The sequence below is a fragment of the Prunus dulcis genome, chromosome 4 (assembly GCF_902201215.1).
Source record: "Prunus dulcis chromosome 4, ALMONDv2, whole genome shotgun sequence".
In the NCBI taxonomy this organism is placed as follows: Eukaryota; Viridiplantae; Streptophyta; class Magnoliopsida; order Rosales; family Rosaceae; genus Prunus; species Prunus dulcis.
Window position 1 is genome coordinate 22,066,583 of NC_047653.1, and position 144,179 is coordinate 22,210,761.

Here is a 144,179-nt window from a genome sequence, read left to right on the forward strand (position 1 = left end):
CCCATAATTCTTGGTTTCTCTCTCCTGGTTGATCCCATCCCCAGGTGTCATGTGCTTTAGTTTCTCTCTCCTGGCCAATCTCATCCCCTTGGCTTTGAGTTTTTGCCAATTCGGTGGGTCCCATAATTCTTGGTTTCTCTCTCCTTGCTGATCCCATCCTCAGGTGTTATGTCCCTTAGTTTCTCTCTCCTGGCCGATCTCATCCCTTTGACTTTGAGTTTTTGGCAATCCGGTGGGCCCCGTGCTCTTTACTTTCTCTTTGCTAGCCGATCTCAAATGGATTCCAATATTCATGATCTCCCCTTCCGAACCCATGCCCCTTTGGTTCTTCAATTGATCCAAGGTGTCCCCGCCCTTTTTTTTTTTTTTTTTTTGGTTTTCTTCTTCTCTTTTTCTCTTGCGTTTGAGTCGTTCGCGCGAGCCCAAAATCCCTTAGCTGTCCTTCCGGAACCGTGCACCTTCGGTTTCTCGACCGACCGAAGGTGTTCACACAATTTTTTTTTTGGGTGTTTTAGCCGTCCCTACGGGCTCCAAAAACCCCTTAGCTATCCTTCTGGACCAGTGCACCTCCGGTTTCTCAATCGACCTGAGGTGTTCACAGACTTTTTTTTTTTTTTTTTTCTTTACCAACTTCCAAGCGGTCCACGATCTGGTTTTTGCGTGAGGGGGGTGAACAAACCTAGCTCCGTAGGTGTACGTACTACTTTGCATCACTTATTACTCACATCTGTTGCTCTCACTTGTCTTTTGTCGAAGCGCATGCAGCCTTATGTCAGGAAGCGCATGTGTTGGGTAAAAATAATTCTGATTGGTCATGTCAAGCCAGGCTTTGTTGCCAGTGCCTAAGGCAAATATCCGAGCTGTCCGTGCGAACCTTATCTTTGCTTTTGAAAAACCTCTTCCCGTGACTTCTGTGAATTATTTTCCCAATTTTTCCCTTGTTATAAAAAGGTTGATCGATAGAGATGCACTCACCTGTAAAACCGTCAACACTTTGCTTTTGTTCTTCACATATAAGCTCTAGGCGCGAAGGGAGAGGAAAGTGTTCTGTGCGTTTGAGAACTCCGCCGAAGTGTTCTTGTTCTTGCCACTACCTAGTAAGTAATATTTTCATCTTTGCTATTTTCATGTCAAACCACGAGATTTGGCCCAAGTCCAGTGGTATCCCACCGAACTACGAGATACTTAAGGCTCGCACTAGAGGATGTGTTCCCGATAACGTGGGGATCGATCCTCTGCCTTTGGGATCAGATATGTACACCAGTGCCGGTATCCCTCGGGGTTCCTTAATTCTCTCGCCGGCCCATTTATAGCATGTTAGGTTTCCATTCCACCCCCTTTTTCATATGTTTATGTTCTTCACCCCATGCAGCTAAACCCAAATTCTTACCTTCTCATATCTGGGTTTCTAGCCATCAGTTTGAAATGGGGTGTGTCCCTTAGCTTTAAGGATTTCATTTACCTTTACAACTTGGCTTGTGTTATGGGGGAAAGTCACTACTTCTTTTTTACGTCTGGTTCTGGTAAAAAAGTATTTACTTGTAAGCCCATTTCCACCAAGTACTGGAAAAACCAACCTCTCTTAATCACTGGGGAGTGGGCGGCGCCTGAGATGTCTAACATGCCTATTCCTTTGGAGTCTGGCAGAAAACCTGGTATACATATTTATGTCTTTGAAATACAGCTTATTATGTTTTTACAGGTCTAACTAACCTCTTTTCTGCAGTACTTCCTTCAGACAAAAGGTGTCTCCTTTCTGAGGATCGGATCGCTTTGTTGGAGGAGAACTTAGCTGGTCGAGGGTGGGATATCACACACTTTCTCAACCCTGCTACTCTCATCCATCTCTCTACTACTCGTTATTTGGCGACTTACCTCCCATTCAGTTTAGCTGATCCAAGCCTGCATGGAATAAACTTGTTCAAAGACATTTGCTCCGTCGACGTTGACCTTTGTCGCATTGAGGATTCAGCGTCTCGTATCCGGGCCAGCTTTCAAGAAAGGGAGGTTGAGTTAGCTTAACATAGCAGCTCCGAGGACTGCGTATCACGGTCTGAGTCTGATCAGTCAGATATGTCAGCACCAGGCTCATTGTCAGTCCCGGGCTGTAGGGAACAGGAAAAGAGCCCGAGCTTTTCGGGTCAGCGAAGAAATCTCGCCATGCTTGACAGGTCATCTTGGGTTTGGGCTCACCCAATGTATTTGCTTCGAGTACTCCGTATCGGCCTCAGCAAGTCCCTCATGCCCCTACTCCCGCTAGCTCACTAGGCGAGAACGACTTCACGACCATAACTAATGAACAAATGTGGGGGCTACCAATCACAGTGCTTGAACGCGGTCACTTTTTACTTCTCGCAGATGGTTGGTCTTCGCAACGCGCAGATGGCGAGGTTTTAGGCGTGAAACAGTGAGATATGCAAAAAAAGGGCAACCCTCGAACTTAGCGGGAATCGCATCAAGGAATGTGAGACTGAGCTTGGACAGAAACAGGACGAACTACGAAACCTGAGAAGTGGCCAAAGCACTATACGGATGGAGGTTGACCGCCTTAAGCAAGAACTGGTGGATGCCGCACGTAATAGGGACGAGAAGTATCAGGCCAACACCAAGCAGATCAGGGTCGAGATGGCTAGGCAATTCCGATAAAGTTGGGTTCAAGGTCAACAACCCTCTGAGCACAGGTTTGTGGCGGGCCCAGATGACTATGATGATGAGTTGGAATTTGACCCTGCTGGCTACGAACTTTTTCAGGGTATGCAGCCTGATGATCGTCCTCCGACGGGTTACATCCCTCATCGCAGGATCCCACCGGCAGCCCTTCATGGGCCAACCCATTCTGGGTCAATACAGGGCCCGTCCTTGGATTTTCGGGCTTCACTTCACCTGCTGGATTTTCCACCTGTGCTGGGCCTACCTCGGAGGCCACTCCTGACCCATTTGACGATGCGCCCTAGGTTGCTTTTGCTTCGTTCATTACTTATTGTATTTTCCTTTCGGCTTTGTCTTCGTTTTGATGTACTTGGTTATCTTGGGTTCATTCCCAGACTTCATGGCTCACTTTATCAGACTTTATAAGTTATCCACTTAATTTTAATTTTAACTCCGACGTAAGTACTTGAGGCTTAATTGTTTGTTTTTTTTTTTTTTTTTTTAAAAAACTTGGCCAAGATCCTCTCAGGATGAATCGCCATTTTCAAATTCAAAAAGCAAGGATTGGATATCCTATCGCCTCCGCATTACGCCCTTACCAGGCGTTCCTTCGTGAGCTACGTCTCTAAGTGAACTTCTATATAAAGGGTAATTCGATTTTTAGATGAACATACCTATCCCACTCATGGCTCATAGACGCAAGCTAAAACTCCACTTCCGCCTTTGCGCAGATATTCCAAAGAAAGGAGATTCTCCGAGGAGGAGGGCTTCACCTCTGTCAAGGAGGGAGTCCTCGCAGCGAGATTCCAAGAGCCCTAACGAAATCATTGAGATATGTTCTCAAGATTCTTCTGCCGACTCTCCGGCGAATGCTTCAGATTACTTAGCGGTCGCCGATTCACTTCATGGGTCTAGGTCTTGGTCTGGTGATGCCAGAGGTGGAGGGAAGGCTATGATGAGAATGAGTACCTCAAGGGCGCAAGATGAAGCCGGTCCATCTCGTGTTCCTCGCTGCTCCTGCCACTTCGACCATAACATGCTGCTGATGGAACATGACCTACTCAAGGAGGATCTGGCATGTGTTGGTGCCCAAGTGACTCACCTCCGGAATGTTCTTGCTAATGCAAATCGCGCCGTGTCCACCGCCCATTCTGATGGCATACGAGACAGATTTAGACAGGGTATCCACCACTTCCGTACCAAGGCCAAAATGATTTATTCCTACGTGGATTGGGATAGTCTCCCCTTGCCGTCAGACTAGCTCGTGCTACTTATGGGTCGTACCTGTAGAATCAGTAGTTTTATGTATTCTCCAGCTTTAAATAATTCGGAGGCCTTCCTCCAAAAAACATTTCATGTTTTTTCCTTTTATGGCTATAATGGCCTAATGCTAGTGTTATGTTTAATCTTGAGGTCTTCGACCTTGTCATATCTGCATTTTATTCATGTTGCTTGATCTCTAACCATGTCATGGTCCCCGATCATGTCGTAATCTCCGATCACTTCTTTATACGCAATTTCCAATCGCGTCCTTGTGCGCAATCTTCAACCGCTTCTTCATGCGTGATCTTCGGCCACGTCTTAACTGCGATCTTCAATCGTACTTTTTGCTTTTTGGCCATGCACCTTATATGCCCATGGAGTAGTATATTCATTTTCTTATTCCCAAGGTCTTCGACCACGTGAGTTCGAGTAATGCTAATTTAAACAGACATGGCCTTCTACCAAACAGTTCGAATGTAAAGAAAATACGTGTTCCATTAAGCGTTCATCGAACGATGGACAATTTAGGGAAAAATCGCAAATGACAGAAAGATGAAAGCGACAAAGAAATGAAAAAACTCAAATGAAATACTTCCTCAGATGAATTGCGTTCCAAGGGCCCGGTACATATTGACCGCTCTCTATATGCCTTAGCATATAGGCCCATTTTCCATAAACCTCTGTTACCTCGTATGGTTCTTCCCATGTCCGTTCGAATTTTCCTGCGTTTAGGTCCTTAGTATTCTCCATGACCTTTCTGAGTACCCACTCGCCTATTTTGAATTTCCTATGTCGTACTCGTTTCTTGAAGTAATTGGTTGTTGCCTAATTCTGGTAGATGGCAAGTCGTAACGCTGCAGCTTCTCGCTGTTCTTCAAGCATGTCAAGGTTGTGAGCTAGTTGTTGTTCATTATCATTACTCTCTATCACAACGTCCTGACTATGGGTAATCCAATTTCTGTGGGGATGATGGCTTCAGTTCTATATGCCAAGGAAAAAAGGCTTTCGCGGGTTGGTTTCCGTTTGGTAGTGTAGTATGCCCATAATACATTTGGCAATTCCTCCGACCATTTGCCTTTGCGCTGTTCAAGCCTTCTCTTCAAGCAATCGAAGATCGTACGATTAGTTTTCTCGGCTTGTCCGTTTCCTTGAGGATAACTCCGGGACGAGAACTGTTGAATGATCCCTTTTTCCTCACAGTAACTTATGAATTTACAGTTATCTAACTGAGTTCCGTTGTCTGTCACGATGGCCCTTGGTATCCCAAAACGACAAATTATATTATGCCATACGAATCTTACCACATCTGTTTGGATCACTATCTTGTAAGCCTCGGCCTCCACTCATTTGGTGAAGTAGTTAGCGGCCAAAATGACGAAACTTCTTGCCCCCCACTGCGGCGGGAAGCGGTCCCATGATGTCCATCCCCCAGCGGGCAAATGGCCAATGCCCTATAACAGGGTTAAGTTCCTCGGCTGGTTGTCTGATAAGGGGTGCATGCCTTTGACATTTGTCGCATTTTCGTGAAAATTGTTCTGCATCGAGGGCTACGTCAGGCCAAAAATATCCATGGGCCAGCGCTTTGTGGGTTAAGCTCCTCCCACCCGTGTGGTTCCCACATGTCCCTTGGTGTATTTCTTTTAGCGCCCATTCGGCTTCAGTGGATCGAGGCATCTGAGATATGGCCCTGAAAAAGACTTACGAAAAAGTGTGTCATCTCTAATGGCATACCTTGCAGCCTTTATTCGTAATTTCCTTGCCTCGATCGGGTCACTGGGTTGGGTTTCCTTTGTGAGATAGTTCATGATTGGAGTCATCTACGTTTCTTCTTCAGCATCAATCTGCATAATTCCAGGACCAGTTGGTATACTGGGGCTCGATAGGAGTTTCACCGGGGCAATCCTCATGTTTTCCACTGATGTTGATGCGGCGTGGGCCAAGCGATCTGCCTGAACGTTCATTTCTCTTAGTATCCATTTGAACTTTATTTTTTCGAACTTGCTGGCTAAATCCTTTACTAACTGTTGATATACCCATATTCGTTCATCCTTAGTCGCGTTTTCATCAGTTATCTGGCTGCCTATGAGGCCAGAGTCGCTATGGACAACTAAGCGTCCCACCTTCAGTGTCCTTGCTAGTTGGAGTCCCAACACTAGGGCTTCGTATTCCGCCACGTTGTTTAAAGCGAGGAAGTTTAATCGGACGGAGTACTCCAAGTCTACTCCTTTAGGCGAGGAGAGGACAATTCCTACTCCGGCTCCTGCCTGATTAGATGATCCGTCTACATACAATTCCCATTGGGCCTTCTCCAAGTTTGTTGCTTTCTTGACTTCATCGTGATTTTCCTGTTGTTTGTCAGGTGGATAGCATTCTACTAAGAAATCGGCAATTACCTGACCCTTCTGGGCTATCCGAGGTTGATATCTAATGTCGAATGCTCCGAGCTCAATGGCCCACTTTGTAACTCTTCCTGAGAGGTCAGGCTTTGACATGACTACTCTGATTAGTTGGATCATCAATACTATGATCGTGTGTGCCTCGAAGTATTGGCGAAGTTTCCGCTTGGCCGTTACTAAAGCTAAAATGAGTTTCTCAACCAGTGTATATCTTTTCTCGGCCTCAATTAAGCTCTTGCTCACATAAAATATGGGCTGCTGGATTGAATTTTCCTCCCTTAGCAGTACAGCACTTACAACACTTTCAGTGACAGCCATGTATAGGTACAAAGGTTCACCTTGCTTTGGAATAGTTAGGGTCAGGGGACTGGCGAGGTACTTCTTCAGCTACTTAAAGGCTTCTCTTTGTTTCGGCCCCCATATGCTTCTGTCTTTATTTCGAATTGCCTGGAAGAATGGCTTACAACGATCCGACGATCTTGAAATGAATCGGCTGAGAACCGCTATTCGCCCAGTCAGAACTTGCACATCTCTAGGCGTTCTTGGATCTGGCATATCCCGCAGCGCCTCCACCTTCAATGGATTGGGCTCGATGCCTCGCTTGTTCACTATTTGCCCCAAGAATTGCCCCGATGAAACACCGAATGCGCACTTCTTTGGGTTAAGCCACATGCGATACCTCCTCTGTATGTTAAAGACTTCTTCCAGATGCTTGATATGTTGGGATTTTTCCTGGCTCTTGACGACCATGTCGTCGATGTAAACCTCCATTGTTTTGCTGATCTGGCTTTTGAACATCTTGTTCACTAATCTTTGATATGTCGACCCTGCTTTCTTCAGCCCGAATGGCATAACTATGTAACAATACAAGCCTCGCTCGGTGACGAATGCCGTCTTTTCCTGGTCCTCAATTGCCATTGGGATTTGATTATACCCCGAATAGGCATCCAGGAATGTGAGAAGTTCATACCCAGCGATGGCATCTACCATTTGATATAGTCTACACACACACGTCATCTCCCATCCTTATTCAGGTTAATGTTAATGTAGTCTACACACACACGTCTTCTGGGCACACCTTATTCAGGTTAATGTAGTCTACACACATATGTCATCTCCCATCCTTTTTACTAACTACCACGACATTCGAGACCCAGGTCAGACACCATACTTCTCGAATGAATCCTGCCTCGAGTGTCCACTTCATCGCTAATAATTTGGTTTTGCTGAGGTACGAATCTCCTCTGCTTCTGTTGATACCGGGGGTGTTTTGGATCAGCGTTCAGCCGATGACACGCGATCTCTGGGTTGATCCCCGACATGTCTTTATGTGACCACGCGAACACGTCCTTATTCTCTCTTAATAACTCCATTAGTTGGTCTACCTCATCTTTAGATAGGAGGGAGCCCACCAACACTTTTCTATCAGGGTAAGAGGGATCTAGAACTTCTTCCTTGAGTGGTTCGATCGTCGGAAGCTCTGAGTTATCCTCCTCCTTTTGTTCTGGTAGGTCCTCCATTAATTACTATAAATCTTCGCCCTGCTGCTGAGTTGCAGCCTTAAGGTTAGTTGCTATGTTGTAGCATTATCTGGCCTCCACTTGATCCCCCTTGATATTAACTGTGGTTCTCCCATCTTCGGACATGCACCTCATCACCTGGCAACATGTCGATGCTTCTTCATCGATTCAATGAATCTAGTTTCTTCCCATTATAGAGTTATACGCGCTGGCGCGTCTACAACTACGAAAGTAACGAATAGGGTCTTACCTGCGGCAATAACTAGCAGAGTCACGTCTCCAATCGGTTGAGCTTTTGTCCATTCAAACGCGTAGATTGGTGTTGGGTTTGGCTGAATCTCCTTTTCATCCAGCTTCATTATTTTGAAGGTGCTCCAGAATAACACGTCTGCGCTACTTCCCCCATCAATCATCACTCTTTTTACCATCGAATTGGCAACACGGAGGGTCACCACTAACGCGTCATTGTGAAGGAACTCAATTTCCTCCATATCTTTCTGCGTGAATAAGATGACTCAAATCTTCTCCAAGGCTTTGGCAGATTCAGAGGCAGATGCGATCCCGTTTATGCGTCTCACCTTTTCGACTCGTCTTTTTTCTAACTGGGATTGAGCCTCTTTTCCTTCCACGGGTTTCGGTCGACCGTGGATGGTGTTGATCTCCAGCAGTTCTTCATTTGCGATATTGCCGGTCATTGTTTTTGACCCACCCTCTTCATTTGCTCTATTCTCAGCGCGGTACTGGGATAACATTCCCTTTCTCAGCATTGCCTCCATCTGGTACCTGAGACTTCGGCACTCATCAGTAGTATGTCCAAAGTCGTTATGATGGGCGCACATCTTGTTCCTGTCTCGCTTTTCTAGGGATTCGCGGATCGCAGGCGGCGTTCTAAATATACCTTTACCCTTGTTCTGGTGAAAAAGTTTGGCTAAACTCACCGTGAGACTGGTAAAGGGTCGGTTTTGCCTAGGTCAGTTGCTAGGCTCTTGTCTCAAGAAATATCACTTTGTCTCCACCTTTTGCTCCGATGGAGGCTTTGGGATCGCAATGGTGGAAGTGGCTAGTTTTGACTGGGTGAGCTCTTCTTCTTCTAGTCTGATGATTCCATCCGCTCGGGCCATTACTTCCCTCATATCCACTGGTGGGGTCTTCACTAGAGACCTGTGCATCTTTGTTCCAGGTGTAACCCCCTCACGAAATGCCAATGAAGCAGTATGAGAATCGCACTCCTCAAGAGTGGACATTTCCTCCGTAAAATGCCTCAAGTAGTCTTTAAGGCTTTCTTCAGTACTTTGCTTTGTGCTAAATAGGATCGTGACATCTTTTCTCCTCTTTTGATTGCAAATGTACTGAGATATGAACATTTCACAGAGTTGGGTGAAACTGCCAATAGACCTTGGTTTCAGCTGTCTAACCCAGATCAGGGCCGATGCTAACAAGCTTGAGGGGAACAACTTACATAACAGGGCCTTGTCATCCCCTTCGAGCACCATTTGTTGTTGGAAATGGTAGATATGCTCAATGGGATCGGTAGTGCCCTCGAACAGCTTAAACTTAGGTTGGGTGAACTTAACTGGCTTCTTGGCTTTCAAGATGTCTTCCGTGAATGGTGACTTGCAAATTCCTTTCGCCGCCTCTAAAGCTGGTTCCGCCGGTATTTGTGGCTTGTACCCTCTGACAATCTTCTCGATCTGATTGCACAAATCAGTGTTCTTCGCCCTCTTCGCCATTTCATGTAGGTTGCGATCTTTGTCTTGATCTTCTGATGTGGCCTTGTCCCAGACGCTCGAGTGTGTGCTGCTGGAGGAGTCTCTCTCAGAGATCTCACGTCTCTGCTTCCTCTTACCCTCTTTTGGGCCCTCATGGCGAGCAGTGTTCTGCGCCTTCTCTAGAGCTTTCTCTGCTACCTTTCTCGTTTTAAGCAGCTCTTTCATGATTTCCCACAATTGGATAACAGCAAGGCTTGGTTCCCTATCCTCGGAGTTGGACCTTACGCTTCCGAGTCGAGGAGTGGACGTTGCATTCCCCAGGATGGAAGTGTTTGGAGTTCCCTGTGCAGGTTCAGTCATATTTATGATCAACTTTGGGAGATTCCCATAGACGGGGCCAACTGTTGGAGCATCATTTCTTTCAAGAAAAAATAGCTCCACAGGTTCTTGACTGAAGTCCGCACGCTTCCTTGGTCGAAAGAGAACTCCGGACTTTGTTCCCGAGGTCGAACGATGGAAAAGGGGATGGTGATAAGCCAATAGGAATCATGTTTTTGGGCTTTTCCAGCAAGCCCAAGGGAAAAGGTATGGCTTATTTAGGCTCAACCATGAGCCCATCTGGATAACATGTGCTCAACCATAAGAAACCCTGTTCCAAAATCCCACTTAGATCATTTTTCCCTCTCCACCCGCGAAGCGTGTAGAGAGGAAAAAATGGGGGCACTGTGGGGACCAAATCTCATTTGTCATGGCTTAACTCATATGCCACAACCAAAAAACGTGGGATGATCGAGCTTCCCTCCCACTAGAGAAGTGCGTAGCGAGGGAGACGCAAATCACTCATCTGATCCCACTACAACTTATCTGATCCCACTACTATGAAGTGGGGGATGGGATCCGCAAGGCTAGGAAAGCATGGCCAAACCCAAGAACTCAAAACGGTATAAAAACCCGGCTAGACCTCCAGCCAGGGGAGACAAAAATGGAATTAAACATTGAGAGTACTCTGCGCAAATATTGACTTGAGCGTCGGAGTGACTTTTGCAGGTATTTACCCCTCTTTCATCGTTCGACCTCGAGAACAAAGTCCGGAGTTCTCTTTCGATCAAGGAAGTGTGAGGACTTCAGTCAAGAACCTGTGCAGGTATTTCTTCTTGAAAGAAATCCTGCTCCAACACTTTCCATGCAAACTTTTTTTCCTCGTTTGCTTCTTAGAAGATCACCTTTGGCGCTGCGTATCAAAATGGAACAAAAAACACAGATGGAGGCAAGGAAACCACATATTACTATTCATATATACCAAACAACAATATCTCATGCATTTATATTATATGAACATATGACATTGCATATGTCTACACATAAATATCAGTCTTAGGGCTAGTTTGGCGTTGCTGTGCTTTTAAAAAAAAAACTGCTTCTGCTGTGCTACGAGAATAATCAGCTATAACAAAAATCAGTTAGGCGTTTGGTAAACTATATTTGAAAAAGTGTTGTGAGTAATCAAAGTGTTTGGTAAAATTTTATCAAAATTGCTTTTAGTGTGTATAATGACAAAAAAGGACATGAATCATGATGAAATTATTTGTTGTTTTCTTATTTCTTTTTCTACTTAATTTAAAATATAAAATAAAAAAAACCTTTACGCTACATTTTTTTTTTTTTTTAATTTACAATTTTTTTGAGTCAGAACATTTTCGTCTCTTTGAATCTTTTTTTTTTTTCTCTAGATCTCTGCATCCCTTTCTGCTGCTCCTTTTTCATCTTCTTCTTCTCCTTCCTCATGTCACCTGCTTCTTCTCCTTTCTCTTTGCAAATTTTTTTTCTTTTCAAAAATGTTGTCTTCTACTCCTTCTCATTGTTCTATTTTTCTCCCTCTGCCCAGAGAAGATGTCCTCCTTGCACAGTCATCATCGTCGTCTACAGTCCAAGCAGTGGAGTCTTCGTCGTCTGTCATCGCTGTCATCGTCGCCGTCTACAGCCCATGGTCGGAGGTTGTGGTTGTGGTTGGAGCTTGGGTTTGTTGCAAACGACGAATAGACAAAGGGATGTGAGGTAGAACGAATAGGAAGAGGGATGGTTGTGAATCAATAGAATGAAGAAGAAAATGGGAGTTTGCATAATGGAGCGGAAGAGGAGTTTGCGTCGCTCGATTTGTATTAGAGGGACAAGGACTGTCTATTTGAAAAATAAGTGAGGGCATTATGGGAAAGTAAAATATTATTCAAACCGCCGGTTAAATTTTTTTTAAAGCAGCTTTTAGAGCTGGGTTTTGCCTGCTTTGAAAAAACAGCGGTGATTGACCGCAATTTTTTTTAAAAGCTGATTTCTGATGTTTGCCAAACATTTGGTTTGGCAAAATTTTTATTAAAGCAGTTTTTTTTAAAATTTAAGCACTACCAAATGCTATCTTAGTCCCCTTCTATAGGCACAACCTTTGAAGTATTCTTCATTCATAGATTATCCTTGTAAAAGCTGGACAAATTGAAAATTTTAAGGCATTAGTTGCAGATGAATACGGTGCTTCAAGAAAAAGACTAAAATAACAACCATTTAATTGAGTGATCAAATAGTTTTGCATTTAAGTGATTTTTTGTTTTGTATAGATGATGTTTGCAAGAATATCTAAAAACTAACAGTTCAAATCATTGAAATATATTGCGTAGTGGTCAAGATCCATCTATTAAAGCTCACTATATATATATATATATATATATGTATAAATCATCATGGACAGTTTGGAAAGAGAAAAAGAAAACCCAACAACAATAAATCAACAGCTTCCAAACTCTATGTTTTGACACACAAAAAATAAAAAATAAAAAGAAGAAGCAAGAGATGGATGAAATATACTAACACCAGAGAATTAGTTGAACAAAAGTGGAGTCACCGGAACGACATAGAGCAAATTTTGTGCTTATTTCGAAGGAAAACATTGTATATATATGATAGAGGCGTCAAACGGGACGGGCCGGCCCAACACGGTACGAGCCCAGCCCGTTTAAATGAGGCACGGCACGGCATGAGCACGAATATTAATGGGCCGTGCTCGGCACGGCATGAAAACTTGGGTCAGGCCGGGATCAAAAAATGAGGTCCAATGGACCAGGTCGGCCCATGGCCCGACATGGGCCGGGCTTGGCTCAAGCACGCTTCAAGCACGGCCCACTTAACATTTTTTTTCTTTCTCAAAAGTCAAAATGCAATAATTTGACATCTAATGTCATTGTTTATATGTTTTTTTTTATAATCATAAATGTATATTTGATGTCTTTCATTTTAGGGAAATTACTTGGGTCCTTAATTAATTAAACATATCAACTACAAATTAATTAAACAACACTGGACTTGATATCTAATCAGTACATATGACATATACGTTTCTCTTATAATCAAAGTACGACATTTTTTTCACATATAAAATAATAAGTAGTTTAAAGATGAAAAGTTGAAGTAGACTTCGTAGAGTTGGACACTTTTTGCCCTCCGCCATTTCATATTGTTTGGATGTTTGATTGATTAATGTTTTCAAATAGTTCATCATTTCTTGCCTCTAATTATATTTTTAATATTTATAATTTGAATTATCTAGTGGGAAAAAAAATCAAGTGAAAAAAATTCAAATTATTGGGCCCAAGTATGGCACGAGCACTAGCACGGGCACGGCACGAGCCCGGCCCGGCCCGTTTCAGTATGGACATGGGCTTTGGGTCGGGCTGAGGCCGAGATTAATGATTTTACTAAATGGGAGGGCACGACAAGGCCCGATAAATTAAATGGCCGGCATGGCCCGACACGAAAACGTTAAAAGCACAAGTTTAAATGGGATGGGCCGGCCTGGCATGGCCCGTTTGACACCTCTAAGTGTTTACGGTTTAACATGAAATATTCTAATAGAACTGGGTGTTCTAATTTCAGTAAATCATAATAGCCGACCCAAAATATAAATAAGGATTAACCATATTTTACTCCAATATGAAATCCTAAATTTCATCAAATTACTCACTCCGTCAATTACATCGTTTGATTTTCTATTAAATTGATAACTTTAATTTTATTGCCTGCGTAATTTGACAACAATTCCCTAACCTGCAACTTCATCGTTTGATTTTTCTATTAAATTGATTACCTCACTTTTAATACTATAAATAAATAGATTTTTTCTATTTAAACCCCACACTTGTTCACCCCAATACTTAAATTATTAAGCTCTTAAGTTTTATTATTGTGTAAAAAAATAAAAAAGTCATCCAACTTAATACTTAACCCTAGCACATCTATACACATACCTCACACACCCCACCACTCTTCATAGTTTTAGAGAAAAGGAAAATGTTAGGGAGACCAACTTTAGATACCAACTCGTGTATCATCTCTCTAATAGAGTGTGGGACCCATTTTATTGGTGGACTCTACTTTTATTAGAGAGATGGTATACAAGTTGGTATCTAAAGTTGGTCTCCCTAGCATGACTCGAAAAGGAAACACAAACTCATCTACACCATATTGCCAGATTACTCTTCTCTTTTAAATAGGTAGAACGTTGAGGAGCCTACCTATTTAAAAGCTGCATGGTGAAAACATTAAAGAGAATGAGAAGAATCTGAGAGAATTGAAGAAAAAGATTTTGTTTTCTATTTCTGTTTCTTGCTAAATCAATCAATTACCAGCCTGCACGATTCTTATGTATTGTTACATTGTAATCTTCTTGACTAAGCAATCTAACTAACTCAACAAATCATGACATGACACTTGTCATCTTATAATAGGTACAAGTGCCTTTATATCCTATCACGTGGGAGCTGGATGGAGTAAGAAGAAAATTATGACTTGTAATGATTTTTTATTTGTTTGTAAATGAATAACATGAAATGGTTGCCGCTATGGATCCAGTTAAAGGATTGAAACTGGTTAGGAGGATTGTGGATGACTGCATTGTTCATAATATGCCTCCGGAACCTGCTTGCAAATTATGTTAAAACGATTAAGGAAAGCGTTGAGATTATGATGGATGGATTATTGTCTTAATTTTTCGTAATATATTATCTACTTTTTGAGATGCTTAACTTGTTGTGTTTCAATGTAATAAAAGTGTTTAATTCCTTCACTACTCAATATCATCTACCTATAGTAGAGTATTATTTTTTAAGAAAAATTAGGTTTTAGACATAATTAACTTTATTAATTAGTTTGTAAGATATTGGATATTTTGGTTTTAGTTTTAATACCTAGGAAAAAACTACTATTTTGGATTAGCCCAAAGAGAGGTCCAGATTCGTTGGGCCAGGTAAAAAATAACAACTGATAAGACAATTCTACCCTTCTGATAAGACAATTCTACCCTTCTGGTACAATTCTACAATGGCACATGTAGTAATTTTAGGGTTGTTGGATGTCCTTTTGGTAAAATTAGGTGGCTTTGATTTTATATTAATTAAGCAAAATTAATTATCTTTTCTTCCAAATTAGTTAAGTTTTTTATAGTTTAAAACTAAAGAGCCCTTATTTTTAAGGGATCCGTTCCTCCATCTAGCCTGAAGAAGAATAAAATAAATATCCAAAGCTAAAAAATTGTCTTTTTACACAATAATAAATATAAATATGATCCACTGGTAGAAGCCTTGGGAGTATTTGTATTTGTGTCCTTTTTAAAGTTTTTATTCCCAAGTCAACATAGTAGTCGCATCCCTCACCCATTAACAACAGAATTACAAGTTAGAACGAAGCAGAACAGAATTACAAGTTCCATCTAATTTAATTAAACTTGGTTCACTGCGCAATTCTCAAAAGAAAGAAAAACATGTTGCTGGCATTGGCAATGGCATCATCAGCTTCCACAATCAGACTCAGTAGTAGGAGCTTAATATTCTCACTCTTCTTCCTCCTCCCACTGTTGATTTCAAATGCAAATGCAAATGGCGACGCAGGCTCTGCTGTTTCTATTTGCATCGTCGGCAGCGGCATCGGTGGGTCCTCTGTGGCCCACTTCCTCCGCCGCTACTCTCCCCCTAATCTCAACTTCACCATTCGGATCTTCGAGCGAAACGGCGTCGTTGGTGGTCGCATGGCCACCGTCAACGTCTCCGGCCACACCTTCGAGGCCGGCGCCTCCATTCTCCACCCGAGGAACTTGCACGCCTTGAACTACACGAAGCTCCTCAACCTCACCATCAACACCCCTTCCGATTCCGAGTCCTCTTCTGGTTTTGCAATTTGGGATGGCCATAAGTTTGTATTCAAGACTCTCAGCTTCAAATCCAAGCTTCCCTTTGCTCAGAAGATTGTTTCTCTTGCTAATTCACTCATCATGCTCCTCAGATATGGCTTCTCCCTTGTCAGGATGGAGAGATTTGTTGAGGTTATCTCCCTTTCTTTTCTTTTCTTTTTTCCTTTTTATTATTCTATTTTATGTGGGCTTTAGCTTTTGGTTGTGATTTTTCTGGTGCAGAGTGCTGTGAATAACTTCTGCAAGTATTATGAAGGCTTTGAGACAAGACCTGTTTTTGAGACAGTGGATGAGATGCTTCAATGGGCTGGTTTGTATAATCTCACCACAAGGACTTTGGCTATGGAATTGGCTGATGCTGGCTTGTCTCCCTTATTGATACAAGAGCTTGTCACTGTAAGAACCTTCCCGCTACAACAATTTTCGAGGGTGTTTGCTATTCCTTAGTTTTCTGTTTCTTTTTTCGTTATATGTGAAAAATATGGTATATTTCTTTGTGCATAACAATTCTCACTAGTTTCACTTCAGTTAGATTGTTAAGAAGAATGCAGTTTGGATTATGTTGTGAAGTGAATCTAACCTGACAAAAAATTATATTTGAATACACATGTTGTGTTTCTCTATAAAGCATAGAGTATTTTGAAGTTTCAACTCATTGTTTCAGTGTTTTATAAACTGTATCATCATGCATGGGATTGCTAAATTTGCAGCACGTGCGTATTAGAATTGTGAAACTCGGTTTGATGATTTAAGATGATATCCTTTTGGATTTCGGTTCTTACTAGGAAAGGATATAATTTTGCAAGACAGGGGATTCAGTACAATGAGTGGATGTATAACCTCAAACAAAAACACGAACATATGGGACCCATCTTACCGTCTTTTTTAGGCCTAGCTTCACGTTTGAAAAGTACTTTATTTGATTTTGATTTTGCTTTTCTCGTTTGTGTATTACATATTTTCTCCTCAACAAGGATTAGATACAACCTCATTTACATATTATTGGACGTAGGCCGTGTCATTCATTTCCCTTATGTAAAAGTGCTATTTCAGTTCTTGTATGTTTAGGTTTTCTTAGCATACAGGGCTTCTATTTTTTCTGGTTTCCTTTCAGTCAGTGTAAATGGAAACAAAAGCGTGTTTCATAGGTCTGGGGAGAGGTTCCACTTCATTTCAACTTAAGGAAAACTCTTGGTTTGTTGAAATGTTGATACTTTGAACTATGAAATTGGCTTACAAGTGCAGTGGTGTTTAAGGTTTTCGAGATTTCATTAGAAGTTAGTTCTCTGCTGAATTCTGCAGGTCATCACAAGAATCAATTATGGCCAAAGTGTCAATATGAGTGGACTTGCTGGTGCAGTTTCATTGGCAGGATCTGGCGGAGGATTGTGGTCTATTAAAGGAGGGAACTGGCAGATGGCTGCCGGATTGATTGATCATTCAGAGGTTGACTTGCACCTTCATGAAGAGATAGAATCTATCTCTTCAAAGGGAGAATATTATGAACTTAATTCCACCCAGAGAAACAGTTATACATGTGATGTTGCAGTGGTTGCTACACCTTTAGATGAGTTGAGTGTTCAGTTTACTCCTCCAATCTCAATCCCTAAGAGAGAGTTGCAACACACACATGCAACTTTTGTTAGGGGCCTCTTAAATCCTGTAAGTAACCCAGCAATGCTAAATATCATGTGTGACTTCTTTTCTTTTTTATTCAATTAGGTTTTGGGGTTTAATTTGTATGTTTTTTGGGCAAGGTATATTTTGGCCTGAATTCTGTGGCAGAAATCCCAGAACTGGTTGGCACAATTGAGGATCCTGATCTTCCATTCTCAAGTATCTCAGTTCTGAAGCAACATAATGAGAATGATTTCACTTACAAGATATTCTCTCGTAAATCAATGGCGGATGCAACTCTTGATAGTATCTTCAGGTAACAATCTAAGTTATAGTCATCACTCATTTGCATTATACAGGAAAAGAGAATAGGACAACCCTCAGAGTGTGATCAGTTTTTTTCTCTTGTCCCCAATTGTCAAATGTCAATAATGTTAACCTTGAATGCTTAACATTGTTTCACTGTAAATCTTCCATCTGACATCATTATATATAGTGGACTTGAAAAAATCTTGAAATTTTGAACCCAGGTTCAACCATTGAAGGAATTAAAACTGAATAACCTTAGACATGCCTTGTTTGTGCTAAAAAGTTCTGGAAACTGACCAAAAAATTCTTGTTAAAGAATACATTTTTTGTATGTATTTCACAGGGTTCGTAGTTTTTAAATCCACCCATTGACTGCAATCATCATGATCCTATCAAATTGTACAAAACTCATTAAAACCATCCATCATCACGGTAGTCCATTGATCTGTCCAATTAGGCATGGCCTGACCAATTGATAGATAGGCCTCTTTGACAGTTGACGTAGATGCACGTCAACAATGTTGATTCCAGCGATGTATTAACTCAAATTTCTATCTTAATCTTTCCTTCATAGCAGTTCTCTCTCTCTCTCTCTCTCTCTCTCTCTAAATGTTGATTCCAGGGATGTGTTAACTCACACTTTGTTATGATTTCCTGTAATGTCTGTAATCATGGCTTGTTGACCTACTAAAATCTTAGTTGAAAATATCTCCAAATGCATATCCTGGTTGATCTCACGAATTTGGTCGTAGAATATTGTTTTAGTTTCTGTATGTCATTGTAAATGGAAAAATAACATTTAAGTAATTTGTCTGCACTCTGCATGGAAGTCACATGACTGTCACATGCTACACTTGTGTTCAGCTAACAATTTCAAAAATTCAGGGTCGCCATTGTTGAAAGTGAGCCTAGGTTTAAAAAAACTCAGGATGCCTGTTGAACAAAAATATTTATGGTCGTCTAGAGCACTAAGTAGTTTCAAAAGTCGGTTTATGCAAATCTTACCCAGACAACAACTTTGAAACTTTTGGTGTAAATGCGGGTCCACAGATATAGTAGGTAACTTATGTAGTTTTCAACAGAGACATTTTGGTAATTTAATATTTATTTTTGGGTTTGCTTGGATGAGTAGACTGACTGCCTGACTGTTCCCTAATAACAAAATCCAATAGGTGGAAGTGCTACCCATTTATTTGCCAATCTTTCCATGAACTGGTGGGATCTTTATCTGGTTTATTAGACCCCATTGGCAGGTTTAATTTTAATCATTTGAATACTGATTATCGTTTGCTTTTGCAACTACTAGCGTGCGGACGGAGACAATTCGAATAAATTGGGGTGCATACCCCCATTACACTGCTCCTGAAGTGTTTGCACCATTTATTTTGGATGGTCAGCATTTGTACTATGTAAATGCTTTTGAGAATGCAGCAAGTACAATGGAGACGAGCGCTACCGCAGCTGAGAATGTTGCAAGGCTCATCCTGTCAAGATTTTTCACCAGTGGACCTATAAATTTGGCAAACTTGAGCTCCAGCACCGATGGAGGGGTTCGCCATGTAGATCTGTGAATTGTGTTTGTGGTCTCTAATCATTAGTTACAATTGTAATTAAGATTAGGTAACACATGTAAAATGTTGTAATTCCTTGCAAAAAGCGAACCAACTCAAAGAATGAACGGTTATGGATTGATTAATTTGTAAGCTTCCATTATAGAATGTGACTTGAAATGCCTCTAGAAATGGCATTACATTCACACGTAACAATTTGTTGAACAGATTCAGCATAAGTTAGGCCAAAATAATAAGTTTGAACAATTTGTTGATACTATTTTGATTTTTGATGAGGAAAATAAGATTTGTTCAGATTTACAATAACAATTCACTTAGATTTCTCAGAGAGTCCAGGAAGATATAAGGTTTATATAGAATTATTTGTGCCTTTTTTTCTTTTGAATTACAACCACTACAAATTGGCCACTAATTGCAGGTCGTATAGATAAGAAATAGGGCAGCCAACGTGAGGGAGGGGCTGATCCAGTGTTCAACGCCAATGAAAAATCCAGCGGTACTGGAAGAACTTATGTGTTCGAATCCTCCATCCCTCAATGCGTAGCATATGAATTGCCATTTATTCCAAGTCGTCCTGGTGAATCAAAAACTCTTTCTTCTTTTTTTTTCTTTTTTTCCTATTAAATTTATCTATAACATTAGCAACAATAACATAATTAACCTCAAGTCTTGTTTTTCCATAGGTCAAAATGTGTCAAAAAATAAACTGCTCAACTTTAAACTGTTCTGTTCTTCAATGTGAACATTATATTTTTCAGCAATTAGTTCTTTTTGTTTTTCTTTTCTTTTTCGCCATTTCAGCAATTAGTTCTCAGGTGTGTGGGCTGTAAACACACGCGTTTAAAAGGGACTCCGCCAAACTTTTTTTTGTATTTTTTTAAATTTCGATGCCGTTTAATCTAAATTAAAAGGACAAATAAATATAAATATTCCTAGGCTTCTACCAGTGGATATGTTTTAATATTTATTTATATTTATTTATATTTTGGGTGGGCTATTGTGATTTACTGAAGTTAGAACACCTAGTTTTGTTTGAATATTTTTTGAAGGGTGGCTTCAGTTCGGCAACCGAATCTAGCTGGGGAAGCCCATTACCGAACCCTAAATAGAGATTGGTGTCAAGACCGCAATTCTCAGTTTGCCAAAATTCACTTTGACAGAGACTTTCGATTGAATCCGTTCGGCCCTAATATGTAACGACCCTTTGCAAACATGGTTATTGGCCTAATTTTGAGTACTTTTTAAGTGGGCCTAGTTTTTCTAAATCCAGTTGGGCTTGTTCTCGACAGTTCCATTGAATTTAAATATGAGATGGATATTTAAACAACTAAGTAATCCTAAATAACTTACGTCATCTCCAGCCACATGGCTAAATGTAGTCCAAGGCTATAAATTTAGCCTTCTATAATATTAATTTTTTAAAGAATCGTGTAGGATTAAATTTTTCCATCTCCAGTCATGTAGAACTATATTTAAGGGCCCTTTATATTTTATTATTTTGAAAAAAAACTATGGTACAACACTTATGCATTCCACAACTATGTATTGCTTAATTTAATTAGGGCTCGTTTGGGAGTGCTTCTTCCCGAAGCACTTATGCCAATAGCGCTTATGTCAGTAGCGCTTATGACATAAGCGCTTCTACAAAGAAGCAGTTTGTCGTTTGGATGTCACATTTAAAAGTACTTTTACACTACATAAAAGTGTTTTTGATATTTTGTTGAGTGTTTGGCTGACACAGGTTACCTTGAGGCTTCTTTTCTTTTCTCATCTTTTTCTCTTGAGTCTTTTAGGTCGACATCTGGTTCAATGTATTTATGTTTCAATTGTTCTTAATAAAGTTCTGTTTCCTATGAACGAAGGATAAAATATAAAATATTGAGGAACAGAATACGTTTCCCACAAGCTGGTAGTCGGCTTCAGGCATAATATGCTACTGCTATCTTCCTTTGTTGGTTCACTGTGTAGCGTGAATTTTTATACTTTCATTTGTCTTTTCCTGTTGAATATATATACTATTCTTCTAGTGTTCGAGAAATTTTTTCAAATTTAAATTGGAAAGGGCATTCAATTTTATTGAAATTTAAAATTCTGTATACAAAATTCAAAATTTTACAACTGATTAAATCCATGTCTTCCATTTCAAAGTGGCTCTCCATAGCTTATGTGAATGCACCGGATTTAAGTAAATTAGGAAGTGGGAAAGTTTGTAGATATGGATATTGGAGATGATAGCTCCAGGTTATGTTCCTTACAACTTCTAGGAATATGTCAACATCATCTTCAACATTCTTTTCAGCAAATCAGTCGCCCTTCTAGACAAAGAGAAGGAAGCCTTACCTTTGGAGAAACGAGTTCACAACTATAGCTTTGAACCACACTAGTCTTTTTCACAAATAAAGTCAGAAAATAAAGAGCAAATCTCTTCAATATTGAGAGAAGCCATGAGAGAGATGAAATAGAAGCTTAAGGGTTTCCATGGGTGTTTTGGTTATAGGAGAGAAAAAGAGAGGAAAAAAAAAAAGAAAAAGGGTATTTTGGCATTAAAAAGAAATTAAATATGGGTATTTTCGGCATTTTAAAAGTTTCATTAAAGGGAGCCAAGTGCTTCCCGTGTTTTTGTCCTATAGCGCTTTTTAGAATAAGCATCTCTCAAGTGCTTCTTCCAAAACCACTCCAAGTGCTTTTAGATCTCACCCAAAGTGCTTTTGCAATTTTTGCCAAACACCATTTTTAAAAGACAGAAGCGCTTTCACCCATTTAGAAGCGCTTTTCGTTGCTCCAAAAGCACTCCCAAACGAGCCCTAAACTACTATTTAGATACAATATTCCTTATATGAGACGTGTACGTTGATAAACATTTAACAAGATTTCTAATAAGATTTTGTGTCCATGTGGCACGTCTTATCCTAAAGGAATCTTAATAATTTTTTGAATATGATTTTGGAGTGACACATGTTGGTCCGGGAGCAACTGTCTAGATTTCCGATTAGATTTTTGTTGACGTGGCACCTCTTATCTTCATCTTCAAATGTCAATAGATGGAGTGTTTTCGATTTAATATCTCACAACTTCTTCTCCTTCCTTTGTAAATTGAAGGATTGATGATGCCTTTGTGTATTTTTGAGAGATGCGTTCCCAAAACCCAATGCTTTTTTGGTTAGTACCCACAACGCTATCTTCGGAGACTTATGAAAGCCTTGCAAAGATGTTCATCTTCCACTCGTGACCAATTTCGTCCCTTCAAAGTCTGGGATATTTTTCAAACAATATGAATAACAAAATAAGTAAAGAAAATAAATTTGGAAGAAATGTGGAATGAAATGAGTGGAAATTTGTTGAAGACATTTTGAGGAATTTATAGACATATTTTAGTTTTAAAATTTTTAAAATAATAATAATAAAGCCAACAAAGGCAATTTTTAAAAAAAATAAAAAATAGGCTGCGTTTCAATGGTTCAATGATTCAGACCTCCAAAGGTCATCATCAATTTATATATATTTTAAACAAAATGTTATAAAACTAGGGGGAATTGTCGAGAGCAATAAGAGGAAGAGAAAGACAAAGAATGTTCTATGAACTTGTTGTCTTCATCTTTGATAAGTACCTATTTATAGGCTTACAACCATAGGAAATTAACCCACTAAATATAAATTAAAGGCTACTAATTACTATACTAATAACATATGTTACAAAACAACAAAAGGTGGAGAGAATGGATATAATGGTAGTCATCCACATGCCATGGATTTATAACACAAAACGAATTTAAAACATTTAAAAAGGATTTATTTTTTTTTTAAAGTAACTTTAATATTGGCGGTTGGATCTACAGTTGTACGAGATGTTTCATGTTCTTGCCCTCGCGTGATACTTTTCTTCTTGGAATGCACATGTGATGGGCTCACAAAAAATTTGGCCTAGGCCAAAGCTGGTTGGAGGGCTAAAGGGCCAAATTTGGCCCTCCAAATTTTGCCAAAATTATTTCCTCACATCTTACAAATATTTCTTCAACTGGGCAGTTCCTAAATAAGCAAATAACCAAAGTTCAAAATTACAAATGAAAGTTGAAACTTTAACAATCCAAAGTTCAAAATTACAACACAAACAAATAATAAAAAAAACATGGGTAGTCAAGATTAAATACAAACTTAACCTAAACTAAGAAATGAAAGTAAAACAACCCAAACTGCCAAAAGTCTAATTAAATACAACCCAATAGTAAAAGAAATTGTATCAAATTAGAAATTCAAATTAAACAATTGAAGAAGCATAACAGTACATGCAAAAAACAATTGAAGAAGCTCTTGCATGTCACATGAGTAGGCATATTCTTCAAAAAGGAGGTGGTAGATGACTTGTAGTTGTTGTAAAAGCTTGTGCATTAGAGGATACTACAAAATAAAAAAGAATAATCAATTAAATTAATGACAACAGAAGCTAAAATCCAAAAAAACATAAGCTGAAATTCAAAAAACAGAAGCTTAAATGTCTTACTTATTTCAATTTCTTCACATTCGTTGTAGAGTTCAATCTCATCTTCCGTTGGTTCCTTGTAGAAGTTAAATCCTTCGGTCCTAAGCCAATCACTAGAACACACTAATGCCTCTACCATTTTAGGTGTCAAGCAACTTCTAAAAGGATCAACAACCCTCTTACCTAGGCTAAATGTATTCTCACTAGCCATGGTAGAACTTGGGATTGAAAAAAAATTATTGGCAACTTTTTGAAAGGAAGGTATATCTTAATTGAATCCCTTTCCATCAATCCAAGAGGTACTATTCTAGGGTCTTCAAAGGGATCCACAAAATATTTATCTACATCATTAGAAATTACCACAAGTGGTTGTTCTTTCCTTTTTTGCAACATGTAGCCATTTGAGATTGAACATCATCACCATAAATGTCATCATTAGTTGTATCATCAACTACCTCATTTGATGTTCAATCTCAAGGGTACCATCAACCCATTTATATTCATTATACAAAATGAGCAAGCACTTTTTAACCTCACTAACAACTCCTTCAACCCTGTCTCATATGCTCTAAAGATTATGGAAACTAATTTTGAGGACTTCTAGTTTCCACCTAGGGTCTAGAACATGGCCTAAAAACACAAGCTTGTTCACACCCTTAAAACTGCCCCAATATTTATCAAATTTCAGCTTCATTGACCAATCCACTCTTTGCATTATATGATTAGCATCCTTCATTTTCTTCTCAATTTCAACTTGTAACCCAATCAACTCGGTAAAAATTAGATTGGATGTTACCGTTTTGGTTGCACTAAGCTTGAGGGTTGTCTCATAAAATGGACAAACTACATAAAAAACCCCAACCTATGGGGTCATTTTCAAGTTCATACCCAATTTTAGGGACATTTATGAGTACATACTCAACGTCACGGAAACCCTACAATTTGCCCCCTTCGTTAGCTAAACTGTTAGTAAGTCTGTTAAGTGCTTACATGGAAACTATGGGTCCCACTTTTATGCTTATGTACAGTCATAGTCTAAAATATCGATAATATCAACGAAATATCGAGGATATTATCGTTTTTTCGAGTCACGAATATTTTGGAACGTATCCATACACGTATCGTATAAATATCGATAATATCGGAAAATATAGATGTCCATAATTTCGCTCACACTTCAATAATATTTTATCAAAATATAGCTATAATATCCAAAATATTAAAAATATCGATGTAATGAAAAAAGAAAGGAAAAATAAAAACACAAAGCACACATGCAAAGGGGATTCAAACCCCTAGCATTTCACTCCTCCAACACATTAACCACCATGTTACTTATGTTTTTGTGATAATATGCTAAAATATGTACATTTATATTGTTTTGCTTCCCTGCAAGAATTAGATTTTCACATGAGAATGTGAGTCTTTGACCTTTCCTTTTGAAATAGAATCGAGCGGCTCATGGAAAGAATCCTACCCAATCTTCAAATGATTATGGACAACATCAACCAATCTCAGATCCATATGGGTGGCATGTTAACAATTACATGCAAAACTATTTTGGGGATTTATCATTTGATGACTGCTCTTCATAATACACTTACTCTACACATAAAGATGATGAAGATAGTGAAAAATTTGAATCGCATAAGAACTCTATGTGGTACTAAGTCACTCATGTATCTTACCATGCAATGTATAAAGTGTAAAATATTGTGGTAAATCATTATATATAAATGATTATAATGTGTTTAATCTTCTTTCCTTAATTACTACATATTTTCTACACTCACAGTGTTTGTTGGCTCTCTATATAATCAACTTAAATAAGTTAAATCCATCATGCAATGCATTTCCTTCCAATTTTTTGTGATAAACTAATAGATAATTGACTAAATAAACACCATCCAAAGTTTCAACAAAAATTTCCAAGTTTTTCTTACAATTACCATGGGTTTTATTCAATTTTTATCGATATCGATAATATCCCGATATTTCCATCGAAATTTCCATGTTTTTGAACTATCGATATTTCCGATACCATCGATATTTTAGACTTTGTGTACAGTCCATGTAGACAAAATAATATTTAAAGATTCATGTAAAAGATTAGAATAATAATAAACCTAAAAATCTATAGAAGGAAAAAAAAAAAAAAAAAAAAAAAAGCAGCAACCCCTAACGCTACCCCTTTCTCTCTCTCCCACCCCACAACTACTGTCTTCCCCAATCAACCTGAACCAACCTGTCCCACCCTGCGTCAATATTCAAAGCTCCCTCATTTACCCATTTTTTAATTCATAACCTTCAAATTTTGGTAAATATCCAAAGGTTCAAGGGTTGAAATTTTGAAGAATTGAAAGAGACCTTTCACTCTGGAAAAAAAAAACAAAACCAAAAACAAAAACAAAAACAAAATGACCATTCAAGTTTTTGGAGTTGTTAAGGCGGACATGTCTCCGGTGAACCTAGTCGTCGCCACCTCGATCCTGATCTATCTATCTATCTATCTATCTATCTATCTATTTATCTATCTATCTCTCTCTCTCTCTCTCTCTCTCTCTCTCTCTCTCTCTCACACACACACACACATCCGGTGAACCTAGTCGTCGCCACCTCGATCCTGATCTATCTATCTATCTATCTATCTATTTATCTATCTCTCTCTCTCTCTCTCTCTCTCTCTCTCTCTCTCTCTCTCTCTCTCACACATCTAGACTTGGTGGGATTCGGTGTCGTCGTTGCCCTTTGGCTTCGGTGTCGTCGTTGCCCTTTGGCTTAGGGCTGGGTCTTCGACGGATCTAGAGTTTTGGACTCGCTGGATCTGTATCGGATCTATGTGGTACAGGGGTTGGTTTGGACTGGAGGAGTGGGGTGGGGGAGGGAGATTTGGGGTAACGATGGGGTGGGGCTTCGATGGTGGTTGGAAGGATGTTACAATCATCGCTGGATGGAGGTGGCAGCTGTAACTGGGTAGCTGGGGTGTCCAAAAAAACAAAGTTCTTGCATTCTTTCACAGAGAGAGAGAGAGAGAGAGAGAGAGAGAGAGAGACGACTGGCTGAGCGGTTGGGAGGAGGAGAGGGATAATGATTTTTCTTTTTCTTTTGATTTGACTGAAAATTAATCATTTAATATAATTTTACTTGTTTTGTATAATAGTTTATTAGTATCCCATGTTAATTAAAAATAGTTCCCACAAATGCCACATCGGCATTTAACAGATTTACTAACAGTTTAGCTAAAGGAGGAGGCAAATTGTAGAGTTTCCATGACGTTAAGTATGTACTCGTAAATGTCCCTAAAATTGGGTATGAACTTGAAAATGACCCTATTTGTTGGGGGGTTTTATGTAGTTTGTCCTAAAAAAGGAAATGCATAAACAATTGTGCATTCTCCAGATCCTCTTTTATTGGAGGCCCCACTCTGTTCACAAGGTTTTTCCGTGAATCCTCAAGGGGAGTATTATCTTCCGCTATCCTCCTAAAAACAATCTTATATTTAAATGCACCATCAAGCAACTTGTACGTGGCAGTCCACCTTGTGGAAACATCTATGGGGATATTTGCCGTCTTATCTTCTTTTTTTGTATAAGATGACATAATCCCTAAACTTGTCCAACCTTAATGGTGAGGAATGAATGTACTTCACACAATTCCTTATTGACTCAATTGAGCTATAAAGCTCCTATAAACCATCTTGAACAATTAAATTAAGGATCCGACAAGCACACCTCATATGCAAGTACTTCCCTTCAAGCATAAGAGTGTTCACCTTCTTGAACCTCTTTGCCATGTACTCAACAACCCTGTCATTTGTAGAAGCATTATCCATAGTAATGCTAAACACTTTATCAATCCCCAATCATTCAAACACACATCCAAGCACTTCACTATGTCCTCACCCTTGTGACTTGTGATCTTAGTTAAGTTAATGATTCATTTGTGCAACTTCCAATCACCATCCATGAAATGGGCAGTGACTACCATGTAGTTAATTTCCTAAATGGATGTCCACGTATCGGTGGTCACACTTACCCTTTGATCACTTATCACACTCATGATCTTAGCCTTTTCAACGAAGAACATATCCCACACACCAGCAACTATCTTCTTTCTATCCCACACCCTCAATTGCCTTAAAATGTACCTCTTCCATAATGACATACTTCACACAATTCAGTTCACTCCTTTTTTGATTAAATTTGTTAGGGACCAATCTCCCACCCATTGTTTCCGTTCTTAAGGCAGTTTGGCTGCCACCATCTTCTGTAAAAAGTGGAGAACCCTTTCATCTCAACTTTAAGTGGTTTTTAAAACCAGATGTCTCATTTTTCTTAGAATAGGTCGGCAACTCCACTTTACAATAATTGCAAACCCTAATGACCCTCTCTACCACATTAGCATCTTTTTTTCCTTTTTTGTTTTGTAAAGCGATCCTACACTATAGATTTAGAGGATTTCCTCTTATCTCCCATAGCAGAAGGTGTAGAATCTACTTGTTGGTCTTGTGTTTGGTTTGGGGTTTTTGTTTGGGTTGAATAGAAGGTGGTGGACACATTCATGTAGGGGCATTTAGGGCATGTTTGGTAGGCCTCATTAGCTTGGACTATGCTAAATAAGATTTGAAGCCCATGTTTGGTAAGATGAAGGACTAAGTTAAATGGGATTGTAGAGTCCAATTGTATAAAAAAAACCTGCTCACTCGCTCTCCTTATATAGAGAGCTTGAAACTGCCTTTGCAAAATAAGCCTTTCGCTAAATTGAAATAGCGAATCTGGATATCTCTTGTTCGCGACTTTGGCTCTCTCTCCTTCACTACTCCGCATCTCCTTCACACAAAGCCAAGATTCTGATTCATGAGCTCTATGCTTTGTTCTTCGTCTCAGAGCTTCGATTTTCAAGATTTCTAGTTCTATTTCTTGTTTCTTACTCTTCCAATCGTTCGAATCGAAGTAGTGATATATATTTATTTTTCATTTTTTTGCAGTTGAATCAGACCTAGTTTTTATTCTTTGTTTGAGATACACAAAATAATTTGTTTGTGATTTGTGCAAGTTTAGAGTTTCTATTTGCTTTCAATATAGGATTCTGATTTTGAATTGCCATTAGTTAATTTTTATCTTTATGGATTTGAAATTTATATTTATTTTGGATGGCTTTTTTTCTTCTTTATTTTTTTCCGAATTAATCTAGATATGATTTCAAGATGTAAATAACGTTCTAATTAGGTTTTGGTTTTGATTTGTGCAGGTTGAAGTTTCGTTCTCTGTCCCATATTTGCAATTGTGTGATTGGTGAGATTTTTGCTTGAGGACGTTTATTCTTATTGGATTTTCAGTTGAGCTGAGGTATACACGTTAAGCTTCAATAATCAATTTATCTTTTGTTTCTATTTAATGTTATTAATCTCGTATTTTATATCCGAATTTGGTTCTGTGATGTGTACTGCTTGTTGCCTCAGAAAAAAGTTTGCTAGTATCTTATATGAGAATGATTGAGGAGAAAAGTGTCCTAGTATCTTTTTGATGATTTTGGGTCAAGTTGGGACCTTTGGGGATTTGATCGAGGAGAAGGGTTGTTCTTCATTCATTGATTGTTTTGTTTAGTAGTGCAATTCTTCCACTACCCATGTCATTATTATAGGCTTTGTTTGTAATTGTTTTTCATTTCTTTCTTCTGTTTCTTTTTAATTTCTAGGGTTTAATTTATTTTTAATTTTTGTTAAGTTCAATCTTCACACACATTGAAGAAACTTGTCTTCAATCTCTAGTTTCTAGTTTATTTTCCTATTATTGGGAGTTTGATGGGTATCTGCAGTGCTTGGTTTATATGCTTTTGCTATTATTATTGTTTTTCGTTAGATCAAAGCTCTGGTTATTGTTAATTTGTATGCTTTTGCTTTGGTTTGTTGTCTTGTGCATGGAGTTTTGTTTTCTATTTCTTTGGTTGATTTTGTCTTGGTGACTTGTGCTGTCATCCAAAGTTGGAAGTCCTATTTTTGCTAGCAGTTTTAGAGGATAGAGATTGACAGTTTTTTAGGTGACCCCTTTCTCAATAGTTTAGGACTGAGATTGGCCAACACATTGACTACATATCTTGCATGTGTTTATGTTTTAAATGGTTTTCTATAGTAAAATTAGCTTAGTTTATGATTGATTGGCAGCCTTTCGTCTCTCTCATTCAATTGGGTCAGCCATTTGGCACCTGATGTGATAGTGGGAAGGATTGGCTTTGTGTGGTTAAATGCAATAATTCTTTTCTTTTCTTTGTTTGGCTAATGTGAACTGTGTTCTCACATCTTCTTACTTTTTTTTCTTTTGCAGGCCCCTTCTTCTGTCCTTTCGTGGCCATAGGCCGTGCGTAGGCAAAACTAGCAGGCGCTATGGACGTCCTACAAGAAGCATTGCTTTATGTGTTTAGTTCAATCCAATAGGATTTTTTATGTAACTAGTTAAGCTGTAGTATGGTCATTGACTTGAGGACCTGGCCTAGCTAAATTTGATGCATCTATCTTTCACAAATGATGGATTGATGAGATTGACTTCATTTTGGAAACACCACAAAATGGTATAACATATTGCGAGCATTAAAGCCAGATCGTTCATGGTTGTGGGCTTCTTAGTTTCATTTTGAAATTGTGGATGTTTATTTGTATGTATTAATGGTAGAATTGTGTGCAGTGAACTGAACAACTTTGGCATAGAGGAAGAATTTCTAACTTCTTGCATATATGAAGAAATTCTGACATTGACATCTACATATAAATTATAAGTTTTGCATATATGCATCTCTTGAAATTCTTGAAGCATGAGTTGAGGTAGGTGGTTGTTATATACATTAATCAAATTCTTTGTGTTTGCATACAGATAAAGACTTAATTATATATAAACTCAGTGGAATTTGTAACTTTAACAACAACAAAAAAGCCTTTGGTTTTGAGGAAAATAAATGTCAATGTCAATTTGGTACTTATAATAACAAAAAATATATATATTTAATTATTTAAAAATTATTATTTTTTAATATTAAAATAATTATTTTTTAATACAACATAGCACCAAACATAGGTCTTCACTATTTTTGCAATCCAGCTTCTTAGTCCGACACAGCACCAAACGTAGGTCAATACTTAATTCAGCTTAGGCCAATCCGAGCTAATCCAAGATAGTCCCAGAATTTAGTCTAATCCATGACAGTCTGCCGTACCAAACAACCCCTTAGTGTACTATCACATTGGCTAGACTCCATATCCATCCTATGCTAAACACCAAACAAAACAAAAAAAAACAGGAAAAAAAAAAAACAGACAAATATCAATATCATCAAACATCCTAACCAACCATTCAGCTATAAACATGCATTCATGCTAAGCTAACATAGAAATAGAACAAGAAACACAAAAAGCGAAAAGACCCCTGGACTGTAATACCCCGAAAAATTCAAGGTGGATTTTCATATTTTAGTGAAAAATAATATTATGGTGGAGAATGATTATGGGTATTTTATCAAGTGATTTTGGATGGAGATTATTAAATTAAGTGTGTTTAATTTCAAGTTGGACAAAAATGACCAAAATACCCCTATGTGTGAAAGATTACCAAAATACCCTTGTAGGCAAAAATTAAAAAATGTTTAAAAAATTAAAAAAAATCTGAAACGTGGAGGGCATCAAACCACCCTCCTCCCATTCTTCCCCCCTTGCCTCAAGTTTTCAAATCCACCATTTATGAAAGAATGAGTCACCTATTCTAAATTGATGACTCACCTAGCCTAACATTCTTCAATCATGAATTTCTTCTCTTCCTCCCCATTCATTGTATCATTACTCTTTTCTAAATTGATAACTCACCTACCCAAGATTCTTCAATCATGAAATTATTCTTATCCTCATCATTCATTGTATTCATCCCTTTCTTCCTCATTCACCTTATTTTCATCCTCATTCTTCTTTTGTTCCTCTTCAAAATCTAAAATTTGTCACTTCCTTGGAGCAGCCGCGAACTCAAATTTTGGAAGCTCAAATGAGAAAACTTCCTTCATAAAAGTTGTTCATTATGTGATTCCTATAAAATTTTCCAATTTCAGCTCAATCTGACTAGCATAGGCTTCGAAAAGTTGGTATGATCACAATATGTTTACCATTTTCTGATTTCGCAATAGTATTCTCGGTTTTAATATGTTTCTATGATTTTCTGTACTCAAATGACTTTCGTTCCTTCATCAAAGTTGTTCAAAATTCTGTCTATTATAACATATCAAAAGTTTAGGTTGATTGGACTTCTATAGCCACCTTGGGAATATTTAGAGTGGAACTTGTTTATACTCTTCGACCCTAATTCCTTCCCTCAGTTTCAGTCCAGAACACTCATTTTGAAAACTCAAAACACTATGATTTCTTCATGATAGTTACTTCAAATTCTCCTCTTTATAACATATCCAAAGGTCAATAAAACGCAACCATTATAACTCTCTGAAAATTGGTATGAACAAAAATTGTTCATTGATTATATTGAATTTCTTGTTATAGATGTGTACTTTCTCTCAAATGGCTTGTTACTTGTTATTCAATTGATCAAATTAGCCACTATCAGGTCAAGTAAGTGATTCTTTGAAGCTATGAAGCTCATCTTCTTATTGTCTCTTTGAGTACTAGTTGTAAATCAAGTATTGGTTAGATTGCCTCTATGACATATATCTCTTTCGAAGTGTGTTTTTGGGAAGTTCTAAATTATTTCCATGAGATTTTGTTCCAATTTCATTATGGGATTTTGTTACATCAAAATGGATATCTCAAGGGTTATTTCAAAGTTGGTTTTGTGTCATTTGAATTTAAGTTGATTTTTTTGGTGAAATTTCAAATAGAGACTATGGTGCTGGAATTGTTCTGATTCTGCTGCATGCCCTGTTTTGAATACGTGTTTGAAAACTTCCTGAACTTGAATTTTCATGAAATTTTAGTATGTTTTACTTTCACGTATTTTCTTCAAATCTGGAAAGTTTTATCATGTTTGGTTATAAATTGAAATTTTGGTGAGTTTTCAAAATAAAGTGTACAAACTTGGAAAAAAAAGAAAAAAAGAAAAAAAAAAAGGACAAACTACATAAAACCCCCTAAACTATAGGGTCATTTACGAGTTCATACCCGTTTTTGGGGACATTTACTAGTACATACTCAACGTCACGGATAGGGCTCATCAATGGGCCGGGCCGAGTTAGCTCAGTCCAAATTTAATGGGCTTGGGCCGGGCCGGGCCTTAAAGAAGAGAGAGAAAAGAGGAGAGAGAAAATATCAGGCAGGTCTGGGCCAGGTTTTTTTAGAAAATTCAAAGTCCAAGCCCGACCCATGAGTCGGGCTTGAGAAAGCCCATCGGGCCGGGCCTAAACGGGCCCTACTTCATTAAAAAAAAATCGAACTTAATCATAAGGGCATTTTAGTCCAAATTTGAGATTAAACTCACTTAATTCCAATATTTTCACATCAAATCAAATTCATAAAACACCCAATAAGGTCACACAACTTATAAGATTTTCCACAAAAATAATAAAACCAAGTATTATTTTTGAGGTTATTACATAATTAGATCATACTACGTTTTAAGAAATAATTTTAAAAAATAATAAGTATCAAAAAAATATTTTTTTAAAGGATGGTATGAATAAATATGCAAATATTTTGTGATGTGTTCAAGAAAAGCATGATTATATTTGGTGGTACGATTATGTTTCGTGATATGATTATATTTGGTGATGTGATATGTTGTTCATCTTATTTATATATATAATTGTTGAATTAATAATTTACACAAATTAATGTGTTAATCATCCAATTATAAACTAGGAATGAGTAAAGAAAAATAAATGAAATGAAATAAATATTGAGGTGATGGGAGCAGGGCCTCTAATGAAAAGTGAAAGTTGATAAATTCGTGAACAAAAGAAAACTAGGTTAAGGGATAGATGGGCGCCAGTTCATATTTTAGGGTATTCGGAGCTGCAGTGGTAAAACACATAGTATGGGACATGCAGGCTTGTTGCCAAAATGTATGAATTAGTGGGATTAGAAAGGAGTGAGTTCATGGCATCACTACATATGCAAATTTATTTATTTGGTATGGTTGTATAATTTCTGTATCTTGTGTTGTTTGATGCATGATACTTTGATTAACTATGATAAGTTGACCTAGAGGGGTTTGCGGGTTTCAACTAAGTTGTTGGGCTTTTGTTGTTGATTTGTGTAATTAATAATTGTAAGTACTCAACCGTTTGATAAAAATCTTAGTGTGTATTTAACTACGAGCTATTATGACTCTGATTTTGTGTTGTTAATTAAATTTGTATTATTTGTGGCTCTATTTCTCATCGTATCATGGTTGTAGGATTTTATTCTTATGACTATGGTATGACTCATACCATGATTCATGAATATTCCTTATTTTCGAATCGGATCGTGACATAGGCATAGCTGCAAAAAAGAACAGCAATAACAAAAGTACCCCATGGACAGATTCAGTCACCTAATCATGGATCAAATATCATACATCAAAACACATAGACAATACAACTATTTCTAGCCTAGCAGCAAACCAATTCTCCCAAAGGATAAGAAAATATACCCAAGTAGCAGCTCCAAAGCCTTTCGATTCCAAGAAAACTCAGCAGATGCCAATCTTTGTCCAAGCCAAACCAAACAAAATCAATTTCAATTTTTCAAAACCCCTAATTTTACAGAAACCCTAATTTAGATTTGAAAATTGAAATCACAAACTAACCTAGAATGTGACATTGATTCGAGGAAGAGGTGGAGGGGCTCGTGACAGAGACGATGATGGAGAGAGAGGCGACGAACACAAATGAGAAGGGTCTGAGGAGGTGGAGTGGAGGAGATTGCTACAAAAGGAGGCGACGATGAAAAATGAGAAGAGACAACCAACTCCCAGCAACATCTTCCCCAACCCAAGAATTCCCTGGCCGTTTGCCCCATCCCCAACAGCTCCCCCAAGATCTTCCACTCGACTACCCTACCCCATGCCCTTTTTTTTAATCAACAAAGGTACTCCATTTGTTATCAATGTTGTAAATCAAGAACCACTCCAAAAAAAACTAAACGTGTTCGAATAAAAATAAAGGGATTGCAATCCAGAGTATAGTTTTGAAAATAATCCATAGCAAAATTGAAAATATCCGATATTGCTTAAGATGAGGTCTCCTTTCCCAATTAATTTCTAGTTTTTTCTTGATGCTGACTTCTTTAGCTTCATAGAGAACCAAATTCATGTACGCATCAAAACCAATGATTCGGCCTTCAATCAAGAGCTAAATCTAAATGCTAGCTTTACTTTGAAGGAATCAGAAAATCAAATTAATGAGTTGGGTCATAATCCTTTGAACTTTTGCTTGCCGTGGTTGCGAAATTCTATGGATTTTGCGTCACAGACAGGGGTTCTAGTTGATGAGACTTTGAAATCAAAGGAGCTCAGTTTTTTTTTAATTTTCTTGTTGGGTATAGCTTTGCCCTGCGTCACTCACCTACTTTTATCTAATAAGGTTTTCATTCTTAGGTTTATGTGGGTTTTAGTTTTGAGGTAGTTGAGTCTGTTTAATTGAGTTTTTGGCTATTTTTGAAAGATTTTATGAAAACTGATATTTAGGAAAATATGGGATAAATTTTGGTTATTTTTGATAAAAACTCTTGTTCGACAAAGAGAGGAGGCGGCCAACAACGTTTTGAATAAGAGAAGAAACGGCCACCAAGAAGAAGAAAGAAGAGAAGTCGAACTGACCCGCCGTCGCCTCCGCCTCCGCCTCGCTCCTCTCAGGTCAGCTTCTCTTCTCTCTCTGTCTTTCATCTCGTCACTCAATCTCTGGCTTTCATCTCATCTGCTAACTCTCTCTCTTTCTCTTCGCCGCCACAACAGAGAAAGTAAGCGATGAAGAAGTTGGGAAAAAGGTTAGACGGAGGAGGGAGGTCGCTCTCTGAACAAAAGCAGAGGGTTCTTCGTTGTCGTTTGGAGACCTTCAAGCACCTGCGCTCCTCCTCTCTGGACGAAATCGTCCACCAACTTCGCAATAATTACCGAGACTACCACCGCATCAAGCTCCAGTCTTTCACGAAGTTCGTCCAGCAAACCCTAGAGTCGCCTTCCTTCAAGCAATCCAAAACCCTAATCCATGTCAGTGACTTAGAAGAAGATGAAGATGAAGAAGAAGAAGAAGAAAACGGCCAAAGCAATTCCCAGAGAAGGCGGAAGCGTGCTGCCAGCAAGGGCGAGGATAAATTGCAGCGAATGGAGTCTGCTCACCTCAGAAGGGTTCGTCAAAGGAATGGTGACCGTCCATCTACATCTTCTTCTGATGATGATGCTGATGAAGATGGGTCTGTGTCGACGTCGGAGGACGCGATATACAGCGAGAAAGTGGACCCGGAGTTTGATGTGATGAAATCGAGTCTCCGAGCATCGTATATGGAATCGAACAGCGCCTTGAAGCCCAAGGCAGCCGAGGAGCAGAAGGAGAAGAATGTAGAAATGGAGCTTCCTGCTCGCGAGCAAGTTGAGTTAATGGGTGGAAATGGAGGGCCAAGGCGGCCAAAGACATTGCTAACACCTGAAGCCAAGGGCTCGGTTTCTACAGGGGTTGAGGTGAAGGGAAGCGAGGGTCCGAGGTTTAGTGACTTAGGTGGGATGGAGAAGGTGATAGAGGAGCTGAAGATGGAGGTGATTGTGCCGCTGCGCCATCCCGAGCTGCCTAGGTGGCTCGGAGTCAGGCCAATGTCTGGGATTCTGTTGTACGGCCCACCCGGGTGTGGCAAGACCAAATTGGCTCATGCCATTGCCAATGAAACCGGCATTCCGTTTTATAAAATTTCTGCTACAGAAGTCGTCTCTGGTGTCTCAGGTATTAACATTACTCACTACAAAAGTTTGAATGAGTTGAATTAAAAAGCTGCAAAACCCTGTTATTGTTAAGGTTTTAATCTTCCTTTAATTTATGTTGTTGTGAATTGTAATCTCTTGTCACGTCATAAATTTTAGGTGCATCTGAAGAAAATATAAGAGAGCTTTTTTCTAAAGCTTATAGAACTGCCCCTTCAATTGTATTTATTGATGAAATTGATGCAATTGCTTCGAAAAGAGAAAGTTTGCAACGAGAAATGGAGAGGCGGATCGTGACACAACTAATGACTTGCATGGATGAATCTCATAGGCTTGTACAACCGGCTGATGCAAATTCCAACTCCGAGAGTTTTGATAACAAGTCTGGCTATGTTCTTGTTATTGGAGCTACCAATAGGCCTGATGCTGTTGACCATGCTCTGAGGAGGCCTGGGAGATTTGACCGTGAGATTGTTTTAGGTGTTCCAGATGAAAATGCCAGGGTTCAGATTCTTTCTGTGCTTACACGCAATCTAAGACTTGAAGGTTCTTTTGATCTTCTTAAAATAGCCAGGTCTACACCAGGGTTTGTTGGGGCTGATTTGGCAGCCCTGGCCGACAGGGCTGGTAACATTGCCATGAAAAGGATTATACACAAGAGGAAGACTGATATGTCTATAGATTCTATGAATGAGGAGTGCAATGAAGAGTGGTGGAGACAACCATGGTCGCCTGAAGAAATGGGAAGGCTTACTATCAGTATGGCTGATTTTGAGGTGTTTTGCTACATATTCTCTTCTACATATTATTGCAATAAAAAAAAACACATTAGTATGCTTTCTTCATGAAATTTCTCGACTTGACAGCGTTATCATGTGAGTTCCTGCAGGAAGCAGTTCAAGTGGTTCAGCCTTCCTCAAAAAGAGAAGGATTCTCTGCAATTCCTAATGTAAAATGGGAAGATGTTGGTGGGTTAGATCTTTTAAGGCAGGAATTTGATCGTTATATAGTTAGGCGTGTTAAATATCCTGAGAACTATGAGGTATCTTGTTGTTCTTTCACTGCTTCATACTTTCTGCTGCCTGTACCTTATTCTATATATTTGTTTTATTTAAGTCTGCGATCAAGTGGCTAATTATGATTTTGAAATGGTTTGTGGTTTCAGGAATTTGGAGTAGATTTAGAGACAGGATTTTTGCTCTATGGGCCTCCAGGATGTGGTAAAACACTGATAGCGAAGGCTGTTGCTAATGAAGCAGGAGCCAATTTCATTCACATTAAGGTCAGTCATTGACTTTTCCTATAGGACACTTTTGATTTGTTAGGTTACTTTATTTTGGTCACTGTAACAATAGATGTTACAGTGCATGTTTTTGGATAAGTTGAGAGGATCCATTTGATTGACATGGCTTTTCTTAACTTGTTAGGGCCCTGAACTTCTGAATAAATATGTTGGAGAAAGTGAGTTGGCAGTTAGGACATTGTTTAGTCGCGCAAGGACGTGCTCACCATGCATACTTTTCTTTGATGAGGTTTGTGGTTCTCTCCTCCTGCCAATTGTTGTTGCTACCATCAGCTTCTTTAGAATTTTATCATTTGATTTGAACATTCAATTATATGAAGTAGCATAGATTACTGGCTTGTGGTGATCAAGTTTTTCCCCTTACTTACTGATAGGTGGATGCCTTAACAACAAAGCGGGGGAAAGAAGGAGGATGGGTAGTTGAACGGCTATTGAACCAGGTAAAATAATTTGTGAAGGCAATCTTTAACTGACTGCTTACAAACTCACTCGTTTTCATTCATTTATGGATACAAAGAACTGACTTCTTACAACTGCAGTTGCTTATAGAGTTAGATGGTGCAGAGCAGCGGCGGGGTGTATTTGTTATTGGTGCCACTAATAGGTAAGACTCATTGTTCATTCTTCAGTTTTGGTGGTGATGATTATCATTATGCTTTTCTTACATGCTGTTATACCTTTTGTCAGACCCGATGTCATGGACCGTGCTGTATTGCGGCCCGGTAGGTTTGGTAAACTTATTTATGTCTCCCCGCCCACAAAAGACGAGCGTGGTTTGATTTTAAAAGCTCTTGCGAGGAAGAAGCCTATAGATGCCAGCGTGGATCTCAGTGAGATTGGACAAAGGGAAACTTGTGAAAATTTTAGTGGAGCTGATCTTGCTGCACTGGTTTGTCTATATTCTTAATTATATAAGCTTTCTTTTGCTTTGTAATATTTAGTTTATTATTTGATTTTAGAGCTGATTTTTCCTCTCTCTCATTTGCCCTTACCTCTGTTTGAGTGTTGGGGAAGAAGAAAGGTGATTGGGATTCTCTCTAACGTATTGATCCATGCAGATGAATGAAGCGGCTATGGCTGCTCTTGAAGAAAAACTGACATCCACACCTGAGAGGAATTCAGGTGCATCTCCATGGACTATCAAAGACACTCACTTTGAGCAAGCACTGGCTAAAATTGCACCATCTGTAACAGACAAGGTATGGATTTGATTTTCAGATGCCTAATACTTTCAACAAACAATTCCTTCGCTCCTTTTTGTTTTTCATAACACTAAATTTAAAATTCCATTTCCCATTGTTTTGTCCATATGGTGGACCAGCAAATGCAATACTACCAGAAATTTGGAGAGAGCCTCAAAGCACCAAGAAACAAAGCCTAAGCCAGAATGTCCCATTGAAGAGTACGTTGTAAATGTCCCTAATACTTTCTATTCATGTTTGTTTTCCTTACTTCCTTTGTTGCTGACAGTGTTGTTGGGCCCAAGGTTCGCATAATAAACTTAACTGATTTTGGTTTTCTGCTTTTGTTATAATGTTTAAAGAACTTTGTCATCCAAGAAAAACTGTGGATTATATGATTTCTTTTGCCTAGAACGTTTTCTATAATGTCGTACAAATGAAAGAAAGTACAATGCTTTAGGCATTAGAACACACACTTCTATAATGTGTCATACAAATGATAGAAGGTACAATGATTTAGGTATCCGAATATGTTAAATTAAATGGTTTTTGAGAATAATACAACCAATCTGATGATGGATGAGTTATGCAAGGACCTCATAGTAATTGATGATGAGTTGTAGGAAGGAGGTTGTATCCTTCATTTGTCATGATTCATAGTGCATAGAGAATTTGAGATATGAAATTGTATAGGCGACTGATTCTCATTGACTTATTAACCATTACACACTACAAAATCTGAAAGAGCCTTGGCTAAACTAACTCTAGGCTGTTGTAACAGCTCACAATGGTTCTGCTAACCAAAACTGAACAAACTGACAATAACTTGGTTTGCTGAGATGATTCTGCAGCTAATACTCTTAACATTATTCAATGCTTGATAAAAAATTTCAGATCATGTAATGTTATGTTTTCAATAAATTTTTTTTTGTTTTCTGATATTATTTTCATTTGATTTCACTATTTGAGTAAGTCGATGCAATTTGATTTTAACTAGTTTAGAATCATATAGGGCTTGGTAGAAGAGGCTTTTACAATTGGAATTAAGAATTTTGCATCTAAGATAAAATGGTCTCACAACTGCATCAGACAAGAAATAAAATATTTTGAGAGGGCCCAAGACGAAATGAATAAGGGGATAAAAGCCTAATCTAAGTCACTGGAAATTTCCCAAATCAATCTTGATTTACTATATCTCTAATTTTGTGTTTCTTGACCACTTCAATGGATATGTTTTCCAATGCAATTTAACCCATAACTCTAAGCAGTTGCTTCAACAATGTGTATCATCTGACCCCTTAATGCAACTAGAAGAAACTTCCTAAGAAGTTGGCTTATTTTCTAGCTGTTCTAGATTTTCCTATAAATGGTTTTTACCTTTTCAAATTCTTCTCAAATATTACAGCTTATATATATTTCTCTAAATACATAGATCAGTGGTTCAGTTTTATGGAAACTCTGTTCCTCCTTCAAGTAATTTATTTGACATGATATCATTGCAGGCTATAAACAACCCTGTACTCAAAGAAATCCTGGTAAGCAGCAACATCTCCAAAGCTGCTTCTGTCCTTGTATATTGCATTGTCACTCCCGTGCTAGAAGAAACTGTTTACAGGTGATTTTTACTAGGGTCAATTTCGTCCACTATGAAATGGCAGTCAGCAGTTTTGATAAGCTCAGCTATTTTCAGTGCAGCTCCCCTGTCTGGTGAGAATTCTTTACAGTTGTTCATCATTGGATGTTTGCTTGGATGCTCTAATTGTTGGACTGGAAACTTGAGATCTCCCATTTTAATACATTCCCTGTACAATGCCATGACTCTAATGATAACATTCTTATCTTGAATTTCACATTTAAGCCTCCTCACAGTTCTATCCTGTTTCTCGAAAGTGGAACTTTTGTTTCTTAGGAGTCAGGTAATTGATACTATGGCTTTGAATTGACAGTGCTCACTTGATTTTCAGATCAATGTTATTAACTCACACGATGGCTTTGAGTCTCACAATATGCAATCACATAGTTGAACCTGTCAGTTTCATCACCAGAAACAGACAAAATACTCTTCCCCACAAGTGCATTTTCTGATAAATGAAAGAGTAGGGCGTACCTAAAAAATTAATAAACGTGATTTGCATATTTTCCTCCTATTTGATTCCTTTGGTTATCCTTGAAAGCCAAGTCTTGAAGTTGGTTTTGCCACCCAATTAGAGATTGAGGCCATAACATAGGATTGTCATGATTCTTCAGGTCAACTGAATATCATCTCGAGTGATTTCGTAGCGTCTAGGATTCAATTTGCCCAAGATTGTAGCTTCCCTTCTCTTTTTATTCTTCTCTTCCAAATTTCTATGGCATTTAGTATTCACCTCTCCAAATCTACTTCCACAGTTATGTTCACCATAGAATGTCATATATGTTAGAATTTCTAGCAGAGTGAAAATACTGTGTTTTCCTGTAGCTGTGCACTTGCAGGCCAGCTAAACTTGAATGTTAATAGATGACTAGAATTATACATGAAAATAGGAGTACCCATAATGTAGAACAGGCAGACGTTTAGCTTGGAATGTTTTTGTCTCTGGTCGAAAGCCGAGAAAGTTAGGATACGAAATGAGATTTGGGTGGGGGATTAAGGAAGCTTTAGTTTTATTCATAGGTCATCAAGTGTGAAGATAACTTACTCGCCACGTCACTTGCATTTGTGCCACTTTGCTAACCTCTCGTTGGCTTTATTCAGAAAAGTCTTCCATAGAGAGCATTCATCCTTGATGTTCTTGTATCGAGATTCAATGGCCTCACGTGATCGAGGCACCAAGATTTTCAAGCCGGAATTTTGCGTGATAATAAAGAGCAAAATGTAACAGATTGTCGTTGATTGATTTTGTTTTTATTTTTTGTTTTAACTGTTAAAACATTCAAAAATCAATTATGCCGTTGATTTAAAGCTGACTGGGATCTGAATGGCTAGCTTATCCCAACCGCATGCGGCTCAAGCACATGGTTGCTCAACAACCATGCACAGGAATTTGTCACTTAACTAGGATGCACGGGTCCCATCGTTCAAGGGGCGCACTGTGTGTAGAGTCCAACGACACTCCGAATGAACCCAAAGCAAGTCCAACCCTTGGGAATCCACTTTTATGGATATATCTTTGATTGTATCTATCATGGAAGAAACTAATAACATGTTGTTAGATATCATTGAGAAATGTTTTACTCGTATCCGTTGTACTGCTAAGAGAGCGGTGGGACATTCTTTTTCTTGATTTGAGGAGTGTCCTGATATTATTTGTGATATTCTTTTTGAAGGATTGTGATTTGTAGTGGCTTATGGGACTTTGGCATGTAGAGGAGGGGTTGATCTATTAGGGGTTTTGGTTCCTTCTAACCTCTTTTAGCTTAAAGAAAGTAGACTACTTTGTAAATCCAACGACCAAACCCTTATGTGTAGATTCACTCGCCTCATCCTTTTGAACAATGCCCGCTTTTTGCAAATTCTTCTGTACTTTTGCCTCGATAATATATTATCGCTCTGATTAAAAAAAATAGAAAATTCGGTATAAGTCAAATTCTTATGATAAAATTTGGGTGCAATCCACACATTTGTTTTTAGTAATTCAAGTCATCTGACTTTTGTGCCATGTAGGATTACTTACCTTCTTTTAATTTCTAAGGTTTATATTTTATTTTCTTAATTTTTTTAATTTATGTTGTGCTTCCAATTTTGCCCCCTAAGATAGAAATCGGATAACCTAAATGCCAGCAAAATATCAAAAATCGCGTTAAACAATCTTCAAACGCCAAGAATAGAAAGAATCGCAGAAATCGTATCTTCCACAATCAATTATGGCCCTGTCGTATAGGTAATCGCAGGTACCTATGTCACAGGTATATGCCAAACTTCAAAACTATCATATGGGTAAGCTCTTGTCGCAGGTATGTATGAGTAATCCCAGGTACCTGTGTCATAGGTACACTTTCAGAAGTTACCTGTAGGATATGTTCTTCGTGAAACGCCATATCAAGCCACTGCGTAAAGTACCTACGCCATAGGTACACTATTTATAGCATTAAAGAACAATTAACACAAAAAAAAAAAAAAAAAAAAAAAAAAAAAAAAAAGAGAGATTTAAAATGAAGAATGGAAAAGTCAATTAGGAGTGCTTGAATTGGGCGGGAGCTGGTTTTCCCATTTGTAAATACTTTGCTTTTGTTTAAGATCACATGAGTTGTCATCTACTATTGGAATTTACTCTATCATTAGTAGTAATTATGCGATTTGGATTTGGGGGGTCTGAGATATGCGATTTGGATTAACAGATTGGGAAGGACGTCCTTTACTTTCCATTTGTATACAATGGCAGGTGTTGTAAATAAATTAAATTTTGTGGCCCACACTATTTGCTTAGGTGGCTGCAGGACTGGGCTTTAGGACTGGAATTAATAGGTAACAATTATTGTCCTGCAATCAAACTGTATTCTTGAAATTGGACCCATATCTAAGAGCCCCTTTGCCTGTTGAGTTATAGCATATAGCTTTTTGAGCTATCAAACAACCTAATTTCACTCTATACAAAGCATGAATTCAAAGAAAACGCTTTTGCTTTTGCTAAAACATACCAAGGACCGTATGAATATGTTCCATGATAAGAAAATTTTGAGAAAAACGTTTGAGAAAGGTCAGAAAGTCCTTTATTTTGCGGAAAAAAAAAAAATGAAACTTTGGGGACAAACACATCTCATGTTATAACCTCCTTGTACCTCTATATTCTCGCTCTCTTTTTATTTTGTAAGAAACTCTAAACCTCTAATCTGAGCATGTAAAAAAAAAACAGCCATGGGTTTTATTTTGTTTTGGCTTCCTTTATTTCTCAATGATGATTAATAAATCATGATGAAATCAATACTGTTTTTTCAATGCCACAAAATAAAGTTAAAACAAGGAGATAATCATGCTGAAAACCTCAACACTCACCACAGCAAGCAAAATCCTATCATACAGAAGAAAAGAGAAGTTACAGAGCCACCACATCTTCTCTTTAATAATTCTTTCTATTCTTACTTTTTATTTGGCTTCATGTGTATCAAGATGGCCTCATCTATTGTGTTCACCTAGGGATCAGATTGCTCCTCCCTGTTTCAATAGAGTTTAGCAAACGACATAAGTAAGGTTAGGGGAGTGGGGAAGACCCAAATTAGTACAAGCATTTTCAATGGAGGCAAGGCATAAGGCATACCTTGATGACACCCAAGAAGTTGAGGTGTTTGGGAACTCAGCAAAGACATTTGAGTAAGACTTGGTCAAATATGAAAAATTAGCAATCGGAGGTAGCGCAGGCACCCTTTCACCTTTTTTTAAAAGCTCTTGCAAGTTAAGCCTCTGCAAAGTCAAGACAGCCCTAGACTCATTCCAAATGAAGGCAAGTTGACCATCTTGAAATACAAAGAGAGAACCCGGTTTCGAGCCTGGATACCTAAACCCATACCCATTTGCAATACCCTCCCCTTTAAAAACATGCTTCATATTCACAGCAAGGGAATCTGCATCTGCATCAGTATCCCAAGGGAATGGATCGAATGAAGGTTCATCAATATTAACTACAAACATGGCTGAGCCATTAGGATGCAGAACATAGTGGGTACCCTCTAATATTTTGGTTGCAATTAGAAGTTGTTGCCCCTGGCACTCCTCATAAGAAAGCAAAAGAAAGAAGAGAGCCTTCCCAGGCTTGTCTTTGGACGACTTCCCAGGAGGCCAACCAAAAGTCCCTCCCCATAAACCAGCATATTCTTGTTCTGCAGTTGGGATCCGCAAGGGCAATCTGTAAATGGCAAATCGACTGTCATGCATATTTGGCCATGCTCGATAAGAAGATAACTTCACATGCGAAGCATGTAAAGTCAATCCTATTGTATCACCTGAACTCAGAAAATCCTCAAGGGATGCGTGCTTATTCTCACTGCTTGAAGAACTATTCTTTGAGTTTGCAGTGGTTGCGATTGACTTCCCAAAGATCTGATTGAGGCTATCCCTAAAGTACTTGCTAAGAGTTTTCCTCCTGTTGCATTGTCTGTGACCGTCATCCTCATTAATAGAGTTTTGAGAACCACTTAACCGATCAAGACTCTTTCTGATCTCACTCAATTGCAGCTGAGTGGGATCAGATGGCAGCAGACTTGCCTTCAAGTCCATGTGACCTCCACCAAGCTTATGCATTTGAATAAGCATTGATCTTCGTTCCAATAAGAGCACCATATCCTTCTGAAAGTTCTCCTCATTATCCCTCAACCGAGGAAAGAGTGGCCCAACTGCTAGATCAGGAACCTTTAGACGAATTTGGCTCGTGACAACATCAAGTAATTTTCTTCTATCACTGAAAGCCAATCGACTGAAGGGCACCAATGTCTCACTCTGTCCAAACACCCTCTGCGACCTTGAAAGTCCACTATTTGACCTACAAATCTTCCTTGACAACTCCTTATCTGAGTTGTGAACAAAACTCTTGCTATGCAATGATTTACCCTGATTTTTATGTAGTCTAGGCTCGATCTCAAGCAAAAGCACATTGCATGACCTGCCGATAGGTTTCACAAAACCAGGATAAACATAATCATGTCCCTTCTCCCTTCCATGTAGAAAAAAGGATGTGGAGCCATCAAAATCACAAATAATTTCAAATACAGGGGCCCACAGAATAGGGCCGTCTTCAATGCCTAACGGCCCGAGTTCTTGAGGTATTATGCGGCACCCAACAACAGAAACAAAACCTGGCATGACATAGACTACATTGCCAAGCTCTGGATTCTGATGAACCCATATTCCCATTAGTGGCTGAACATTAAAGAGAAAGCGGCAAAGTGCCTTGTATGATGAGACGGCCTTACGCCACTGAACAAGGTCTCGAAGAGGTACAATTCCAACCATTTCACATTGGATTTGCCACACTTTTTCGGATTCCATGAGTGCATACAAACTACGGCAGCATAGACTGAGATTGCCAATATCTCTAGGTGAGAGGGACCAGGTGACAATAGAAAACACATCATCTGACAGAGCCAGAAGCAAGCTCGACCCACAGGATTCAGAGGACATGATGATTCAACTAATAACAAGAAATTCAATACAGAGCTAGAAATCTATTTCTATATATGTATAATTCACGATTCATAACATACACGAAACTATGAAGCAAAAGCAAACAATCAGATAAAAGTTGACATGAAAAATTTAAGCGGACCACCCTTGAAACCCTCCTTTTCAAAACCAAGATGGAGAAATTGTCTCTTTTCTGGTCAACCAAAGACAGTAAAAGTTTACAGATCAGACCTGGAACTGAAATGGGTTTGCCTCGAAAATTTCATGTCTTGCATTGAAGCACATGTATGAGATAAGGGTAGGAACAAAATACAAATTGGGTATGTTTCAGACCTTCCAAAACTCAAATTGGTGTTTATTAGATTCCCAAATCATCGGACCTATCAAAAATCTGCATAAAAGAACTAGAATATAACAGTTTCAAGGAGAGAAGAAACCGTGGAGAAGGATGAGAGAGAACCTAGGAATTGGATGGTGTCAAAGTCATCACCAATGAAACAAAGTTCATCTCTTTAGGCTCTCTCTCTCCGTCTCCGAGCAGCCAGCCAATGTTGAATTGAATTGAATTGAGCTGAAGAGAGACGGAAAAACTAAAAAAGAAAAAGACTTTAGTCCAATGATTCTTGACCATGTAGTGTGGAAAATAACAGTTGATTTATGTTTTTTATTTTTTGGTAACAATAGTTTATTTATATCATAATGGGGGTGGGCCATGCTTATGTTTGGACTTTCTTGACCCTCCATCACTTTTCCTTTTGTTTTTTTTTTCTCCATTTATTTTAAATTGAAAACACATAAAATTATATTTATTTATTTATTTATTAATTTTCATAATTATTAAAAAAATGTGTACGAAGAATAAGTTCAATATTTGTATAGTAGAAAAAGTGTGTGTGAGGCATTTTTAATCATGTGCGTTTAATAAGTTTTTTCTTTATTCTTATTATATTGTTTTTCTATTGTGTTTGTCAAGTAACTTTTTCTATTATACAAATATTAAATTTATTGTTTCATTTAGATTGTTCCCAATTGATGAGATTATTCAGGATATATGAGATTCATCATCGTGTTATAAATTTAGAAGATTTGAAAATGTTTGACTAGTAAAGCAAGAAAGTCTAGATGAAATATAAATTTATAAATAAATAAAAAGGAGACCACCTTTTTTTTCCCTTTTTTTTTTAGAAGGAGAATTCATTCATAGAACCGAAGGCGTATAAAGAGCGACATGATACAGTGGCCTTATTAAAACCTTCAGAATCTATGTTTTTGCATACCAAAAAAAAAAAAAAAGATCTAAGTACACTTTAACATTTTAATTAAAATGTAAAATTAACTAAGTACATCCTATTTAACTACCAAAAATACTATCGGTACATCCTAATACACTTTATCACACATCACCCTAATACCAATCGTAATCCATGTTTTCTTTTATCTCGAGTTCCAAGACACAATCGAAGCCAAGTGGATTGCAACTAGTCTCCAACTTGATGCACCATAAAAGAGTTGTAGCATGTAAACAAGAAGAAGAAGAAGAAACAGATGCAAATGAATTTGCAATGGCGGATGCAACATTCATTGCACTCAATTGTTGGTCACATGACAAAAGAACCTAATAACATTATTGAAAATACACAAACCCAACCACACAATTTAGAGTTGTGCATACAAGATCTAGAAGAGTCACTTGAACACCTTTCAAGGTGTTTGATCAAAACCAGAGTTTCCCTCCTCAACATCCTCAACCACTAGATTAATTAGGATATTCAGATGGTACTGGATGATTCATCCAAAATTGTTTTGACTCATATTTTCATGAATGAGATATACTCTCGTATAATATACTTTCTTACATACTCGATTAATACTTTTTTTTTGGTGTGCAAAATTTACTTCAATTACAACTTCTCTACGTTTGTTTCACAATTCAATATATCATTTTTGGTCATTTTATTTAGGATAATTTAGTAATTCAATAAATAATTTGATAGTAAGGTGTACTCAGTTAATTTTAGGATTCGTTTAGCAGCACTATTCAAAATATACATACACATCCTTAAAAACCCTAACCTTCTACAAAGCCCAATTAGAAAAGCATCAAACACATACCAAATCATGAAACTTAGTCACTAAAGTAATCAGGATATACATAATAAAGACTAAAGAATGCCACTTTTCATAGTCCAGCTTCAATTCCACTTCTTTGTACTTGGCGTCGAAGGCAATCAATTAGATAATTGATTATGATCGGATCTTGATGATATTGTTGTGAAATTTATTGCAAGCGCACAATTCGCACAAGTAATATAGTGATGAGTGAAGTGTCGTTCCCACGAAGAGTGATTTAATTTACTAATTACCGATTGTGATTAACCCAAGACTTTATTTGAATAATTGATGATGAGATTCGATTGATTAATTAACTAAAACAATGAATAAAAACAAGTGTAGAAAAATAAAGTAGTGAGATTAAAGTTATGAGAGCACTAGAGCTTCCGATTTTACCATAGCCAATTCTACAATTCCCTTAGCATATTAATTCTAATTATTTTCCATGTTGACAGTTGATTTTTCCTACTTTATTCGATACTCCATCCTTGGTTATACCAAAAGTATTCTTATTACCAACCCACTCTATCCCTAGTAATGGAATTAAGATAATAAGAACCCATTAAATTCCTTGAAAAACAACCACATAAGTCATGACAAACATCCTTGTCTAATCATGTAACTCATGGCATCAATTACAAGAAGCAACCCCAAATTGGATATCCCTATCGTCAATTTAGCATCAAAACAATTAAATGTTGGCCAAACATTCAAAGCATTAAGCATGGTAATAGATACTCAACATGGAAAAATACTTGGAATTAACATTGACTAAAGTAATTGAGTATTCATGGCTAGGCTACATCGTAGCCCTAGCAAGAAGAAATTAGTTCATGACAACTTTAATAAAAACCATGATAAATAATATCATAGGAAAGAAGTAACCAATTGAAGATTTGATCTCTGCACGATAGCAACTCTAGCTCCAGGTTGTCTTCTTTGTCTCTCTAAAACTCTCTCTCTCTTCCTTTGAGTGTTTTGGCTATGAGTATGAATGTGTAGGAATTTTAGGGTAGATGATGGAGGATGGATGGGATGGATCCTTTCAACAATGACCTAAACTCCCTATTTATAAAACTCCTAGAAATCCTACCTAAGGAATAATTACAATTGTTATAAAAATAGGATTCCTTCTAAAATAAGGTCTTCTTTATTTCTCCTTGTTTGACTTGATAAGACTTGCACCATCTTGAACTAGGAAATTTGACAACATTCCTTGCAACAAAAGGAATGACTTGGCTTCTTTTTAATTAAACTCCAATCTTCATCTTCTTGCCCCTTTTAGCACACTTTCTCCTATTTCACAATTCCTTCATAAATCTCACAAAACCAATTAAAAACAACCAATTTAATCCAAGGAAATTAACAAATAAATAAGCAAATGAGGCATAAAATATATATAAAATATAGGCTTATCAAATACCACCAAACCTATCTTTTGCTAGTCCTCGAGCAAAACTGAAAATAAAAAATAAATTAAAACAAACAAACTAAACTAAACCACTTTCGTAGGTAATCTCGATGGCACTTAGCATATGCCACAAGCCTTTAAACCTCTAGGTGTCCCTAGTAGGAGGAGTTGTGTCTCCTGAGGGTTTACCAGTCACAACACCCACAAACGCTCCTTGCAAAACAAATTCGTTAAAGCAATACTTCCAACAGACTAATAATAACCAATGAATGCCAATCATAATTCAAAAATTAAAGTTATGCCACTACAAATAAAATGCACTATAGTGTAAAGTGTAAAGCCAATACTCGAAGCACTCGAACTTAAAGATAACCACACTTGGCGTGTGTACAAATTCGCCTTGACTCTAGGCCTCATTGGATAACTCTCAATTTTCTCACAGAAGCTAGGGTTGCACTCTTACCTTGCATATGTGAATGAAGTTGGGTGAAGAAATCAAAATATAAGACACATATTCTACCCATATTGTTTGACTGTTTGAATTATCCATGTAAGCTTTAACAAAGAAGAACCCATTTGAGTTTGGGACTTTGGACCTGTTGGGTCTCATGGTGTCACCATAAATTTGACTGAGGTATAGCAGCGAAGGTGAAGTGGGTTTGCAGGTAGAGTTGAAGAGATGGCTTGTGGTGGTGAAGCTTTGGGTGTTGAAGTTGGCTTTGAGAGAAGGCGAAGTGGATGAGCACAAAAAACAATCTCATGTGAAAAGAAAAAAGTCTCATGGGTTAGGGTGGGATTTGAGATAGGGTTTGATATTTATACATCTCACTAAAAAGTCTCACACAATTTCGCATTTGAAAAAATCATTCGAAATTAACAAGTTTTTGAATACCATTAGACTTGTTGTTACTTGTTTAAAGTCTTGATTGAATACCACAAGATTTTGACAAAAGTCATCCATATACCCCCTTTGATCATGATTTCATGTTTCACTTTACCCCCTGTAGTCAACTCCATTAAAAATGTTGACATGGCAGGGGTAGTTTCGTCTTTTCATCCTAAATGGATATTTTTCGTCCAATATAAAAGGGTAACCTAGCAAATTGTGCAGCCACCTCCGTTCACAGGCCTAAATACAAAATGAAAATTTTAAGTGTGTTGGTGCAAGGAGATTCGAAACCATGACCTCCAATATCAAACAATAGGTCCGCACCACTAGAACAAGATGTGTTCTTATGTAATATTTGTACTATGATCAATTGGAGTGGTTAGGTAATGATGGATTTGTTGGAGTTGTGTGGTTTAGGGTAGGCGATTTGGGGTTGTTGGATGAATGTTTTAGAGGTGCTTGGGTGGAAGTGGCTGGTGGTTGTGTGGTGGTGGGGTTTGTCCGATGGGAGCGGTAGTGGGGATGGAGTGGGTTTTTGTGGGCTAAGAGAGATGGAGGATGGAGATTGTTGGAGTGGGTTGATCTGGTAGGTAGGTTGAGGTCGCGGAGAGGGTGCAGGAAGGTGGAAAGGTAGTGATGACATCCAAGTGGGATGGGTGGACATGGCTGGTAAGGGTGGGGGATGAGGTTGCTAGTTTTTTTTAATTATATATTTATATATTTTAATGTTTTTATGCCATATGGGACAAAAAGGCGAAATTATCCTTGCCATGTCAGCAATGTTGACGGGGTTAGGAACGGAGTTGACAGCAGGAGCAAAGTGAAATGCGAAACCACGATCAAAGAGGATATATGGGTCACTTTCAGTTTTAAGTGCAAAGTGATATTTGTCCAAAGTTTTGAGGGGCATATAAGACAATAAAATATATTAAATTAAATTTCATGTCTCCCTTCCTTTTCTTAGAAAGATAATTTTTTTTATATACCTAAAACAGAATAAACTTGCAAATTCCAATAGGTTGTTGCAGCAAGAAATGACAGGACCCGATCCCAATTCCGCTTTGGAATCCGAGCCGGACCCTGTGCATGTCCGACACCTGGCGAATGTCGGGCACAAATGACCTTTTTACCCTTCCTGTTACAACTACGAATAAAACTTTCTTTAGACTCCTGCCGAAAATTCGACAGAGTCTCCCCTGTATTTTGTCTAAACCAAAAACTTCCACCTGTTAAACAAGCAAATAATTTTCACACCAACTGCCAGAATAAATCCAATCAACCATTCACCAGTTCAGGTTTCTCCCTAAAACTAGATATCAGAGCATTTTCTAAAACTTTACAAGATTTCAAGAACTTTACAACAAGATCCTACGTTTCTTGGTGGCGCAGAAGCTAAGAGTGGCCCGGTGGTGGATCCCTGCGCACTTCTACAGCCTGGGGGCGAAAAACAAGTGAAAAATGTGAGTGGACAAAGTAATGTTCTTGAAAACAGTTTATAATCATAATAACCCCCAAGGTAAAAATAATTTAATAAGTAAAGCTAAAGTTTAACTGTGTTTAATATAAAGTATTCATCTAAATATATATATAATCATATGTATATAAATTCGTAAAACTGAACAATTATATGGAGATATAAAATATGCACGAATAATGAGAAAACTGATATAAAATGATTGAAATCAATACTTGCATAAAAGTGCTCAAATTCCTTTAACACTACCACCTAGTTGTACCCCTGTCAATCCGTCAATTCCCTTGGCAGGTCTCGGGCGACACGCAGTCTATCCGAGCCGCAAACTGGTAGGATACCGGGGACTATGGTCAGCCTGATCCGCTGGCAAGTCTCGATGACACACAGTCAACTCGAGCCGCTTTGGCAAGATACAGGGGACCGTAGTCAGCCTGATCCGCAATCCTGACAGGTCTCGGGGACACAAAGTCAGCCGAGCCGCAAATCCTGGCAGGTCTAGGGACACCAAGTCTGCCGAGCCGCAAATCCTGGCACTCACGGTCCTAGCGTCCCCGAAACTCGTGAGGCAAAGTCAAGTGCACTGACGTAACTGTAATCAGACTGGATGTCCGTAGACATCGGTCCAACTGTGGGTAATCACCAAATAAAAGGCAGATAGATGGTGGTTCTAAAACAACTATTTTAGAAAAACCTGATAATTCTCTGTAATCTGATAAATCTGAGTTAAACTGCTATTTCTGTATCACAAATCTCAAGTCTGCTGCTCAACTAAGTAATATAAAAGTAAAGATATTTTACGCTACAATTCATGGTCGGAACACTTACAATAACACTTATTCAAGATCAAATGCTGAAATTTATTCAGATAAACTCATTTATAAAAACTTATTTATATAAAATCAATATAAAATCATTTATGTAAACTCATTTATATAAATCATTTATATAACTTATTTATATAAAATCCTTTATGAAAGAAAGTCCACTCACTGCTGGTCCGAGCTAGCTGGACCTCTTGAAGGTCCCTCATGTGGTTCTGTCGGGCCTCTTGTGCTTCATTACCCATAAAGATTAAATTAATAAAACTGCTCAATAATAGAATTTAAATTACACACCCTGCCTCCGGCTCCTAGAAATGCGTGTACACATTTTAAAGTCACTCCTATGCCCGCTTAACCTTTCAGACATTTAGAACAGCCTTGAAAGACCCGAAGTTTTACTAAGCGATAAACTGTCAGACCGGCCGATCCGGAACCCCGTGGGGTCCACGATCTCCAATGGCCAATCTAGGCTTCTCTAAAGGTTTCGCACGAAGGAAGAACCATGTTCCGCGAGTTTGGTCAGAAACGAACGGTCGGATTAGCCAAAATCGCGTTATCGCTTAAAATCCAAACCCTAGCCCCAGGGTTCGCGATTTCGGAGTATCCGGGACTCCGATTCGCAATCCGTCAACTCCTATACGATCCTGAAATCATGTAGAACGACATATCCAAAATTGAGTGCGATCCAACAGATCAACGACACTGCACCCAAGGATCGCGTAATATGAAAAATTCGTTCGGGGCTCAAACGGACTCCAAATCGAGATCCGCGAGATCCGCGAAATCCTACGTGCTCGTGACAGCACGAGGATCGTAAAACTACACATAGTCACTTCACCACCCTCACCCAGGCGCCGCCACAAGCGCGGGCAGATTTGGGTGTCCAAAGCGATACCGGGTTGTCTGAAAAACTCGGAACCAGGACTCCAAACTCCTATCCTAGGTAAAACACCCCATTTGGAGTCACTTTTGTTCTTGGACATACCCCAAAAAGTGGCCGAAAATGGCCGATCACGGCGGCTGAAATTTGGCCGATTTTCAAGTTGAAAATCGAATGTTCTAGAGCCAAAATCGATCAAAACCCATACATCCATCAGATAGAGCACGAAAAATAGCTGAGAAACCATACCTTACTAGATCGATTTGGTGGAGAATTGAAGGAGAACGAAGAGCTTGAAGTTTGGACTGAAAATTGGCGGAAATCTGCAGATTCCGGCGAGCTCCGGCCGCGGCGAGGGCGGCGACGGGTCGGGGAAGAACGGCGGGGGAGTGGCGGAGCTGTTGGTACCAACGGCAGAGATCGGCTCGGCCTGTGGCGGCCGGTGCGACGTCGAGAAAGGAGGGAGGTCGCGGCTGGAGCGATCGGGAGGAGACAGAGAGAGGAGAGAGAAATCTGAGGGGAGGAGAGAGAGAAAGGGATAAAAATCTGACTTTTTGTCCAAATTACCGTTTTGCCCTTCGCGGTATTTTGATCGTATTTTCTTCGTTACAACTCCGATTCGAGTCTACTCCGTGTCTACGGACTCGTTTCGCCGTGCTCTACGCAACGGCATAAGCGGAATTGCCAAATTCTGTCTCGATCAAAAAGTCAACTTTTTTCCTATTAAATAATACGAGGGCAAAATCGTCTTTTTGCTAGAATATATTAATCCTACTTTTTAGATATTTTGTTAGTTTTTTAGATATTTTGTTTTGGGTTATTACAAGAAAAGTCTTGTGATTAATAACCTCAAAAATGGATTTTTTTTGTTATTAATATTCTGAAAAGTCATATAAGGTTAACTAAATGTGTGAGAAATTTATGAAGTTGGTTTAATGTAGAAATAATGGATTTAAGTGAGTTTAATCTCAATTCGGATTATAATGTGCTTAAGTTTAATTTTATAATTTTTTCGAAGTAGGTATAAGAAATTGAAGTGAGAAAATTATGATTCTTAGATATAAAAATAGTATACATCGCTACAAGCACGTGGTAAGTTTCGGAGAATTTTTCAGAGTTCGGATGAATTTTTAATAAATGTATTGAAATTGGATCGATCGGACGATGACACGTGGCAGTCAAGGAAATAAAATAAAATAACTGTTCACTACTGTTTGCACGTGGGTGCCAACACTTTTTTCTCCTTTTCTTTTTCTTCTGGTTCTCTTCTCATGCGCTTCCTTCTTCTAGTCTAATTTTCCTATTACCAAATACCCTATGCCCCCTGTTTCCTCCTTAGTTTTGTGACATGTGGCATTATGTTAACTCTCTTCATCCCTCTATTTGAAAAAAAATAATTAAAATATATTAAATACATGTTTGACAAAAGAAACTAAAGTATTAAAAAAAAAAAAAAAAAAAGTTCCTAGCACACGACTACCATCCAACCCTAGCGACGAAGCGTCCCTTTCCCCCTCTTTCTCACCTAATTTCTAGCCTAATAGAACATAATTATGTCGTTTGACTCAGATCCTCCATCAACCTTATGGATTGATCTTCCTTGGAGGAAGCAATCATGGGAAAAGCCAAGGTCGCGATGGAGCAGCCTGGAGAATGTCGAGCTCGAGATCAAGCTTGATGGCGTCTTCGAGGCAGAGGACTTGTGGATTCTAGATCTGGTGCGGCAGTGCGAAGGAAGAGATAGGAGAAAAGGAGGGTGTGCTTGTTGAAATAAAAGGACCACAATAATTGAAGGCAAATCTGGATTTATATCTGTTGGCACCGCATGGTGGGTGCCGGAGGAGATGAATGGACTATGCTTGTGTATAAAATTATTTTAATATTCTAATATTCTTTAATACAAATAACAATTAATATAGTTGCCACTGCTGGTGTTGGGTTGTGGGGAATAGGGGTTGCTGCCTTTGGGGTTGGGTGGTGGTCGTGTGCTGGCTGTTGAAGTTTGATGGGTGGGTGCTGAGATTTTTTTTTAACTTAAATTTCTTTTGTCAAAATTGTATTTTAATTATTATTTTAAAATAAAGGGGTGAAGAGAGTTAACATAGTTAAATTAGTGTAAAGTTGTGTGCCACATGTCACAAAATTAAGGAGAAAACAGGGGGCACAGGGAATTTGGTAATAGAAAATTGGACTCTCCTTGGTCTGGTTTGAGAGAAAGAAAAATAGATTTTCTTAGAAAATCTTTTGAAGTTCATATCTTTAGTTTTAGAGCTCGAATTGTGGAATCGTTTTCACCTACATGAGCGTGAGAATGAACCCTACAGTCTAAGGTAATTTTTGAAGGCTTTCATACAAATTTCGAAATTGCTACAATAGTGGACTTTTTATGATTTTAATTACATGTACATATTTTGAGGTCAGGTTGTAGTCCTTGTTGTAATGAGCACGGTGGTGTGCTCGAAAGTGCGAGATCCGTAGTTTGACCAATGATTTATGCATCATAAATTCTTGACTGTTAGATCGGACTACTTGATAATGTCCAAATTTATGTATGTAGTAGTTTGTATGGTTGTGAGTCTGTAGGTTCACGCGGACCCTAAGTTATTGTGCCTAATGGTGCGATCTAGAATGATCCCACCGTTGGATTGAACCTAAATTGATACCAGAAGATGTGGGGGCTATTTAGAGTCCATTGGTGCAACCGTATGCGGAATCCGATGTTGTGTGCTTGAGGCAGATTTTTGGAGCGTCATGTTGCGGTGTGGGACCTATGGGACGCAAATAGTGACTTTTTGGACAATTGGATATGTTTGTCCTGTTTTGATGCTGACAATGCGTATGTCCTAGTTTTGGAGTTGTTTGGATGAGATTTGATCACTTTGGACCCTGGGTTGGTTTGAAGGGCATTTTCATCATTTGGACGCGGTATCTTGGATTTGTGCGAGGTTGAGGATAAGGTTGAAGATGTGGTTGGTCGTGACATTTTTGGAATTGTCAATAGTGACTTCGGGAGTCACATGTGAGGTGCGTCTCGAGTGACGTGTGCCTCGATTTGCATGCCAATGCACGATGAGATGAGTTGGAAGCTCATCTTTTTTTTGGAGTGTTGTTCTACGTTGAAATACGTACTTTGAGTCTGTATTGACATTGTAGTTCATAATAGGTTGTATTGTATTATGGAAAGAAAAAAAATTCATGGTACATTTGTTGAAGATTCCAAGCTTCGTATCCCGTATCGGTTTGTTTGTAATAACTCGAGGGATGTGTTTTGTTGAAAATTTGAGAGCTATTAGAATTTTATATTTTTACTTTTGGAACACTCGCAACTCACATATTCTCAAAGCCTATTCTAGGGCTTTGACAATTTCAGTTAAACAGCCCAACAACCATCTTATTGATTGATAATTTTAATATATTGGCACATATTTTCCTCATTTAACATGTATGAGTTAAAGCATCAGACTTAATGGTCGACTTACAATTTTTTCTACTTTTTTAGTTTGCAATTGTATTTTTGTAGATGGGCATTTCATCACCCGTATTTTTCTAGACGTGCATCCAAATAGTTTATGCATGATAAAGAAAAAAGTAAAATGTTGAGACGCGCGTCTAGAAAAAGAAACTGTTGAGATGCACGTCTAGAAAAATATGGGTGACATGGAAAATAAATCAAACTACGAAAACCAAAAATATTCAAGTAAAGAAAAATTATTTTGCTCATTATAAATATAAATCATATTAACTAATTCTTAGTCTAGTGGTATTTTTCTTTTGGCAACGTAATTGTATTTCTCTTTTTCTCTAAATGACCGTCTTAAAAGTTTTCTTTTATTGTCCGCATTTTTCTAGACATGCATCTCAACAATTTCTTATTTCAATATCGCGTGTGTGATTATTGGCATATATTTTTTCTAGACATGCGTTGTAACTTTATTTTATTTTTTTCTAACTTTTAGAATGGACATCTAGAAAAACTATGCGTCATTACTCACATGCGAAAGGCCTTTATTCGATCTCTTGGGCTACCTACAACTTACCATTTTTTTATAGAAATAATTGTACTTTTCTAGGCATGCATTTTAATTCAAGCAAGCAAAAAAAAAAATCTATAATGCCCGTCTAGAAAAATACAATTTCTTAATAGAAAAAAATTGAAAGTAGCATGTAATAAATATAAATTTTTTTTTTTTTAAAAAAAAAGGCCTCCTGCATGCACAGGAGAGCTTGCAGAGAGGCTAGTTGTTTAAAGGTATAACCAAAACAGAATTTAAAGGTATATATTAAAATTGGAAGATATAGAAACATAATAGATTCAAACATACCTTCAAATCTCTTGTTATGATCTCTAGGAGTGAATCTTCATAAGAAAAAAAAATGAGGCAATAGTAACAAAGAAACAGAAAATAATTAACACCATTACAAGTAGGACAAAATGAAACATAATAACAGAAAATTAATCCTTCAAATCTCTTATTCTGATTTCCAAGAGTAAATCATCATGAGAAAAAAAATAAGGCATATTAAATCAAAGGACAGAGTAATAGAGAAACATAAAATAATTAACACCATCACAAATAGACACAAAGAAAAATATATTATATTCCTATTTAGATCGGTGCACTAGATACTAAGTTATATCAGGTTTGATAACAGGTTATTTCCTTTTGCGTGAACCATTGATGGGCTTAGAGTGTTAGTCAAGTAGGCCCTTGGTGATGATTAGAGATGACTTGACCTAGCCTTATATAAGCTTAAGACCCTACTCTCATCATATACGCTCTCTAACCCTAATCTCATCATAAAGAGAGTTGAAACAGTTTCTGAGAAAGAGCAGAAGTCTTGAGCCGTTCATGTCTTTTGCTAGAGTTGCTGCTACTGCAAGTGAATGAGTTCAGAGATCGTGTACTCAAGGAAGATGATGGCAGATATGTCTTTTATGTATTTCAAGTTGTGTGAAAGATCATGAACACTTATATAGAAATTCTAACAATTAGTATCAGAGCACGTGGTTACTCACCCACATTGAAATCGTTTTCAAGCATGCCTGTTGTGACATGCGTGAAAATGTTTTTGGTTATATTTAAAAAAAATTATGACAGATTAAACATGTTTTCTAAATACTATGAATATTAAAGAATCTGGAAAAGGCATGTTTCAATTGATTGTTCATATCTTCAAACCTTTAAACTCGGCCTTGCGTCACTGTAAAGCAGTGGGTTTTGTCAGTTATGCCATTCCCTATTTGGAAAGGAATTTTGGGTCAAAAAGGGACACCGAAAACCCCTAACACACTTTTCAAAGCAGAAACATTGCTCACATTAGAAACATTGTTCACAACAATTTTAGGGTTTTCTCTTGGATTGCGTTTTGTTTGGTTATACTATGTGCTAGATAGGAACTTGTTTTTGTTCTGAGAATCAACAAATTTTTCATAACAAAACCAAACCTAAATACTCAAACCCTAACGAAATAATCAAAATTGCATCATACCTAAATTACTTGATAAGTTTCTTCAACAAATAAAATCTATCCTGTAATCTATTTATGATGGCACAAAATAACAAGTAATTTGTTTGTAAGTTATAAGTAATATCTAGCAACAGAGGTGTGATACTTAATTAATAAGGAAACTTGAATCTATTACTTGTTGGTTTTGTGGATTAAAGTTAAACTGAAAAACTGTTTTCTTTTAACAAATTGCAAGTCGGTTTTTTGGGAAGTACTTATACTTTCTTTTGCAAATCCTTACAGCATCAAATCCTTCCTCAATCAATTTCTCGCAAATTGAAACACTCATTAGATCAAACTTCAAAAGATGGAAGTTTGATTTTAAAGATATTCTCAGAATGAATGAGATCGATTATGATCTCCCTCATGATTGTATTTAATTCAAGCTAGTCATTTCGTTTATGTATCTTATAGTACAGCTCCAAAAGCTTAGGAAAAAGGAGAAGCATCTAGCGTTTAATAGGTGATACTCGTGTCAACTTGTCATGAATGAGGTTCTAGTAAAGAATATAAGGGAGCTAATTAAGAAGCGAAACGAAGATGAATTGCAGCGAAAAAGGGTTGAGGCATAGCGACGCCATCAACTTTATGGAGGACTCATAAAGAGGTGCACAGCTACAATGGACAGTCTTAGGATCGTCGTAAAGTTTTGGATATTCTTGGGGAATAGAGAGCAAGTAGATGTGGTAGCTATTGGAGTTGTTAATATGAAGTTGGATTCATGATTTATTTTAGAGTTGGATGATGTAGTTTTAGTACCTCAATGAAGAGGAATTTAATTTATGTTCCAATATTATCAAGACTTGGTTTTGTTTTTGAATTCAATAAAGATGGCTTCACATTATCTCAAAAATTCAATGTTCTTACTACTGGTTTTCTCTCAAATGGACTATATTGACTCAATTACAATAAAGATGGTGACGTTTTAATGGCTGAATCAAGTGAGAAAATGATTAGAAGTGAAGGAACGTCCACTAGGTTATGGCATAGATGTTTAGGGCACATTTCAAAAGAAAGAATGAAAATTATTGTTAAAGAACAAGTCTTACCACCATTGACTTTCAGTGGTAACAAGATTTGTATTGAATGTGTTAAATGAAAACTCACTAAAACTAAAAAGAAAGGTGCAACTCGCAGTAGTGATCTTTTAGAGATCATCCACACAAATATTTGTGTACCATTCCCTCCCCAAACAATTGATGAAAATCGATTTTTCATCACTTTTATAGATAAACATTATTGTTTTGGTTATCTATACCTCATAGCAGAAAAATCTCAAGCTTTTGAGATGCTCAAAATTTTTCAAACTTAAGTTGAAAGGCAACTTGACAAAAAGATCAAAATTGCGAGGTCAGACAGAGGGGGTGAATATTATGGATGTTTTGATGAAGAAGGACGGTGTGCTAGATCTTTTGCTAGGTATCTACAAGATAATGGAATAAATGCTCAGTACACAACGCCAGGAACTCTGCAATAGAATGGTGTGGCTGAGAGAAGAAATCGAACTTTGAAGGATACGGTTCGTAGCATGAATTCCAAAACTGATTTGCCTATGCATCTTTGGGGAGAGGAGGTCAAAACAACAAACTACATACTTAATAGAGGCCTAGTAAGTCCATGGCTAAGACACCTTTCAAATTTTGGACCACTAGAAAGCCTAGCTTGCGACATCTTCATGTATAAGGTTGTTGGGCTGACATTAGAATCTATAACCTTCAAGAGAAGAAGTTTGATCCTAAAATGATTAGCTGCTATTTTATTGGTTATCCTACAAGGTCAAAGAGTTTTAGATTTTATTGTCCAAATTATGGTACCCGAATTGTTGAGACTGATTGTGGAAAGTTTATAGAACATAAGGAGAATGCTACTGGGAATGAAGATTTTATTTTTGAAGAAGAGGATGTAGCTATGATTGAGAATGTTGAACCAAATGTTACACCATTGATTCCCTTAAGTGATATTGCGCCAGCCCCTCCGAATGATCAATTGGAGCCTCCACAGTTCGAAGAACCAGTTAACCAACAACAAGAACAAGATACAGAAAATCCTAAAATACAAAATTTAACAGAACCAATACAATTGAGGAGATCTTACAGACCAAGAAGATTAACATCAAATTCAAATTATGTGTACCTACAGGAAACATATTTTGACATTAGAGATGAGGCGGAACCAACAAGTTTTAAAGAAGTTATGGAGAGTCAGAATGCAGAAAAATGAGGGAATCAATGTTACATGAACTCGAAAGCATGAAGAATAATCAAGTATGAGAATTAGTTGAACCTCACAAGAGCTATAAATTGGTAGGCTCGAAATGGGTATTTAAAACAAAGAAGGATAATGATGGAAAAATCGAAAGATTTAAGGCTAGATTGATAGCAAAAGGATTCACCCAAAGGGAGGGAATTGACTACACTGAGATGTTTTCCCCAGTTTCCACCAAAGATTATTTATGCACAATTATGACATTGGTGGCACATTATGACTTGTTTTTACATCAAATGGATGTAAAAAACTGCCTTCCTAAATGGTTTCCTTGAAGAACCATATTTCAGAGGCAACTTGAAGGGTTTGCAAAGGAGGAAAAAGAGCATATGGTTTGCAAACTTGACAAGGCGATTTATGGACTAAAGCAAGCAAGTAGGATGTGGTATTTAAAATTCCATCAAACTGTCTCAACCTATGGTTTTGAAGAGAATATAACCGATCAATGTATTTATCTGAAGAATTGTGGGAGCCGATTTATTTTTTTAATGATATATTTTTTGCTACAAATGATCACAATTTATTGAAGCATACTAAGGAGCTACTTTCAAACAATTTTGAGATGAAGGATTTGGAAGAAGCTGCTTTTGTGTTAGGCATTGAAATTTAGAGAGACAGACCTTGAGGTCTACTAGGCTTGTTGCAGAAAATATACATTGAAAGGGTACTCAAATGTTTTGACATGAGTATGTGTTCTGGATAGAAAGTTTCATTGGTTAAGGGAGATTTGAAGAAAAAGCATTGCCCCAAGAATAAAGAAGAAGAAGTTGAGATGAGGAACAAGTCGTATGTTTCTCTAGCTGGAAGCATTATGTATGCACAAGTATGTACAAGGCCAGACCTAGCCTTGTGCAGTAGCAAGACGGGGAGATTTCAGCCAAATCTGGGAATGCCACATTAGATAGCTGGAAAGAATATTCTAAGGTACCTATAGAGAACAAAGGCTTACATGTTGATTTACAGACGCACAGAGAATTTGGAGCTTGTTGGCTATGCTGATGCGAATCTTGAAAAAGCTGAGGATGGTTACACCTTTACTTCATGTTTTCTTTTCAAGATGGCAGGAGCAGTTGGTGCTTGGAAAAGTGCTAAACAATCTGGTGTTTCAAGTTCAACTATGTTTTCAGAATACATAGCTTGCTATGAAGCTACTTCTCATGCAGTATGGTTAAGGTATTTTATCAAAGACATTAAGGTGATGGACTCGATTTCAAGCCCAATACAGATATACAATGACAACAGTGCGGCTGTTTTTCATTGCATGAACAACAAGATGTTGCCTGGACTTCAGCACATTAACAGAAGTATTTAATAGTGAGGGAGAAGGTAGCACACAAACTAGTCAGGTTTGATCATATTAGAACTCAAGATATGATTGCAGATCCGTTTACAAAGTTTCTACCTTCAAAAGCTTTTCTGAGACATGTTGAGAGCATGAGATTATTTTCTGGCTTTGATGCTGCAATCTAGTGGGAGTCTTGTTCCAATTCTGATATTTTTCTAGTATGTTTATTTTGTTGTTTTCTGGATTGAGGGATTTGCATTTAAGGATGTTAATTTGGTTGACAGTTTTTATTATTAAATAATTTCTACCATTTTGACTATTTAGATGTTTAAACTTATTATGCATTTTGTTTATGTATGTGAGATTATGGTCTCTTTGAGATACTATTGGTTTAATAACATTACGGATTGACTCTTGCTAAGTCGTAAAGGGGTATATGTACTAAAAAGCATAAAGATTCACATTACGAATCAGTACATGTTAAGGTTCGCGTTTGTAAGTGCTTCATGTGTTTTGAGATTGCATTATGTGATTATAGATGACATGTTTTTAATAAAGAAGAGCAGTGCTTGTCTATAGTTCGTTTTGTCTAATGCTTTTCACTGTAGTTTGAAAGGACTGACTTAACTATTTTAAACTCATGGCCAATAAAGATTATCAAACTTTTGCAATACATAAGCTTAGTGCTCTAGTGCTTGATCTAGTGAGAGAATGTTATATTCCTATTTAGATCGGTGCACTAGGTACTAAGTTATATCAGGTTTGATAAGAGTTTAAATTAGGTTATACCTTGAGGCCCAAAACCTTGTGAAATAAGGAAAGTTTTGATTGAATCAATTAGGGGAATATTCGCTTGTAGATCATTCGCCTCTTGAACTTTCTTCTCTCTCTTCCTCGTTTCCTGTAAAATCAAATAGGAGTAAAAGACCATACCCTCGGGGTGTTGGCCAACCTAAGTTCAATTGAATCCTTGAGAAACAATAGCTAAAAAAAGGTATGAAGTTTTCTTTATGGGGAGAACCGAGTGGCTGGAGCCGTGTGTGGTGGCACTTAGCTATGTGGAAGAGACAAATTTGGGAGAAGCTGGCGGCTAGGGAGACTGTCGGCTAGGGGAGAGAGAGAGAGAGAGAGAGAGAGAGAGAGAGAGAGAGAGAGAGGAATTTTTAAAATACCTTGTGTGTTGAATGATGCTATGTTTTTATAGGGCTCTAGGCATCTATGGTTTTTCAAAGAATATCTTCTTATTTGGAAGGAATATATTTTTTCCCCAAATTGTAGAGATTGAATCAATTAGGGATTTGATTATGATCAAATCACCAATTGATGATGATATCTCTGAAAATTGGTGATATTATCTTTTAATTGGTGATTATATTCCCAACCATATTTAAGATAATATCCCTATTTTTAGTAGCAATTAATTGGCCAAATAAATAGGCTCAATTAATTAACCCAAGAGATATTCTTCTTGTCCACGTGGCGCCTTGTGAATTGAAGCTGGATTATTTGCTCCCACAGAGGTTGAGGGAGAAGAAGGAGAAGGAAGTTCGAGGGTCAAAGAATCTACGTGCTAATATTCTCCGCGCAGAATTTTGCTCAAAAATCAACAAATCTTGAAAAATCTAATAAGATGAAGTAATAGAAATTTTAATTCAATCTAAAATTAAAAAATAAGACCAAAAATTACAAAAGCCAAAATTTTTTTAAAAAAAAAAATACTACAAAAGCCAACTCCCCTTCCCAATCCGTATCCCCGCCACTCTTACCCGCCCCGACACCACTCGTACTGTCATGTCTCTTTCAAAACACTTGTCTCTTCTGGCGGTCCTAGTCATTACAAGGACTGTAGGGATGGGATTTGGCACACTAAAAACCTAACTCCTCTTTTCCCTTCCCCTTTTCTACAAGCACCCACCAACTATGGCTACGCTAGTGAGCTCTAAAGCAATCTTCTAGTTAGGGGATGAAACTCACCAACAAATTGCTGTCTCTGCTATAGAGAGAAGAAGGATCCACTATGAATGAATGTGAAGATGGAGTAGCCTCATCCTGAGCCCCCCACCTATGATGGCAACAACCTGATTTTTAATTTGTATTTACTTAATTTTTTTGAACGATAAAATAATTGTTAATTTTAAAATAATTTTATGATAAAAAGAAAAATAAAAAGAATAAATGATGATGTGTCATGTCATAAACAGTTAGATTATAAGAATAGTCTAACTATTGTGAAATGTTGGTAAATGTACGAACACTAAATGTAGAGGCTCGAGATCCGTCAACCCTAATCAAATGTAGAAAAGTCTTCGTAACACTTGGGGCCCAAAAACAACGCAAGGAGCACTGTAGGAGGCGTAAAGAGGTGTCATTTAATGTTTTTAGAATAAGGTGTTGTAGGGGTGGGCATCTCATCCAAATTATCCGCATATTGACCGTACCGTACCGACAGTTTGGTTAAATAATTATTTTTTAATTTTAATTATTCCGATCCGATCCGTACCTAGATGTTTGGTTTGATTAACGGAAACAATATTCCTAACTTGACGGAAATCCGTACCGAAACGATATTTATACTTATTCTATTATTAAAATACAAAACAAGAAACCAAAGATAAATACAATCAGCATTTTGTATCACTGCTTTATTACTGTTGTATCACCTTTTCATCACCATTGTATCACTACTTTATCACCATTCTATCACTTCTTTATCACCCGATACTGTAGCACTTTTTGGTCAGAGAGGAAGTTATGAATTTCCTGTGTTTTTCAGTTTCGACTTTTGTCCTGTTTTTTACTTGTAACATTCCAACTGTTGATCCAAATTTTATGTTCTTTATATGGTTAGATTCAGCATAAAAAACTAAAGAACCCAACACGGAACAAATGACAAAATCATTTACATAAATGTAGAGAATTCAATAAAAATAACACTCAAATGTTCAAACAACAAACACAAATGGCTCCTAGTACATCTTGAGTATATATTGAATGATATAGCGACTAAGTTATTTGATTTCATACTTGGGTGAATTAGACTATTGAATTTTTATATTTTACAAGGATAATTTGGTGTATTTGTTAAAGAACTTATGTTATGTGAAAGTATTATAAATTGTATTTTTATTAGTATATTTTTATTATGGTAGCACCGGTGTACCGAATCAATCTAAACCGAATATTAGGTTAACCGATCCAAAGTCTTTGGTTTGTTGAATGGAAGAGAAAATGGTCTATCGAAGTCTTTGGTTTGGTTAACAGAAGAGCCTTCTACTGTTCTGAACCGATCTGTGCCCAGGGCTAGGGTGTTGTGTGATAAAGTGTATTAAATGGTTAAGAGCATTTACCTCTACACCCAAGTTCTTGATAAGGGTGGGCATTCAAACCTGCAAACCAGAAATCTGAGTGGAATCACACTGAAAAAAATAGGAAAAAAAAAAATCAAGTTGACCAAAAAGTCAACAACCGGTCAAAAACTGAACCAGACCGATTTGGACCAATTTTGGTTCCAGTTCTATGTCTTCAAAAATTGGACCAGGCTGAACTGAATCGATAAAATTAAAAAATATATAATTTTAGTATTTATTTATATTCACTCATAACTAATATTTATCCAAGTTCAATTTCAAAACATCTCTCTTTTCAAACTTTAATATTTATTTTTATATGAAATTGAATAATTTGTTAATTTTCAAGTCAAAAAAATAAAATTTCAGTTGAAACTTGTATTAAAAAATAATAATGTTAATAATTCGGTTCAAACCGAATCGGATTGAAACTTGACCGAAATCGGTTAAACCCAAATCGGACAGTTTTTGAAATTTTTTATTAAAACTAACTGAATCAAACCGGATAAATAGTACCAAATTTGGTTATAATTTAAGGCAAAAATCAGTCCAAATCGAACCGTACCCACCCCTAATTCCTAGGTTCAATTCCCCCAAATATAGCTTACATATATATTTTATTTTATTTTTTTAAAAAGCATTACTAAAAAAGAAAGCTAACAGCCCTCACAATGGGACTTTCCAGTCGGGCGGGAAAATCCAGTGCCTGATTCTCTCTGTGTGGTTGAAGACAGAGAAAAGGCGCAATAAGCTAATAATGGTAAATCTAAGGAAGGAGCAGCGGGTGTTGTAGAGGAGAGGAGAGGAGGGCTGAGAAGAATGAGGGTGCTGAATGTGGCGGAGAAGCCGTCAGTGGCGAAGTCAGTGGCGGGCATACTCTCAGGGAACCAAAATCTGAGAATGAGGGAAGGCCGATCCCGCTACAACAAAATCTACGAGTTCAACTACTCCATCAATGGCCTCCCCTGCCACATGCTCGTCACCTCCGTCACTGGCCACCTCATGGAGCTCGAATTTGAAGACCGCTTCCGCAAGTGGCACGCCTGCGACCCCGCCGTTCTCTTCACCGCTCCCGTCCGCAAGTTCGTCCCTCAGGTCACCTCACCTCCTCCATTTCTTCCCAATCTCTCTCTCTCTCTCTCTCTCTCTCTCTCTCTCTACTGTGTCTGTCTAGGTTTTTGATATATTAGGGCTAGGTTTTGATATATTGTCTTCTTATTGGTGGTTTTGTCAAGTTCAGAGTTTGTAAGTAGGAAACAATTGGGTGCTCGTGTTTTTTGTGGTGTGTTCGCAAATTTTTACTATTTTGAGAATTTGATTTTTAGTGAACAAATTCATCATTTCTGGATTGAGACGGAGACTATTAGGGTGCTTGTGGATAATGCGATAAAAAAGTATGAATCTTTCATGGATATCATATGGAAATACATTATTATTTTGTTGGATGCACATTAGAGTGATGAGATAACTTCTTGTCAAAGATGCATGGTATAACAGGGGTGTGTAAATCTGCAATTGAATATGCAGCAGCAATGTTTGCCACTTATTTTTTACTGTGGGCAGAATTTGATGAAATTATACATGTCTGTCGGTTTCAAATTCAAATAATTTAGGACAAGTTGGATATCAAGAGGACGTTAGAGGAGGTAGCTAGGGGGTGCCAATGGCTTGTATTGTGGCTTGACTGTGATAGAGAAGGAGAAAACATTGCATTTGAAGTGATAGAAGTCTGCACAGCCGTAAATCGTCAACTTACCTTAAGGAGGGCTCGTTTCTCAGCTTTGATTGAGAGGTGCTGTACCCTAGTCTCTTTTGTTCCTTTCCTTGAAATTCCAAATTTCCGATTTCCTTGGGTATCAGTTTCTGTAGTTTTTGATTTAATTTTTATTTCAGAGATATTCATGATGCAGTGCAGAATCTTGTCAACCCAAACAAATGCTTTGCGGATGCAGTGGATGCTAGGCAAGTCAGTACCTTTCATCACTAGACTCTCTTTGTGTTGTTTTGGCAACTTCAAAGTTAGTTTTCTAGTTTATATAAAACTATATACTTAAGGGAACTGAAAATTGGGTTGTTAGTTTTTTGTGCTATAGGCCATTTACTTCTTCATCACTCTTGCTTAGTAACTCAAGGGACCACTGTTAATCATGTCCGCATACTAACATTGTTTGTCTATCATTTTATGGCCATGTTATTTTCCTATGTCAGATAAAATTTATCTTCTTTTTTTTCTTTGGCAGGAAATAGACCTTCGAATTGGTGCTTCGTTTACCAGGTTTCAGACTATGCTGCTCAGAGATGCATTTGTTATTGAGTCTGCTACAAATGACAGAAATCTTGTTCTAAGTTATGGTCCTTGTCAGGTATGAGAATTCTGCATTTATCATTTGTCCCCCTTTTTAATTCAGTTGTCTTCACTTATGTATGCATTTTTACTTTTTGTTCCTTTTATGCAATACAGTTCCCTACACTTGGATTTGTTGTGGAACGATATTGGGAGATACAGTCGCATGAGCCGGAGGAATTTTGGACCATTAACTGTTCACACAGATCAGATGAAGGCCTTGCTACATTCAATTGGATGTAAAGTGTGAAGACTTTATGTTCTTCTTTCCAGCTTCAGCAACCATTTAAAGTTTTATAATATTCTAGATTTGCAGGCGTGGACATTTTTTCGATTACACTTGTGCTGTTATAATTTATGAGATGTGTGTTGAGGAACCTACTGCTACTGTGAGTCATGTTGAGTTTGTGTGTATTGCTAATTTCATATTAACTAATGCACTCTCAGCTTTAACATTTTCGGTTGCTTACAGGTCACAAAGGTGAGACAACAGGAGAAGCTGAAGTATGCTCCAGCGCCCTTGAATACCATTCAGCTTGAAAAGCGTGCCTCCATATACTTTCGGATGAGTTCTGAACACACAATGAAGGTGAGCACTTGGGCCACAATGTTGTGTCTTTCTGTTTTATGCCTGTTAATGGGTTACAACTTAAATTGATAAATTCAATTTCATATGTTTCATACTTATCCCAATAATTTGACTGTCCATCCATGCATGTCTTTATATGTGAATGCCTTTAAATTATGGATATTGGTGATAATGATACACATCATCAGCCTTCTGCCATCTGCTTCCCCAATATTAGCACTGGGGTTTCTAGACTGAAGCATGGTTCTGCACTGGGGTTTCTAGACTGATGCATTGTTCTGCAATTTTTGAGGCTTTACCTTCTACTGGATCCAGCCATTTAGTCAATCCAATTCCTTCCTCTCATAGTATCTCTAGGCTTTAGAGTTTTCAATGGTTGTCTCATAATTTATTTTCATAAGAATCTCTTAATAATTGATTGAAGCTAAATATGTCTTAGGGTTTCTGAAATCAGCTGGATATAGGGTATGTTTGCAAATATTTTGGATCAGTTATGTGCCATTATAATTTTATCTCTCCTATTTTTTCCCCTAGCCCCTTCCAGAGAGAAGGAAAAGAAACAAAGAAAAAGAAAAAGAAAAGGGGTCTATCGTTTCCTGTACAGTGGGGCATCATCCAGTTTCTTAAGTTCTAGTTGCATATGCAGTTTAGTTGACATTTGACCTGTTTTTATGGTTGTGTTTTCAATCATGTCCTCATATCTACACTCACTCACTCTTACTGATTGTAGGTGGCAGAAGAGCTTTACCAAGCTGGTTTCATCAGTTACCCTCGTACGGAGACTGATAGCTTCTCTGAAAGGACCAATTTGCATGTTAGTAACTTTTTCTTCTATTGATAATCCCAAAATATGTGTCTGGTTCGCACAGTAGTAACTATTGACAGCATTTGGATTGTTTCGTTTTAAGATTTCGATATATATTGGATAAAAGAACTAGAAATATAAAGGAGTGAATTTAAGCGGATTCATTGTGAAAGAAATGATGAAGAATATAGAATAAGAATGTTTATAGAATTCACAGAGAGAACAAATTCATATAGATACAAGAATAAAACATGTGTCTGTACAAAAAGTTAAGTTCAAATTTTAGCTTTCCTTGTAGAGCTATTTATTCTCTTTGACTGACCCTTTCAATTCTCTCTCCATGGGTTCTACATCAGTGTAATTAAACTCTGACAGGAAGGGAAGCTAAACAGTAACTTACCAAAACGAGCTGTCAGTTATTATTGGAATGCTATTATAACTCATTGAACATGAAATGATTTTTTTTTCAAGGCCTTGAAAGTTCCCTTTATACACTAGTTATCACAAATTAGCATAGTTTCTCATTTTTATTGCCTTTGCACTCTTCAGGTTTTTAGCCTCATTGAATGTAGTATTGTTTCCATCTCTATCTTGGTCATTGCAGCTCTATTTTGGTAATGATTCCTTACCTTTTGCTGCATAACTAATCAGTTGTATCTTAATTTGATGTAGGCGATTGTACAAGAGCAACAAGGGCATCCTGGATGGGGATCATATGCTCAAAGATTGTTAGACCCTGCATCCGGGCTTTGGAGAAACCCTAGGAATGGTGGACACGATGACAAGGCCCATCCACCTATTCACCCAACTAAATTTTCTTCCGGAGAATCAGGATGGAGTCAAGATCACCATGTAAGTAGTCTAAAGCATGCACAGGTGATCTTTTGATCACCACATATTCTTCAATTGCACTTTTATTTGATCTGAGCTGAGAGACATGTTTTTGTTTTTCTTGAATCCTATTGTCATCTTTTTTTCTTTTTCAGAGATTGTATGAGCTGGTTGTTCGCCATTTCTTGGCATGTGTCTCACAGCCAGCTGTAGGGGCTGAAACCACTGTTGAAATTGATATTGCTGGCGAATTGTTCTTTGCATCAGGGAGAGTGATAGTAGCAGTGAGTTTTCTATTCCAGTCTTCATTCTTGAGTTTTCTATTCCAGTCTTCATTCTTCTTCACTGTTTGGAGTCAAATTTTTAACCGTAGTGAATTTTTTTCTCTTTTTGTTTTTTTGGAAAAGAATCGTGATGATTATTATTGATTTGCTAATGAGTATTTTTGTTTAGGTCGCTGGCTAAGTGTTACTTTTTTTAATGCAGATTTGTCTTTCTTGAGTAATTCTTAGGTCGCTGTCTAAGTATTACTTTTTATTATTATGCAGATTTGTCTTTCTTGAGTAATTCTTGGGTCGCTGGCTAAGTGTTATTATTTTGAGTGCAAATGTTGGAAACTCTGTAAGCATTAACTGAATGTAGGTGATGTAGGTGTTATGTTTGGAAAGTCTCTTTTGTACCTTATGTGCGCGACTTAGGGTTTGAGGATTTATTTTGTTATTACTAGTAGGTGATGTTTTGTTAACATGAATGAAATGGAATGCCTGAGAGCTCAAACCCATGACCTCTAACTCGGACCTATCTTTTGGGCCTGAAACCCTGAATTTGGGACTCTGGTCTCAAACTGGGGAACCCGGACTCTAGATGCTAAATCGAAACCCCGGACTTGTGACATAGCCTCCGGATTCCAAACTCAGTACGGCAGATGTGAGACATTTGACCCTAGAGCCTTGGATGCCAGACCCCCAATCTGACTCTGGACCCGGGTCTCGCATCCATGTTATGGGTATGGGGTCCGGAGTCTTGGATCCCGGTTTTTTGTCAATGATTAGCATTTGATTCCTCTCCGAAGGTTTCCTCTCCGAAGGTTAAGCAAAACACTGAATGGAATCATAATTGATTCCATTTCTAGTTCTATCTTTCTTCAACAAAATAATTGACTTTATTTCATTCCATTCCTATTCCCCTTCCCATTCCTATTCCTATTCCACCAACCAGACACCCTTTCCCATTCCTATTCCTTTTATGCCAACCTAACACCACCTTAGGGTTTTCTTCTCGAGTTTGGATTGTCTATTATACAAGTAAGCCTTACTTTAACGAGGAAGTGGACTTGATTAATGAATTAAATTTACATTTTCCTTAATTTCTCTTCACCATTTCTCTTATTCTCCCTTTCATTGTTCTACCTCTCTTCTAATTTTCTCTTTTTTGGTCCTACACCACCTCTAGACTGAAAAGTTGAATAGCAGTATCCTTGGGCCTTGCAGTCTTATCTGTCCTGCTGTGTGTTTGATATGCTTTCTTTTGGAAAGTAGGAAAGTGTTGACTAAATAAACCTATAATTGATCCTTGATTATGGGTTTGAGTAAAGTAGGGGATTATAAATTACTTAGCCTTCTGATATAGTAATTTAGGAGCTGGTTATGCAATTAGGAGTAAATTTTGTTCCCTATGTTATTTCCGAAGTTAGCTTTACATTTCTTTTATAAATTATGGAGAAGAATAATAGCAAAGAAAAAGGGAGGTTCTTCTATTTTCAACACTTTCATTGTGCTCATACAACTTGCAAGTACTTCTGTCTCTGTTTGAAGGTTTGGCACTACATTTATATGTTTGGAAAATAAGCTAAGTGTTTGGCATTTTGTACTTGATTCAATTCCTTCCTTTTTATCAGAAAAATTACTTAGATGTTTATCGCTTTGAATCATGGGGAGGTTCCTTGCTACCAACGTATGAAGTTGGACAACAGGTGTGTTCATTTATCATAAAACCAAGCTATTCATCTAAGTTTCCAATTGGAGTTCAATTATTGTTTTAAACCATTCCTGTATAAATGATCTGCTCTGTCACCATTTCACAAGTCATTTAATATGTCCTATCAGCGAGATGAATCGATAAACTAGCATATGAATCCAAATATTTATTCTACTCATTAATATAAATTATTTCAGGAGTGAATGTGTGGCTGAACTACTAGATCAAGTGATGCCCATATTGTCAATTATGTTATCAAATTGTAGAAAGTAAAAGTTTGGCTATGTTATTTGTGATTTTTGAGGTATGTTTTATTTGGTGAGCTTTAACAATCGTGATGGATGATATGGTTTAAAAAGTTCAATCTTGTTTCTAGTAGGTGTGATGATGTGATGGACATAAAAGTTTGATCTCTACAAAAATTTGTATTGAAACTCAGATCCATATTTTAAGGAACTTGTCTTTATACTTTTAAACACACACACACACACACACACACACAGAACGAGAAAAAAGAAAAAGAAAGAAGAGAAACACAGATACTAACAATTCAAATTACAATTTTTTACATTCTGAACCTTGTGGATAACCTTCTGCTCTATGAGTGGCTGAAAATAAAAATAAAAATCTTCTGCTTTATGTTGTAGACTGCATCATAAAACCCATGCATCTGATATACATTAAAACCTTAATTGGTTACGTTGCAGTTTGTCCCAACAACATTGACTCTGGATTCAGGAGTCACAAGGCCTCCACCACTTTTGAGTGAAGCTGATTTGCTGAGTTGTATGGACAAGGTGGAAAATATATTTTGATCTGGCTTATGATTCTTGTATTGACTCTATGAAATTTTCAGTTGTTTTCTTAGGCAGTTGCAATGATATTTGTTCATGTGTTCATGTATATATGTTGCATATATACTTTCTTCAAAGGCGTATTAACTTTGGAATATATTCCATTTTGAGAGAGTTGAAAAAGCACTATCTTGTTGGAAGGTTCTTTACATATGCATTTCTTTAGACAAAGACAACGTTTTTTCATCATTGTGGATGGTAAATATTTCTCAGATATTAATATATTTTCTGATCTTTTGCTTGATTTATTAGGAGGGCATTGGTACAGATGCAACAATGCATGATCACATAAAAAAGCTGCTTGATCGATTTTACGCAACTAAGGACTCAAGCATGCGGTTCTCACCAACCAATCTTGTAAATTTTTTTCTGGCTACAATTATATGATATATTCTTTGCTTGATTTGATCCTGTTTAATCTTCTTCACGTAGTTTTTCTTCATATTGTTTTTTCATTTTTGCTTCTTTTTTTTCGCTTTTTTGTGTGTGTGTTTTTTTGTGTTTTTTGTGTGGCTTGCCCATGATTATTCTCTTGTTGTTCAGTTTCCCAGTTCATATCCTAGTGATTGGAAGGACAATTAGGTAGTGCTAGAATTGAAAGTGGGAAATAAAATTCTAAGGTTATATGTAGTTCTCAAAAGGTCTTTTCAATAAAATGCCTTGTTGGTCCCATCTAGGCAAGGATGGGATAATTTTGGAGTGGGAATAATCAGGTGTTTTTCCTTTTAAGTCCTATTCATGGAAGCTAATGGTAGTTTTACTAATGTGGGGGTCTTGGGAGGGGAGACTGCTTGTGGGCCTAAGCTCTCAAATGGGAGCTCAACGCTTTCTTACTCAAGGCTTAAACGAGGTTGCGTTTTGATTTTTAAAGAAAGAAATGGTTTTTTGTGCATTTGGTTTTTGTAATCCTGAAGTTGGTTGAAGTCATGATGGAGTTGATTCCCATGACATGATTCTACTAGTGACACAACTGGTCTATTCCAACAATGTTATAATATGAGAGGTTGCTTGAGTCCCTACAATATGTGGTCAAGGGAAAGGGATTTTTTAGGTATCTAGAATATCTCTCTAAGTCCAAGCCTAAGTTCTAGACAGACTCCTTGTTCTAGCCTTGGTACCTATAGATGACACGTGTGATATAGGCAAATGCCGTTGTAAGCTTGTAACCCCAGCATACGCTCTGATTCTGAACTTCTCTGGAAACCAAGCACAACTTTCCTCAAAGTAGGTGTGGCAAAGAATCATACAAGTTAACCAAAATGGCAATAATGAACTCACACAATCCCTTATTATTGCCTTTCTGCCCCCTATTGGACCTTCTTGGGAGCCACACTATTTGTATTCCATGCTCCGTCTCAATGGCATTGCAAGATTCGAATTGGGTAGCTGCCATACAATGTGAAATGGATGTTCTAGAGTAAAGGCCCGACTTCAGAGATGTTCCCATAACTGTGGGAGAAAAGACTGCAGGGTGTAAATTGGCTATCAGGATGGTGGTGGTGGTGGAGGTGGTGGCGGTGGTGACGGTGGGGCTGATAGTGGGGGTGGTGGTGGTGGTGGTGGAGGCGGTGGCGGTGATGGTGCTGGCGGTGGTGGTGGTGACGGTGGGGATGATGGTGGGGCTGGTAGTTGGGGTAGCGGAGGCAGTGGGTGGTTGTGGAGGTGGCGGCGGCGGTGGTGGTGGTGTTGGGGGTGGCGGCAATGGCAGTGGTGATGGCGGCAGCAAAGATGACTGGTGGCAGCGGCAGCGGTGTTGATAGCCGTGATAAGATGGTGGTAGTAGAAGTGGTGAAATCACATCTTGAGAATAAAAATAATATATCTATCAAAATCTCTTGGGGAAGCAAAGATTTGTCATGGCTTAAAATTAGTCTATAATCAAACGAAATCCGCCACTTTTTGTATTTCCTTTAAAATCAATGAGTTTTTTAATACACCCAAACTTTTATGAAGTCTTTTAAAGTCGTGATTGAATACATTCAAATTTGAATGGAGTTTAAAGAGTCTGAATTGAATACACCCAGAATTGTATAGACTCCTATAAAATCGTGACTGAATACACCTGAACTATTAAACTTCCTTAAAATCTTTTAAAATATCAATTGAATAGTCGATGGTACAATTGACTCCTAAAATCCCTGTTGGTAAGGGCTTTAGGTTCCAAGGAAGGACTTCACTTCCACTTTTTTTCCTTTTGCTAAGTTGAAATTCTAAAAGAGGTTATCAATAAGAACCTTGACACATTGCATGCCACATCCTAACATGGCTTTATTCCAGCCTCTCTATCCCGACTGCATTTAATATGCTAGTTTTAAATTTATAATATTTCAAAATCTTCTTAGCGTAGCAGGAAATAATTGTGAGTTTCTAGTAGCTTTTATTTTATTTTCTAAATGTTTCAAAGATAGGTGAACTTTGACATACCATTCTCTGTTGCATCCTACTAGGAAATGAAATGGAGTTTCTATTGATAATTTGGCATGATTTCAGGGTGAAGCGTTGGTGATGGGATATGATGACATGGGGTAAGAATTTCAAATTCATCTTCAATTCTTAAATATAGTATCTTCAATCTTAATCTACTTATCTCAAACACATTGGGATCAGTTTTTATTTTTTCCACTAGAAAATAATTCAAGGATTTTTATGGAGATTTCTTTTGGTTTTTGTTAGCATACCTGGAAATCTGTACAACTTGTTATATTATCAAAATGAGATATTTTTATAACTGAATGAATATTTGCATGCTAGTATGGTATTGGTATATAAATAGAAATAAGCTCCTCTCGTTTTGTATGGAAAACGGAGAAATCTTGAAGTTGTACCATCAAGGCCCAGACTTCAGAACCCTAGTATTGGGGCTGGCTCCATGCAGGTCCTTTGAGCAATTAATGGTCTTGATTTGGATCAATCCTCTCCATCCTGTCCAGAACTGAAGGGGAGCTGGACCCATATACACAAGCATGTACATGTATCTGTAGTTTCATATACTTGCATTTACTAGTCCCTTTGTAAAAATGATAAAACAATTTTGTACAGTGAAAATGAAAACATTGCAACAGAAATGTCACCATGAACATATCAAAATAAATATCCTTCATAGTCATATTCTTAGAGTGTCTGGGTATAATGTTGTCAAGGCAAAGGTATAGTATGAGCATTTTAGTACTTGCAAGGCATTGAGGTGTAAGTCATTTGTGACTCGAATTATTATAATATAAGATATATATATTAAACTATTTCGGAGAAAAATCCTTCTTGCTCATGGAAGTTGGAAACTTGGGTGATTGGTGGCTTAGAGTTGTTGATGATACCTGGGGTGAAGGCTTAGAGCTACCTGGGATTTGGGTATTGGGCAGCCGGAACTCATTTGGAATTAAGGGTTTATTGCTTTTCACTTTATATTGGGAGGGTAGGCGTTAGACCTCTTTTATTGGAGCTGTCTAATGCTTTATTTTCTTCATTTGTTCTTTGAAGTGCACTTCTAGTCCTCTGCTCTTGTATTATTGTACAGTTTTATATGTTCAATAAACTTTGTTTCTTCAGAAAAAACAACACTACTGAGTTGCAGATACTTTTGTTTCTCATGATTTTTTATAACTTAGTCTCTAGGGAAGTAATATTTTCTCACTGATGTGTCTTTCAAATTTGATGGTGATCAAATTTATGGGAATCTTTACTTCCTAGGTATAAACTCTGGAAACCCTACCTTAGAGCTGTTATGGAGCGTGACATGAAAGCAGTTAGCGAAGGTGCCAAGAGCAAAGCTGAAGTTTTGGAAACTTGCTTGCAGCAAATGAAAGCTTGCTTCCTAGATGTAAGTTTGTAGTTGGCTTTTTCACGTTCTGTTACATACATATATATATATATATATATATATATATATTTCCATGATACCATTCTCATGCGCACATATATACACATGTTTTACTGTCTTTCATGATTTTAATTTCCTATGCACTTTAATTTTGTTCCAACTATTAGACTTTAGACCAATTATCACCAAGGATGAAAATTGCAGTGTCGATGGAACTTTTGGTAGTTCTGACTTATGAAAGTATCAGTAAAATATCAAATACTAAATCAAATATCAGTTACAGAACATTTATCAAAAAACATGGATAAACAAAATTTAGGAAATGCTAAACCAATTACTATATTCGTGAAATATATATATGCATAGGATGAAAGCAGTGCATGTGACTGACACATATATGGTCTAGAAACTTGGATTCTAGCGTGCAACATATTTTTATTCCATAAGGATAGTATTCTTTGGACCTCTAGCCGAAAAACTCTACGTTCTCACCATAGCTAGCTTTCTACTGTCAAACTTATTTATTAAGAGTGTCTTTTCTAGAAACCAATTCTTTAGCCTTTTAAATTTACATGGAATAATATCCACCCAAAAACCTTTGAAAATAAATTGGGAGTTCTGATTGACACCAAAAACCATTAAAATCTGTGTCTTATTGCGAAGATGTCGCTAATATCCTTCCACCCTTTGTTGATGTTGGTGGCTACAAAAACTTTAAATTTCAGTAACTTGATGGATTTGATCCTTGATTTTCACAAAACCTGGAAATGATTGTAGGCAAGGTTGAACAAAGTAAAACTCTTTGAAGCCATGGCAGTATTCTTTGAGAGGTAATTTTACTTTTTCCCTGTTTCTCCGGTGTATATATTTTGCTATGGTGATGCACCATTCACCTTTTATGCAGATCGAATAGGTCCGGTGGAGACGAGCAGCATGCATCTGGAGAGTTCGTTCGACGATGTGGCCTTTGCCAGGAAGCGGATATGGTGCTTAGGCAAAATAGGGTAATTATTTATATCATAGAAATCTCTAATTCAAATATGTTTGACTCTTTCCTAAGTTTATTACTTGAAATTTTCTTAGAATTTGCCATCCTCAATCCATAAGCTTCATCATCACATCTTCATCTTCTACCAGACCTTTCGAGAAAAATTGATGCTTTTGTTTATTGAACTTGTGTCTCTCCACACTCTCATAATGGATTTCCTTTGCGGTGCGTTCGGATGAGGAAATTAATATCGTTGTTGAGGCAAAAGTCAAGATTTGGAAAATGATAATGTCTAATTTGCTTGCTTGGTATCATAAAAAAGGAAGAATCATGAAATTCAGTATAGAACGGAACATATGGAATGTGAGGGTCATAAGTTCCAACATAATTCCATTTAAGTAGATGTCATTTCCAAAATCTCGTGACAATGAGATTGCAAGAAAAATCCCAAACCCATTACCATCAAAGCAGCTGCCACCGCAGCTACTGCCTCACTGCCGCCACCTTGCCACCGACTTCACCATCACTGCAACTGACCCTTACCCCCATTCCAACCTGCTCACTTCCTCCACCACTGCTGCCAGCCCCCCCCAACACCCCACCATCCCGCGTCCAGTGCTGCTGCTGCCCTGTCTCACTGCCACCACTACCATCACCACCTCGCTCCCACCATTCCTACCTTCAGCATTACAATTGTTGTCGCTGCCACCAGCACCCGTACAAAACACACCTCACCACCATCTCCACTACCACAACCGCAGCCTCCTCCTTTGTCACTGGGACCATCATCACTGTCGCTCTCATTGCGACCATAACTTGCACTTCCACCACCATCTCAATCACCGGTATCACTTGTGAATTAGGATATTCAAACAAGAAATTTTACAAATTCCAGAATTTTAAAGTTATTACTTTGCTATGCCTATACAGGATGGGAATTTCATGGTTGGATGCTTGGGTTTTCCTCAGGTTAGTGTCCTTGTCGATGATACATTTATTCTATTGTAAATTGCATGTTTGGACAAAGTTTTGTTCGGGCTTGGTATAAACAATTTGTCAAAAACAAAGGGAAGAAAATTGTGGACAATAATGGTGAAGCTACTCATATGTTGTAATTATTGATAAATTAGTTGTAATACATTGTAGCTTATCGTTGGTGACTCTTTTTGTAAAACAGGAGTTTTATTGTTTAATTTGTGTTGCTTTTGACTGCCTGTCGATGGATGTAATTTCCTTTTCACTAATAAACATTTTTCCTTCTCAATAAAATAAAATGAAAAAGAGCAGTGGCAGATCATGTCATTGAGTCCAACTCTTTTCATTCCTTTATTTTGTCTATTTTTCTCTCAATTTCTTGCTTCTCCAGATTGGAACTGTTTATTTCTTTTAAAATAGGAAGTCTGAGAAACTTTATGAGACTACATCATATTTCATTTTTCGTAACATCACTGTGGTCATAATAATTGTAATACCGGTTTGGTACATATTTTTAGTGTAGGAATGTTGTCTGGCTCCCTGGTTCTGTATCAGAAGCAGCTGTAACAACTAATGTTTGCAATTCCTGCACTCCAGGTTCCTTTTTATTATTATTATTATTATTATTATTATTATTATTATTATTATTTCTTTCTTTAAAGTTGCCTAAATAACTGAAACAAATGCTATTCAACATGCGCTTAACTATTAGTTTTTGTACTTTTATATGTAGATGGAAAATTCAACTATCCTCTAGCTATTAACGTTCATTTCATCTAATACCCTGAACTCGGAGTCTATATAAGCTGTTACAATTTCTTTGTGAAATTGAACCCACTTAATATTCATAGCCCGAGGAAATCATTAAGAATTACATCTTTTGGGTAACTTTGATAGTGTTGTATCCAAAACTAGGAGACATACCTCCTACCTGTATCCATGTTATCTGCTTATGTGGGGTGGTGGTGGGTCCAGCTAGTATTCAGAATGTGTATCAACAGTCTTTGAGAAGCCTGTTCCTAATCTTTCACCGACCTTTCCAAATACATCAATTGAAAGGGATCTGTTAATATTTTGGTGCTCACATGAATACACATGGTGTTGCACTACTGCATTATTTTAATTTTGGTGCTCACATAACTGTTTATGTAGTTCACCTGCTTTAAAGAATCATGCGGCACACATTGTGCAATATTTTTATGTGTGTGACTAATCCTCGTGTTTCAGATCTCATTTTCTTCCGTGTAATATTAATTTTTCAGGTCCTGTTTACTTGATTCAATTTACATTTCGCCGGCTGGAAATACCACCAGACTACAGTGCCAATCATTTGGGTAAGTGCGACTCCAAATTAAGATGGGCATGTTTAAATACATCCTATATCGAGTTCTGTTCCCTGCCTCAGACAATCATCCAATGTATTAATATCATATTTCACATTAACTGCTTAAATATCTTTGAGGTAGAGTGCTTCCATCAGCCTTTCCAATCACAGCAACTAACAAACACTGAATTTTCAGGCCATCAGTTTTTCCTCAATAGATCCATCTCTAACTTTTGAATAGAAGCCATTCCTTGTTCTTTTTCCTGTGGTTTCCATTTACTCATCAAATTAGCTTATTGTTTTCACTTATGTGCAGACACATTGGCTCAGAATTCTAACATATATATGCTTGTACACACAAACATTCTCAATGTCACACCCTTACACCGTACATTTTTTCTTGGTAGAGTATTGTGCTTCAGTTGGTCTGTCATGGAAATTCATGCATACATTTTATCAGGTTGCATTGGTGGCTGTGATGAGACTCTTAGACAGTTGACGGAAATCTGTGGAACTGGTTCTCGGTTGTCAGGTTTGTTTGTTTTGAGCAACTGTTTGAATTTGTGTAAAATAATTGATTTTTAAGATTACGACCAATTTGTATATGAATTTTGTTACTGATGCTATCTTTGCATTATCTTTGTACAAATTATAGTAGCCTTTTAGTTTCATATTTTCTTTCCATCATTTTTCTTGGGTACCGCCCACTACTCTGACCCTCATATGCTTAGTTTTCTATTTATGCAAATAATTATCATATCTTAAAAATGGGATATATTTAGAACTCTGGATTAGTGGATAATTTGCTGTATTTTTGTTTGTTTGTTTTTTTTTTTTTTAAACTTAGGAATGGAACTCATGTCTGGAATTGTCTGCTGTATTCTGAAATTTGCATTAGTAATAATCTTTATGGGTATGTTGTTTTTGGATTGTCTTTTTCTATTCAAGAATTACTCAGAAAGGTAATATCAGTTTTACCGGGATCACTACACCCCTTACGCATTATCGCGGTTCGGAACCACCCAAAATATGGTGCATTTGCACTCTAAATCATTAGAATTTGGTTCTCCAATTTTATCTTTTGCTCATTTATCAGTAATAATCAAAAGAGTTAATACACTACACCTCTTGTGGTTTAGTGTAATTACAAGATCTACCTTGCCCTTTCAGAATTTACGCATAGCTCTTTAACTAACAGTAAACTTGCAGTCTTGATAAAAGTGTACTTACTAAATCTGTACTTATAACCCTAAACACAACCTTAATAAGAGTGCACTTTGGGGCCAAATGTGCCCTTTGTTGAACTTTAAATATGGTCAAGAATATACTTATTTCACCTACCACTGAGCAGACAACTATCCATTCTCCTGGTAACAGTGGATGATATCTATAATGTGAAAAAGTTGTCTACTGAAAGTCAATAATATTATTTTGACTTGTAAATGAACAACTTCTATGTGCTCTTGAATATTTCACTTTGTAACACATCCTATTTCCATTACTTTGACGATTCCTGTCACTTGGACTTCTCATTATAATGCATCTATTACTTTAATATTTTCACGTGTGTCTCCAGCTATCATTACTAGTTGAGGACTGAAGTGATGAAAATTAACTAAGAACATGATAAATGTCCAAAAGAAATGAAAAAGTGGAACAACTTAGGAGAAAAAGTTCTTGGTATAGGGGTTTTCATCTTCTAATTTTTATCTAAATTACACAATGAAGATGAAATTTATTCATCTCTCATAATCAATACGCTAAATAGTTGAGGAGAAAATTTTATGGAAAACTAATCAGAAATTTGAATTGCTATTAGAAAGCGTTGTTTCTTGGAGTGCTGTTTATTACAGTGCATAAAAGAAAAATTGGTGGAATGGTATGACACCTAGCTTAAATTTTGTGATAAGATAGAATTAGCGGATAAAGATCAGTTCTCAGATCGTGAATGTGAAAAGACATTTTAAGCATAAGTGTGGAGCATTTTTAGACAGTAGAAGATGTGTTGCTTCAACAAAACCTGTAGTATATCTAATTTTATAGTTGTCCTATATTCGTCATTCAACAGCATATAAATCTGGAAAAAGTTGCCTATTCAAGGTGTTTATGTACAATATTTAAAATTTCGTGTACCAAGTGTTGACTACCTCCTCCAACTGAAGATTGCTTATATTATTTTGGTTATGTGTCACCAATAAGTGAAATACCAATCTTTTGACAATATGTATAATATGTTCTTCAGCGAGAGGGCGTGGTGGGCCAGCAATGCCAAACAATGTCCAACGAAGTAATACTAGGCAGGGTGCTTGCATATACTGTCATCAAACAGGGCATTCTTCAGGCAATTGCCCTTCCCAATCTTCAGGTCCTCGAAGTTCGAGGCCTCAATCTATGAATGTTCAAAGTGGTATGACTGCTGAACTTCCATTTATATTTTTTGAGTTCATATTTTGTCAGAAGCTGTTGCATGGACTAAGTGACCAAGACAAGTATAATCATTGAAGATGGGAGCAAATGATCATATAATGTTTGAGGACAGTATGAAAGTGGAACATGTCATCAACATTATAGGTTTGGAAGTTTTAGGGAAATAGAATTCTTATTAGGAACTATTAAATTAAAGTGTATGACACCTTTTGGGAATATATTATGCTGGTTCCAGTGTGAGGTTATCGACGTGAAGGCTTAACGTATGCCTCTTTATGGTGGTGATGATAAGGTACGAATTATCTCAAAAGCCTACATGATATGATATATCCATCTATTCTCAACAGTAAACAACACCCCTAAAATGTAGACCTAGCACCTATATGAGTATAATTTCAAACTATTTTGGGAGATTTTAGGATTCAAGCAGAAGACATCATGTTCGGGATTATTGATTCTCTGAATTACTAAAGCACATTAGCAGATGAGCCCCCCTGGCTCACCTGCCCCGCGCTTCATTATTTTGTTTATATCCCATGTAACTTCAAGCCCCACTTGATCGAACTAATGTGTTTTGATAATGGTGTGTATTTAGCAGGGCAAGTGTCAATCTCATGTAGTGCATGTGGTGCACTGTGTACTTTACGAACAGCTAACACAACGACTAACAGAGGAAGAAAATTCTACTCATGTCAGTCGCAGACGTGCAACTTCTTCGTGTATGTACACAATATATATCATGTACTTCAAATTGCTTCCTCAGGGACCATTGGTAACTCTTAGTATTTGGTTTTTAGTTTCTAGGTTTTTTATTTTTATTTTTTTGGGTAGTTAATGATAGAGGGAAATATATGGGAGGAGGGAGGGAGGGAGGAGGAGGGGAGGATAAGGAGAAATGAAAGAGAATGTGTGAAATAAAAACATGAAAATGAAAACTAGTTCGAATTGCTTTTATTTTTGTGGTTTTTGGTTTTCATTTTAGGTAAATGATCCATTGTGGCCTGCCTTGACCGATACTTTAGTAGAAGCTTGTCTCTAACAGGCAGCTCTAGATTGAGGTTTTCATCTGGATGGAGATGACCTAAATGAAACATACAGTACCTAAAATGCTGGTCTGTATTTTTTTATGGTGACCTATCTCATTACTGGTCTATCCTTGTTGCTCCTTGTGCAGATGGGAGGATAGCATCAACAATGGTAATAGAGGAAGAGGTTTTCAGCGTGTAAATGTTAGTGCCTCAGCATCGAACCCCAGTCGGAGTCAAGGCCATGGTAGAGGTGGCCGGGGTGCAGTAGATGCTGCTGGTGTGACTTTTGTGTCAGCAACTGGTGATCCCATCTCTGGTAGAAGGTGTTTTGTCTGTGGAGATCCATCGCACTTCGCAAATGCTTGCCCGAATCGTGGTATCTGATGCACCTCGTAAAAGTGTACTTCAGTAACCTTTGTGTTTAAAGATTGATGTCATTCTTCAGCGTAGATACTACGAGATAGTAGATATACAAAACAATATCAGGTTGGGTTCTTAGCAGTCTATAGTGATGTTTTCAACTGAACTGAATTTTGATTTCAATGGATTAACATTGTTACGTATGAATCTGCAGTATTATAATGGGAACCCTCTTTGTCAAATGGCAATGGCTTTGGAAAGTGAAAAAAAAAAAAAAAAAAAACAATGTATACGAACGAAATTTCAAATATAACTTTCATTTTTTAATTTAGCTCACCTCCATTTATTTTTTAAATATAATTGATTATTGTTGTAAAACAAGTTTAAATAATGGATTCAAATCCTCTGCTTGATTTTTCTTTAATGAAATCGGATCCTTGAATAATACAATACCATGAAAACAAAACAAAACAAAAAACATTTAATTTGGAAATCTCCAAATTATTAAAAATCATAAGTACTTAAAATCTTTAAAAGGTAATTACGAGAGGATTTTTTAGATTGTGTATAAGTTGGTGGTCTAATACGAGAGAGACGTTAATATGTAACATGCTAGAGAGCGGAGGGAGAATCTATGTATCAACATGTCCGCATTCGTTATACAATTTTGGCAATATTCATGAAAGAGACAAAAGGCCCACCACTACCCACGTTAGCACGCATATGTACACATGATGGACGTGCCAGATAAATGTAAGATTTCAACAAAAATATTGTAACTCATATAAATATTGTGCCTCATATAAACTTTACTATTATCTCGGTTAAGTCGGTTGGTTAAAATAATATTTTCATCCTTTTACACTCTAATTCGATCTCCTCTTTATGTATAAAGCTAGTTTAGAATATCATTAGGTTAAACAAAAGACATTTTGCTACTAAAAAGCGAGAACTCGATCCCACTTTCTTTACGTTAGAGTAAAACACAAAGAACTTTACTATGAGAGAGAGAGAGAGAGAGAGTTTAACTACTAGTTTAGTTGTTCCTTGTTTTGTTGGCAAGCAAGTTGTGACGTGATTTGATTTCTAGTCCACGTCCCACTTGACTAGTAATTTATCTTGTTTAATGTCTTGGTAACCAATTTTGGATACATAGGAAGAGGTTATGAAACTCTTCCGTTCCACATAATAATCTAATTAATCTTCAATGTTTCTCATGAAAATATATAATATTATCTTTATTTATTCCTTTCTGAAGAAAAAAAAAAAATCCTCTTTTCCCTGTAAGAGGAAAATTATCTGAGCTTTATATAAAAGACCATAAGATATAGGGGTTAAAATGTAAAAAGACAGAAGGAGGGTGCAGCTAGAAGTAGAAGATTCGTTTCCCTTTTATATTAATTATCACATGGGTTTGTACTTTGGATGGGTGGAGCAAAAATCTATAATAATTAAAAATTATTGTTTACCTTTCCATGATTTCCATCCAGCACATGGGTTTGTATTTCTTTTTGCTTTTTGTGTGTTTACCAAAACAGAATAAAACATCGCAAAAAAGAAAAAGATCTCTTGTTCTAATTTGTTGCATCTCGTGTGCTTATGAAAATAAGAATGTTAGTAAAGAAGGGTGCATTATTATTAGTATTAATTATTATTATAATTTGGAACAAAATGGCCGGACACTCATCTATCTGGAGCAGGCACAAGAGAGAGAGAGAGAGAGAGAGAGATTAGCAAGTGAACAAGGTAGAGGAGCCGAAGAAACAGCATAAGATTTTCCTCCGAGACCATTTCCATCTTCACCAACCAACCAACCAACCAGGATTTGATTTCCCAATTTCCCAATTTCCAATTTCCCGTTTCCAATTCTCAACAGAACAGACAGACAAACACACGCCAGTGCCATTGGAGTGACTGATTTCTCTGGGAAAGAAACAACGTAGGACTAAAGGCAGCCGCTGGTGAGATGAAGTTGTTGACCGGAGAAGGCGGCGGTGGTGGTGGGAAGACGGTGGTGGTCGGGGTGAAGTTAGATTCGCACAGCAAGGAGCTGCTGACGTGGGCACTCGTTAAAGTGGCGGAGCCTGGTGACAATGTCATCGCCATTCATGTCCTTGAGGACCACCTCCACACCCCCTCTGGTCTGCTCTCTCTCTCTTTCTCTCATTGTGGTTTGTTTGTGATTTTTTTTTTTTTTTTTTTTTGGGGGGTTTCTGTGTTCTGTTGAATGAATTTGGTTTCTGGGTTTTGTAGAGGGGACTTCGTCTTTGCTCTCGCTGGTAAAGACATTCGATTCTGTGCTCTCTGCTTATGAAGGTTTCTGCAACTTAAAGCAGGTTGAGTTCCTCATTTTTACTTTTTATTTTTTGTTAACTTCTTCTGAGAAAAAACCACCCGAAAGAATTTTTTTTTAATTTTAATTCCTTTGGAGGTTGAGAATATTTGAATTGTAAACAGGTTGATCTGAAGCTTAAGGTCTGTAGAGGCAATTCTGTCCGGAAGCTTCTAGTACAAGAAGCAAAATCATACAATGCGGCTGCTACAATTGTTGGAACTTCCAAAACTCACCATAGAATCGGGTCATCTGCCTCTGTTGCCAAGTACTGTGCGAGAAAGTTGTCCAGAAGTTTCTCGGTTTTTGCCGTTGATAATGGCAAGGTCGTATTCAAGAGGAACGGACCTGATAGCAATGCAGATAAAATTCAAGGTTTGGATAATTCTTCTTCTGGGTTTTGTTGATGTTAGTTCCAAGGATGATTCCTAGAGTGTGTTTTTGTTATAAATTTGTTTTTGGTGTTATCACTATGCTTAACTCTTTCACTTTTTTGCCTTGTTGATGAACAGATAATGATCAGAACCAGAGTTATGTAAATACTAGTTTGTCACTGATCAAGAATGCAAAAGTACCTAATGATGCTAAACTTAATCAATGTCGACATCTAACAAGAAAATCTTGTTCCAAGTGTGGCAAGAAAACGCTAAAGAGAAATTGTGAGAATTGTGCAGCGGATTCAGTTTTTCGGGAAACCTCTGGGACTCAATTAATTGATGAGTCGGAAGGGGAAGATGGTGAAGAAAATTCACTGGCCTTAGTACCAATCCAAAGACTCGACATTTCATCAAACTCTATCAAGATTCAAGATTCGCAGTGTTTCAAACCTGGTTGGTCACTTCTTCGTCACACATTTCTACCAAAGCGACAATGCATGGAGAAAACTGAGAAAAAGACATCTGTTTTTGGATGGGCCTTGAGACCATTGAGCTGGAATACTTCAGCTGTTGTCTATCCTGATCACAAACTGGTGAATCCTGTACAGGATCAAGATTGTTCTTCCATGCTGAATGGAATAAGTGGAGCAATTGTGCCGTTTGGGCCTAACGCAGTCTGCCCTTCTCTATCTCCTCACCATGGCATGGAGCCCCTTCCTGAAGAATTTTTGGATTTATGTAAGAAATATTCATCCAGTTGTAGACTGTTTTGCTATAAGGAACTTTTGTTGGCGACCTCCAACTTCAGGCCTGGTTTGTTTCTTTTCCCTAATTTTACAATCCTGGTTTTGAGTTGACTCAAAGTTGGATGTTATACTAACAATTCTTAAATTGCATTTTTCAGACAACATGGTTGGTAAAGGTGGCAGTAGTAGTGTTTATAGAGGGTGCCTTTCAGATGGCAAAGAGTTGGCAGTGAAACTCTTGAAGCCATCTGGAGATATCTTGAACGAGTTTGTTCATGAAATTGAGATACTCACAACTTTAAACCACAAGAACATAATCTCCTTATTTGGATTCTGCTTCGACGAAAACAACTTACTTTTGGTCTATAATTTTATATCAAGAGGAAGCCTAGAAGAGAACCTCTATGGTATCTGTGTCTTTGGACTCGAAAACTTCACTCTCTTTTTTCTCTCCCTATTTTCAGTTTTCTTAACTCATAAAGGATAATTTCTGATCAAGGTAATAAGAAGGATGGGAATGCATTTGGTTGGAAGCAGAGATATAATGTAGCCATAGGTGTAGCAGAGGCCCTCGATTATCTACACTATGGCTGTGAAGAACCTGTAATCCACAGGGATGTGAAGTCTTCCAACATCCTTCTTTCAGATGATTTTGAGCCACAGGTTCTGTGCTATAACTTCAATATTCTTTGTTAATTATTTGAAGCTTCATCTGTTCATCCCCTTATCATGGTTCTGCAGCTCTCAGATTTTGGACTTGCTAGTTGGGCATCGACGTCATCCGATATTAGTAGCACAGACGTTGCAGGAACATTTGGGTGTGTAGTGTCTTCTTTTAGTCTATATATTCCCCTTCACATATTCTTTCTAACACTCTTTACTGTGCCAGTTACTTGGCTCCAGAATACTTCATGCATGGCAAAGTGAGTGATAAAATTGATGTCTATGCATTTGGGGTTGTAGTCCTTGAGCTTCTTTCAGGGAGAAAACCAATCTACAGTAAAGATACAAAGGGCCAGGAAAGTCTGGTGATGTGGGTAAGTTCAAACATGGGGCATGGAATTATTTTCGTGTCTACTCTTTCTGAATATTGTGATTGTCGTGAATATGTAAGATTAAATGGAATGCAACTTACTTCTGAGAAAGGAAGCACATTTTCTATTTTTTCGTATCCAATAAATGTGCTATTACAAAGAAGTTGCAATAGTGATTCTGTGAAAGTGTACTTGATTGATTTATGTCAATGAATGGGGGTTGATTCCAGGCAAAGCCAATATTGAAGAGTGGGAACGTGGCCCAACTGTTAGATCCGAGCCTGGGTAGTGACTATGACCAGGATCAAATTGAGAGAATGGTTTTGGCTGCCAACCTTTGCATTAGACACACACCTAAGCTTCGGCCTCCAATCAACCTTGTAAGTTTAATTTTTGCTTTCACTTTCAGCTTTGAATTTTACTTAACTATTTGGTTTTTATATAACTTCAAATTTATTTATTTGGTGATGATTTCTTTTTTCAATCCCAGGTTTTGAAGCTTCTCCAAGGAGATGAGGAAGTTACAAGGTGTGCAAGGCAACAGGTCAGTGCATCAGAAGAACTTGAAGCATTGGACGGAGAAGCACTTCCTTCTGACATTCAATCCCATCTTAACCTTGCGCTGCTAGACTTGGAAGATGATTCCCTTTCTAGTAGCAGTGGTGAGCAAAGCATCTCATTAGAAGATTACTTGCAAGGGAGATGGAGCCGCTCGTCAAGCTTTAACTAGCCACCTTTTCAGTTTGAAACTCTTGAAAATACACATGGTGGTATATTAGTAGGGTTCCTTTGTACATTCCTTTGTCTTTGTTCAGCCAGAGTTGTTGGTTGAGTCACTTAAACAGGGTCCTGGAAGAGAGGCTATTCGCCAGAGGTTTGACCTCCTCCTTGATCTAATCGTTGTATCGTAGCTGAGCGTCTTAAGCTGGTTTGCCCTTGAATTCACTAGTCTCTCTGTTCTTGAGGCGAATGGATTAGAGAAAAAAGTGGCAGGACACTGAGAAATCCGTTCTGCTCTGGTCAGCATAATAATCGTTTCTTTCCATATGTTGTACATGAAGGGTATCTGATATTGGAAGATAGGTCACGGCATCCTTAACTTTCCAAAGTTTTCTTCTTTTTTCATCTCATGTTTTTAATTATATTTTGCTACTATTTTAAGTATTTCTATTGAAGAGACTGTTCAGACAGCTGATAAAAAGGAAAAAATAAAAAATTGTCCAGACTTTTTTTTTTTTTTTGCTGTATCGGCGGTGATATTGAATTACAAGCAACAGATAGGCAAAATCACCTTTGTTGTGGTGCCAAGTTAGATTACTAGCTAGATGACCTGAATGACTTGTTTGTGGCAGAAACTCTAATTTGGCACTCTGGAAATCATGTCAAGCAAGATCTACCCTAAATCCTTCATACTCCCATGAATACCCTATTAAAAAACCCATGCTAGAGAACACTCAACCTTTCTCTAAAATCACATTAAAACCCCTACCTTTCAAGCTTCTTCTTTCAGTAAGTGTTAAGTGTTGTTGAGGATGCATGGTTACTATGGTACACAGTTTTTCAATGCTAGGGGCTTTCCCTATGCCAAATCACATAGTAAGTGAGGAGTCAGTCCAGGGATTCAGATAAGGAGCCACCAAAGTGACAAGGTAAGAGCATATATATAGAGGCCTAAGAGCATCTGCGAGGATCAATGCAATTTTATTGCATGAAGTTGAACTGAAACAGTAAAATTTCACTTGCAATGGTGTGATTTAGTTCATTGCAATAGAGAGTGTCATGTGATGAACCCTCTATTGTAATTGCAATAGGCTAACTATGGAACTCATATGTCAATAAAAAATGAAAAAAATACAGTAATTAATGCATTATTTTGTTAAGAGTATCGGCAATGGTTGTTCAATAGTTCAATGAAATAATTAAATGCAATAGAAAAAATACATCAATTAATTTTTTTTTCAAATATATTTAAAATTTGTCTCTTTTTAAAGATCTCTTTCAGAATATTGCACTCAAACAAAACCCGCGATCTTCTTCTTCTTCTTCTTTTCACGCTTGACTCTAATCTCTAATCTCTCTCTATAATGAAGTAAATTATCTCTCTCTAACAGGGGTATTTATAATAAACTAAAACCTAGAGACAATAGGATAAAAGCCCTAGCTAAAACAAAAATCCTAATCCAAATTAATTAGGAAACTTAGGATTTAATGTTTGATATAGGACTTGAATCCAATTTTTAAGTCCAAAGTTCAAAAAACTTGTTTGGTAGGCTCATTTTTGAAAACCTAAACTAAAAAAAAAAAAAAAATCGAAAACACCCACCATCCTTGAAATAGCTCCAAACTTAGACTAGCATGATTTCTGGTCATCACGTATGAGTAAATTAGTCAGCCCTTGATGTCCTGTTACACTGCAGGCTATCTTTTTCGGAGAATGGCGCAACGTGAGTGTGTGTTTGCGTATATTTATTTATTTTGTTTTAGTTTGCTGCATCATCTATTTAAGTGTAACTGTGTAACTTGCAAACCAAAATTTATAGGTTTTGTTTGGTGAGCTGGCTTCGACTGGTTTGGATAGACTTTTAAACATTGAATTGGGCTGGTTTGGACCGACTAGGCTTTGAGTCCAGTCCTATTCATTTTTGCACCAAACAACATACTTGAGTTAAATTATTTTTTTAATAAATCAATATTTTATTTTATTATTTTGATTAACAATAATCAGACGCAAAATTCGAACTTTTTGCCTTAGTGTTTCTTTTATTTTTTCTTCAGTATCTTTCTTCCTCTCTCTGATCAAAGAAAATACTAACTAAAAACAACATTAAAAATAAATAAATAAATAAATAAAAGGAATGATGCAAAATTTGGATGGGAAACCAGATTTGAAAGATCTTCAAGACGTTGAACAAACCAAACTATACTAAATTAGATGTATGAGAGACACAAAGATTATATCTCTCATAAGATAACGAGTGGATTTTTCCTTGAAATGTTTGAGTCCTTTTCTATAAATCCCTTAACCCGGAGAGATGGTACGACACTGCCCGAACAATTTGTTAACCATTCATATTAGGAAACTAACCAAACCTTTCCAACCATAATTGAGTATGGGCCAATAACCGAGGCATCAATGGGCCAATTGGGCCGACCTGCCCTGAATATGGGGTTGAGCCCAACCCCTCTTGGGTTGGCTTATGAGTTTGAAGTGTTTGGAAAAGAAAGTTGCAATAAATTGATCATAATTTTGGGTACACATTAGACTATAGTGCTTGGCTAACCAAAATCCATACATTCAAAAGATGAGTTCATGAAGGGTAAGTTTCAAAAACTGAATGATTACCCACAACAGAGAGTTTCAACATAACTGAATAGTATTCATATTGAATTAATAAAACATACATCTCATTAACCAGCTTAGTCACACAATCACAACTAGCCACTTCACTTCACCTGAGAGATATTCGCATTCGGTCGCGTGACGAGAGAGATATTCACATTAGATAACGTATGGGTGATTTCTTTCATTCCTCTGGCCTCCTCCAATTTGGCGTAGTATTGAGTTTGAACATGTGATATTTGAGTCTTTTTCTGTAAAACCTTTAATCCCCAGAGATGCTTCGCCACTGCTCGAGCAGTGAGGCCCCGGCGGTGCTTCTCGTCCATCAGCTTCAGAATGCCCCTTGGGGTTACCTTTACCTGGCCCAACTCCAACTGGATCACTGCCTCCACAAACTTCTTATGATGCTCCAGTTTCCATGAAAACGACATGTCGTCCTCCTTCTCCTCCTCCTCCTTCTTCTTATTAATGTTAAGTCGTTCAAAGTCTCTCATCAAAGCACTGTGAGCGCTAGTTTTCTGAAAACCGCGAGCAGAGATTTTCTGGAAACGCTGAAAGTTGGAGATGTGGGTCAAGAGAGTTGACCGCGGAAAAAGCCTCAAGGCCTCGTTGTTCATGAGCTCCACAATCAGGATCGTCCGCCTGGCTGTACGGATTCTAAGATCATCCAATTCTAATCGGATCATGGTGTCCACGAATTGCTTGTGGTGCTCCAGCGTCCACTCGATTGTTTCCACACTTCTTCGCTGTGGCCTCCTCTGGTAATTTCTTTGCTCACCCTCATCGTGATTTCCTCTGTTCACTTCCATATTGATAATTTTGATCTCTCAATTAGAAAAGTATGAGTTATAGGCTAGGAAGTTCGTGTATATATAGTGATTACAGAGCGTACCTTTCCTTGTCTCGCAAGTCAAAAGCAACATCTCCTACTTGTATCAGGAAACTAACCAAACTCTTTATCCAATTAAAAAAGGAAACAAACCTTTCCGTAATTGAGTATGGGCCTAAAAATGAAGTTGAGCCCAGCCCTTCTATTAGTAGAGGCAATGCCAATTTGAAAGACAAACAAAATTATATAGTTGTTCGTTACTGCAAATTCCACGTATGCTATGTAATAATAATTCATTAAAATTTTAAAATTTTTTTTTTTAAAAAAAATACAAATGATAATTCAAACAACAAGGGATTAGGGGATTTCTCACATAGACACATCACTACGGTACAATACGGGTTTGAATGTGAGAAGATTTGTTTGCAAGTAAATGCCCTTTTTCCATTATACTATTAATTTGAACAAAAAAATTATAAAAAAAACACAGCCTATAGCTGAGCGGCTGTACTCGTTTAATATATTGTATTTAAACAGCATAGCCGCGCGGCTATACTATTAATTTCAAAAATAATTTTAAAAAACTGAGTATAGCCGCTCGGCTATACATTTTTAATATATTATATTTCAACAGTATCACCTAGAGGCTATACTATTTTTTTTATTTTTTTTTTTTTTTAAAAGACTCAGTATATACTATTTATTAAAAAATTATAATTTTGACAAATTACAACTGAAAATTTCCGCCATTAATAATAATAAAATTTATAGTTTACAATGGAGTGTGTGTTTATAGTTTGCAAGTGTAACTTGCGAATTATGAAACCCAACATTGCCAAGTGCAATCCTAAAGCGTCCGCCTCGTATATTCCCCTCCCACATCTGTTTCCAAGCCTTAATTTTAGTGGAAAATATACTTTCGGCAAGTAGCTTAAATGTGATAAAATGTTCAAAAACTTCATATGCATAGGAATATAATAACAGATAATACATAAAATATGTAAATAGTCCTTAATAATGTAGGTGTCTATCATACAAAGTTTACCAAAGCAAAGTATGGGGTCAACATCTAGAACAAGAAACCAAGAACACTTTCTTTTTAGAAGCCTTGGCAAAAGAAAGATCCAAGCACTCCTTCAGGCATCTTGCAATGTTACACATGAAAATGACTCGTAGCAATGTCATTATTGTCTTCCTAAGATAATAACAAAAGTGTCAACAAGGTCCAAAACCCCATGAAACATTGAGAATGTGTGAAAAGTTTCCATCCTATTGTAATTTAGAATATCGCTTGTATTATAAATATAAAAAAATAACAATACCAAAAGTAGATACTGATCATGTGAATTGTTTGAATTAACCGATAAACAAGGCGACCACAAAACAAATCAGATTGCCTTCAAATTTACTAACCAAAACTACGAGACAGAAAACATGTATGGACATAGGACAGTCGTACAAATTACAGCATCATATTTTTAATTGACAGATTTAACCAAGAACATAATAGTGATAATAATAACGTAGTCCTTTTCTGTTTCCATGTTTCATTGCTCAGCGACATTATCTTATATCAACACCCTTTCAAACTCCCCAGTTATACCATCTAAGTTAATAACATTTCTCTCATTTCCTTCCACTGTACCAAGTCTATAAAGCTCAGAATTCAACTCAGCAATTTGCTTTTGTATCTTCTCTCCCTTATCTGGTAATCTTGAAACCATAGCCTGCAGACATTGTTTAAAAATATAATCACCAAGGGCAAATCAATTAATAGGATTAAAACTAAAATGAGCACGACTGTTTGTTCCAAAGAAGGATATCTTCACTGAAAACCAGGCGTTAAATGCTAACAAAGTAGATAATGAGTCAGAATACCTTATTTGCAAGAGTTTGTGACAGCCTATTGATTCTCTGTTTAATCTCCGATTCTGTCAGTTTACCCGCATCATTTGGTGAAGAAGGCTTCTTGTTTAATATTACATCCTTTGGCTTAAAAGCATATTCAGCCCTGTCAACAATGAAAACCAAAAATATCATCACATGCAATAATCTCTTTCCTGTTCACAAATGGGATAAACGCCATGATTCATAGAGCTCTACCCGTTCACATTGCATTCGAGTAAAGAACTTGAAGATGACCTTCCTGCAGTTGAAGCTCCCCTGATCCTGTGCCCAGTATAGCAAAGTAAACAGATAAGATTTCAGAAGTAACTCGTCATAAATGCCCAATACATATTCAGTATTACCAATATCACAGTTTTTACTGGGAAGCTTTCAAACAATATTTCTGGGTCAAACTGAGTCTCACACTAATCTGCTTTTAGATTACAACTAGCTAGTACAAAGATGTAAATGGAAACAACAATAATCCGATAAAGCTCAGAATGATTTAAAAAAATAGAAACTCACTTCCGGACTAATATAAAGTTTTTCGTAGTTTATGTGCTGACATGCATACTTAGCGCTCAACTGTAGGGAAATTTACCTTTTCGCAAACAAACAAAAGATTCCAAAGAAAAGAAGACAAAAAAGTATAACAATAAATCTGTTCTGGCGAAAGTTAAAGAAATAATGGGTCTACCTTTCAGCTTCCTGCTCTTCCTCTACAACTGGTACAGGTGCTGTCTTGGAGAAGAGTAAACTGTGATGACTGACTCCTGCTATGCCTTGTGTTTCCAAGAATTCAATATGGGACTTAAAGGATTCGTCCCTACAGTAAACAGTAGAATTGCAAGAAAATCTTGAAAGGAGTGTATACTCTGAAAGTCAATTCAAATATGAATCCATGAAGCACGCCCAAAAAAGAGATGGAATTAAACTACATTTGGGGCTAAAACAATAAACATCTTTTGCACCAAAAAATCAAGCACATACAAGTAATATTCTAGATTCTAATTCTATAAACTGCACAAAGCTCCCTACAAGGATTTGAGGATTACTCTTTAATCTAGGAACACAAACACTACTTATGTTGCTTCAAGTCAAAAAAAGACTATTATAAGTATTTTAACTTGTAAAAAAATTCCTAACAATTTTATCAATTTCATATGTTATTCAAGGACAGGAGTGATCATATTATGCAACATAATTCATCAAATTAAAGAATATACAAACAAACCTCAGTCACTAAAATATGACAACCAGTCTTATGTCATATTCTTACGCATTATTAGTACCCTATTCTATGTTTACCAGTTAAAGAACAAACTAAAAGAAACATCTAATATAGCATCATCTGGGAGAAAAAAAGAATATCATAACTTGTGAACACATATATGAATGAGAGAGAGAGAGAGAGAGAGAGAGAGAGAGAGAGAGAGAACCATGAGATGGAAAAAAAAAATTCTATAATTTCAAATACACGTGTCAAATTTAAGAACAAAAAGAGCAAATTGCAGAATCTAATCTCAATTTCAAATATATGCACATCCAAACACAGATTTATTTGTCAACCAAAAAAAAAAAAGATTCATGTGCATTTATTATCATAAAAATAACATAGTTAAAAGTCACAAATATTAGGCCCGACGATTGCATACATTGTGTGCTGGCGATCATGCTCCTCATACAGCTGCTGCTGAGTAAGGGAGATATCAAAACCTTCTTTTGGGAGACTAAAAAGTTCACATAGATCCTGAAATATTAAGTATAGAATGAGTGTTCCTGTTCCTCTAATGTTAAGGATATAAAAATGCTCACTATAGCAGCAATTACAACTTTGTAAGCATTCACCTGTTGACTAAAGTACCGCATCTGTTCTTTATGCTCGGTTGCAGTTTTAAACAATCCCCCCTTGTATATCTAAACAATATATTTTTGAAGAGTTAATACGATGATGTGCTACATGATGTTTCAAAGTATGAAGCATAACTGAACCACACATAAAATAAATAGATATTCAAACAGGAAGAAATGCTATCGCAGCATAGCATAGGAGGAATGGCAAGGTATTTATAACATGAAAAGACAATAACCATTTAAGCAGATATACTTAAAGCCCTATAGATATGTGATGTAGCGTTCACTACTTGAAGCAATCTACATAAACCACAGCACAGGACCCCGAAACACATATCTAAGCATTCTAAAATCATTCATAATACAACATCTAAATAGAGGGAAAATAACCTGTTTTCTGTATATCTTCTCTTCAACAGTCCCACAAGTCATTAATCTATATACAATGACATCCTTATTTTGACCAATTCGATATGCACGATCCACACTTTGGTTATCCGTACTGAAATATACGAACCACAAATTGCACAATTAATATCCTTGTTAACCTCAACAAAGAAAGAATATACTGAATTTTAAAGGACATATTGCTTACACATGAATCTAAACTTAATTCAAACTTTTAATCTTCCATAGAACATACAGAAAGAGAAGAGAAGCATTATTTTCCAAAAGGCAACATTGAAAGTATCAAAAGCATTATCTTTGATAACATGTTGTCTTCATTCATAAGCTGTAACATGAGTATTAAGCAACAAATATAGCTTACCCAGTTTCTTGTAATTGTTAATAAAATTTCCAATCTTCCATTGGATATATAGGAAGAGAACAGAGACAGTTTGATCAGCAAAACCGCCATAAATACATCAAAGAATTTTCTTTTTCAATATTTAATCATAATTTACAAAAAAGGAAATATGGTGGAAGTAGTTTCATTTCTTAATCATCATCATGTGATAAACCCTCATCTTATACTCTGTTTTGTTCTTGTAACTTTCATATGTTCTATTAAGATAGTATGATTCTCATTAATAAACAATAAAAAAAAAAAAAAACTAAAAACATGTGATAACCAATAAAAGTGATAAATGTGAGAAGAATACTGATATTATCTCTAGAACTACATTAGGAGAACATCTGATATCCCCCGTGGTCGTGTATCAAAAACTTGTTCTCAAATTCAATTTAAGCGGGCTTTAGGATTACAGGGAGAACCAAACCCTCCATACAAAAGGGAAAAGAATACTGATCATCTGTCCAAAGCCAGAAAGAATATCAAAACCACACATGGACAAGAAAAACAAATCACAACCACCTCAAAGTAGCCAACAGATACAAGACAACAGCAGACATGGGTAAATACTTTTGTTTCAGAAAATGAAGAGACTTATCAAACCAAATAGAAAATAAGTTAAAATTTATAATTAAAAATCATAAGCGAACACCTTGGGTTCCAAGCAGGATCAACCACAATCACACGATCTGCTTTTGTAAGCGTAAGGCCCAAACCACCGACTTGTGATGTTAGGAGAAATATGGGAGCCCCGTTACCCTCTTGGAAATCCTACACACAAGATTAATATAATTTAATGACCATTCTAACTAACTATTGTTAAAAAAAAATTCTGATTTAAATGATTTAGAACGCTTACATCGACAACCCTCATTCTGTCAATGGCTTTTGTGGTACCGTCGATGCGTAAGAACTTGTAACCACTGGACACTAGTGATTCCTGTAAAGAAAAGGTCATCCATAAATACTACCAGTTCACCTATTTGGAGCATACAAATTGTTAAATAAGCAAACTACACTATTTATCTCTTAAAATCCATTTGAATTCGGGAAAGCATTCCTTCAATTTAATGTTGTCAGTTGTTGGTTGAACACTATCTAATCTTAATTGGATGACTATGACACATTAATAGCACAAGCACGATTGCAATGCAGTCTTGACAAATGTTTGGCAAATGACAACATGCCCTGTCCAGTGGCATAAAAAATGGAGAGGTTGTGCTGTTCCAACCGACATGACAATCAATCTGGGCCCGAAGACATCGATTCTACACTCAGAAATTTCCTTATATACCCCTCCTCAAAGGGCCTTTCCAAAACTTTTACTTGATGAATTGGTCTCTAATCCAAGTCTGGTAATGTAGCCCTTGCAGTACTCTTGCAGGAATATTTCTTTTTCGAAAAAGATCACCTCTCAACTCAATTAATCTCACATCCTCGAGCTCCAACTTATTGATCACATTCTTTCATCCTTGTAAGCAGATTAGGAATTGTCTTTCATTCCAAGGCATAACTTGTATCCATGCGCTTCGTATTCACCTGAACTGACCAACCTTCGAACTGATATCCCTTTGTTTCACTCAAGAAACTCTTGCTGTTTGACTCCAAGGAGTTTCTTCTCTGAAAGCCAACCCCAAAAACCTCAGGCTTATCTTTTTTCTTTTTTTTTTCACTAGTTCAGGAATCATCTGAACCCCCCTCCCCTCCCTCTTCCCGCCTGTCCGAAGCCTTGCCTTTGTGATTACTTCACCTTTTCTAAGGTCCCAAAAACCTACAGATTCCAAACCTTGAATGTCTTCTTATACAATTTCAACCTCTTCATGAACTTGTATCCTTCACAACCACTTAACTCATTTAATCGAACAAGCTGTGCATGAAGCACGTGCTTGTGAAAATTTAGTCAAAACGTCATGATAGTTGGCTGAATATGTGTTGAAATAGCAATTATTTTTCTATCACAATCAGCAAGAAATTTTTTATGATGACAGGTTAAATTCTTCTAACACTTCTAAGCACCTAGTTGGCATGCATAGTCATCCAGATTGCACAAACTCCAAGCAATCAAGATTATGATTCTCACTAAGGAAAGCATTAAGAAGTGCCCAGAAATGACCATGTAATGACATGTCTCAAGAATTCATATTATTAGCATATTTCAGACATAACTGTGAATAACTAACCTGAATTAGATTAAGCATCTTTCGAGTTTGAGAAAAGATAAGAACATTATGTCCCTCTGGAATTAAGTTTTCCTGTAAAAGGGCATTGAAGACATTTTAATATTATGCATAAAAACACTGAAAGCGTCAAATCTATTAGGACATTGCAGCCTTACCAGTAAAGACAATATAAAAGATATTTTGCATGAGATGTTGGCATGCTTCTCATCAAAATCCTGTCTCTCATCCAAGTCCTCTTTCTCAGCAACATCTGCTATGTACATTGCTAGTTTTTCTGCCATGCAAGTATCTTCTGGCTTCATCATCGAATCCATCTCTTCTAGTACATCTTCAGCAGCTCGCTTTGTCAATAAAAGTGGATGATCACATATTTTCTTCAGGATCTGGTTCATATCAAAAAGTCCTTCCCCATCATCATTTTCAAAGAAGAATTAACAAATTGCACTAATATTTCTCTCTTCTATTACTAGGATAAATATCAAAATACATTTAAAACAGAGTGAAAGGCGATGTTTGTTCTTCCAATAATGGACAGGTTTTAACAAGATCTAAAACGAATCAAAATTTGAATTTGTTATAAACAAATAAAGAGATGATTAATTTTCCAACATCAACAAGTTCAAGGGCCAGTTAAATAGCTAATTGTAGCTTATTTTCCAAAAAGTTTACTCTAATTAGTTTATATGTTTTTGGACAAGAAACTCAATCTATTTTCCTTCCAACATACCCCATGCAGAGTATATGAAGCACATAATAACCGTGAAAAGACCAATAAGACAGAGCGATGGTCATCTTTTCAGTAAATTATAGGAAAGCAATGGGGAATAAATTAAAGCAAGATTCCATTGTTTTCATTTGAACTATACAGAAGAAATTCAAAAAATAAATTAATGCCAGAACCAGCGCCTTTAGAAATAAGCAGAAAAAAGAACTAAGAACTACATAACAAACTGTACCGTAAGTGCAGCCAATGGGGAGCCATCAAAAGCAGAAAGAACCAGCTCACTCTTTAGAAAAGCTTCATAAAGTTTCCGCTATACCAAATAAACGATCAACTTGAGAAACATACTGAAAATATGTGAAACCACTTAGAGAAAAAATGTCATTGGAGTATAGCAGATCGAACCTGACAGCCAGTCAATCTTAACCAAACAATGATCTCATTCTTTTTAGAAAGTTTGGCATTTGTTTGACCATTGTCTTCATTAAATACCTCATTCTTTAAGCGGCGCAGAAAAAATGGTTGAATACGTTCTCTTAGTTCCTGTTTTAAAATGTAATTGTCTATCATTAATATCATCAGAGGCCTGAAAGAAACGTAGTTCGCAGCTATAAATAACAAAGAAAGGAGTCAACAGAAAAAGTCAAAATTTTAGGGGGAAAAATCACGAGTACAACTGCATTCCACAGGTCATTGTAAATAACTATTTTTGGAGAATTTAAAACTTGAGCTAGTCCATTACCACTTTAAATGAATGTCATAAAACAACCAGAAACGTTCATGAGTGTGAAACTGATGCCACAACAAAGTAGTATTGTACACTGATTCCTATTGACTTAGCAAATAAAAATCATCTAGTTAAGGAATTTGAGCAACTGTCACCACATCTGCAAGCTGCTTTGTTCGCTAGATACAGGAGATATACAACATAAACAGACAACTGCAATACTGTGGTCCATATCCATGCAACATTGACACCGAAACAAAGATTACACCAAATCAAATAACACAGAATATTAGAAGATAATAGTATCATTACCTTTGCAACCGTGGAACCAATACGCTTTTCCCTATCTGAAGCATTTTTCTCATTTCCACGAAGAATGAGAGACTCAAATTTTTCCTTAAACCTGAAAAAATTCCGCAGTTTCATACAGAATACAGAAGCAGAAACATAACTGAAGGTAACCAGAGCATGAAAAATATTATTACCATTGCTTATCACCCAGTAGCTCAGGGCAACAGAAGTTGAATAAGGCCCACAGCTCCTATTTTGAAAGTCAAAAGTACAGAAAATATACAAAATTATGTCGATGTTTTGTTTGAAACATACAACGCAATGTAATAAAAATTGCAAATATGAATCTTCAAGAAACCACAAACAGTACCTTCAGATTGTTTTGCAATGGCGTGCCACTTACAATAATCCTATGGGCACAAGGAATCTCAAGCAAACTTTTGGCTCTTTGTGTACTTGGATTCTTTATGAGATGCCCCTGGAGATGCAAATAGGTCCATCAAACTAAAAGTAATTTATAGCATGGGCATATTGACATGATGTTCTTATATTCAAGTAAGAAAGTCCTATCTCAACTACAATAGGTTGTTTCATGCACCTTTCATAAAAAGAAATCCAGTATTGCTTACTTGAACAGGCAACCAAGTGAGTTTCAAGTGTAAGTTGGTATGATGTATGGGTGTGAATATGGGGGTATAAATGTTCATTTGAACACTAGGGTGTAGAAAATTTCACATGTACTAACTAAATAACAAAACTTCATTTTGTTAATAATTTCAAAGACATTTATAAGTCTGAAAGAACAATTTCTTGAAAATATCAGTAGAAATTTTAAATAAATAAATAAATAACAAAAATTGCTTGAAAAAATGACACTTGAAATTTTAGAAAATACTAAATCAATTAGTAATGCACCAATTAAACATGTCAGTTTCATCATAGTATATCCATGATAAACATATGGCATGTATAATTAAACAAGTCGCTTCTTGGACAGGCCCATGCACTGCGGTGTATGAGAGGCCGGTTGAGTAATTGAATTGACAAATAACCTTTCTTATGCATGACCATAACTAACAGAAGCTACATCGTTTCCTTACGCAAACCAATAGACATCAATTACTCAAATTGAATAGCATATTCATTTTCACCTCATCAAGTATCATGTAATCCCATATGATATCTTCACTTTCATCATCATGGACATAGCGGCTCCCTCTTAAAGATTTTGAATTAACCCGCACAATATCATAAGTTGTGAGAAGAACACCTTTGTCCTACAAGAAAAGCAATGGAATGTGGGAGCAAAATGATATGGAATCTTAGTAAACTTCTTAATATGAAAGAACAAAAGTGCAGCCACGGTCATACTAAAAGTTTACTCAAAATAAAATCACATATATTATGTGGATGGCAGTAGTTAAATTTGAAACAAATAAATGATTTAACAAGCAGACTTTAATAATGAAATGGGCTTCCCTCAATTCCAATTTACACCTTGAATTCAAAAAGTAAATGCTAAATGCATGGTCAACAATATTGTTCGCTGAAATATTAATTGCATCTTAGATGTAGGGGGACGAATATTAAGTACTTGTAATTTGATGTGAAGGGTGACTGTGATTCAATGGACAAAAGGACACATCAATTGCCTGCAGTATATTATAGAGGAATTACCTGTAGTACGTATTGAAGCTCATATTGCCGAGCTTTGGCACAAGTCCCATAGTATCTACATGGAAGCACAAATATGCGATTATTATTTGGTTTTCCTACACAGATTATCGTTTAATCATATGAAAGACAAGAGCAAGCAGCCTCACTCTCTTATCTTATCAGAGAGACCCACGAATGATAATTCTTTAATCCAATGGGAAAGCAGCGTTTTAGGGGCCACAATCATTACTCTTTTAATCAAACATGAATGAAATAACCCTGCTAAAAAGCTACAAATCTGCAATAAGATATAAAACAGAATCCATAAATTACACAAAAGAAAAAAAAAAGGTTCCAAAACAAAATATTTGTTAATTATACTCTATCTTTTTACCTGCATTGTTTTACCCAAGCCCATGTCATCACCTAAGATTCCACCCTTACCCTGACAATGCAGAGACCATAGCCACTTTAGGCCATCACGCTGATGTGGAAACAAAATTGTTGCAATCTTGCCTGGCAACTTGTAAGTAGATTTGAGGCCACTTAAAGTAATAGAACTATCATCCTCCAAACCAGAATCATCCGTAGAATCATCAACCACAATAACCTCATCAGAATCATAGCGCTCTTTAGAATTACCACTATGCCTCCCCAGTTCTTTAACTATCTTCTTGTCATGCAAAACTACACAACCATCCTCATCATCAACCTCTCCTTTCCCACCTTTAGAAACCAAGGAACGGCACTCAGTTTTTGGTTTCTTATCCACCAATGAAGCTTCTCTTTTCTTTTGCCTTTCATCATGTTTTGTAGGCAGCCTGTCCCCATAATTATCACCACGGGGTTCACTCTGCAAATAAGCCTTTGCCTCCTCTCCTTCAGTTTCAGACACAAAAGAATCCCCAACAAGCACTAATTTCGCACCCATACTTCTGGATTCATTTCCACCAACCCCTTTACCAGTAATCTTCATACCATGGGTCTGCTTACCAAATTTGTCACCTTCAGACTCATATTGAATATGTCCCTTATCTTCATAATCATCTAGCACACTCTCAACACCATTTCTAGCCTTCTTAGTAGCATCTAAAGAAGAATCAGACATGTCAGAAGCAAGTGAAAATGAAGAGCCCGCACTCTCATACTCAGGCAAATCAACTTTCTTTGCATCGTCTACTTCTTTACAAATAACCGAAGGGAAAGAACCTTCAACCATGTCAGCTTTTCTGGCACCCCTCCTCTCGATTGACAGAAACTCAAGCCTCGAGCTCAAGTCATCAAGAATATCCCTAATCTCATTCCCACCAGTGTTGGCAGTAGTCTTACTCGCATTCCTCTGAGGCAGTGTCGGTGACTCAAAATCAGTAATATCAGAAAAATTGGGCTCATCAAGCACCGCTGCTTTCTCAGCTAGAGCATTTTCTTGCCGCGATGAGATTTTACAAAGACGCCGTCTACCTTCAACCTTAACCTTTGTGGGTTTTTCTGGTTCTACAATTGTTTCTAAAAACAAATAATAAAAACAACTTGTAAGAAATAGTTTCGCATTTTGCAGTCACATAGGCATATATTCAAACAGATTGTGGGCAAAGCGAAAAATGAGTACCAGGAGAAGAATCAAAACCAGTGAGTGAGAAATGGGGAATGTTATGATCACTGCGGTTTTTGTCGTTGTTGCTTTGGTCTTTGGATGAAGCTCGGCCTTTGATCTTCACCATAGATGGCTTTAAGTCCTCCATTTCCTCTTTATCGTCCTCTATTGATTCAATATTTGAAAACCCACAAAAATATAATTTAACGTAAAATAATTATATTTGTAAATAATAAAAAATTTGCAGACAGAGTAAAGAGTTGGGGTTCATACCAGCGAGTCTGGAAAAGGGTTTAGCAGAAGGAGAACCGAGGTCTTGGAGGAGGCGATAGTGGCTGTCGTTTAGGCTCTGTGGTTTCTTGCTGCTTTTCCTCTCCGCCATTTCAAAATAATACGAACGAAATTATAAAATTAAAAAAAACCTTGAGATTGTGGCTTTATATATATAGGCAGAGAAAATAGAGAACATCAATGGAAAAGGAAAACATAATATTTTTTATTTTTTATTTTTCATCTAATGCTGCGGTCTTTTCTATGTCAGGAGCTTTTCGTTTCCCGCTTTGCCTGGAACTTTTTAAATTTTGTCGGGTTTTAAAGATTTTCAAAGAATTAAAAAGTGTGGAGGTAACCATTTCAAATTTTTAAAGAATTTTAAAAATATTTTCCAACAAAAAATAACAGACTTTAAAAAAAAATTGTGGTATTTAATTGTAACTTTGGAAAGGAATATTCATTTCATGCTTGTGTAAATAGGACATGTTTGGTTTATGGGAAAGGAGGTTTGAGGATAGAAAATCAAATATTTTTTCATGTTTAGTAAGTCAAGACATGGAAAATGGTTGTCTAGCACATGTGAAAGTAAAGGGAAAAGTGAAGCTCTCCTCTTCATTGGGTTTTGTTTTCCCCCTCATGGGAAAATTTGGAAAAATGAGCCGACATTAAATGCATATTTTTTATGACCATTTTGTCACTATTAACAATTAGAATTATAATATAGCATTTAAATGCATTGTTTTCTTATATTTGATTTCATATAGGTATAGTTGGAATTAAATAAACTTTGTTTTACATTCCTACACAAACTAAACATGTGAAAGAAAATAAAGTGGTATTTCTTGGTTACTTTCTCAGGATTACCAAACATGATAAAGGAATCTTACATTTCTCATCTATTGTGAAAGACATGGAAAATTATTTTTCATCAAATCTTTTCCACGAAACAAACAAGGATCTTTTACTTGGATTTTCTCTATCGTGATATACGAAACAAATTGGGAGATAAAGGGACTCTTTGTATCGAATATGTAGGAAAACTGAAAATGCTTCTTCGTAACTCAGCTTCTATCACGGGATAATCTTCAACACTCCTTATGTTGAACGCAATACTGGTCATGATTGCTTTAAACTCATCAAAGGAAAACAACCACCACGATCTTGGTGCCCTGAACCATATGAGTCACCGAACAATACAAATGAATGCAATATAAATGATTAAAGTGTTTGATAAATCACTAAGTAAACATAGAACACTTGATGATTTATCTCAAATCCATGCACAACAGCTTTTCTTGAAATTCTATATGCTCAAAACATATCAAAGCTGCGTAAATAAAAGAGAGGCACGACATATTTTTTATATAGACATATTCTCTTATTTGCAAGAGAAGTCCACCAAGCCACGTGATCAATCTCTTGCAATAGATGAGATTTGATTCTTAGAATCATATTTAAAGTTGCCAGCTTATGCACTATCTCAAATAGCTTTTGCTCCAATCTATTGTTATACAAGGAAACTAAATATAACAAGCTGACACAACGAAACCAATAGAACGTGTTATCCAAGTCAAGAATCATGAAAGCATAATATTTTAACTTAAATCAAAATAGAGTCCAACTAGGAAAGGATTTCAAGAGATAAAATCTAATCTTATTAAAAATATGATTAACATATAAGTACTTGAGTGAAAATAACTCCAACCTCAATTCTTGGTTCATAACCAGCACACAAAATCTCAATGTTGGGTGATTTTCATTTATGTGTTTAGCAAATTCTACGGTCGTTTATGGGTTTTCAAATTCCAGGTTCGTTTATGGGTTTTCCAATGGTTGCAATGGTTGTGATATTCTCTTATGAGAGAGAGAGAGATAGGTCAATGTGGGAGGGTGGGCTACTAAGAGAGAGAAAGGGAGTGCGGTGGCTGTGGGTCGACGGTTGGGAAAGAGAGAAAAAATGGAAAGAGTGGTGGGGCTGTGGGGGTGCCAAGGGAGAAGAGAGGGAGCAGTGAAGTGCCAAGCTTTTTCTTTTGTCTCTTTTCAATTAATATTGTACCTTTCTTTCATTTATATTAATATTTTTAATAGTGTATGTACTGAAATGCCCTTCAATCAGTAATGGACGTTAGAAAAATTTGACATAAATTGGGCATTATCCTCGAATTGCTTGGAATCGAAAACCACATGAGCAAAAGTGACTAAATTGAAACCACATGGACCTCAGTGGTAAAAGTGAGAAAGTGAGTTTTTGCCAAAAATAAATAATTAAAATAATTAAAATATTTAAGGCTTTTTCTTTGTTGAAAATTTCTCTCCTAAGTGATCATCAGACGTAAAAACACACCCATTACATTACAATCTCAATCTCTCTCTCAGCAGAGCTGGCCTTGGCCTGGGGCCCATAATTGAAGAGGGCTAAAAAAAAAAATCAAGTTAAGCCATATATATAACATATGTATACAACCAAAAACAACTAGAAGTCCTCATAAAAATTTAAAAATAACAAAAAGAATCAGGCGTGCATCCTTCCTTCCAAAAAGCGCGTGCTAAAATAGCTCATAAATAGTATTTTTGCTCACCACATTAACTAGAGGTGTATGTTCACTGTCATCTTTAAAAGGTGACACCTATCCCATTGTTAACCTTGATTAACTTTTATGGGAGAATTTAAAAAATAAATTAAAAGGGGCCCACAACCCTATCTCCCCTTCCTTCCTCCTTTTCCCCTTCCTTTTTTTTTTTTTTTTTTCATTTCTTTCTTTCAACCTCTCCCGACCCCTTCTCTCTTCCTCATTTTGCATCTCTCCCTCTCTTACACTCTTTGTAAAAATATAAATGATTATTTACTCTCAAGAAGAGATTGGAAAGCACTCAAGTTAAAACTACTCAACCCACTTCTTTTTTTCCATTTTCAGAAAACCACCATAGGCAGCGACCTTCACCCATTTCAAAAAATAGAAAACCAGGGGGTTTAGATGTTTTATTTGAATAGGATTCATGTTAAAGTTGTTAGGACTTTCTTAGTCACTAAGGTTAGACTTCCTTTTCAGGTCTAATACTTACGTAGCTGTTAATAATTCATGTTTCTAAGGAACAAGTATTGTTGCACATTCAGTTTAAAGTCTAGTCATATACCACGATTCTAGGAGCTGTAAAATCGTGGGTTGTTGCATTTCCATTCAGTTACTTTGTAAGGCTTTTAAAAGCTATTGCTATCTTTCAATTCAATAAGAGATTCTTCCTGCAAAACAAGTGCTATCAAACTTTCTCTTACTCAGTTTCTTGTGGATTTTCTGGTTCCAACATTTGGTATCAGAGCTCCACCACGGGGCCTGATCGAAAGTCTTAAAGCAAACACGAGTTCAATGAGAATGGTTAACGATATGGCTGGTGAAAGCAATTTTGTACAGCCAGCCATTCCCAAGTTCGATGGGCACTATGATCATTGGAGCATGCTAATGGAGAATTTTCTGCGATCCAAGGAATACTGGGGTTTGGTGGAAGCTGGGATCCCTGCAGCAGCAGAAGGGGTGGATTCTACAGAGGTACTGAAGAAGACAATCGAGGATCACAAGCTAAAGGATCTGAAGACAAAGAACTATCTGTTTCAAGCCATTGATCGATCGATTTTGGAGACAATCTTGAAGAAGGATATAGCAAAGGATATTTGGGACTCCTTGAAGCAGAAATATCAAGGCACAGCCCGAGTCAAACGTGCACAGCTGCAAGCTTTTCGCAAAGAGTTTGAGGTGCTTCACATGAAGGTGGGAGAATCGGTGAACGATTATTTTGCACGAACTCTCACTATTGCCAACAAAATGAGAATTCACGGAGAACAAATGGGTGATGTGGTGGTTATTGAGAAAATCTTAAGATCCATGATTCCAAAATTTGATTACGTTGTGTGCTTAATTGAGGAGTCAAATGATATTGACATTCTATCCATCGACGAACTTCAAAGCAGTTTGCTAGTTCATGAGCAACGGATGAGTAGACATACTGTGGAAGAACAAGCACTGCAAGTCACGAATGAAGCTCAGCCAGGAGGATGGAGTGGGGGTCGTGGCTCTTATCGAGGAACAGGAAAAGGACGAGGCCGATCTGGGTTTGACAAATCCACAGTTGAGTGTTACAATTGTCATGGGCTTGGCCATTTTCAACGGGAGTGCCCTAAAAAGGAGAAGCAGGCACACTTTGCCGAGACAAGTGAAGAAATGCTGCTTATGACGTATGTGGATGACAACAAAGCTAAAAGTGATTGCCTATGGTTACTAGATTCAGGGTGCAGCAACCATATGTGTGGTAAGAAGGATTTTTTCTGTGATCTTAATGAAGGCTTCAAGGATTCTGTCAAACTGGGAAATGACGCAAGCTTGAAAGTACAGGGAAAGGGCAGCATTCAAATGGAGATAGATGGGACCATGCACATGGTTACTGAGGTGTTCTTTGTGCAAGACTTGAAGAACAACCTACTAAGCATTAGGCAACTACAAGAGAAGGGTCTTGTAGTTCTCATGCAACACGGAACTTGCAAGATCGTTCATCCTAACAGGGGCTTAATCATGGGAACTACCATGTCACACAACAGAATGTTCATTATCATTGCTCGATGTCAGTCAAAGGAACAAAGGTGCCTTGTCTCCCTTATCACAGACCAATCCCAACTCTGGCACTGTCGATATGGACACCTAAGTTGGAATGGTCTCAAAGTTCTTCAACAAAAGAAGATGGTGGAGGCTATGCCACAGGTCAAAGCTCCTCTTAAAGTTTGTGAAGATTGCTTGGTGGGGAAACAACAAAGGGACTCAATTCCAAAGGAAAGCACATGGAGGGCATCTGGAATTCTTCAGTTAGTACATGCTGATATTTGCGGGCCAATCAATCCAACATCAAACAGCAAAAAACGGTATCTCATCACCTTCATAGATGACTTCAGTCGAAAGACTTAGGTATATTTTTTGGTGGAAAAGTTTGAAGCTTTTGTTGTTTTTAAAAACTACAAAGCTAGGGTGGAAAAAGAAACTGGAGCATACATAAGGGCCCTTCGCACAGATCGTGGAGGTGAATTCACTAATTTTTGTAGTGTGAATGGAATTCGAAGACAACTAACAGCTGCATACACTCCCCAACAAAACAGAGTTGTCGAGAGGAAGAACCGAACAATTATGAACATGGTTCGCAGCATGTTTTCTTGAAAGCACATTCCAAAAACATTTTGGCCTGAAGCAATTAACTGGACTGTGCATATTCTAAATAGAAGCCCTACACTTGCCGTGAGAAGTAAGACACCAGAAGAGGCATGGAGTGGAGTTAAACCATCAGTGGGTCATTTCAGAATTTTTGGATGTATCTCTCACGTTCATGTACCTGATCAGAGAAGAATAAAGCTTGACAACAAGAGTCTCAAATGCATATTCTTTGGGGTAAGTGACGAGTCGAAAGCTTACAGATTATTTAACCCGATTTCTAAGAAAATAATTGTGAGCCGAGATGTTGTTTTTGAAGAAGATCAAAGTTGGGATTGGGAGGTGTGTTATAAGGAAGCCATTGTGGCAGACCTTGAGTGTGAAACAGATGAAGGAGAGGGAACAAAAGTTGGTGACAATGAGGAGGAATTGGAAGCTGGCAGCACTGAAGAAAACGAGGACAGTGAAGAAACGGATCATGGTGTTGCCCAAGAAAACTCGTCTCATGAGGAGATTGATGAGAACTCACCTCATGATGCACGGACACGAAGACCACCAGCATGGATGAAAGACTATGAGAGTGGGCAAGGTCTTTTCGAGGAAGAAGAATCAAACATTGCTTACTTGGCTTTGTCCACTGACAGTGATCCTATATTCTTTGAAGATGCAGTAAAGAATGAGAAATGGAGGCAAGCCATGAACTTCGAGATCGAGACAATAGAAAGAAATGATACGTGGGAACTTACAGAGTTACCACTTGGCAGCAAAGTTATTGGGGTGAAGTGGGTTTACAAGATGAAACTCAATGAGAATGGAGAAGTAGATAAATACAAGGCACGACTCGTTGCAAAAGAGTACAGTCAAAGGTATGGAGTAGACTATGCTGAGGTATTTGCACCAGTGGCTAGGCTTGACACCATTCGGGTTGTGATTTCACTTGCTGCTCAGAAGGGTTGGACGATCTATCAACTAGACGTCAAGTCTGCCTTTTTACATGGAGAGTTAAATGAAGAAGTTTTTGTCACCCAACCTCCTGGCTATGAGAAAACGGGACATGAACACAAAGTGTACAAGCTTAAGAAAGCCTTGTACGGTCTGAAACAAGCTCCTCGAGCTTGGTACAGTCGTATAGAGACTTATTTTGACAATGAAGGTTTCAAGAAGTGTCCCTATGAACATACTTTGTTCATCAAAACCAGCGGATGGAGGTAAAGTTTTGTTTGTTTGTCTTTATGTTGATGATCTCATGTTTACTGGAAATGATAACATTATGTTTAAAGATTTCAAACGATCCATGATGATTGAATTTGATATGACTGATCTCGGAAAGATGAAGTATTTTCTTGGTATTGAGGTGTTGCAAAGACCATATGGTGTTTTCATTGGGCAACGAAAATATGCACAAAAGGTGCTTGACAGGTTCAAAATGGATCAATGTAATCCAGTGCATAATCCAGTAGCTCCTGGGTTTAAACTCATGAAGGACGAAGATAGAGTAAGGGTAGACAGTAGACTCTACAAACAAATTGTAGGAAGCCTTATGTATCTGACTGCTACACATCCTGATATGACATTCATAGTTAGTTTGATTAGTAGGTACATGGAGCGTCCCACTGAGATGCACCTACAGGCGGCAAAAAGAGCATTAAGGTACGTAAAGGGAACTATTGGTTTCGGGGTGTTTTACAAGAAGGGAGGAAAGCAGGAGTTTTTGGGATACACAGATAGTGATTACACAGGTGATCAGGATGATAGAAAGAGCACTTCGGGGTATGTGTTTCTGATAAGTTCAGGTGGTGTGTCTTGGTCTTCGAAGAAACAGCCAGTGCTCACTCTTTCCACCACTGAGGCCGAGTTTATTTCTGCAGCATCTAGTGCTTGTCAAGTAGTCTGGTTAAGGAGAATTTTAAAGGAATTGTGTCATGATCAATGCAAATCTACAGTGTTATATTGTGACAACGTATCAGCCATCAAACTCTCAAAAAATCCAGTCTTGCATGATCGTAGCAAACACATTGATGTTCGCTTTCACTTTCTTCGTGATCTTACAAAGGAGGGAATTGTGGAGTTGGTTCAGTGTTCAACTCAGGAGCAGGTCGCAGATATTTTTACAAAGCCTTTGAAGCTTGATGTTTTCTTAAAGCTGCGAGGTTTGCTGGGTGTCTGTTCTTATCCAGCAGTAAACTGAATGACAATGGTATTCAGTTTAAGGGAGAATGTTAAAGTTGTTAGGACTTTCTTAGTCACTAAGGTTAGACTTCCTTTTCAGGTCTAATACTTACGTAGCTGTTAATAATTCCTGTTTCTAAGGAACAAGTATTGTTGCACGTTCAGTTTAAAGTCTAGTCATATACCATGATTCTAGGAGCTGTAAAATCGTGGGTTGTTGCATTTCCATTCAGTTACTTTGTAAGGCTTTTAAAAGCTATTGCTATCTTTCAATTCAATAAGAGATTCTTCCTGCAAAACAAGTGCTATCAAACTTTCTCTTACTCAGTTTCTTGTGGATTTTCTGGTTCCAACAATTCATTCACGTCTTCATCAACATTGAAGTTTAAAGAGAAAAAGGTATAAATCTAGTGCTGAAAATGCTCCGTTGATTGTTCTCACAAATAACAAAGCCTCCATAAATAACCAGTTTTGGGTTGAATGTTCTCACAAATAACCATTTTTATTAGTTTAACTTTCAAAAGCGTTGTCTCTAATCAAAAGCCTAACGCAAATAATTTGTTTAATTAATTCAATCTTATACTTCCTAGAGCAACACGGAGGCAAGGATATTCGGCCCCTCTCAAAAATAAATTCAAGGAATCCGTACAAAATGCAGATTTGAGAAAGCCCACAAATCATTCATTACAAAAATGCAACAAAAACCCAGATGATGAATAGAGTCACAAGTAAGTAAATGAAACAAATTTCTTCAGTGAATTTGACGAGCATATTGGTGAGGGTGGTGAGAGAAGAGAAGAGAGAGAAGTTGGGGGTCGGGAAGGAAAGAAAGAAAAGGAAGGGGTAAAAGGAGGAAAGAGGGGAGAGAAGAGAAGGCTGTGGGCCCCTTATTTATTTTTTCAAATTCCCATATAAAAGTTAACTATGGTTAATAATGGGACACGTGTCACCCTTTGAGGGTGATGGTGGTGAGCATACATCTCTAGTTAATGTGGTGAGCAAAAATACTCTCATAGTCCATATATGCTAGCAAATATGTTGTTTTTTAATCCTTTCAATAGCCCATATATTCCATATTTCGTTGTTGCTTCGTTGTTGCTACACCTGAAACCCATATTTCAATCAACTCATTGCCTTATTTATCAAATCAATTTGAGAAAAGGACTTATTTTCTTTTGGGATGTTGGGATTTTATTTTGAATTTTTTTTTTTTTGGTATTAATCAGTTTTGCAGGGAGAATGTGAGTTCTGGATTACCTCTTTTAAACACGAAATTAGATATTAAACGTTGTCCTTTTTTATTTGCTGAAGGATGAGTGGTTTTACTTTTATTGTTCAAAGTGTAAAATTTTCTTAAATAAAAAAAGAAAAGAATAATTCACTTGAAATTTATCTAATGAATTGTTCATATTCATTTGGAAGAATTAGCAAAAAATGAAAATGAATTAAAAATTTATGATACGAAAATGAGATAATTTTTTAATTTGCCAAAGCAAAAAATGACAAAATTACATTTAGAAAAGTTTCAGGTAAGAGAAACTAAATTGCAAATTCCAAGGGCTTGTTTGGTACACAGTACTGTCTTGGCATGGACTATGTTTAGAGATTGGCTTGGCTTGGCTTGGTTTGATAACACTTATCCTGCGTTTGGTGTATGCTTGGACTAAGACTATAATTTTTTTATTTTTTCAAAAATATCTATATATATGTATATATGTATTTTATAATATATATAATATATATGTATATATACATACATATAATATATATATATATATAAGTGTATATAGGTGTATATATTTATATTATAATATACATGGGTATAATACATATACATATATTTATATATATATATGTATGTATATTATAATATATAATATATATGGGTATGTTAATAATAATATACATGTATATACGTGTATATATGTATATTATATATGTATGTATATATACATATATTATATATATTATAAAATACATATGTATGTATATACGTATATATATTATAATATATAATATATATACATATGTGTATATAGGTGGATCTATATATAATAATATATACATGGGTATAATACATATACATATATATATGTATATTATAATAGATAATATATATGGGTATGTTATAATAATAATATACATGTATATATGTGTATATATGTATATTATAATATATATATATACGTATAGTATAAATATATAATGTATATGTGTATATACGTGTGTATATGTATATTATAATACATAAATGGGTAAAAAATGTATACACATATATGTATATATACTTATATATATATATTACATATATACATGTATGCTATTATTATAATATTAATATGTATGTGTATATGGGTATATTATAATAGTAATATACGTGTATATATCTATATGCATTTATATATTATATATGTATATATGTGTTTATATATATACATGTATATACGTGTATATATGTACATTAATATATAATATAATATATATTACATATATACATGTATACATGTATGCTATTATTATAATATTAATATGTATGTGTATATGAGTATATTATAATAATAATATATGTGTATATATCTGTGTATTTATATATATTATATATGTATATATGTGTTTATATATATATACATGTATATATGTACATTATAGTATATGTGTATGTAATAATAATAATAATAATAATAGTAATATATGTTATTAGTATTACAATATAATATATGCATCTTATATATTGGTGAACATAGGACTAGCTAATCTTCTCTTTCTACATGAGCTTAGTAGTCCCCTCCTAAGGAGGTGTTTTTGGTGGGCCCGGTATTAGCAATCCCATCTAAGACTAGAATTAAATAAAACAAACATAGTACTAAATTTAGTACAAACCAGCCCAAATTAAGCCTGTGTACCAAACGACACCCAAAAGTTTTCATCAAAGAGTAACAAATGCGAAGACTCATCACGTTGTAAGCTGTTTTAAAGAGTGAATTTTATAATTTTAATAAAATTAATTAATTGATAAAAAATTATAATTTTAGTGATTACTTTATTTATAGAGCACACTCTAGATTTTTGCCTCTCTTCACTCTCTGAGTCACAGCAGCACCGAGATTCCAAGTTCTTGGCCTCTGCGCTCTCTTCACTCTCTGTCTTAATAGAAGAATAGAGTAGAGAAAACCCGAAGCAAAGCCAAAGAAGAAAACGAAGAGAATGTCGTGGAGAGGAAAGAGAAAGGACGAGGAGGATCACGCGTCGGACGGTGACTCTGAGGGCCACGCGCCCCCCAAGAAGACCTGCAAGAGAGACTCCGCTGATGACAACTCTGACGAAATCATTGCCTGCGAGGTCACCATTTCTCTCTTTCTTCTTCTTCTTCTTCTTCTTCTTCTTCTTCCCCTTCTTGTTTTGTCTGCATGTATATGTGAGGAACTGATTTTAGGGTTTTTGAGGATTTGCAGATCTCCAAGAATAGAAGGGTAACTGTGAGGAACTGGAATGGAAAGATTATGGTCGACATTCGTGAGTTCTATGTCAAGGATGGCAAGCAAATGCCTGGGAAAAAAGGTTTGCCATTTTTGCCTTTAACTTCTTTCAAAAAATGGAAAATGGTTTTATTGTGTTTTTATAGTATAATTGTTCATCTGGTTTTCTTGGCTTCGACTTTCTACTTTTTATGGTTTATTTGCTGATCACTGTCTTATTTTCTAGTGGGGTTTTTGTATTTTGGCCGGATTTGAGGTTTATAAAGAAATGAAAATACTGCAATTTAGGGTTCTTATAGTTTTCGGAGTCTTGTCACAACTGAAAGTCTAATGCTCAACATTACGAGTGGAAAATGAAGGTGGTGTATTTTTATCTTTTTCTTAAATGTACTTGAGAGAAGTTTTTTCTTGAGAAACCATGAGGGAAAGAGTCCATCGAGAGGTCAGTAACAAACATTTGAACAGAAATTCTTGATGTAGAGGTCCATGAGGATTCAAAAGCAGGTGCTTTATAAATAGTAGAGAGTAATATATAGAGAAGTTTCTTTATGGAGTTGAGATGTGCTGTGTCGCTTTGGGGGGGTTAGGCAGAAGAGGTGAGCCAGGACTGGTTGAGGAAACAATTACCAGGAAAAAAGGGTGTTTTCATCAACATCTCACAAGGCTTGGGTCTGGGATGATAAGGAACAATATGATTTCCAGAGGTCGGAAAGTAAACGGTTGGACTACAATGGCATGAATGTTACTCAGTGTAGCCTAAGGAAGGAAAAACAATGAACCTGGCCGTGTTAAAGAGACAGTGCAAAGAAACCTTGGTCCTCTCTAATATCTCTGCAAAACAATTCAAGCTACCTAGATAGAGCTAGTTATTCAGTCTTTAGTTAGTTGGTGAAGGCTCTGATATCCACCAGAGAGTAGTTCCACACTCGGAGTAGGATACAGGCAGCCTTATCAAGGCTCCTTGGGTTCCATATGGTACTGAGACCTTTCCAAGCCAATAAAGCAGTGTTTCTTTTTAAGAGTCAAGACGAAGTGGAAAAGGTTGGGTAACTCAAGAAGTGTGTTCTAGTGGGTGCATTGGGAGTGAGTCTACAAAATTAAAAACCTCTGTCTAATGTCACCAGAAGCAGCTTCTCTTTTTTGGGTGGCTGATGTGGAGGATTATTCACAAACGACATCAAAACTGTGGATTTGATGGAACATAGGCAAAACTAGTTTAGCTGATGGGAAAGGTTGTCAGGACCTATGGTTTACTAGAATCCCTAAAATTATAAGTGCAGCAGAAGTCTAGCTGGCAATATCCTTGAGGCAGAGACAGTTTGAGAATTTGGATTGTATTGAGTTATGACTTAAGCAAAAATAAGAAGTAACAGCCATACTAAACAAGATTAATTGACAATACTTAAATTAGCATAATAAAAGCAAACAAAAGTTTGAGTATGGCCTCAAGATTTGAGAAATACGGTCATTGACCTAATTAAGAGTTCAAACAATAATGGTTGTGCATTAAACTTTTTGGAGACAATCTACTACAAATCTAGGTGAAATAAAGGTTAGGCATGGTGCTTAGTTCAATTCTAACAAGAACACACTGTTACTTGGCAGTGTCTAGTTTAGGTTGAAAGATTATTTAAATGCCTAAGCAGTGGCTGCTCGTGGGAGTGAAAAATCTGTCGGTGATACAGTGACGGGTGAATAGTGCACGTGAATAGTGTCGATGCTACAGTGCCCCCGTGATTAGTGCTGTGCTACAGTAGCAGTGAATAGTGCCGGCAGATTTGATGGCTGGAGAAAAAGTTGAAATTTTAAAGGAGAAGGAATCGACATCGTCTTCGTCAGCACCTACATCCAATAGACATCCAATTGCCACTACAAGGTTAGAGGTTGATAAATTCAATGGCTCTAATAATTTTGGTATGTGGCAATGTGAAGTTATGGATGTGTTGTATCAACAAGAGTTGGATATGGTTCTGGAGGATAAACCCGAAGATATTGATGACAAGCAGTGGACGCGAATTAATCTCCATGCTTGTGCCGATATTCGATCATTCCTTGATAAGGAGTTGAAATACCCGTATATGAAGGAAACTTCTACTAAGAAGTTATGGATGAAATTGGAGGAGAAGTATATGACCAAGAGCGCAGAAAATCGGCTCATCTTGAAGAAACGACTCTTCCGATTTCAATATCGTTCAGGTATTTCTATGCATGAACACCTCAATGATTATAATAAAATACTTGCTGATTTAGCAAACCTTGATGTGATAATTCCTGACGAGGATAAGGCACTATGTTTGTTAAATTCATTGCCTGATGATTATGATCATTTGACAACTACTTTGTTGTATGGAAAATCCGAGGTGAAACTGGATGAGGTGTCTGCGGCATTGGTGAATCATGAGTGTCGTAAAAATTGAACAAAATAATCAACAAGAACAACACCAAGATTTATACTGGTTCGGCAATTGCCTACATCCAGTTTGGAGACCACGGAGTATTCCACTATAATAAATGAGAGAATACAATAGTGTTTACCACTCAATTTCCCAAAGACCCAAATACACCCAACCTCACACACTCACAAAGGAAGAGAAAACAATGATACAAAGCAAAGAACAACTAGAGAGAATTTGTTTCTCTCTTTGGCAAAATGCCTTTCTTGCTATTTTTCTCTTCTACTCAACACTTGGATTCTTCAAATGAAACCATTTTCTTCCAATTTATAGCCAAAGATGCAAGAGTGTGAATGCAAACTCAAACTATTCATATGTTGGCTACCAACCATGGATGGCTACCAAACAATCCACCCTTTTTGACAAAGATAGCAAGCCAACATTGATTCACATGGGCAACTAACATTGACACACATGGGCAACTCCAAAATTCTTCTACATTTGAGCCAATTTTCAACAATCTCCACATTGGCTCAAATTCCATATGCAAGTGCTGTTGGTAGTTTGATGTATGCTATGGTGTGTACGAGGCCTGATATTTCACAAGCTGTTAGTATTGTCAGTAGATATATGCATAATCCAGGAAAAGGGCATTGGCAAGCTGTGAAATGGATTCTACGGTATATTCTGGGTACTGTGGATGTTGGTTTATTGTTTCAGCATGATAAAGTTACTGGTCAATGTGTTGTTGGATATGTGGATTCTGATTACGCAGGTGATTTGGACAAGCGTAGGTCCACTACAGGTTTTGTATTCACTATTGCTGGAGGTCCAGTGAGTTGGAGGTCGATTCTGCAATCTACAGTTGCTTTGTCGACTACTGAGGCAGAATACATGGCAGTAACAGAAGCTATAAAGGAAGCCATCTGGCTTCAAGGGTTGCTTGATGACTTGGGGGTCCCACAAGACCATGTGGATGTTCATTGTGACAGTCAGAGTGCTATTTATTTAGCAAAGAATCAAGTTCATCATGCACGTACAAAACACATTGACGTGAGGTTCCATTTTTTTCGTGAGATTATCGACGAGGGAAATATTCTTCTTCAGAAGATTGGGACCGCTGAGAATCCTGCGGATATGTTGACAAAGCCAGTTTCGTTGCTCAAGTTTAAGCACTGCTTAGACTTAATTGGCATTTGTAAAATTTGTTGATTGCCCCTTGAGGGATTGGGAGACGACCATTGGGAGTGTTACTATGATAGTTTGTTACATTTTGATCCAAGGTGGAGATTGTTGAAAATTGGCTCAAATGTAGAAGAATTTTGGAGTTGCCCATGTGTGTCAATGTTAGTTGCCCATGTGAATCAATGTTGGCTTGCTATCTTTGTCAAAAAGGGTGGATTGTTTGGTAGCCATCCATGGTTGGTAGCCAACATATGAATAGTTTGAGTTTGCATTCACACTCTTGCATCTTTGGCTATAAATTGGAAGAAAATGGTTTCATTTGAAGAATCCAACCAAGTGTTGAGTAGAAGAGAAAAATAGCAAGAAAGGCATTTTGCCAAAGAGAGAAACAAATTCTCTCTAGTTGTTCTTTGCTTTGTATCATTGTTTTCTCTTCCTTTGTGAGTGTGTGAGGTTGGGTGTATTTGGGTCTTTGGGAAATTGAGTGGTAAACACTATTGTATTCTCTCATTGATTATAGTGGAATATTCCGTCGTCTCCAAACTGGATGTAGGCAATTGCCGAACCAGTATAAATCTTGGTGTTGTTCTTGTTGATTATTTTGTTCAATTTTTCTCCTGCCTGTTGTTATTTATTTTTCACTCTCAGTTGGTTGACGCTTCCGCACAACAACCTTTGCCCAAGAAAGGCGTTCATTACTCAGAAAAGTACAAAGACTCTTCATTGTGTGCTCGTGCTGTAATCAGGGGTTGGTTTATGATGAATGTGGCCTATTGTGTTGTACTATTTATCGTGTTAGTTTTTGCCAATACAGTATTCATAGTTTTCTAGGTTTTATTTGTTGGGTTTACTGTATGGTTTGGTAACGTTTAATGATAAAGCAATTTCTTTTCTTCAGCGCTTAGTTTCATTTTGTAGTTGACAAACTGTTGTCTTATGTATGATTTCTATTCATTAAGTGTTGCCTAGTGTTGACTTGTTTGCCCTTGTTCTCAGGAATCTCACTAACGAAGGATCAGGTATGTCTTGATTTTTTTTGTACATTTCAATAGCTCTTGAGAGCTTTCTTACCTATCATTTTTTCTTGTGCAGTGGGATGTGCTTCATAATCATGTGGAAGAAATTGACAAGGCTGTTAATGGGACCTCTTAGTGAAAAGCTTTGCTTTTATTTTAATAGAACATATGTTAGCGTGCAGGCTGTCAAATCAGGTGCTGATGTTTTTGTATCTACCCAGAAGGGATAACTGGATTTTTAGGTTACTGACTTTATGACTGGAAATTTGGAATTAAACCTCTCAGCAATGTATGTAATTACTTGATTAACTATATCAAGGAATAGTTTTTTTTTTTGGGGTCAGATATCAAGGAATAGTTTGTCTCTGGTTTGATGTGTATACAGATATCGCTTCTGTCTAAAGAAGACGTCCATTTGGTGCTGTTGAATGTTTCATGAAGGATGCTGATTTGTTCAAAGTTTTCATGTTAGTTTCACAGAAATTTTAGTGTATCCCTAAGTTGTCAATTGTGCCTCAATCGTTATGTTTGTTTGATGACAGATTAACTTCAGTCTAAGTCGCACAAAGAAGGTTGTGTTGGCAAAAGAGAATGGGACAAGTGTTGCTTTTTTCGTTTTATGTTTTATGTTTTTGGTTTATCAAATATTGATTTTGGATCATATCTGCATATAGTCTCCTTTCGGGGGTCAATATAAACATCATTAGGTGAAGGAGAAGATAGGAACGAGAATTAGAGAGAGGAGTTTTAGGGTGGGTAGGGAAAGAGAGGACAATCCAGATATGAACGTATTGCTGGTTACAGAACGGGTTGGAGAGACTATGGTCTTAGGAGTTCTTTAAGTTACCAAGGCTACAAGCTACCGTTGGATTAATTCAACAAGTGAGATGTGTGTGGTGCTCACAACGCTCAAAATTTTGTCCACGGGTGGGCACTTTTGTATAAAATAAATGAACTTTAAACTCGTTTTCTTTGTTTACATGGGAATAGAGTGGGGATATAGGGGAATTTAGGTAGTAAATTTAAGCTTAAGAAATTTTGAACACAAAACTACTGCATCCAAGGAATAAATTACCAATTTAACCTTTTTAGTATAAAAAGTTTGTTGTTTGCTCCTTAATCTGAAGAAATTTTGGCCAAGGATTCAGAAAGCAAAAATAGAAAAAATGTTAAAATCTTGGTTTCAGAATTTTTCTTCCAAGCCTATTGGCACTCTAGTTTGATGTTTTTGGTCTCATGAAAAAGAAAAAAAAAATAAAATTACGCCCACCTTTTTAATTCTGAGAATCCATTTAAAATGTGTTCGTACGAATACAATGCAACATAATACAATGCAAATAATTGACTTTATAATACAATTAATCAACTAAGCTAAAAAGATTTGGTAACAAATACCAATATTGTATAATCACGAATGACAAAAACAAATTTGTGTCCAGACAAATTTCACATCAATCATTATTTAATTGAAAATGCAAACAGTCTTTACAGCAATCCAATGAAATGATTGGTTTCAGTATACATACGTGCGAACATACATGTTTTTTTTCTTCTGGTTTATCCAACTTCTTTTTCTCATTCTTGTTGGGTAGAAGATAATTTGATGCCTTCTCTTTGACTAATTTGAACTTCCGAAAATTGAATAATTTTCCATTTCCGCAAAGAAGCTATTGAGAAAAATAGTATAGTTAATTGATTTATTGATGAAAATTAAAATCATCTCATTTTCTTGTGGTCTCCAAAACCTAGTCATATAAACTCAGAGCAAGCTTTTATAGATCTGAATACCTCTCTCCACGTAAAATCAACTAACTGCAGGGACACAGAGGGATCCCATGTCAAGCACTCTGGGTAGAATCTGCAACAATGCAAAGCATGTTAAAGTCCACTAAGCTAACACCATTTTGTAGAGCCAGCTGCCAACAAAAACAGCTATACCTCTCCCAGTCGAGCATTGATTTTCAAAGGTACAAAATCATCGGCACGTGTCACTCCTACATTTACTATTGCAGTAGCAGCACCAGCTTCATGTGCAGCTCTGTAGAAGTTGGAAAGTTAAAGCTACTTATCAGAAGGCAAAAAAAGAATGAAATAAATAAATGAATCAAGCCCTCAACAGATAAAACAAAGAATAAACAATAAGGATTTGGTTTCCAATATACTCTTATTGTTCAGGAAAAGTCTGTCCTTGCTTACATAAGATTTTTGAGATCAAGCTGCACCAATTTACTGGAATTATTAAACCTCATCTTGCACCACAACCGAGAGTGATTATGACATATAGCAATGAACTGACGACACTTTAGTCAATATTCTTGATACGGGTCAACCGGAGAAACTGTCATTCAACTGCATAAGGTGTCCAAATTTTTATCCTATATTACCATCGATTAAATTACAAATTTTCTGTTACTTTTTTTTGTCAGAAGTTTACTGTCACTTTAAGGTCTTAGGTACGAGAATTGTGCAAACCAAGATATGAAAATGACTTCATCAAAAACTAAAATTTACAAAGAAAAATATTTACGCACCTGACAAGCCGGTAAGCAGACATCGTCATTACGGATGATCCTAGCACAAGAAAAGCTTCACATTCTTTTGCAGCTTGGATTGTCTTATCAGCTCTATCCTTGGGAACATTATCACCAAAGAAGACAACCTTCAAGATCACCATGCAACAAAAAGAGTCCCCTGAGGTTTTATATTTCCAATGTACTTGTACAAGATATTGGAAGTGTTCAGAATCAGAACTATTGCATGAATTGATGCAAATGAAAAAGGGTGAAAAATCATAAAAAAGAAACGAATAGCGCATGCAAGACAAGGCCATAAATAAGCAACTCTCATTCCAAGCAATGATATCACATTATATGGATAATTGTGATAAACTATGTTCTAAAACGCTTGCGCTTTCTTGGGAAAGATAATACACCAAAAAATATTGACAATCCTTAACTTTCAAAAGTAATATTATAATCAAGTCTGCAAAGAGCATAGAATTCCTGTTTCAGTGAGTGCCAACAGCGATCAGATTTTTAAGGGATCAAGGAACCAATCATTTTTATGCCAATTTCTATCCCAAAAAAGAAAAAGACTTTCTTTTACTTTAGTGAAAACTTTGGTCCTTTCGAATGAGATGCTTCTAGATCTTTAACATGACTATTGGTCAGGTTCACTCAATAGACAAGCACCACTATAAAAAAGGTATCACATAAATTCTCTGATAACCTGTTTCTTGTCTTGAAACTTTTCCAGCTTCTGAGAATAATATTCAAGTAATATTGATGATTCAACACTATAATAAAGATCACATATAATATGCTTGCACATCTATCCAAGGACCTATGAAAAAAGAAGAACTAAATAGGAACTAAATGATTTGCATCACCATTCCTGACATGAAGAAATAGCTACTCTCATTCCTCTCAGTTGCTAGAATTTGAAATTCGCTAGGCAAATGTCTTACATCAGGTTTAAGCACTCCATTGCACTTTTGACACGTAGGAATGTGAAATTCCTCCTCCCAAAATTTTTCATCAATTTCAATGTCACCGTCAGGTCTCTGCTTCATGCCAAAGCTCCTTTCTGATCCAGGGTTTCCATAGTCCAAACTCTCAATTGCCTCTGCCCACTGCAGTAAAATCAAGTTTTAATTGCTCATTAGGCCACCATTCTGGTTAATGCACCACAATGGAAACATGAGTTTGCAACCAAACCAGAGTTTACTTCTATCACTCATGAAATATCTTGAAAATTTTTACTTAGGACACAAAAAAAAAATATTTAGATATCAAAGAAAGTTCCTGCGGACAAACACAGGCAGCAATATCATCAGTCAGAGAGTCCCAGACTCACAAGAATATATTCAACTGCCCATAGATGACACATGTCTATGGAAGAATTTTTAAGCAATTTACCTTTAATTTAGCCGGAAAACAATATAAGACATCTTTTTCCATTCTTTTTTCTAGTATAAATCTTCACCACATTCAATATTTCCCAACCCATCCATGGAAGTCAAAGTAAGTTCTTGACAACCTAAACATTACAAGGCAAATTTTTTCCAAGGAGAAGGGATTAATGTAGGTAAGAATGATGCTATGCAATACAGAACAGTGTCTTGTTATTAAATTCTAGCCAAAGAGTCTTGTTTTTCGGGTAGACTGAAGGTTTATCATTGATGAAATGTGAGAATGCTAAAGTGTGTTCAGGGAGGAAGAGCCTTTATTTAGTAAATTACAAAAGGGGTCAATACCCATAGTCTGGGCAGATTAGATTATACTGTTATTTATCAAAGTATTGGTTGTTTCTCAATAAATTAGACTTTTACAGGTTTCCCTCTAGAGATATAGGCTCCGACAACGATTAGAGTAATATCATCTAGAGTTATTTTTTGTAAGTAGGCTAGATTTCCAATATTTGAATCACATCCACTGTTGTCTTGAGCCATCAGTAACAGTGGGTCTGTTTGCCCAGAATTAACTAGTATATCTGAGCTTCTAGTGGTCTGAATTTATCATGACATCAATGTTAGCACTAAAATGCCATTCAGGAATATTGAAGAGCAAAGTTTAAAAGACAATCCTAAAATGATTTCACTAAATATAAATCAAGGGTCTTCATAAAATCCATTTCTTAAACACTAACAAACATGACATTACATGTTAAACAGCCATTAATTATCCTCGAATAATAAACTGCACAAGACTAACCTTTGGATTAAGGGCCTTAACTTGGTCCTGAAATAGATCCCGAGGGAAGGAAAAACCACACTCTATACAAACCACAGAATATACAGTCCCATGTAATTCAACTGGGTTACTACCAGCACGGTGATGCAAGCTGAAACAAGACAATGAAATTTAGTTCCACAGGCCAGAAACATCTTTCTTTGAAAAAGTTTGATGCGAAAACTTTTTCTTTTCTAATTTGCAATTGGCTTGGTACTGATTTAGATTTTCTGGGAATCATTTGACTATTGATAGTCTGAGCTTTTAAAAGTTTTTCTAGCTGTACGATTCTTTATCTTAATTGAAATCCAGAATGCTGATTTCCACAATTTAGTGTCTTTTCCTCAATAATCCTTGAAACAACACAGGCCAAGAAACATACAGCTACTTGCCTATCAACATTTTGTGTAATCATACAGTTTATCCTGCCAGCTTTTTCTAGAGATGCTAAAGCAATATGAGCTGGACCAGGATGTGCAGCAGTAAACCGTCTCCACCCAGCATAACTCCTTGCCCAATAACGCCTCCGGGCCCGAATAGAACGGAGAAACTCCTGTTCATCAAAGGCAGCAAAAGCAGAAGTTAAAGGCAGAGCTGTGAGAATATACTATACAACATAAACAGCAGTAAATGAACTCCATCTGGAAAAGAGTTATAGTAAAAATTAACCATGTTGAAATTTTTTCTTAATATATATATTTTTTTTAAAAGGAAGATAATCTTTGTTAAAGACATGTAAAAGAAAGAACGGAGTAGAGACCAATGTCACAACGATACATCACGTGAATCTTTTATTGAAGTATTTTGCTAAAAAAATATCATGTGCCGACTAAAAGACATCTATAGCTAGTATGGAGATGTAAACATAACTTTTCCGCTGAACAGCTCCAGTTCCTTGTTTAAAAGCATGAGTGATTACTTCATGCTGACAACTTCCTAAACCAGAGGCTGTCCTTCATTGAACATAATTACTTCATAATACTAAACACCTCTCTTTGTTTGCCAAAAGAAAAAAGAAAACAGGAAAAGATGCCTCTCTTTCCTTTCATCAATTTTAAGAACCAAAAGATAACTTCTATACCAGCATATGTCAAGTTACAAATCCATTCAAAAATGAAATGTTTAACTTTTTATTCCAGGTCTGATACATACAGAACAACCATAATTGAAAGCTTTGAAATCAATTATTGGCACCAACTCATTTTCAATTTAGCAAGATTCAAAATATCGTACACTATTTAAAATTTAAATCAATGGTATAAACAGATTCCATGTACTTCCAGCACTCAAATAACTAGTCTATTAGTTAACACCAGGAGAGTATAGACTTATCATTATCTCAATTATATAAACTATATGATCAGTATGAGAGTCTTGGCTTTTTCTGTTTAGGGTCTTATTTTATATTATCTAATTTAGCTCACAACATTTTTTAAACCATCAAAAGTAAAACTTGAACACTTCTGATGATGTCAACAATGCTAAAGGAGCCCTCACAGCACATGCCTTCTGATCACCTGATGGGTAATTGGTCTGAAACCAGAGCTATAAGCTCCATTTGGGCTGCAACAGAAGAAAATATCACTTCTTAGTATATTATGTATCTCCAATTGACTAAAAAAAAAACAAAGACACCTAGGTTGACTTATTCCTTTTGCTGATTTGCTCCAAAGTACGAACATGCAGCATATCAAATATTGTTGACAATAAAAAAATGTAAATAAAATAGTCAAAAATAGCTTTTACAGCTCTCAAAGCACATGGATAAAAAGTGCAACCTAGTGGAAAATGCAGGGTCTGGAGAAGGCAGGATGTGCACAGGCTTTACCCATAATTCCAAAGAGGTTTCTGTGACTCAAATCCATGATACAAGGCCACTTGGAACAAACCATACCATTACGCCAAGGAATATTCTCTCTCAAAATACGTGTATATAACAAATCAATACGAATGAAAAGGGCAGGGTTTGAAAACCATCAACAAATGTTGACTGAACAAGTTAATAGTGCAATAGAGAACATAACGGTTGGAAACCACTACTCAACTTCATCAACATATTACTGATTAGAGTCAATTCAACGGGCAATAATAGGTCTCACAAAGATAGGTGCAAAAGACGAAGTTAGAAGCAACCTATTTTCAAAAGTTCAATTTTAAAAGTTCTTCACTATTAGAGAATGCAAAAACAAGGCAGTATGGAACTCATAAGCTTGAACAACCATATTAAAAAAAGAGACAGAACCTTCTGTAGTCAGGAATTCCACATTCTGTGCTAATTCCAGCTCCTGTCAACACCATGAGCTTGGTACTGCAAGATAGTAAATAAAAGATAAAGGAAAACTGATAAAGACAAATATTCAACATATGCAGTCAAAAATATAAATCTTTTCCAGCACAGAAGAAAAGCTATATGCAACAAAGAACACAGAATTCAAACCACATAGATGAGGGCATCTGATAGACCTTTGATCAAAAAACTGATACAAAAGGTTGACATCTTGCATGCTAGGAGGATCTGAATCAGGAATCAACTTCTTGTCCCTCAAGAAGCTCGAAGCCACTTTTTCTTCCCTTGTTGATGAGGTGCCTGGGACAGATATTCGATATGAAGTTTGGACAGACCTGACGGAGCCCTGAAAAGAAATGACTCTTCTTCTACTACTCGGTAATTGCAAATTTGTGCTACTTGATCGAATAATATCTGTATATATAAAAGAGATTTCAAGAAGATAGAATCAATCATATATTCAGATACACCATATTTGCAGAGTAACAAAGTTAGAGTTACTAATACTGTAAACTTTGGTATTTAACATGCCTACACTTGCCTGTCATGATATTCCCCAGCAGTTCTCTAGCAGTTCTGCAACTCTGGAAATTAAAAGTAAACAATTTGGTTTCGTCAATCCCAGCGGAAATTGAACAAAATGCTAAGGGCAAACCAAATATCTGCTTCCAAAATCTAGTAAAGAATATTGATTTCACCGCAGAACTGCTAAAACAACATTACGAAATAATTTTGCATTATGTGGGCTTCAATTTTGAACAACAACGATAAGAAGTATACTCAAGATGTCTAACATCTTGAACAAATTATTGAAACTTCAACTTCTTTTGTACAAGTATTACTCAAAATATCCAACATGATTATATTTCATATGTTTTCTCAAATTTTCTTGAATGCCCAACATGATTACTGTTTCCCATTTTCCTTTTCATGGTCACCTCTAATCATAATTTACAAAAGAAAAAAAAAAGGAACTAGAGAAAACCCAGAAATGTACAAAAATCCAAAATATATCAAGTGCAAGTATGACAGTTAAAAACAAAGTAAAGAAACAAAATGAAAGGAAGGCGAAGAAAGTGAAAGGGGAAAAGGACTCACGGAAGAGCAGGGAAGGTGGGAAGGCAAGCCCATGAGCATGGCCATCGTTCTAGCTTATATTCAAGAAATATAATTTATTGTTGTTGTTTTTATTTGAATTTGATGTTTCTATTTCTGCACTTGGATATGAATGAATCAAAATGGAAGGTGGAGGTTTGCGTTGTTATTTTGGGTTTGATTTTGATCTCGGCGCGTTTAGCATTGGACTCATCGGTCATCAACTCATGGTTTCTCTTCATGTTTTCGGTCTTTCCTTCGCTTTGTCCACGTTGCCTACTTCTGCACCGTTTACATGAACAACAAAGGGAACCTTAGGTCCCTTGGCCTCGTTTGGCGGTTCGGTTTGTGCTTCGTGGTCCGGTTTGTTCCGCATAGGATGCAAGTTGGATTGGAAATTCAAATTCCGACCAATTATGATATGAAATTTCTGATTTTGGAGTTCAAATCAATTCCGACATATATTTTTGAAAAATATTTGAATTGTAATTGAAATGTATTCTGAATTCTGTAATATATTGGGTTTCAAGCTTATACTACACATACTACACATAATAACAAATTTCAAGTTGAATTAAATTTGACTTAATGGCCAAATAGACATATACGAGTTATTTCATAAAGGATAACATCTAAGTAATAACATATAATGGTTTTTCGAGCTTTGCCAAGTGATTTTTCAGTTTTGAGCCAATTTTAACCTTCAAATCAATGATCATGTTTAAAATTTTCAACTATTTTCCAAAAATTTCCAAAATATGTAAGTTCTGAAAATTCTGAGTTTTCCAAATTGGAATGGATTTGAAAATCAAAATTTTTTTGGATTGGAATTAGAATCCCCTGATTCCAATCCAATTCATCTGAAACTTAGCCATAGTTCCGCATGACTATGCTTAGGGACTCTCCTGAATTGGCATGGCTTGGTCTAAGCAAGATAAAACTTTTCGGGCTCGTTTGGTAGGCTTCATTGGATTGTACTAGCTTAAATGACACCCACTACCCATATTTGGTGAAGCGATTCTTTAAGTTAAATGAGACTATAAAATCTAGGCCCACTAAAAAAGCCTCCTTCATTCACACAAAATAGAGAGGTGCGTGGAGGTGCTGCTAAATAACAAAGTCGCTCTTTGGGGCGAGCGAGCCTGCCATTATCCAACTTAGACACTTGTGCTCTTTCTCTTCGACATTTATATGCTCACCTCTACTCACTCAGGTTAGTTGTTCAACTCTATTCCTATCTTTGCACTCTTCTTCTCGATCTCTCTTTCCTCGGTGATATTTGATTGGTTCAATATGTTATTTTTTGGTTTGATTTTTAAGTTTTGATTATGTGTTTGTTTGTAGTTAGCTTAATATGATGCGAATTATGCTAACAATGTATACATCCCAACCGTCCAAAGTATACATCCCCAAATTCACATCCCACCAGTGGAGAAAAAACCCGATTTACACCTCCCAAGATGTAAACAAAATATAAAGTGGCTTTACACCCCTAATGTTACACCTTGAAATGGAGATGCTCTAAGGTGCTTCATAGAAACTTCAGCCAAAAATAAAAAGCCATAAGTTCTTTAAATCTTTTAAGGATTTTTCTTTGTCTGGAAATTATTCTCCTGAGTGATCATGAGACGGAAAAAAAACATTCGATTGGAATAAGCAATAAATTATTATGACGTTAGAAAATTATGAAATCCAAAAATTATTGGAATTGGAATGTATACTGAATTCCGAAATATATTGGGTTTTAAGCTTAGACTACACATAATGACAAATTTTAAGTTAAACTAAATTTGACTTAATGACCAAATAGACATAGAAGGATTTTTTCATAAATGATAATAACATCTAAGTAATACCATATAATAGTTTTTTCGAGCTTTACCGTATGATTTTTCAGTTTTGACCCAATTTTAACCTTTCAAATCAATGAACATGTTTAAAATTCCAATTATTTTCCCAAATTTTCCAAAAAATTTCAAAATATGTATGTTCCAAAAATTCCACGTTTTTCGAATTAGAATGGATGTTGAAATTCTGAATTTTTTTGGATTGGAATTGAAATCCCCTGATTTCGATCTTGTCCATACGAAAATCAAGTATAGCTCTGCATGACTATCTTGGCATGGATTATGCTTAGGGACTATCTAAATTGGGTTGGCTTGGTCTAAGCTAGATAAAACTTTTCGGGCTTGTTTGGTGATGTGCCTTTAAACCAACCTAATATTAGATCGTTTTAGATCAAATTAAAACTCTCGCAAGGGCATGAATCGATTTATAGTATAGTGAGTATCGTTCCCACGAAGATTAGTGATCAATTCTAGTTCTTTAACCTAACCTAATGCATGACTCTGTTTATGGATTTTCAACTTATGACTCAACTAAACTAAACAAACAAACAAAACAAGAACACTTAAACAAGTAAAGCAAAGTAGAGAAGTGTAGTGTAGCGGAGTCTAAACCTAAACTACAATTAAATAAAGATGCAATTAAAACAAACACAAATTAATCAAACAAGAAAAAGCAAAGCAATGTTTAAAGATAGGGTTATAAGTCGATTATGATAATTACTAAGGCATCAGATTCTACTACTAATTTTATTACCCAAGTTTCTAGGATGCAAGTTAACAAATTGAACAAATTTAATTGATGAAGATTCTGTACCCAAGTCCTTCTTAGGCTAATAAAGCCAAGCTTCCCTAATTTAAGATTACTATCCATGTTGGAAAAAAAAATCGTAGGGTACTCTAAAAGGTGTCTCTCAAATAAAATTATTTGAGGGATCTCTCAATAGAAGGGGACTATATATATTTAGCTAATAAAATTGCCAAAAGATGGGCCTTGAGCGGGCTCTTGGGCTTTGTTGATTTAATTAATATTATTTTTTTATTAAGTAGAAATTCATGTTTAGATAATATCATTATCTAAAATTTGAATTATGTTTTAATAGTTATTACAATTGTTGAATGAAGAGGTTTCAGACTTCTATATATTGACAATTCGTTTAAACTTATATGAAATTGCATTATCATTCTCCACACATAAACACTTGAGAAATCATATCACTATTCACTAGAAATCAAAGCCACAATACTTAGGCTTTGATTTGTGATAGTTTAATCCTAGTGGGAAAACTCCTATCGAACTATAAGCACAAGGGGTAGATGAGAAATATTGTCTAAAGGACACTATAACTCTGTAGGACTCTATCACATATCCAAGTCAGTATTTTCTATTTGATTATACTACAGTATTGTATTGATTAGATTTTATTATTTATATATAATAGATTTTCATGTTGTTTATTCTATTATTTGGTTTTATCTTGATTGTTCTCCAACAATCTTTAGAAAGTAATATGGAACAATTAGGAAGTAAGACCTCTCATGCCGAAAGTGTGAGAAATTTAAAGGCACTGACTTCAAACGTTGGAAATAGAAGATTTTGTTCTATCTTACAACATTAAACCTAGCCCATATTATGAGACATGATGCCCCTGTGTCGAATGAGAATCTTGCAACCAGAGAGACCGTGGTTGCAATTGATGCATGTATACAATCTGAGTTCTTGTGTAGGAACTTATCTTGAATTGGCTGGATGATACACTGTATGATGTTTATGCACCATTCAAGATAGATAGAGAAGTTTGGGAATCTCTTGAGAAAAAGTATAAAACTGAAGATGTAGGATCCAAGAAATTTATTATAGGGAGATTTATGGACTTCATGATGGTAGATTCCAAACCTGTTCTCAAACAAGTTGAAGACCTCCGAAAATCATCCAAAAAGAATGAATAAGTTGAGACTTGAATAAAATTATAATAACAAATTTAAAGCTTCAATAAAATGGGTACTAACCACATCACTAAGATTATACCCACTTGCAGGGCTTGCATTGGCTTTAGTCAAACAGGCCTTCCAAAGAGAGGGTTTTGGTTGATGATTTTGAACTGAGAAGCTATAGCTTGTGGTGTTTGAGGGTCCGGCCCAGCCATGCCCTAGTCATTCTCCAAAAACTTTTGGTACACACGAACCCAAAATGTGTCACTTGCTTCTACATAAAGCCTCATTGGGAAAGGATTGAAAGGAGAATGAACAGAATTATCAAAGTGAAAAATGAAAATTTGATTTTGGTGGATTATTTAACAAAATGGATGAGTATTTATAGAGTTTGGGATGAGTTTTGGTGTTACATCTAATTTAAATATTTTATTATTTTATTTTTACCGTTGGATTTTATTTTTGATCGTTGGATCTATTTTATTTCCGTTGAAATTGTTAAGAACTAATCCTGGCATTTGATCATATAGCCGTTGGGAACAATTTGAAAAAAGAAAACAAAAACAAGTTTGAATTGTGCAATTTGATTCCAACAACAGTATTAAAATTTCCATCCACATGCCCCTAGGTGTGGCTGACATAATGGGTCCACAAATCTGACTTTGCACATAGGAACAAATCTAACTACTATTCCACCCAATAAATGGACTGGATTGATATTTCGTCGGGCCCTATATATGCATTGGGGCTCTATCCAAGCTATATTGTTATAATTTGACATTTGTCCGTCCCCATGGGAGATGGCCCATGACTGAAGAACATGTACCCACTATGAAAACGTTGGCCCTTGATATTGAAGAGATTATAAATCTAAGACAATTGAGATACTTATGGTTTTAGTTATATATTTCGTCTATGTTAGTGAAATTGCAACGCATATGCTTTCTAGCTCTTATTGCTTTGCTAACTAGATTGTACATACGTAAAACAAAGGCAGTTTGTTTTTGGTGCCATGAAATTTGGTATTGAAGATATATATTTTTCTTAAAAAAAAAAAAAACATAATTCTTCCCATTTGCAGTTTGTTTTTGGTTCAATATCAATTATGGAGCTTTTATAAAGCCCATTTGCTACTTTAATAAAAAAGACAGTAGATTATTCCCATGAAAACGTTGAGGGTCATAAATCATCTAGCTTACCAAGGCCCCTCGATTGCAGTTTCATTGTAATTGTAGGTAGTTACTCAATCTTAAATAAACACAACAATTCAAAATTTGGTAAAAAGCTACTAAAATATTAAATAGAGACTGAATGCATCATTATGATTCGATGAAACATCACCGACAAACAATTCAAAATTCGGTAGGTAGCTACGGAATGCATCATTATCATTCGATAAAGTTGTATCGCATATGTGAGAGGTATTCAGTGTATTGTCGCAGAACTGATGGGGTCAGCCTAGGGTTTGCAAAGTGATGGAGCGATGGGGTTTTCGAAAATGAATTGAGGAAGAAGTTATGGGGGATTTGAATACACAATGAGCAAAAATGAGTTTAAAATGGGTTTATTTTGGTCAAAATAAAAGTTGAGGACGTTATTTGAATAATAAGTGATTGGGTGTGAATATAAAAGGGTTAACTACAATTTTTTTATTTTTATTTTGGATCAAACTTCATTAGATAAACTTCAACGGTACAATCAAAGATATTAACAAGACATCTAAAATACCAATCCTAAGAGGGCAACAAACTAACATGCTAAAAGCAAAACTAACATGGACAAAACCGCACTAACACTACTAGCCCACATCACCACAATTAGCCATAACCCCAAACACGGCCACACCCACCACCGCATCCGTAACAGTTTAGTACCCTGTGGTTACACCCTTAAGATATGTTAGTCTTTATCTTCTCAATTTTAACAATCATATACCCTAGTCTTTTAAATTTGTTACAATGTGGTTATTGTTGTTGTCGGATCAGCTATGCCAAAATTGATACAACTGCATCCTCAACTTGTGATAATCGCAAGTGCACGAGTCATTCGGTAGTATAACATATGTAAGTGCGAGGTTGATCCCACGAAGATTGATGATAGCTTGATTCAATTTGATTCTCTACATAAAACAGGAAAAAAAAAAAAAAAGAGAACATGCAACAAGAAAGAAAGAAAAGAAACTAACTCAAGCAACTAAGTTAACAAGTTCAATTCAGATTCTCAGATTGAATCTAGCTGAAGTATGATTAAGCCATGGTGTTTGGTCTTAACCTTGTACTCCTAATTCCCTAATTAGATGCTTGTTGTCGAACCTAACTTAAGCATTAGAAATCCATTAAGCATAGAATAATATTTTAAACAACCAAGTATGTATTTAATGTTGGCGTGACTTGTGGATATTAACTTACTTTCCTTATACACCAAGAATTCCTATTATAATTGTAATTGATTTACTTTAATTCCTTATTTCCTACTGTAAATAGATTTAGGAATTTATTATTTACTAGCCTATTCAGGTTTCGTTGTATTATAAATATGACATCCTACAAGGAGAAGAATACACAGAAAATTCCCACAAACAAATATTCTCTCATAGTTTTCATATTTTAGCATGGTATCAGAGCGGCGATTTTGGAATTGCTGACTCTAGTTTTAAACCCCCGCCGCCGCTATGGGGGTTGATGATTTTTTCAACCCTCATGGAGGTAGCGTCACCGACTCATTCTCTCATTCTCAATCAACCATCGTTGAGTTGAGTGCCCAGATGGCTCCGCTCCTACAGACAGACTTTGACCTCGAACCTGATCCAGAATCAGGATCCTCTTTTGATGACCCCGACCCCAACTATGACGACGACGACCCTGACCCCGACTCCGAAGACGACTCCGGCCCCCACTCCGATGATGACCCCAATCTCGAATTTGTCTCTGATTCAGACCCTGATCCCGATTTCGACTTCGACTCCAACCCCGACTCAGGCTCAGATTCCGATCCAAATTCCTACTCAACTTGTATCCTATGCATCCCGCTGCACAGATTATGACTTCTAGACTAACGACCTCGACACATGGACCAGATTGCGCATATTGTGGTGATCCGAGACACACTTGTGAGACTTGTTTTAAATCGCATGGCTACCCCAATTGGTGGGCTACTCTTACAGATCGAGGACAATGCAATATGACCAGTAATGGTACTGGTTATGGATTCCATACTTTCGATAAGATTGATTCCAAGAGCTGGATAATTGATTCCGGTGCAACTGATCATATGACGTTTGATCCTGATGATTTTCTGAATACTACACAACCTCGACGAACTTGTATTGCAAATGCCAATGGTGTTACTTATCCTGTGACAGGGGCTGGCACTGTTGCACTCTCATCCTCTCTCACATTGTCTAATACTTTACTTGTTCCATCTTTATCCACTAAATTGTTGTCAGTTAGTCAGCTTACTGAACAATTGAATTGTTGTGTACTCATTTACCCGAGTTTTTGTTTGCTTCAGGATATTCACACTAAGGAGATTCTTGGTCGTGGTACTAAGAGAGGGGGGCTATATTATGTCGATGACTTCAGTCCCGGCATGGCTAACAGCGTGACACATCCCTTTGATAGCAAACAAAAGCAAATCTGGTTGTGGCACCGTCGATTGGGACATCCTTCTTTTAGTTATATGAAGCATCTTATACCAGATTTATTCTCAGGTTTCAAGGACTCCGACTTCACATGTGATACTTGTATTTTGGCCAAGAGTCACCGTGTGCCCTACCCGTTGAGTACAAACAAGTGTACTACTCCATTTACGTTAATTCACTCTGATGTCTGGGGACCTTCTCCTATCACTGCTCCTTCTGGTGTTCGATGGTTTGTCACATTCATCGATGATTGTACACGGATGACATGGCTTTATTTGCTGAAGAATAAAAAGAAGTGTTTTCCTGTTTTCAGTCCTTCCACAAACAGATGAAAACTCAGTTTAATGCTCAAATCCAGAATTCTTCGCTCAGACAATGGTGGAGAATTTGTCAATCATGACTTTCAGACTTACTTCCAACAACATGGAATTATCCATGGGACGACTTGTCCTCAGACACCACAACAAAATGGTGTTGCTGAACGAAAGAATCGACATCTTCTTGAAACCGCCCGAGCACTTCTGATTGGCGCTCATGTTCCTCGCCATCACTGGGATGATGCTATTGTCACCGCAGTTCACCTGATCAACCGCATGCCTTCTGGTGTATTGACCTTTAAAACTCCCTTACAGGTGCTTGCGCAACACAGACCTCTGCCCTCTGTTTTGGTACTCACACCTCGAATCTTTGGATGTGTGGCTTTTGTTCATCTCCACAAAAATCAACGTAGCAAACTTGATCCATGTGCGCTTCGTTGTGTTTTTATGGGTTATGCCACTCATCAGAAAGGCTACCGCTGTTATCACCCTCATACCCAACGAACCTATGTCACTTTGGATGTGACCTTTCTGGAATCTGAGCTGTTCTTCCATGACCCATCATCCAATTCTACACTTCAGGGGGAGATACGAAGTGAAGAGCAGAATTGGAGCAACTTGGAAAATAAAGAAATTCTCCTTGTACAGAAATGATTGATCATTCCGAGTCTGGAGCACGAGATTACTCTCTGTCGAAAAGCGACCAATCGCCCATTCATAGCGATCAATTGCCTGACCCACCTGATCCATGCGAAGATATTTCTGATCCGAGTCTCACACCTACAGACAATACAGAACAACAAGATGAAGACCCCCCTCTAACTCAACAGTACCAACAGACCAATCTCCTGAGAATATCCTTGAGGTAACTACTCCTACTAGACTTGTGCATTTAGATGATAAAACTATTGGATATCAATTACCTTTTAGGCAAAATCGTGGGAAGCCACCAAACCGTTATTCACCTGATATTGGCAAGACATCCAAGTATCCAATTGCAAATCATGTATCCACTGAGAAGCTGTCTGAACCACTCAAGGCTTTTGTGCATCAGTTGTCTGCTATCCATATTCCAACCAAGGTCTCTGAAGCATTGAAAGATCCTAAGTGGGTCCAAGCTATAAAAGAGGAGATGAAAGCTCTTGAGAAAAATCAGACTTGGACATTGGAGACTATACCCCGAGGAAAAAAGACTATCGGATGTAGATGGGTGTTTACTATAAAACACAATGCAGATGGATCTATCGAGCGATACAAGGCAAGACTTGTGGCAAAAGGGTACACACAGACCTATGGTATAGACTATGAAGAAACCTTTGCTCCAGTTGCAAAGTTAAACACCGTCAGAGTCTTATTGTCCCTTGCAGCTAATTTGGATTGGCCACTACACCAGTTTGATGTAAAGAATGCTTTTCTACATGGCGAACTCACGGAGGAGGTGTACATGGACATTCCTCCTGGATATAATACTACTCAGACTGGAACAGTTTGTAGGTTACGAAAAGCATTGTATGGATTGAAACAGTCACCACGTGCATGGTTTTGACGGTTCACCATGGTAATGAAGAACAATGGTTTCAAACAGTGCAACTCAGATCATACTCAGTTCTTGAAACATCGAAAAGGGAAGGTAACATAATTAATAATCTATGTTGATGATATGATTATTACTGGGAATGATAAACAGGAAATATCACAGCTACAAGACTATCTGGCTACGGAGTTTGAGATGAAGGATCTAGGTGGACTCAAGTATTTCTTGGGAATTGAGGTGGCTCGATCACAGCAAGGCATATTTCTCTCTCAAAGGAAATATGTCTTGGACTTGTTGACAGACACAGGAATGCTAGATTGTAAACCTGCGGACACTCCTATTGTAATAACCCAAAACAAAATATCAAAAAAATAACAAATATCTAAAAAGTAGGATTAATATCTTCTAACAAAAAGACAATTTTGCCCTCGCATTATTTAATAGAGAAAAAGTTGACTTTTTGATCGGGAAAGAATTTGGTAATTTCGCTTACGATGTTGCGTAGAGCACGGCGAAACGAGTCCGTAGACACGGAGTAGACTCGAATCGGAGTTGTAACGAAGAAAATACTGTCAAAATACCGTGAAGGGCAAAACAGTAATTTGGGAAAAAGTCAGATTTTTATCTCTTCTCTCTCTCTCCTCCCCCGTCAGTTTCTCTCTCCTCTCTCTCTCTCCTCCTGTGCGATTTTTCTCCCTGACCTCCGCTCGTTCTCGACGTCGGCCCGGCCACCACAGGCCGAGCCGATCTCCGCCGTTGGTACCAAAGGGACCGCCACTCGCCCGCCGTCCTTTCCGGACCCGTCGCCGCCCTTGCCGTGGCCGGAGTTCTCCGAAAACTGCAAATCTTCGAAGGATTGTCATCTAAACTTCCAGCTCTTCGTTCTCCTTCAATTCTCTATCAAATCGATCGAGTAAGGTATGGATTCTCAGCTATTTTTCGTGTTCTAACTAATGGATGTATGGGTTTCGATTGATTTTGGCTCTAGAACGTTCGATTTTCGACTTGAAAATCGGCCGAAACTTCGGCCGCCGTGATCGGCCATTTCCGGCCACTTTTTGAGGTATGTCCAAGAACAAAAGTGACTCCAAATGGGGTGTTTTACCTAGGATAGGAGTTTGGAGTCTTGGTTTCGAGTTTTTCCGTCAACCCGTAATCGCTCTGGACACCCAATCTGCCAGCGCGTGTGGCGGCGCGTGGGCATGGGTGGTGAGGTAACTCTGTGTAGTTTTGTGACCCTCGTGTCGTCATGAGCGCGTAGGATTTCGCGGATCTCGATTCGGAGTCCGTCTGAGCCCCGAATGGATTTTCCATATCACGCTATCCTTGGGTGCAGTGTCGTCAAATCATTGTATTGTATCGCACTCAATTTTGGATATGTCGTACTACATGATTCCAGGATCGTGTAGGATTCGACGGATTGCGAATCGAAGTCCCGGATACTCCGAAATCGCGAACCCTGGGGCTAGGGTTTGGATTTTAAGCGATAACGCGACTTTGGCCAATCCGACCGTCCGTTTCAGACCAAACTCGCGGAACATGGTTCCTTTTCTATGAGAAACCTTCAGAGAAGCCCAGATTGGCCATCGGAGATCGTGGACCCCACGGGTCCCGGATCGGCCGATCTTGCAGCTTATCGCTTAGTTAAGCTTCGGGTCTTCCACGACCGTTTTAATTATCTGAAAGGTTAATGTGGGCATAGGAGTAACTCTAAAACAAGTGCACGTATTTCTAGGAGCTGGGGGCGGGGTGTTTAATTTAAATTCTTTTATTCAGCAGTTTATTAATTTATTATTCATGGTTAATCAGACACCAGAGGTCCAGTCGACCTACAGGAGGGACCTTCGAAGGGTCCAGCTAGCTCGGACCACCAGTGAGTGGACTTTCTTTTATAAAGGATTTTATATAAATAAGTTATATAAATGATTATATAAATAAGTTTACGTAAATGAATTTATATTGATTTTATATAAATAAGTTTTTATAAATGAGTTTATCTGAATAAATTACAGTATTTGATCTTGAATAAGTGTTATTGCATGTGTTCCGACCATGAATTGTAGCGTAAAATGTCTTTACTTTTATATTACTTAGTTGAGCAGCAGACTTGAGATTTGTGATACAGAAGTAGCAGCTTAACTCAGATTTATCAGATTACAGAGAATTATCAGGTTTTCTAAAATAGTTATTTTAGAACCACCATGTACCCGCCTTTTTATTTGGTGATTACCCTCAGACGGACCGATGTCTACGGACATCCAGTCTGTTTACAGTTCAGTCAGTGCACTTGACGTTTCCTCATGAGTTTCGGGGACGCTCGGACCGTGAGTGCCAGGATTTGCGGCTCGGCAGACTTGGTGTCCCGAGACCTGCCAGGATTGCGGCTCGGCTGACTCTGTGTCCCCGAGACCTGCCAGGATTGCGGATCAGGCTGACTACGGTCCCCTGCATCCTGCCAGAGCGGCTCGAGTCGACTTGGTGTCATCGAGACCTGCCGGCGGATCAGGCTGACCATAGTCCCCTGTATCCTCGCCAGTTTGCAGCTCGGATAGACTGCGTGTCGCCCGAGACCTGCCAGGGGAATTGACGGATTGACAAGGGTACAATTAGGTGGTAGTTTTAAAGGAATTTGAGCACTTTTATGCAACTATTAATTTCAATCATTTTATATCAGTTTTCTCATTATTCGTGCATATTTATATCTCCATATAATTGTTCAGTTTTACGAATTTATATACATACGATTATATATATATATATATATATATATTTAAATGAAGAACTTATATTAAATACAAGTGAACCTTAGCTTTACTTATCAAGTTATTTTACCATGGGAGTTACTATGATTATAAACTGTTTTCATGAACCTTATGTTTGGTCTACTCACAAATTTTCAACCTGTTTTTCGCCCCCAGGCCGTAGAAGTGCGCAGGATCCACCACCGGGCCATTCCTAGCTTCCGCGCCACCAAGTAAGGTAGAGTTTTGTGGAAAAGTCCTTGAAACCCTATAAACTTTAGCAAATGCTCTGATATGTAGTTTTAGTGGAAAACTGGAGCTGGTAAATACTTGGTTATTTTATTCTGGCAGTTGGTGTGGATTTATTTGATTGTTTAACAGGTGAAAGATTTTGGGTTTGGTCAAATTACAGGGGAGACTCTGCCGAATTTTCGGCAGAAGTCCAGGGAAAGTTTTCATAGTAACTGTAGCAGGAAGGGTAAAATGGTCATTTGTGCTCGACAGTTGCCAGATGTCGGACACGCTCAGGGCTTGGTTCGAATTCCAAAGTGGAATTGGGATCAGGTCCTGTCACCTATTGTTCAGAATCATCATCTTGGAGAATATCCGGATCAAGTTCCAACTAACAAAAAAAGATATCAAAGGTTAGTGGGAAGATTGATCTATTTGTCACATACTCGACCAGACATTGCTTATGCGATGAGCGTTGTTAGTCAATTTATGCACTCTCCAAGTGAAGACCACATGAATGTAGTTTTTCGGATACTTAGATATTTGAAGTCTGCACCTGAAAAAGGACTTATGTTCTCAAAGCATGGTCATCTAAATATTGATGGTTATTCAGATGCAGATTGGGCAGGTAATGTAACAGATAAAAAATCCACATCGGGTTACTTCACATTCGTGGGAGGTAATTTGGTGACATGGAGGAGCAAGAAACAGAATGTAGTAGCTTTATCCAGTGCAGAAGCCGAGTTCAGAGGCATGACTAAAGGAATTTGTGAACTTCTTTAGTTAAGAAAGTTGCTTACTGAACTTGGGTATAAACCTACATCCACAATTAATCTCTTTTGTGACAACAAGGCTGCTATAGCCATTGCACAGAATCCGATTCAGCATGATCGTACTAAACATGTTGAGGTGGATCGACACTTCATCAAACAAAAGTTTGAGGCTAAAGTGTTTCAGTTTCCTTTTGTAAAATCCGAGGATCAATTGGCGGATATTTTGACAAAGGTGATTTCCAGTAAAGCATTCCACAATTCACTGGATCAGTTGGGCATTGGCGACATCTACGCACCAACGTGAGGGGGAGTGTTGGCGTGACTTGTGGATATTGACTTACTTTCCTTACACACCAAGAATTCCTATTATAATTGTAATTGATTTACTTTAATTCCTGATTTCCTACTGTAAATAGATTTAAGAATTTATTATTTACTTGCCCATTCAGGTTTCGTTGTATTATAAATATGACATCCTACAAGGAGAAGAATACATAGAAAATTCCCACAAACAAATATTCTCTCATAGTTTTCATATTTTAGCATTTAATCCCTGTCGTCGAATGTCCCACATACCCTTCCTATTCATAGTTCAATGCAAATTAAAGCATATGGTGTCTACTCTTAATTCCAACCAAGATAGCTAACATACAGATTTTAATGGTGATCAATCATTCAAACAAGCACATTAACTTATAAGCATAATAAATAAGAACAAGAACTGTGATTGAAACTTGGAACCTAATCAAACTTAAAATAAGAAATTACATGATAATGAAAAATAAGTTGCAAGTAAGAAAAACATAAAGGAAAATTTAGCAAAAGAGTTTTGTTACAACAATTGAGAACTTAAAAGAAAAACTAAGAGAATTTGAGGGAGAGAAGGGAAAGGAGCTCTGGAGAAGTGTTTGAGAGCTTCTCCCCTCGAGGTATGTTTAAGAACTTAGAGAATTTGATGAAGAGAAGGGAGATGTGTTTGACAATTGAGAGATTTTGAGGAAGAGAAGGGGGAAGAGCTCTAGAGAGGTGTTTGAGAGCTTCTCTCCCTTTGGGGTGTGTTTGAGAACTTAGAGAATTTGAGGAAGAGAAGGGAGATGAGCTCTAGAGAGGTATTTGAGAGCTCCCTACCTTGGGGTGTGTTTGAGAAGAGATTTTGAGAAAGAGAAGGGAGATGAGCTCTAGAGAGGTGTTTGAGAGCTCCCTACCCTTGGGGTGTGTTTGAAAGCTTGGGGAACCTCACTATTTATAGGCCTAAGAGAAGTGAAAATTTGAATTGAGTATATGATAGATTCATATTTTGCATATATAATCTATCTTTATTTGCATTGTTTTCATGTGAAATTGGTTAGTTTAATGTGTTTAGTGAAGATTTTGTAGGCAATCGTTCTTAGCAAGGCTTTGGAGCAAAAACTATAATTTTGGAAGCTTAAGGGATCAAAGTAGGTCGAATTATCTACTCAACAAAATATCAAGAACTCACTCTGTCATTTCATCAAACACTTGGAGTGCATCTATGCAAGTGTCAATTTATATCCACAACTGGTCTCAGTGACCAGCGCCAAAAAGAGAGAGTTTGAGTTAATTACCATCGCAGTGAAGTTGACGTCGTCTAAAAATGGTGTGGGCTGCTTGTCGTCACTAGCAAATATTGAAGAAGAGAGTAATCTATTGTTTGTGCTTCTGTTTGGGCCAAAAAAGAAATCCATGCACAAGCTCATCTTCGCAAAGAAAGGCCCGCAAAACAAAAAGAACAAAGGACTGGGCTTTCCCATATTTTTTATGAAAATGGTAGAGATGTAAAAATGTCAAAATTAAATGGCAATCGACCACTGAAGCAGATCAATAAAGAAATTGAAAGAAGAATTGGATTGGGCCCAGCTTTTGAATACTCACCATTGATCTCAAAACCCAGAGTACAAAGTCAGCAGATCTTTTTGGAAAGCCTATTCTTAGAACCCACGCGACTACCTGACTTTGAAAATTCAACAATTTCAACTATCACAAGAGAGTTGATTGGGAATTAATGAAAACAGGTCATTAGCAGAAAGACATCTCTGAAACTCTGTGGCTAAAAGATCAGAATCCTTTTGTATATAATTCTGCATCAAAGCAGGTGATCTTTCCAAGAGATAAGGAAATTACGATCTCAAAAGATAAGTGGGAAACAAGGGAGTTGTTCAAACAAGAAAAACAAATTGACCATGACGTCAGATTATGTTCTTTCTCCTTACCAAGAACAAATAGAGAACAAAGAAGAGTTGGTTTTTCTTCCAGAAAAGTAAGGAAAAAACCTCCATGAAAATTGACTACTGATGGTTCTTCTCTGCCAGAACAGATAACTTTCCTTTTTTCTTTGCATTTAAAATAAAAGATCTTGTTTTTGAAAAATTTTCCGCCCATTATTAAAAGATTAGAAGCCCCACTCCAGCATTTTCTATAAATATGAGAGGAAGTGAACAAATCGAGGACAACCAAAAAAATCAATTAAAGACAAAACTC

At 37.1% G+C, this 144,179-nt stretch overlaps 8 protein-coding genes across 13 annotated transcripts; 5 read left to right on the plus strand and 3 right to left on the minus strand.

Moving 5' to 3' along the window:
• The first annotated feature begins 15,168 nt into the window (after positions 1-15,168).
• On the plus strand, positions 15,169-19,519 carry LOC117626550 (farnesylcysteine lyase). The gene is made up of 5 exons (XM_034358286.1): positions 15,169-15,895; positions 15,986-16,159; positions 17,066-17,425; positions 17,521-17,696; positions 18,996-19,519. Exons 1-5 carry the CDS (start codon positions 15,338-15,340, stop codon positions 19,258-19,260), a joined length of 1,533 nt encoding a protein of 510 aa, XP_034214177.1. The 5' UTR covers positions 15,169-15,337; the 3' UTR covers positions 19,261-19,519.
• A 15,878-nt stretch (positions 19,520-35,397) lies between these two features.
• Positions 35,398-40,965, plus strand: LOC117624831 (cell division control protein 48 homolog C-like). Of its 5 annotated transcripts, none has more exons than XR_004585377.1 (13): positions 35,398-35,553; positions 35,653-36,631; positions 36,769-37,385; positions 37,499-37,651; positions 37,775-37,891; positions 38,037-38,141; positions 38,287-38,352; positions 38,452-38,516; positions 38,600-38,801; positions 38,971-39,111; positions 39,234-39,321; positions 40,596-40,628; positions 40,723-40,965. XR_004585377.1 is itself a non-coding variant. In XM_034356304.1 (12 exons), the coding sequence occupies exons 2-11, from the start codon at positions 35,665-35,667 to the stop codon at positions 39,291-39,293; spliced, it is 2,493 nt and encodes an 830-aa protein (XP_034212195.1). In that variant the 5' UTR covers positions 35,398-35,553; positions 35,653-35,664; the 3' UTR covers positions 39,294-39,321; positions 40,596-40,965. The 5 variants fall into 5 exon arrangements, 2 of the variants coding, with proteins under 2 accessions (XP_034212195.1, XP_034212194.1); XR_004585375.1 differs by having other exon boundaries at positions 39,234-39,314; positions 40,596-40,708; positions 40,789-40,965; XR_004585376.1 differs by having other exon boundaries at positions 39,234-39,314.
• A 2,946-nt stretch (positions 40,966-43,911) lies between these two features.
• Positions 43,912-46,823, minus strand: LOC117626262 (F-box protein At5g39450). The gene is made up of 2 exons (XM_034357930.1): positions 44,328-46,823; positions 43,912-44,224 (listed from the first exon to the last, which is right to left on the minus strand). Exons 1-2 carry the CDS (start codon positions 46,181-46,183, stop codon positions 44,203-44,205), a joined length of 1,878 nt encoding a protein of 625 aa, XP_034213821.1. The 5' UTR covers positions 46,184-46,823; the 3' UTR covers positions 43,912-44,202.
• A 15,672-nt stretch (positions 46,824-62,495) lies between these two features.
• LOC117625616 (DNA topoisomerase 3-alpha) lies at positions 62,496-84,739 on the plus strand. The gene is made up of 25 exons (XM_034357149.1): positions 62,496-62,850; positions 66,930-67,273; positions 67,792-67,970; positions 68,072-68,144; positions 68,419-68,541; positions 68,640-68,761; positions 68,839-68,911; positions 68,995-69,111; positions 69,842-69,925; positions 70,589-70,768; positions 70,903-71,031; positions 72,645-72,719; positions 73,432-73,521; positions 73,831-73,935; positions 76,069-76,103; positions 77,266-77,395; positions 78,173-78,225; positions 78,300-78,399; positions 79,314-79,352; positions 79,877-79,955; positions 80,621-80,692; positions 81,143-81,214; positions 82,925-83,089; positions 83,708-83,828; positions 84,284-84,739. The coding sequence occupies exons 1-25, from the start codon at positions 62,496-62,498 to the stop codon at positions 84,519-84,521; spliced, it is 3,153 nt and encodes a 1,050-aa protein (XP_034213040.1). The 3' UTR covers positions 84,522-84,739.
• A 1,343-nt stretch (positions 84,740-86,082) lies between these two features.
• Positions 86,083-90,163, plus strand: LOC117626309 (probable receptor-like serine/threonine-protein kinase At5g57670). The gene is made up of 10 exons (XM_034357977.1): positions 86,083-86,638; positions 86,751-86,833; positions 86,955-87,204; positions 87,342-88,019; positions 88,111-88,359; positions 88,452-88,615; positions 88,694-88,770; positions 88,842-88,989; positions 89,217-89,366; positions 89,477-90,163. Exons 1-10 carry the CDS (start codon positions 86,464-86,466, stop codon positions 89,714-89,716), a joined length of 2,214 nt encoding a protein of 737 aa, XP_034213868.1. The 5' UTR covers positions 86,083-86,463; the 3' UTR covers positions 89,717-90,163.
• Positions 90,164-94,496: 4,333 nt separating this feature from the next.
• LOC117625879 (protein CHROMATIN REMODELING 24) lies at positions 94,497-105,397 on the minus strand. Its single transcript, XM_034357469.1, has 22 exons — positions 105,132-105,397; positions 104,874-105,023; positions 103,659-104,770; positions 103,432-103,562; positions 103,286-103,340; positions 102,760-102,885; positions 101,979-102,086; positions 101,803-101,858; positions 101,630-101,720; positions 100,996-101,133; positions 100,826-100,903; positions 100,025-100,252; positions 99,870-99,941; positions 98,549-98,629; positions 98,342-98,460; positions 97,287-97,398; positions 96,891-96,959; positions 96,698-96,792; positions 95,740-95,868; positions 95,259-95,324; positions 95,034-95,166; positions 94,497-94,882 (listed from the first exon to the last, which is right to left on the minus strand). Exons 1-22 carry the CDS (start codon positions 105,238-105,240, stop codon positions 94,724-94,726), a joined length of 3,417 nt encoding a protein of 1,138 aa, XP_034213360.1. The 5' UTR covers positions 105,241-105,397; the 3' UTR covers positions 94,497-94,723.
• Positions 105,398-115,546: 10,149 nt separating this feature from the next.
• Positions 115,547-121,015, plus strand: LOC117626274 (RNA polymerase II transcriptional coactivator KIWI-like). The gene is made up of 4 exons (XM_034357947.1): positions 115,547-115,825; positions 115,939-116,044; positions 120,537-120,559; positions 120,633-121,015. The coding sequence occupies exons 1-4, from the start codon at positions 115,691-115,693 to the stop codon at positions 120,690-120,692; spliced, it is 324 nt and encodes a 107-aa protein (XP_034213838.1). The 5' UTR covers positions 115,547-115,690; the 3' UTR covers positions 120,693-121,015.
• A 985-nt stretch (positions 121,016-122,000) lies between these two features.
• On the minus strand, positions 122,001-128,918 carry LOC117626572 (NAD-dependent protein deacylase SRT2). 2 transcript variants are annotated; one of them, XM_034358316.1, is made up of 12 exons: positions 128,672-128,918; positions 128,115-128,157; positions 127,750-127,987; positions 127,529-127,594; positions 126,804-126,849; positions 125,679-125,839; positions 125,269-125,398; positions 124,023-124,187; positions 123,088-123,215; positions 122,495-122,594; positions 122,345-122,414; positions 122,001-122,223 (listed from the first exon to the last, which is right to left on the minus strand). In XM_034358316.1, exons 1-11 carry the CDS (start codon positions 128,714-128,716, stop codon positions 122,361-122,363), a joined length of 1,176 nt encoding a protein of 391 aa, XP_034214207.1. In that variant the 5' UTR covers positions 128,717-128,918; the 3' UTR covers positions 122,001-122,223; positions 122,345-122,360. The 2 variants fall into 2 exon arrangements, with proteins under 2 accessions (XP_034214207.1, XP_034214208.1); XM_034358317.1 differs by lacking the exons at positions 122,001-122,223; positions 122,345-122,414; positions 122,495-122,594 and having other exon boundaries at positions 123,104-123,271.
• Between the last annotated feature and the right edge of the window lie 15,261 nt (positions 128,919-144,179).

Bases quoted from the DNA above. Each gene is read 5' to 3' on its own strand.
- LOC117625879 (XM_034357469.1), bottom strand. From the start codon at position 105,240: ATGGCGGAGAGGAAAAGCAGCAAGAAACCACAGAGCCTAAACGACAGC. The intron at 96,793-96,890 runs GTGAATGCTTAC...TTAATATTTCAG, and splicing joins TGCGGTACTTTAGTCAACAG to GATCTATGTGAACTTTTTAG. The intron at 94,883-95,033 runs GTATTCTGACTC...CAATGTCTGCAG, and splicing joins CACAAACTCTTGCAAATAAG to GCTATGGTTTCAAGATTACC.
- LOC117626572 (XM_034358316.1), bottom strand. From the start codon at position 128,716: ATGGCCATGCTCATGGGCTTGCCTTCCCACCTTCCCTGCTCTTCC. The intron at 126,850-127,528 runs GTTCTGTCTCTT...CTTCTGTTGCAG, and splicing joins GGAATTCCTGACTACAGAAG to CCCAAATGGAGCTTATAGCT. The intron at 124,188-125,268 runs GTTAGTCTTGTG...ATTTTACTGCAG, and splicing joins TTAAGGCCCTTAATCCAAAG to TGGGCAGAGGCAATTGAGAG.
- LOC117625616 (XM_034357149.1), top strand. From the start codon at position 62,496: ATGTTGATTTACAGACGCACAGAGAATTTGGAGCTTGTTGGCTATGCT. The intron at 62,851-66,929 runs GTATTTAATAGT...AGGCGCAATAAG, and splicing joins ACTTCAGCACATTAACAGAA to CTAATAATGGTAAATCTAAG. The intron at 73,522-73,830 runs GTGGAAAATATA...TTGATTTATTAG, and splicing joins TGCTGAGTTGTATGGACAAG to GAGGGCATTGGTACAGATGC.
- LOC117626309 (XM_034357977.1), top strand. From the start codon at position 86,464: ATGAAGTTGTTGACCGGAGAAGGCGGCGGTGGTGGTGGGAAGACGGTG. The intron at 88,616-88,693 runs GTTCTGTGCTAT...ATGGTTCTGCAG, and splicing joins CAGATGATTTTGAGCCACAG to CTCTCAGATTTTGGACTTGC. The intron at 89,367-89,476 runs GTAAGTTTAATT...TTTCAATCCCAG, and splicing joins TTCGGCCTCCAATCAACCTT to GTTTTGAAGCTTCTCCAAGG.
- LOC117626274 (XM_034357947.1), top strand. From the start codon at position 115,691: ATGTCGTGGAGAGGAAAGAGAAAGGACGAGGAGGATCACGCGTCGGAC. The intron at 116,045-120,536 runs GTTTGCCATTTT...CCTTGTTCTCAG, and splicing joins GCAAATGCCTGGGAAAAAAG to GAATCTCACTAACGAAGGAT. The intron at 120,560-120,632 runs GTATGTCTTGAT...TTTCTTGTGCAG, and splicing joins TCTCACTAACGAAGGATCAG to TGGGATGTGCTTCATAATCA.
- LOC117626550 (XM_034358286.1), top strand. From the start codon at position 15,338: ATGTTGCTGGCATTGGCAATGGCATCATCAGCTTCCACAATCAGACTC. The intron at 15,896-15,985 runs GTTATCTCCCTT...TTTCTGGTGCAG, and splicing joins GGATGGAGAGATTTGTTGAG to AGTGCTGTGAATAACTTCTG. The intron at 16,160-17,065 runs GTAAGAACCTTC...TGAATTCTGCAG, and splicing joins TGATACAAGAGCTTGTCACT to GTCATCACAAGAATCAATTA.
- LOC117626262 (XM_034357930.1), bottom strand. From the start codon at position 46,183: ATGTCCTCTGAATCCTGTGGGTCGAGCTTGCTTCTGGCTCTGTCAGAT. The intron at 44,225-44,327 runs GTATGCCTTATG...CTATTGAAACAG, and splicing joins ACTTCTTGGGTGTCATCAAG to GGAGGAGCAATCTGATCCCT.
- LOC117624831 (XM_034356304.1), top strand. From the start codon at position 35,665: ATGAAGAAGTTGGGAAAAAGGTTAGACGGAGGAGGGAGGTCGCTCTCT. The intron at 36,632-36,768 runs GTATTAACATTA...CATAAATTTTAG, and splicing joins AGTCGTCTCTGGTGTCTCAG to GTGCATCTGAAGAAAATATA. The intron at 37,386-37,498 runs GTGTTTTGCTAC...GAGTTCCTGCAG, and splicing joins TCAGTATGGCTGATTTTGAG to GAAGCAGTTCAAGTGGTTCA.